We start from the raw sequence: 144,179 nt of genomic DNA, 5'->3' as shown, positions 1-144,179 counted from the left end.
GGCATGACAGTGGAATCAATTACCTAGGGAGGTGGTGGGCCCTCCAACACTGGAGGCATTCAAGAGGCAGCTGGACAGGCACCTGCCGGGTGTGCTTTAATCTGGATTCCTGCATTGAGCAGGGGGTTGGACTCGATGGCCTTATAGGCCCCTTCCAACTCTATGACTCTATGATGGGAGCTATAGTCCAGCAACATCTGGAGGTCACAGGTTCCCCATCCATGGTTTAGAAGGAGCATCAGCCGTTGCCTTCAAACATCTAGCAGGGCTTCCATCTTGCCGGTGCCAGGTGTCCTAAGAAATGAGCCCCCCCCTGCACCTTCCTTCTGCTCTATATAAAGACTCTATTTTTTGTAAAAACTTTTTTTATTGTTAATTTAGACTAAAATGCAGGTGTTTATTGGTGGCACACTGTGAAAATGGCAAACTATTGGCTTTCATACGTTTGTGTCTTGGCTTGACGTTACAGGAGAAATCAGGGAGGTAGATGTTATTTTTTTTAAAAAACAAAACATCCAAGTTGGCTTTTTGGCACTGCTTGTTGCTCATCAAAGTAAAGTGAAAAAGTTTTTTTTTTAACTTAGAGTGTTTTCATATTTAGACCTGAAAGGCAGGCCAAAGTAGTGCTTCGCTGAAATCTGTTGTACACTTTAGCAGAAGTTCTCTTTCTCTGCATGGCCAGAGAAAGCAGGAGCAGTCAACGGGGAGGATGGTGCTGCGGACCTGGCCTCCCAAGCAGTGGCATCACTGCTGCATACCGGGACAGTGAGGGAGGGCAGAGTGGCGGACAGATTGGGGTGGTTTGGACTCACTGGCGAGAGCACTAGATTGGCTCTGTTGGTGTGCTAGAAATGCTGTGACCTTGGCACCGCCCTATCCTGCCCCTTAGCTGTTTCAGTACATAGCAGCGGTTCTACCACTGCTGAGAGACCAGGTCTGCAACACTGGCCTAACCCTGCTGCCTGCTCCTGAGCTTCTGGTTTTCTGCCTCACTTTCAGGACACTTCAGAATTTCTTTAGAATTTTGGTTGAGTTTACCTTATCATTGCAAAGTGGTCAAGGGCAGTATATATATATATTCTTGTAAGCATTTCTCCAGCACTGTGCAGCCTTCCTGGTTGTGCTTCTTGATCTGAAACAAAAGGCCTTTAGGAAGAATAATCCCCTCCCTGGGCTTTAATTATAGTAGAGTCACCTGGGAAGGCTGCAAAATGGTGAGAAGGTTTGGAGAATGAAAGAAAGGACACTTAGGCTGTGTACACACCATACATTTAAAGCACATCCCCTCCCCCCCCAAAAAAAGAATCCTGGGGACTGTAGTTCGCTCCTCACAGAGCTACAATTCCCAACACCCTTAACCAACCAAAGTTCCCAAGATTCTTGAGGGGGATGTGGTTTAAATGTGTGCTGTGTACACAGTCTAAGACACACCCCTCAGCTGCCTCAAAGATAAGATAAGCACAATAAAACCCCTCCACCCCACCCATGAGAATTTCACCAAACAGTTATTTGCCTTTTTGATAATTTTTCTTTTCTCCTTAATTGATGGAGAATGTGTAAAAAAAGGCAGGAGAAATTTTCAGTGCAATACTAGGACAAAGTGACTCTGGGCCATACTACATATGATGTGGCAGCTCTGAGATCAAATTTCCTAGCTCTTAATTTTTATGTCAAAGCAGCTGGATATTCTGGGGAGAGGGGGCTTTGAACTGTATTTTATTTATTTATTCAAAAAATGTTATCAACCGCTTAATCAAAAATATGTAAGTGGTGTACATAAAACAGTAAAATCATTATTAATAATATATTGACAAAATCAGCAGAATTTGTTCACCGCCCAGAGAGCTACTTGCTATGGGCGGTTTATAAATGAAATGAAATAAATAAATAAAAATAAATAAATTTTAAAACAAGCCAACATAAATGATATTCCCAGATAGGGCATTGCCTTTTTTTTTAGCAGGCATCTAAAGCAGTATAATGATGGTACCTGCCTAATGTTAAATGGCAGGGAACCCCAAAGCTTAAGTGCGGCTACACTGAAAGATTAATTTCTATACCGAACTGGATGTCAGCAGTGGCTTTTGAGAATGGAGTGGTGAAGATTAGCCTACCTGCACTGCTTTCCCAGTCCAACTTTCCCCTTATACATATATGCTGGCTGGCCTAACAACAGCTTTGGCGCCATGCTTTAGATTGATAGTCCAGAGGAAAGGGTTTAAAAACTCTGATCCAGACTGAGCTCACCTCCATTGTGTTATGTTAAAATAAAAATGTCAGAAGATCTGATTATGGATCCTCCAGGTCCTTTGCATTTCTAAGTCATGGCAAAGTGCTGGGGTGTTATCTGGAGCAAGAGTGTAATGATCATGGGAAACCTGGTCTACCAAAACTTACTGAGTCTGGCCTAGGAAGACTGGAGAGAGGATGAATGATTCTGGCTAGACTGGAACTCTAGGGTTCTTCAATGGTTGGTTCCAGAGTGGCTACATCCAGAGCATACCAGTGCAGAGAGTTCCTTCTTCCATGCTGTGTTGATCCTACTATCCTGGGGCATTCAGCCAGACCAGGAAAGTAGTGAGCTGGAACCACTCAGGAGCAAACAACAGGTTCCAGGTTCTGAGTAGGAGGTCTGGAGTACCAAGAACCACCCAACAGAAGCAGGGACAAACTCAGGCTCTGTCAGACCTATCAGCTATTCCTGGATGAGTTCCAAGGGAAGACAGACACTGATCCAACAAAATCTAGAGCAGGAGTAGCCAATGTGGTGCCATCCAGATATTGTTGGACTACAATTCCCATCATTTCTGCCCACTGGCCATGCTGGCAGGAGCTGATGGGATTTGCATTCCAAGAACATCTGGAGGGCACCACTTTGGCTACTCCTGACCTAGAGCTTAATTGGGTCCTTATGTCCACCAGTGGGGGTCTGATGCCTGTCAGTGCACTGCCCTTTGAGCTGAATGTTATATTCTGTTAATCTTAGTTTGTGTTTGTCTTGAGCAGGACCCAGTAGTTGTTGGGAGGAGCTAGGAAGGGAGGAACAATAGTGGCAGAAAGGATTAGGCTGAGAATGTGACTGAATATTATTAATAAAGTTCTCCTCAAGAATCCTTAATATCTATGTCTCTTGGATAAAGGGGGTAAATACAAAGCAAATGGCGACGAGCTTTTAAAACATCGCACATATTATAAACATTTATTCACCATTTGAGGATCTGGCCAAGCAACACCAAGAATGGCTAAATTGATGGATTTTGATTTCCAAATGAAATATTTACTAGGTGCCAAGAATATCACTGCTGATTGCTTGTCATGCCTTCCAATTCCTAGTCAAGATGACAATGTGGTAGATGATGATGGGGAAATGGTTATTGCACTAGTAGCCTCATCTACCCAAGGTGAAATCACTTCTTCTGAATGGAGAGCATCCATAAGTGCTGACACGACACTTACAGATCTCAAAGCTTATATAATGAAAGGATGGCCAGGTGTGAACAAGATACCTGACCATCTTCTTCCTTACAGGTAAGTAGCTAGTGAATTATATCTTATTGATAATTGGATAATGAGGACCCATTGGTTGGTTGTCCCAACATCACTACAAATAAAATTGATTCACTTAGCCTGTGAAAGAAGGAGAGAATCAGAAACTTTGAACTCTGCTTAGAAATGAAATTGGCAGTCAGTATAGTTGATCCAAACCAAAGAAGACACAAATATATAGATTCATACCTGTTAATAGCTATGTGTTCTAACTGACGTTTCTAGACCTCAAGAGCAGACCCATATAGAATGCAGTGCTAGAGTCTAACCTAGAGGACACCAAAGCATCAGTGTCAATAGTCAAGGCTCCATCTTCAGCCACAGCCTTCTCCAACTTATTTAAATTTGGCAAAATTTATGTACTGCTCGATTGTAATAAAACCTCTAAGGGGTTTACAAGAAATATTAAAATCATCAGTTAAAAACTAGCACATGCTGGCTGGGGCTGATGAGAGTTGTAGTCCAAAACTTCTGGAGGACACTAGGCTGGCAAAGGCTTGTGCTAGCAGCAGATATAGCTGGAGTACCATCCAAAGCTGTCGGAAGTGATACAGTTGAGGCCATGCCTGCTACCTCACGTTCTAGGAGTAAAGTTGGGTGTAGAAGTACTAAGTCACTTTCAGGAAACCATGACCCCCTACCAGGCCCAGGTATTTCCCTAGGAAAGCCAGTCCACTGAATCCTCTGTCCCCTCCATCATCAAATTTAGTCCCCTTTGGGCATTATACTTACAGTAATTGAGAACCCTTGGCATCGGCACAGAGCAAATGTCTGAAGGGAGAGAACCTTTGCTTGTATAGGCTCACTCAATCTAGAACCCCAACTGTTCAGAGTTACAGATCACCTGGGAGACTGTATGTGCAAAGGCTCTCTCCATCCCTCCTTTCAACCCAGGCGTGGGGAACCTGTTTCAGCCCAAAGGCTGAATTATCTCATGGGCAATCTTTGGGGGGGGCGCATACCAATGGTGGGTGGGACAAATGTAAAAGTGGGCAGGGATAGAGGTAAAAGTGTGCTGAGCAACAGATGTGACTCCAGCCTTTGAACTGCAGACTGCATTCCAGCCATGCAAAAGTTCTTATCATTAGTTGGATTTATATCTCACCCCTCCTCCTGAAGGAACCCAGGGTGGCAAACATAAACAAAAACATTTAACAAGAAAAACATACCAAAAACAGTTAAAAACATCCAAAACACAATCACAATTAAAAACATTCTACAACAGTTACAAATATTGTAAAACACAGCTAAAATATTCTAAAACACAATTATGACATTCTTTCAACAGTGATCTTCAGGTTGTGAGGAACAGTCCATTCACCTATTAAGTGCCTGGGTAAATGGGAATGTTTTCAAATTCCTCTTGAAAGTTAATAGTGATGGAGACAGACACACCTCACTGGGGAGAGCATTTCACAAACAGGGAGCCACCACAGAAAAGGCCCTCTCAGGGGGTCAGCGACAACTGGGCAGTTGTCGTATGTACACACAGACGTATATACACACACGCACACACACACACTTTCCCACCTGGATGGGCATTATTACAGCTCAAGGTCATATTCCAGACAGGCAAAAGCACTTGAAGAGAGTGTAAAAGGGTGTGGCCTATGGAGAGTGCTAAAGGCAGATAGAAAGGCCTGGAGGGCTGCAATAAGCGCTTGGGTCTGAGGCTCTCTACTCCTGCTTCAAACATTTGCTCTGTACATACTGACAGCAGAGAAAGAGGCTACACAGTGTGGCCCTGTTTGTGCATTCTTTGGAACTTCATAATGCCCGAGAAGGGGATATTGCCTTATCTGGATAGAGCTCTGAATCACATACAGTGTCAGTGAAGTTCACTGTGCATGCCGGAAGCATTGATTTACATCTCTCCTGTGTGGCTTTCATGTAGTTTAGGTACAAATCTGTTTTTATAAATATTTCACTCTCATCTTAGCAAAATCCCCTTGACTGTCTCTCTCCACTGTATCACTTCTTCCAAAATGCAGTACATCTTAAGAAGGTAATCCTTCAAAGCACGCTCTGTAAGCTTCTGTTTCAGTTGTGGGAGCTGTTACTTACCCAAAGAATAAAAAAAAGATTCTGAACATTGAGAGAAACTATGTTGTATTTTTCCACATCTGCCGACTGGATTAATAATGGAGTACTGGTACATTTTTCAGACAGCAATATGTTCCATGAAAGACACCACTAGACCATGTCAGTCTATTCCTCTGATTCACTTGAAGCAAGTTTTGATCCAAGAGCATTAACAAAATGCTTGCAAATTACCAGTTTAATGGGCCAATATAATGAACAGTTGCTTTAAGATACAAGTGCATCATATCTCTTTCATAAGGAAGCCACCGATCCTCTAGCATAGACTCTGGTATCACCATAACTTTTACTTTATTACTGGTAATGTGCACTTTCACTCTAACTGCTATCTATTATCAGCCCAACTACTGTGATTGGTCCTAGAGCACAGGAGAGCCTATCACAGTAGTTTGGCTTATAATAAGTATATGATTCTGGATTTCTCCAGGATTTTGGAATAAATTAAGTTGTAGTATGTGTCTTCCATAGCTGCCGTAAGGGGAATTTCCAGTAAATTCCTAGCCAGTAATTCATAAAGAAATCAGCAATGCCCAAGCACATCATATCCATTTGGGACAGAGACAGCTTTGGCCATCCTGGTAGATGAGAACTCTTATATAATCCCTCAAAGTCTACTCCCTTTATCACCTATCAAAACTGCATCACATTTATTGGACGCAAAGGCAACATTAAGAATTTATGAAGGGACAAAATAAAAACAACAACCTTGAATACATAATTCTGGGAGAAGGAAATGCATATGAAGGGGACACAAGAGAAGAGAAATACACGGACAAAATGGAACAAGGAATGGAGGAAGCTGCCTTCTTCTGGCCAACGACATCTAGACATCTTTGTTTTACACCAGCTATAGCTTCTGGACCATCTTCAGAGACAGCCCCATAAACGGCACATTGCAGTAGTCTTGTTTGGAGGCCTCAGTTTGCTCAGACCATTGTCCATTCTTCATTTCTGTTTGGAATCAAACAAGTTTTACAAGTGACCTTTGGATGGTCGCTTTCTAAGTTTGGGTGTCCCTCCTGTGCATGTCTCCATTATGTATTTGAACTACATGGGAAATATAGAACCATGTAGAATTAACATGCACTTAAAAAACTGAATGCCAGCTGACATGGCTAATTAATAAAAGTGCTATGAAATGTAATTGTAAAGACATGCTCTTTCTTTTCTGACTGGGGATTTCAATATCATGAATTAGAAAAGCACTTTAGAGTCTGCATACCGTCAAGGACAATGCTGTTGTCATTGTACAAGAGAGCCTACTTAAAACTATCTGAAATAACAGGATTTTTCATTTGATTTGTTTCAAACTTATCATGGGTCATAAGAATACAACTTTCTTTACAAAACTGAAGAGCTCTTACATCATTGTGATGCAATGTGGAGGCAGGGGGATTCTGACAATATTGACGGTGAAATGAATTCTTCCCCTCTGAAGGCTCCCCAGAGGCTAACAGGATTCTTGCGTCAATTATGTAAGTCAGGGTAGCCAACATGGTGCCCTTCAGATATTGTTGGATAACAACTCCCATCATTCCTGATTATTGGCAATGCTGGCTGGGGCTGATGGGAGTTGTAGTTCAGCAACATCTGGAGAGGATCATACCAGCTACCCCGATCAAAGAGTTAGGTAATTTGGTAGCTAACATTTGTATTTGACACTCTACATTTGAAGTTGGATATACTGTTTTGGGCATTTGACTCTCAGTATTTGAAGTTGACATACAGTCGACATACAGAAAATCAAACTTGTGCTTCATAATCCATGGACTGTGCTGGAACTGAACTTCCTCCCATTAGAGGCTTTCCAAAGCACATGCTCAAGAATCTTCTAGAAGCAGTGAAAGATGTTTTTACAACTGCAATTTGACTGGAATGTAGCACATTTCACCAATGTTTTGAATGGGATATACATAGAGGAAGACTGTCAGGACCAATGCCCGGTGTTATAAAGCTGATGATTGACTGACACCGATGAAAGGCAACCCCTCACCCCCAGTTGTTGAATCTATCTGAAGCAGGAATGAGGAACCTGTGGCCCTTTGGATACTGTTGCACTACGGCTGCTTTCACACTGCACTTTATTCCGTTATTCTGATGATTTCTTACCTAATAGTTTGGGCATTATATTTACATGACATACAAACTAGTTCTGGAATTCAAGTGGAATATAGTGCAAGTTTAGCTCTAATTTTTGTGATAAATAACACCAGAAATAATGCATTTGGAAGCTTGGGAAGCCGGAAAATTGTGGGTTTTTTTTCCTAGCTGCAGCCGCTCATGTGGCAGGCATCCAAGCATACAGTGTGTTCCCCGCCCTTTAGGTGCATGAGCTTTTTTTGCCTGATGAAAAATTGTACCTGGCATAGGTGCTGATAATAGCAGTGTTTCCCATCCACCCCATGTCTATACAACTAAAATAAAAAGTCAAATGCTAAAGGGAAATGGGTTACATGGTGATGGGGTGAGATCTTAAACCTCCTACATAGTGGGGAACTACAGTGCGCATGTATATAATGTGTGAGGAACAAAACAAGACATTGTTCATTGTGCCGTTTGAAAGACATTTGCACGAAATGTCGGTATATCGGCTGAAAAAGCCACTTTACTATGAAAACAATTTTAGAAATTGAGACAGAAAAGCTAACATTTAAACCCATTAAACTAACGCAATAAGCCCCATGTGTGAAAGCAGCCTAGAACTCCCATCATTGTATGCCATTGGCCATGCTGGCTGCAGCTGGTGGGAGTTGGGAGTCCACAGCATGTCGAGGAAGGCTGGGGAATCTTTGGCCCACTAGATGTGGGATTCCAGCTCCCATCAGATCCAACCAGCATGGTGAATACTTAGAGATGATGGGATCTGTAGTCCAGCAATGTCTGGAGGGCCGGATGGCTGCAATTGTTTTGTACATTCTGAACCTATATAGTTCTTCTGGTACATTTTTATTAAAAATAAAGCACTCCTGCTTGTTTGGGGGCCTGGTGACTTGGATTAAATAAGGTGTTGATGACAGGATTGTTTCACTCATAAGTCAGTAACCAATCCAGATGTTAAGGAATGGGTTCGGAGTCAGAGACACCCCTTCCACACATTCAAGAAACTCTTGAGAGGGTCAGAGAGCTTCAAAGGAAGCCATCCTCTCTGCCACCAATGCATCTGGTAGCCCTGCAGCCTTCGCCCTGCCATGCATTCGGCATGCATGAGAAGGGACTCCACAGGTTTACTAAAGTATGCACATAGAGATTCTCCATGTGAAGGGGGAGATCATGATTGTTCCAGGTTCCCCTCTGGCAATGAGGTGCTCTATGTCTGTGGGCTCGTATGTACATAGAGCCACCTCACGTGGTGGAAATGCCTGGTTGGGGGGGCAGGGCTGTCAGGCCGTCAACCTAAGTAGACCCACCTGGATCAGGCCAATGGCTCTTCTAGTCCAGCATCTTGTTCTTATGGTCGCCAACTAGGTGCCCTACAGGGAAGTCCACAAGCCAGACCTGAGTGCAAGAGCACTCTCTCCTGCAGTTTTCAGCAACTGGTATTCAGAAGCATACTGCCTCCAACCATGGAGGCAAAACATACCCATTATGTCTAGTAGCCATTGATAGCTTTATTTGCCTAATCCTCTTTCAAAGCCATCCTAGTTGGTGGCCATCACTGCCTCCTGTGGAAGTGAATTCCATAGTTTAACTACGTGCTGCATGAAGAAGGTGCAAGGTTCCTTCCTCAACACACGTGGAGTTTCCATGGAAGATGGATTTTTCATTTATGTGGTCCCTTAGTTGTAGAACTCCTTCACCTGGCACCTCTCTTTATTGTCATTTATGCACTAGGTTAAGATGGTTTTTTTGTTTGTTTAATTCTCTCAGGCATTTTACATGAGCTCACATTTTATGCCCCTGTGGTGGTTAAGGTGTTGGACTACAACCTGGGAGACCAGGGTTCGAATCCCCACACAGCCATGAAGCACACTGGGTGACCTTGGGCCAGTCACTGCCTCTCAGCCTCAGAGGGAGGCAGTGGTAAACCCCCTCTGAATACCACTTACCATGAAAACGCTATGTGTAGGGTCGCCGTAAGTCGGAATCGACTTGAAGGCAGTCCATTTACATTTTTAATTTTGGAAATTTTCCATGCTGCTGTTTCATGGCTGTGTTGACATTGATTTTTAATGTCTTGTTGTATATGTTTATGGCAGTCATTTTGGATTTTAATTTTTGTTGTAAACTGCTTTGGGATAAATGTTGATGCAAGATGGTAGACAACTATCTTAAAATAAATAATGCATGTGCGCACACACACACACAAACACACACAAGAGCATACCAGTAAGAACCTCCTTCTTGATAGCTTCTCTCTTTCCCCCCTTCTTCTCTAACCTCTTTTCTCTTGCAATCTCCTCCTTGACCTCTGCCCTCTCTATCTGCTCAGTGCCAATGGTGGTGTTTGGTTTCACTGCTAAACCATTGTTTATTGCTATCTGCATGACCCTAAACTCCCCTCTCCACCTCCCATGAGGCCAGTTGTAGATAACTCCAGCTTGTCATTTCATCCAAAAGAGGGATTGTTGGTTTAATGCCATTGTGCTAACTTCAGTCCAAAAAGAAGGAGGAAAAAATCCCCAAAGACTGTGAGAAAATATATTACTTAGGCAAGGTCAATGCATTTCAGCATCTGGAATATTGGGCCTTCATCAGGGGCTGCAAGGAAAGCAATACACTACATTAATACTTAGAAATGGGCAATCATAAATCACACCAAAGAATACAGAATTAAAATACAATTATTTCACACACAAATAACTAATCATTAAAAAATGTTTGTAAATATTTACATAAAATTAAAGCTATCTGTAGAGATCCCAGTAGCAAAAATAATTTAATCTTTAGTAACAACTAAACGAGAAAAACTGAAGACATACATATATGAATTTGTAACACATACAAATTCAGGAGTTCCTAATTTACCATTAAGTGACTATGAACAAAGAGAACAGAAGGGATCATCTGGAATTATTCTAAACTACAGGAGGGGAAGAAACCTCAATTAAGCCCACAGGAGCCAGTTTTAATTCTAATATCAACGTGATCTCTTCCCTTAACAGAGTTTTATTATCTTCTGTATTTAATTTGTCTAAGACCCCAAACCTGAAATCTGAAGGAAAATGATTTAATTCTATGAAATGCAAGACTTTAGCAACTGTAAACTTTTAACGAACTTTTAAAAAAGAATTTCTGGCCTCTGCAAAAAAATGGCAGTGGCCAGGGTCACCTCACCCAGGTTGTCTTTCTCTGAGTAAGGGCCCCTTTCCTCACAGACATGCAAGAGTTGGTTGGATAGGAAAATAATTGGGCCGCTGAGCAAAATGAGCATGGGTAATTGCCTCAGTTTGCCTAATGGAAGGACCGGCTCTGAAATCATAGATTATGATGTTAGCTTGTTGAAACTAACCATAGTTAAACCATGATCCCTGGATTGGATGAAATAACAAACTTAAGTATAGGTGGAAGTTCCTGTTCCTGGCTATGAGAGAGCAGGAGAAGAGAGAGGAAGTATGTAAATGTGTGAGGAGGCTAATCTTCTTCACATTGCACCAAACCACAGTTTAATGTTAGATTCCAATGTAGCCATTGGCTAGCCTGCCAAAAGGCATCCAGATAAAGATACCAATAGTATTGATGCCACAGTCTCTGATGCAGGCATGCATGAGCGTGCAGATTGTGACCAGATAAACCAAAGCTGGCCCATCAGCTGTACAGGACATCCTGCCAGGTGTATGATAACCCCCTTGTCTTTGCAAAACCAAGCCAGGTAGCAGCGACAACAGGTAGTTTCTGGAGCACCCTGCTGAGCTGCTAAACAATTGCTGGTTGATTACATTTGTCTTTTTCTCTCACCAGCTATACAGACCTCCTCTACCGTAAATGGATTTGGTTGTGTAGGAACTGCAACAAAATATTGCAGTGTGGCATGCTCCTGCTTAGATACCTCCTTTTGCATGGATGGTTCTGTTTTGGCCACACTAAGAGAATGCGTTTGCTATTAGCCTATACAATATGGGCTCTCAGTTGACTATAGTTTTCATTGTGTAGATGTTGGGTTTTATTTTTTCCCCTTTTATTTTAAATTATTTATTTATTTATTTATTTATTGCATTTGTATACCGCCCCATAGCCGAAGCTCTCTGGGCGGTTTACAATTTCTCAATAAGATTCTTACACTTCCAGGGGAAAACTGAAGAAGTCTCCTAAGCCTAACTTTTTATTTAATCCATGTCTGCTAATAGCGGTAGGTTTACTTTGCAAGATCTCATCACTAAAATTAAACTGAAAAAATAGTGAGATCCAACCCCACAGGGATCACACTTTTTATTAGCAATTCATGTCTTATTTTCTCCAATGCCATTCCAGTTTCAACACCTAATTATATTTATAATCTAAAACTATTCTGCATTTAATGAAAATATTTCAACATATTCATTGGAGCCATTTGTACATAATGGCAACTTTCCTTTTTGAGAAATGCAAAAGAAACAGTTAAGGCTGAAATGTGTACAGAAATTATTTTTAGGAAGAGAGGGTGAATTGGCAAGTGTTACTGCAGAAAATAAACGGCCAGGTTTTAAGGAATCCAAATTAAAATAGTAAGAGTCAGATGCACATAACTTTGTCATCAATCAACCACGGCTTGGGAAACAGTGAGTGGTCAAATTTCTGCCAATGCTAACAAGCAGCAGCAGGGCTGATGTGTGTGTTTGTGTGTGCGTGTGCGGTCTGATTTGTGTAGCACAAGGGATGTGATGAACAGCCACATAGAAGCCTATAACAGAGGCAGGCACCATCCAGTGAAGATGAATGTTGGAAGACTCAGGACTGACAAAAGGAAGTACTTTTTCACATTATTCAGCTACGCAATTTCTTCCCACTAGACATAGGGCTGGTTCACACTGGAGCTGAACTCTGTTTTAAAGGTGAATTTTTTCTCATCGCGATGGAGTTTAAAGGTTCACACTTCTTACCTTATATGAGCTCTCAATCCGCTGTTTTGTGTTCATACTGAAGGGGAAGGGTTAATCTCGCAGCTTCCTAATGATCACGCCCTCTTAAAGTCAAACTATCTCTTCCTCTGGTTACCTTGGCAACCAAGCATGCTCAGTTTGTTCCAGAGTAAAAAAAAACAAAGGAAGGAGGAGGGAGTGGGAGTGGGCCCACCAAAGCATTGGAGCTAAGTGTCTACAAGTCCCTAGAGATGTGAAGCACAGATGGTTTTTCCTTTCCTTTTCAGATTAAAATTGGATTGATTTGCTTCAGATTTAAGGGAGAAAGCAGTAACTTACCTTCCCATGGGCTGAAATGTCATGTAAACTCAGCAAATTTAACAGGCATGCAAATAGAACCAATCTCAGAGTAAGTCCCCATGTGAACAAGCCCATAGTGATGGCCACCAAATTGGATGGCTTTAAAAGAGAATTAGACAAACTCATGGAGGATAAGGCTATGAATGGCTACTAGCCATGATGGCTATGTTCTCCCTCCACTGTCAGAGGGAGTATGGTTCTGGATACCAGTTGCTGGGAATCGCATGTGGGGAGAGCGCTCTTGTGCTTAGATCCTGCTTGAAGGCTTCCCATAGGCATCTGGCCGGCCACTGTGAGAACAGGATGCTGGACTAGATAGAACTTTGGTCTGATCCAGCAGGGTTCTTCTTATGTTCTTGTAGTGGCTTGCACAGGTTGTAAGATGCTGAGCAGAATCTGGAATGAGGGGTCCAGCAGCCAGTCTTCTGCCACTTACTTCCCGCATCTTGTTTGCTCTGGTCCCTCAGCAACCCATGTGTAGAAATTAGATGGAGGATAGAGAGGGGGGTGTCTGTGTAGAAATTAGCTTTCTGTACAAAGGTAACACTTGCATTTGTTTCTCTGCCCACTTTTGCCTCTGGCTCCACCCACTAATGGCATGTGGCCCCAGAAGGATGTTGAGGAGGGAATGTGGCCCTCAGGCCAAAAAGGTTTCTCCACCCCTGAGCTATGGGGTGTTATCTGCATCAATGTGAGCTTCCCTTGAAATACAAAATGGCAGCTTTAGAGAGCCATGTTTTGAGTTGCAATAATGACAGAGAGGCCAAGGGTGGTAATAATATTTAGCGCTAGTCATACTCAAAGTAGATCCATTGAAGTTAATAGACATGACTAACTTAGGTTTATTAGTTTCGATGGACCTACTTTGAGTAGCAATCATTAAATAAAATCCTAAGAGTTTAACCTTTCTCTGCCCCCCTCATCTTGAAGTGACTCAGGCTTTCTTATAGTTACCATTTACTTTATAAAAGACAAATTTTTATTTTGGGGGATTTATATTTCACCCTTCACCAGAACAGTCTCAGGCCAGGTCACAACAAGCATAATGCAAAAAAATAAAAAATAAATCCAACCTATCCCAGTACAAGAAAAGCAACTTAAAAACTGATATTCCCCATCTGTCAAAAAAGATATTCAGTACCGTGCACATTAAAATTGCACCCACGGAAGACATCACAGCTAGTATGGCCCTTGGGCTCTATCCGTTAAAAGCACTCTCTTGGCTGCAGTTCTAGCCTGAATTCAGTCAGCTGACCCAACAGCCTAAACCATGTCATCTAACTGAACAGGTCAGTGGGGATGCATCCCTTTTTAAAAGTTGTTTTTTAAAATGTTTTTAACGCTGTTTTGTTTTAATGTATTTTAAGATTTGTTTTTATGATGTTTTTAAGTGTTTTTAGTGCTTTGTTGCTGCCCTGGGCTCCTGTTGGGAGGAAGGGCGAGATACAAATTAAATAATAAATAAATAAATGTCAGCTTCTTGGCCTGAACAGCCCATCTCCTTGAGTAGCTGTATAGATTGCCTTGACTTCTGGCTTCTTTTGGAATCTGACCAAACTGGTTCCCTCCCTGGTCATCAGACTAATCATTTGACAAGTGAAGATAGGGTGATAAGCCCTCCTCATCTGTTCTGCGTAGATCAGCTGAGGAAGGGAGATAGCGTGTCTGTGTGCCTGGGAGAGAGGAAGAGGGATGACCATGGACACTATGAGCCCACAGCTTCTGGAGGGTTTGCCAAGGTTAAACATGGCCCTTAAGCCTAAAGGTTAGCCACCCCTGATTTAAATGAAGCTTTATTTCTTTATTGTAAAAAAATATATACTTACCGTTAGTAATTTCAGTACTGTAGTTAACTACTACCAAGAATAGCTTAACTGCTTCTTAGAAAGCTGCTGTAATTACCATTCAATTATATTAAAAGCCTGTGGTGGGCAATCATTCAACTACAAGTAATTAGAGTTTTACTGCTTGCATTAGAACGACTGCCCATCATATTCACATTATCAATGTATGTCATGAAGAGTCAATCCAGGGACTGATCTCGTGTATTACTCCTCTGGAGTTTCCCATTTCTCTGTAAGTACATCCATCAAAGCATTTCAGGTACACAACCAAAGAAGGAAATGAAATGCTTGGGGGGACAGGGTATCAGTAACTATGTTTCAGGAAAGGGTGCTTCCAAATATCTTTAACTATAGGAAATGGAAGCTTTTTAGCAGTTCCGGCTGCCACAGTCCAGTCCTCTAGGAAGCTTCAAGTCACTCCTCCTTGGGAATTCTTTCCTCCTAAATGCCAGATCTGGAGGGGCTGGTTGCAGTGATTCAGGCTATGCAGTGGTCCCAGGCTATGGTCTGAAGGCACATCAGGCCACCACCGTGCTGAAGCTAAGCAGGGCTGGATCTGGTCAGTGCCTGGATGGGAGAATGTCTGGGAACCACATGTATGCCGCCTTGGGTTCCATGGTGAAAGAAAGGCAGGGTATAAATGTAATAAATAAATAAATAATTCAGAGATGGAAAGAAAGGAAAGGAAGGTTGCATATTCAAAGGGGCACTCTTCTGTCTTGACACATTGCATGGCAGATTCCTAACACTGGAAATAGGTCCTGAGGAAGGCAGTAGCTCCGTGGTAGAGCATCTTTTTTGCTTGCAGAAAGTCCCAAGTACAATCCCCAGCATCTCCAGCAGGGTTAAGAGTAGAGATGGGTGAGAAATTAGATTCGATTTGCATTTCAAGCTGAATCTATCATATTTGCACTTTCAGAAACGATATGAGAACCAACACACAGCCATCCTTCGAAATTTGCACTTAATCGAATCTTGCAATGCAGTTCACCAACCCAACGTTTACAAAAATGCATACATTAGGGGAAAATGTGCATAAAAATGAATACGTGAGTGAAAATATATACAATATGCATTATATCATGAGACATTGCTTGCAAAAATGTGTATATCGGTCAAAATGTGCTCTAAAATATGTTTATTAGGAGAAATTTGCATTAAAATGCTGGAGAATTTTCATGAGGATATTTTCTTAAAAATTTTGAATTGCTGCAAATTTGTGGAGAACTGAATTTACGATTGGAAAAATGAGAACTGAGAGAACCAAAATTGACAGATCTTTCCCTCCCTAGTTAAAAGAGAGACTCTTGTCAGAAAACCTGGAGAGCCATTGACTACCAGTCATTGTAGACTATACTGAGCAAGATGGACCAATAGTTTGACTTGGTATAAGTCAGCTTCCTACATTCCTATTGAGGCTGAACCCAGAGTCGAATGATGCCCAGTCCACTATATGTGTGCCTGCAGTCCTGTGCATACCTACATATTGTGAGGACATCCCATTCATCCCCATGGAATTTACTCCAAAGTGGATTAGGCTGCACAGGTGGTAGATAAATAGCACAGTTCTTACACCTCCCTTTACCATAAAAAGAGTAGAAGGAAGTGAATTTCCAGAGGGTGGATAGAAGCATGGAAAACCACAGTCCTTCGGAAACGACTTGATTGGACCTCTCTGGTTTTTGTGACTATAGGATGTATGATGTAGAAGGCATCATAACCCCCAAACTGTGCTCTGGACCAAAACTAGCATATTGATTTAAGTAATTTTCATAACATCTTATTAGGCTCATTGATGGCTCTCGACACCTTTAGGGAGTGCTTCATTACCATGTAAATAGAGATAGCTCCTTTGGGTATGCAAAATTAGGAAACAGTGAAAGCTCATCAGCTGTGAAGCAAAGCTGCTGTAGAAAGCTACTAATAAACCTAAACAAGATTTATGGCAGTGTTCTGTATTTTTCAGAGTTAGCCTTCGTCTGTGTTGCATTCTGAATTCCCAAAACTCTTCACAATCTTTATGTTGTTTTAGAATAAATAAGAGCAACTCTGCAATGGTTGATGCACATGGGTGGGAACTTCCAGGGAAGATTCTCTGGGCTCAGTTTCCTTTGGAGGTGAGAACAGTAGAGACTTCGGGTGTTTTGTAATATCTGTTAATTTACAAGCATACAGATTGGGCAGAGATGAACAAGCAACGTTAGTCCCAAAGCAACAGCACCGATGCCATATAATGGCAGCATCCCTTAAGACTGTAATCCTATACCTATACCCACTACTAGGAAATATACATATATAAGCATGAAGCTGCCTTATAGTGAGTCAAGCCATTAGTCCATCTAGTGAAGTATTACCTACACTGGCTGGCAGCAGTTCTCCAGAGCCCTAGACTCTTTCCTGTCACTTGCTACCTGACTGTTTAAACTGAAGATCTTAGGGAGTGAACCACAGACCTTTTGCATACAACCTACGTATGCTTCCACTAAACTACAGCCCATTCTCCCACAGGGCTATGAGACCCTTCCCCAATCAACAGCCATCTATAGCAAAACCTTTCCAGCTTTTCATTGCAGCTGTCCGTTCAAGTGCAGTGGACTGTATCTATTTTTAGCAGATGGTTGATCTTCACTATTCTGAAAAGTACTAAAGTACAAGGCAGTCTTTTCATTAATGGACCTTGACTCCTGCCTCAAAAGACCGAGAAGAAGGAACAATCCATTCTGTTATTAATTAAGCAGCCTTTTGGGACTGCCATTTCGCTCAATAACATTTGGTACGTATATGTGAATCCCATGTCAAAAGTCTTTTATTGGCAGAATTAAACTCCGTCTGGCTGAGCCTCTGTTTAGGATTTCATAATTAGGATAGTAAAACAAGGATCTCTCTGGCGGTTTGGGGCTGCCTTTCCAATGACCCTCCAATAAAGCAGTCAGAAATGTGGAAATAATCACAGTCTAAATCATTTGCAGTTGAGGGGCGAAATAAAACACAGAGACATCAGCTTGGGTTGAACAAGGGCCACTTTATTAAATTACAGTAAACAAAACCCAATTTAAAGTGACCTGCAGAAGGAAACCTAGGTGCGGGAACTGTCTATAAGCAAGTATCTTGCCATACAGCTCTCGGGCGACCAGCCCCTGCTAGGGCAAGGGCAAGCCCATGTACTTACCCCTTACCTTGGCCACACCTTGTAGGTGAGTAGGGGGGCCTTCCTACATTATCCCCACCCGGGGCCGGATAACCCTGTCGATGAGATAAGTTGGCCCCAGAGGCAGCCCATATCCTGTCCTCGAGCCGGAAAAGCCCTGACAGACAGACCTCCGGAACCGCCAATCACCTCCAAAGGTGCCTAAGGGGGCCACCAAGCTGTCCTTACCTATTTCCTTTCCCGCACCTTCCCGGCACAAAAGGGGGACAAATCTCTGTTTAGTTCCCCTTTACCCCACTGCCGAGAAGGACGTCTCGCAGACACCTCTGCAGGTCTTTCAGGAAGAAGACGTTACCTGCGTCCGACAGGTGAACGCCATCGGCCCTGTATAGTTCAACCTCTGAATGCTGAATATGGGGATGCGGAATGGCTAAATCCCCGTGCCCAAGAAGAGCCAACCGAATCTGCCGGTTGACCTTCTTCCTTGCCCGATCAATGCCCCTTGGGTCCCATATACCACGCCACACCCAGCGTGGAAGCATGTCTGACCACAGCAGACGTACGAAGGCCACCGTTGCCTTATCACCTGCATGTCCTTACATGCCTGCCATTTGAGGGCACTTGCCTCAAGTAACCGACGTCATTACCACCCAGGGGAATGACCACCACATGCGGAACCGTCCGCATGAACCTTGCTGGAACAAAGTGGGTAGGAGCCCATCTCAACGCATTCCTCTCCGGCCAAGCCACTGTATTGCAGCCCATCGACTGAGGCCCAACTGTGAGCCCATGCTCAATTTTGCAGCCCTCCAGGCTGCCCAGAAGATCATACTGTGGCCACATATTAGGATGCACGTCTACTCCGTCCCCATCCAGCAACCTGTCAAAATAATTATAAATTGTTAGGCTTCGAATTCCCAGGCCCTCTAAAAGGGGTGAATATAGCCCTATAAGCCAGAGGACCAGCGTCCAACTGCCTGCATCTCTGCCTGGGAAAAACACAAGACCTGCTGCCTTAGAAGCAGCTCTGATTCCAAAAGAGTGGATTCCAAACTCTGAGGGGTCATGCCCCCAGCCCTTGTAAGGCCCACTTCGTGAGAGCTCAAACTGGGCTTTTGTGAGGGGATCCTTACTTGCAAGGGCGAATAAATGAATATAGCCCTTATAAGCACCCGAGGACCAGCGTCCAATGGCCTGCACCTTTGCTTGGGAAAACCCAAGACCTGCTGCTGTAGAAGCAGCTCCAATTCCAAGGAGTGGATTCCAAACTCTGAGGGGTCATGTCCTAGCCCCTGTAAGGCTCACTTTATGAGAGCTCAAACTGATATTTTGTGAGGGGATCCTCACTTGCATGATTGTAGATAAATAATAACCCTTATAAGCACCAGAAGACCAGCGTCCAACAGCCTGCACTTATGCCTGGGAAAACCCGAGACCTGCTGCCGTAGAAGCAGCACCAATTCCAAAAGAGTGGATTCCAAATCTGAGGGATCATGCCCTAGCCCCTGAAAAAGCCCGCTTTGCGAGCGCCCAAAACTGGCATTTTGTGAGGGGATCCTCACTTCCCTGGGTGAATAAATATCCTTCTCCAGATCCCACAGCCAACGTACAGTCTGCCTCATACATCTGTGGTCCGTCTTAGACCTTCTCAACTGTATACAGGCACAACCCCCCTCCATGAAGACATCTGATAACTGGAGGGCACGTTGAGACAGGTCTCGTTTGGAACCAGCCACCACCTCACCTATCCCAAAAGCTCCAAAAAACACACAAAACAAACAAACAAACAAAAAACCAGCGTAAGGGCTACTGCCTGGAATAGTCTGGCTTCATAACTGGAGGAGCTTACTGTGTTCCCACTGGCCCACCACACCTAGATAATGTCCAGTGAGAAAGGGCGATGGGGATAGGGAAAAACCACCAGCCTAGCTAGGAAGGAAAGTCCCTGCAGCTTACCTTGAAGTGCTCGGACTGACAGACCCCTTCTCCTGCCGTCCATTAGGAATTTCAGCAGGTGATTCCCTACCTGCTGTCTGGTAGCTGGCGAGCGTGCTGGGGGCCATGGAATCCACGGCCCTAACCCTAGTGTCCTTAAATATAAGGGGGTTACGAAATCTGGTCCATGGCCAATGAGCCCTTCTACCCATGTCAACATTAAACATACCGGGAAAGAATGAAAGGTGACATCTATAGTTAACCCTTCCCTAATCCAGGCCTGCAGCCACAGGAAAGAGGGCCGCACAGCCAGGTCGGCGCATAAGGCAGCCATAACCCTGAACCTGTAGTAAGGCTATGCAAGCCCTGCCATGGCATCTTAACCACCGTAATAATTATTAGAAATGCTGTATGGTGAAATTAACCTATTGCAGTTCTCAGCTCACAACAATAAATACACAAACAGTATCAGTGTCAAACAATGCAATACCAATATTATTATTAAACTATTATTTATTTATTTATTATTTATTTATTTCATTAAACTTATAGAACGCCCCATAGCCGAAGCTCTCTGGGTGGTTCACAAGACAAGAAACATCGAAAATACAATAAACGTATAACAATATAAGACACATTAAAAGTTTAAAAATGTTAAAAATTAAAACAATGTCAGCGCATACTAAACATGTTAAAAAGCCTGGGTGAAGAGAAAAGTTTTAACCTGGCGCCGAAAAGATAGTAACGTTGGCGCCAGGCGTATCTCCTCTGGGAGATCGTTCCACAGTTCGGGGGCCACCACAGAAAAAGCCCTTTCCCGCGTTGCCACCCTCCGAGCCTCCCTATGAGTAGGAACTCGGAGGAGGGTCTTTGATGATGAGCGTAGTGTACGGGCAGGTTCATAACGGGGGAGGCGTTCCAACAAGTATTGTGGTCCTGTGCCGTATAGGGCTTTGTAGGTCAAAACCAGCACTTTGAACCGGGCCCGGAAACAAATAGGCAGCCAGTGCAGGCTTAATGTATAAAACCCCTAATCATAAGCCATGCAGCACCTATAATTTATTTATATTCAATAGAATCTAATTGTGTAATTCAGATTATAATTGTGTTGTGTTCTTGTTTAACTGGCTGCCAAGGCAGCCTTGAGGTGGTGCTGCTGGAGAGTACAGGCATCTCCCTCCCCCACCAGCCATGTGTGTGTGTGTGTGTGTGCCAGCCACGTTTGGCTGAGTAGGCCCCTTTAACAAGGCCCACTCCAGCCGCAGCCACTCCTCCAGGCACGCGACCACCCTGCCTGCAGCCCACACCCCTAATGGGGAAATAAGGAGGCCGAAATCGGCTGGCAAAAGGCTCCTTGCGCCGCAAAAACCTGCTGTTCTGCAGCTCCGTCTCCGAGCTGCTCTGTCCCTCGCCGTCCACGTCGCACAAGCAAAGAGGAAGATAGGAGGGGCGGCTGGGCTTAAATAGGCCCATAAGCTCCGCCCGTCCACACTGCACATCACACATGCGTAATAGTCACGACGTGCGACATTGCCCCATTGAAAGATGGAGGCAGCAGCTTCGCCTCCATCTGCAACTATGCCTCGCTCGTCAGCTGCGCAGCAAGCGAGGCATCATATGCAGTCATAATTAAGATAAACTGCAAGGCGTGGCAGCAATCTTGTGAGAAAATCCACCACCGCCCTCATATATTAAGAGTGCCAATTCCATAAATGTGGAGAATGTATCAGTTTCTATCTTAATTTAATTGGTTTGATGAGTGAGTGAGTGAGAGAGAGAGAAATTGAGAGAGAGAGAGAGAGAGAGAGAGATTCTCTGTCTTCATAAAAGAGTTTTGTCACTTATGCTTTAATGTTACTGATTACTGCTGGAAGTTTCACTTCTATCAATGCATTGTCTTGCTGTGTGCTCTGAATCTGTTGACTATTAGGGGCAATAGATATGGTTAGTAGGGTTGCCAGGTCGGAACCATCCAAAAACCTGAGAAAACGGGGGCGGGCCCTAGTAATGTCACGGGGTGGGCCCTAGTGACATCATGGGGCGGGCCCTGGTGATGTCATGGGGCGGGCTCTAGTGACATCACGGGGTGGGCCCTAGTGATGTCATGGGTGGGCCCTAATTATGTCATTAAGCATGATACATTAAGTATCAACCACAGTTGCTTGGAGCATACAATTAAAAAAAAAATTCTCTGATTGGAAATTAAAATAGAAATCTTACCTAAAAGAGGGTGTTCCCAAGTCCAGCTGAAGTGACAAGGTCATTCCTTCTCACAAGCTTAGGGAGCATGGATGCAAAATGGAAATGGACTGCCTTCGTCGGTCCCGAATAGGGTTTTCATGGTAAGCGGTATTCAGAGGTGGTTTACTATTGCCTTCCTCTGAGGCTGAGAGGCAGTGACTGGTCCAAGGTCACCCAGTCAGCTTCATGGCTGTCTGAGGATTCAAACCCTGGTCTGCCAAGTCATAGTTCAACACTTTTAGGGAACATTTAATCTAGCTTACTTGCTTCTGGCAAGAAGGGTTTACGTGCCCTCAGGCCAGGCCATTATAGGAAGAAAGGAGCTTAGTGTTGCAGAGATGTTAGATGGGAGCACAGATGGATGCTGTAGTTTGTCATGGGTGGCGGGAACTCTAACTGCGAGGGGGAAACTACACTTCCAAGGATTCTTTGGGGGAAGTCATGCACTTTAAATGTGAGTTGGATGTGCATTATTTTTTGCTGTGAGCTGCTTTAGTTTCCTCTAGAAGCTAACAAGTAGGGCCCCAATACCAAAACAAAAAAATAAAAATTAACACATGGAAGGAATACACCAGGCATAGGAACCATAGGACTTCCAGTTATGCCTCTGGTCCTGGGGAGTTGCAATTCAGAGCCATCCAGAAGGCCTAAAAAAAAAAAAACAAGCAAAGCCCCCCCCTTTTTTAAAAAAAAATTGAAATAAAAGAACATAAGGTTGCCAGTGGTAAACTTACCAGAGCCAAACCCACAACATTTTAAAGGAATTTATACACCTACACACCTGATCATGTGTAAACAATTAAATAGCTGAAGTTAGTTCAAAGCTTGTAACTAAGCTACAATCCAATACACACTTACCTGGGAGTAAGTACCATTGAACCCAATGGAGCTTACTTCTGAGTAGACATGTATTGGTTTGTAGTAAGAAGTGGGGGATGATTATATTGGATGGCAGTGGTGAAAACAACCCTTAATCCTCTGCTGAATTTTCCTCTGAGTAGCTGCTTTTTGTGTTTATTTATTTAAGGCATTTATACCCCACCCTTTAGCCAAAAGGGCTGGGAGACTGTTACTTGCGTCTGCTGTATAATGGCCAAGGGTGTTGCTAGCAGCAATGCAGTGGCAAATTCAGGAGTGCAGGGTCCCTTCATGAAAGTCACAGCCACACCCCTCCCACCTTTCCCTCTTCTGCTGCTGGGTTGAGAATGAGATCCTTGCTAATGCATTCTTCCACAACAGAGGTCCCTAGGAGCCTATAGGCATGAAAGAGGAGTGTATTAGCTACTGAGAAGAGTCTGCTCAGTGACTTACCTCCTTTTACTCTGATTGGCTCCAATCAGCAGGAAAGGACAAGGATGCATGTTAGAAGACTCTTCTAAGTGGCTAACACACTCCCCTGTCATGTTGATTGGCTCATAGAATGCTGGAAACACAGGGATTCTGCTGAGACCCTGCTCCCAAAAAAGTAAGGCATCTAAGACTCCCCGAGACCCTGGACGACTACACCCTTGTTGCTAAGTTCTTGAAAAACTCTGGGCAACAATCTGCATAAATGTATACAGTGCTTCTGGGCAAATTAAAATAGTGTGTGTACACACAATATATTTAAAGCATGTTTCTCCTTCCCCAAAGAATCCTGGGAACTGTTGTTTGTTAAGGGTGCTTGAAATTTTAGCTGTGAGGGGTAAACTACATTTCCACAATTCTTTGTGGGAAGCCGCACACTTTAAATGTACGGTGTGTATGCAGCCTGGGATCTCACTGGCACTGTAGTTTGCTGCCCTATGAGCAAAATAAAAATAAACATGTGTTTTTAAAAAGGGGAGAGTAGCAGATCTGGGTCTAGCAGAAAAGACCCAGGGCTCAACCTCCCCTGATAATGCCCCTAGCGATTGCAGATTATTATAAATAATAATTAATGCAGTTTATAGCAAGCAAAAAAGACGGGTCTCTGCCCTGAGATGTTTAGAACAGAAAAATAAGATGAAGTCTTTCTTCTGGTTGACCCAATTCATTTTAGAGGAAAAGACTCTAAAGCCCATCCCAAGCCTAGTTACTCCAAAGCAATCCTCACGAAATTCAGTGAGCTTTCTCCCACCCAAGCGTGTTTAGGATTGCAGTCTTCATCCTGGAGGAAGAACATGCTTTCTTGGAAGTAACTATCATAGGAGGTTCCCAAAGGGGGCACAAGGCTGCAGCAAGTTTTTCTGAGTAAATGAACACTTACAGAGAAAGAAAGAAAGAAAGAAAGAAAGAAAGAAAGAAAGAAAGAAAGAAAGAAAGAAAGAAAGAAAGAAAGAAAGAAAGAAAGAAAGAAAGAAAGAAAGAAAGAAAGAAAGAAAGGGTGGAGAGCAATTTCTGGTTTCACCAGCCCATGTATCTCCACCCCGAGCAGAGAGTGAGTCTACTACAGGCTGCTGGTGCTTGGGAGAAAAAGGCTCCCAAGCATGCAAGAGAAGAGGTGAGGGAGCCCTGGGATCAGTGAGGGAAAGAAGCGGAAGGGGGGATAGAGAAGGGGGAGGGAGAGAAATACCAATGTTTCTCACGCAAAATAAAAATAAATAAACAGACAAAGAAATCAAAGGGGGAGGGGAGAAAGGGGAGGGAAGTCAAGGACAGGGAGAGAGGATGCCTCTAAATGCAGGGGGGGGAGGTGGGACGCTATCCTGGGTGAGCTGGAGCTGGAAAAGAGGCAGCGCCCGATGTGTCATCCTCTTATTGCCTGCACTTGGAATGCCACTGCTCCCCGGCCACAGCTGCTCATCAGCTCTAGAGCAGCTAGAACTCCCTAAAACCCTCAAAGCCGGGGCATTTGCCAGCCAGCCAACTCACCTCCTACTTGCTCCAATTTGCTCCACGCCACGGAAGAAGCGTGGGTTCGGCTCTCATTGGGCCTCAGGGGCAGCCAATGAGAATGAGAGGTGATGCTCGGGAAGGCAAATGGAGTCCTTCCCCTGAGGTGTGCACGTCTGCATGCAAAGGAGAGAGAGAGAGAGAGAGAGGAGGCAAAGCAGATAGAAGAAGCAAGGGGAAAATTGGCATCTGCATGACTGGCTCCTCGCTCCTGGGAGTCCACAATAGCCGGAGATTAAACAACATGGGGGCAATTCTGGCCGGAGGTGAGAAAAGCAGGGGCGGGGCCGGAGTCTCTGGCTGTTTGCCGGAGACCTGGCATCGCTAATGGTTAGTCAGTTGAAAGGGCCTCTGCCTGAATTCTCTCCTTATTACTCTCCTCAAGTTTAAGCATGCCTCTGATTGGTTAGACCAGCGTTACCCAACCTTTTTCGACCGAACGCCCCTTTGCAAAATCTTTTTGTGCCCAATGCCCCCCCCAGATTAAGTATATGCCAATGCTTCCTATTCTGAGTAATGCATAAAAGGTATTTTCAATGATTATTACTGATAGTTTTTATCATGCCTTTTTATTGCACTTAGATTACACATTGAATTCTTAGTATGATTTCTTAATATACATACATAGTTATAGAAAAGTAAGTAAAATGAGATTTATTATAAAATACTAGTGTGATCCTTGAGCTTGATGAGTTTTGGTTCACTTCACAATATCTGGAGTATACTTGGATAGTAATAGTCTTAAGTCACGACGACTAACAATATCCAAACGGTTTCGATTCTTCACTAGTATGCGATTCACTGCACTAAATCCTAATTAAGTCCACACAGTATGAACCAATCGAATACACTGTGTTACTTAACAACAAACTCATTCAGTTTACTGGCATTCTGTCGTTAAACAAGTTCATTTAAACATTACAGAAGCGAGTGTGTCCCATTCCTGAAGAAAACCAGCGAATAACTGACTGTCTGCATCACCCGTTTGCACACGGTACTCATCCGTTGGAAGAATGCGCCCTCCACCAATACACCCAGCTTATAAAACAGTCTCTCGTGATTGGTTCCAACTTCCCTCAAGACAGCATCGGAACATTACCTAGTGCCGGGGCGTGGGTAATATCCCCATTCCTTGATATGACACTGGCCGCTATTCAGAATTTCTTTACTACAGAGCACACACTATTTATAGTGTTATTTCCATGAATTGAGACTATTAAATACATTCTAACTGGGGACAAAACAGTTTAAAAATTAATGATTTGTGTATTAAATAAAATTAAACTTAAATGCTTCAACTGTCGCATCAGACCGCCAAATGTCAACGCCCCCAATGAACCCAAATGCCCCCCTAAAGTTTGTAGTCATGCCAATGCCCCCCTGAAAGGCTGTAACGCCCCCCAGGGGGGTGCTACCATCCACGTTGGGAATCGCTGGGTTAGACTGATATCACTGGCTGTTTGCCGGAGACCTGGCATCGCTAATGGTTAGTCAGTTGAAAGGGCCTCTGCCTGAATTCTCTCCTTATTACTCTCCTCAAGTTTAAGCATGCCTCTGATTGGTTAGACCAGCGTTACCCAACCTTTTTCGACCGAACGCCCCTTTGCAAAATCTTTTTGTGCCCAAAAACCTTGCAGTTTAAGAACATACCTATAGCCCACAGATATTTCTATCAAACTTTAAAAAGCAGGGAAATTGGGCAGCTATAGTGAATGCACCAGGGGAGCAGGAGACCTGACCTCCTCTCTGAGATATTGTACTGCCCTACAAATTTGTCAAAATGCAAACACAATTTGGGTTGGTCTTTCACAGTCCAATCCACTTGCTGTGTAGCAAGAGTTATAGTGTATAGAAAATAAGAGAACACAGAAAAGGGTTCCCGAGTGACACAAAACTTTGTGGGGGCCCTGAGCTGACTTGGGGTGCTTCGTTGACCTTGTGGTTTGACTCAGGAAGGGGTAAAATCAACCTAATTTGCCTGGGTATTTGGCCTCACCACAGAGCAGCTGCATACCCCTCCTTTTCAGACTGACCTTACAAAGCAGTTTACTTAAAATCATTACAGAAAAAAGCATTGCTTGTTAAAAAAAATCAGAAAAGACAACTGTTTGTTCTGAAGAAGCTGTTTCTGCTTCTTCTTTGCTCTCTCCAGAGCTTTCTGGAAGTCCCTGTGGTGATCGTGTTATGTAGGTATGTGTGTAGTCTGCATGTACATATGTCGGCTATTTGTGAATCACCTACAACTGCTCTGCTGTAGAAAACATTAAAATAACACCAGCCCACCAGGCCTGGAAAGTGACAAACACTGTGAGGGTAACTCTACTGGCAGGGTTGAGGTTTTAAAATCCAGCTACCTGGCTGGTGCCTGTAAAAATAGCTTTTAGGACTGGTCAAAGCCAGTTTAGAACTGAATTGGCTGAATTGGTTTCAAATAGCTAAAATGATGAAACTGAGGTTGTACTTTGGACACATAATGAGAAGACATGATTCACTAAAAAAGACAATAATGCTGGGAAAAACAGAAGGGAGTTGAAAAAGAGGAAGACCAAACAAGAGATGGATTGACTGCATAAAGGAAGCCACAGACCTGAACTTACAAGATCTGAACAGGGTGGTTTATAACAGATGCTATTGGAGGTTGCTGATTCATAGGGTCGGGCACGTAACAACAACAAGCCAAACTGAGGCATCTATCAAATAAGAGTCAAACAGTTCCAGGTTTGACTCTTCTTTTATTTAATAGATGCCTCGGTTTGACTACTTGAACAGCACCTGATGATTACACCAGGAGATGGATTGTTGTATATAATGTCAAAATACCTGGCAAGCCACCACACTTTGTGCATGACAAAAAAACCCACAAATATATGGGGAGGAGCTTCCCTAAACCATCCTCTGAGCCTTCCTTTTGCTTATAGGCTTTATCTAATTTGTCTTACAATGAGTAAGAGAGATATAAACTCCAAAACATGTGTGTGTGTGAGAGAGGGGGGGGGGGTATTTCTACCAATTCAGTAAAAGATATTTCTGATTCTGCTCTTCTCCCTCTGTATCTCTCAGGAATGGAAGAGTTTTCCAATCTGTCCCAGGAAAACTGGTAGAATGTATTATTAAAGATAAAATGACCAAGCATGTAGAAGAGTAAGCCTTGCTGAAGGAGAACCAGCATGGCTTCTGCAAGGGTAAGTCCCGTCTCACTAATCTATTAGAGTACTCTGAGAGTGTCAACAAGTATATAGATAAGAGGTGATCCAGTGGATATAGTGTACTTGGACTTTAAAAAAGCTTTCAACAAGCTATCTCACCAAAGTAAGCTTAGCAGTCATGGAATAAGAGAAGTCCTCCTGTGGATTGGGAACTGGCTAGGAAAACAGAAAGCAGAGAGTAGGAATAAATGAGCTGTTTTCCCAATGGAGGGATGTAGAAAGTGGAGTCCCCCAAGGATCGGTATTGGGACCTAGTAGAGCTGGAAGGGTCCTATGAGGCCATCAAGTCCAACCCCCTCCTCAATGCAGGAAACCCAATCAAACTTGTTCATAAATGATCTAGAGTTAGAAGGTGGCCAAATTTGCTGATGATACTAAATTGTTCAGGGTTGTTAAAACAAAAAGGGATTGCAAAGAGCTCCAGAAGGACTCCTCCAAACTGAGTGAATGGATGGTAAACTGGCATATGCAATTCAGAGTAAGCAAGTGTAAAGTTAGACATATTAGAGCAAAAAATCTTAATGTCACATATATGCTCATGGGGTCTGAATTGGCAGTGACTAATTGTGAATGAGAACTTGGGGTCGTGGCGTATAGCTCAATGAAGATGTCGATCCAGTGTGTGGCAGCTGTGAAAAAGGCAAATTCCATGCTCGGGATCATTAGGAAAGGTACTGAAAATAAAACTGCCGATACCATAATGCCATTGTATAAATCTATGGTGCAGCTGCATTTGGAGTACTGTGTATAGTTCTGCATGCCTCACCTCAAAACGGATATTGTGGAGCTCAAAAAGGTTCAGGAAAGGGCAATGAAAATGGCCAAAGGGATGGAGCAACTTCCCTTTGAGGAAAGGTTGCAGCATTTGAGGCTCTTTAATTTAGAGAAATGGCGAGTAAGAGGTGACCTGACAGAAGTGTAGAAAATTATGTATGGTATAAAGAAAGTGGACAGAGAAAAGTTTTTCTCCATCTCTCGTAACACTAGAACTTGTGGACATCCAATGAAGCTGAATGTTGAAAGATCCAGGACAGACAAAAGAAAATACTTCTTCATATAGTGCATAGTTAAAATATGGAATTTGCTCCCACAAGAGAAAATGATGGCCACCAACTTGGATGGCTTTAAAAGAGGATTAGACAAATTTATGGAACATAATGCTATCAGTGGCTACCAGCCATGATTCCTATGCTCTGCCTCCATAGGCGAAGGCAGTATGCTTCCAAATACCAGTTGCTGGAAACTGCAGGAGGGGAGAGTGCTCTTGCACGTAGGTCCTGCTTGCAGGCTTCCCAAGGGAGGTGGTGGGCTCTCCAACACTGGAGGCCTTCAAGAGGCAGCTGGACAGCCACCTGTCAGGGTGCTTTAAGTTAGATTCCTGCATTGAACAGGAGGTTGGACTCGATGGCCTTATAGGCCCTTTCCAACTCTACAGTTCTATGGTTCTAAGGGCATCTGGTTGGCCACTGTAAGAACAGGATGCTGGACTAGATGGGCCACTGACCTGATCCAACAGGCTCTTCTTATGTTCTTATGGGTGAATCTGTCAATTTTGGTTTCTCTTATTTTCTCATTGTTCTAATCTTAAATTTGATTCTCAACATTTCCACAACAGTTTGTGATTTAGTTATTTATTTATTGGAAAATGGTCCTCATGAAAATTCACCAGCATTTTAGTGAGAATTTCTGCTGATATACACATTACTGTATGCATTATCCCCTTATATACACATTTTTGCAAAGCAATTTTCCCTAATGTAAAGTGCTTTTGATTATTATTTTCACTAATATATGCATTTATATACACACTTCACATTACTAGTATATACATTTCTGTACACATTCCTGGACTGCAGAGCTGCACTGTAAAATTCCTAAAAGTGCAAATTTTGAAGGATACCTGTGTTTGAGTTCTCATATTGTTCTAGAACAGCTTTTCCCAACCAGTGTGCCTCCAGATGTTGTTGGACCGCAACTCCCATCAGCCCCAGCCAGCATTGCCAATGGCTGAGGCTGATGGGAGTTGTGGTCCAACATCTGGAGGCACACCGCTTGGGAAAGGCTGTTCTAGAAAGTGCAGATTTGGTAATTTCACCTTTAAAAGCAAACTGAATTGCATTTCTCCACTATGCGTAGTCTCAATCCACTACTTCTCGCCATGTGTCTGCAGCCATATTTGCAATCAGTAATTCAGATATATTGCTTATAATGGTAACTGAATTGCTGGCTTGTTTCCTGTTGGGTGGGGAGAAAGGTACAATATTTCAGTGCGGGTGTAACACTCACAGTCATAAGTGCACAAAACGATGATGCATTACCAGCATTTCATTTTATTTTAATTCAGGTAAGTGCCATTTTCTTGATCTTTCAGGTCTAACCCAAATCATTACCTCTATCTCTGATGTTCAGGTGCGAGTACTGATGCTCACCTAGCCAAAACAGCACCACCCAGGCAGAAGAAGGAGGTATCAGTTGGCTCGGTGCAACCCTGAAGTTTGCAGAAGTACAAAAAAATCTGGTAAAAAAAACCTCTAAAGAGGATGGGACCTCAACCACAGCCAGATGGTGACTGAATGCAGTCATGAAATGCTGGTTGATTGTTCAGGAGGAAATGGAAAACTGGGTGGGAGGGGGAACGGGATGGAGTATCCTGGAGGAGGGCATGGCTGGGACACTAAACACGAGCACTGCAACATTTTCTTGCAGATCCCTCTTATACTAAATAATGCAAAATAATGAACAGAATTCAGAATCAATATTTCATAATAGCATTGACTATGCAATAACTACATTGTGATTGATTCCTGTTCTATTGGAGTCTTTGAAACTATTTTGTTAAAAAAAATTTAAAAAAAAAAATAGTACTGGAGCAGTGTAGCATACATGAACAGAAGAACAGAAGAGCCTGATGGATCAGTTGAATGGCCTATGTAGTCAACCATCTTGTTCTCACAGTGGCCAGCCAGATGCCTACAAGAAGACTACAAGCAGGACCTTAAAATGTTAGGGGTGTGTGTGTCTGCATTTTTGTAGACTTCCAGAGAAACAGACTTCCCCTTTCTTAGCGCCAGCCCTAATCTACCATTGGCAGCTTAACAAGGGTACTGATTAAGTCACGGGGTCTCCCTAACTGCTGCCCCTCCTAGTCTTATGCAAGTAACAGAGTGGTAAAATTGATTAGGCGGAGTCTAAGTGGCATCTCCTCTTCTAGGATTAACACCTTAACATGGTGAGGGGGTTTGAGAGTGTCAAAGAAGCTGAGAGCCATCAAGAGTCTAGACCAAGAGGTTAGAGGGGCACCCACGGATGGTCAAAGCTGAGACACCAGACTAAGATGAAGAAGAAAGCACAAAAGCAGGACGACAGCTGAACGTCAAGAACACTAAAATAATGACAACAGAAGATGTATGTAACTCATAATAAACCTAATTTGTAATTATAAAAATATTATAATTTTGGTGAATCAGAATCAGTGTCCATTATACATGTGGGAATTATGAAAAGGATAGATCTGTAGTGTGACCTGGCTAATTATGAGCTTCAATGGGATCAGCAATAGCAGTCCCCGAAAACTAAACACTAACTCAAGCCGTATGACTCTAATATGACTTCTAATTCTAAGCACAGAGGACAAGCAATATACATAACTGCAGTGAATGATCAGGAAACCAACTATATTTTAGTATCCTAGGAATATCTTCCCCTATAGGATATACAGCCTAACGTGGTGAAGGAGTCTGAGAGTGTTGAAGAAGCTGAGAGCAATGCCATCAGGAGTGTAGACCAAGAGGCTAGACTCCTAGCAGGGGCACCCAAGGCAGAATGGTCAAAGCTGAGACACCAGACTAAGATGCATCCAAATTCAGAGGAAGGCAATGGTAAACCACCTCTGAATATCTCTTACCACGAAAACCCTATGAACTGAGTATCCAAAATGGAACACAAGATAGTGCTGGAAGATGAGACTCCCAGGTCAGAAGGCACTCACCAAGCTACTGGGGAAGAACAAGGGACAAGCATGAGTAGCACTGTAACTAATGATGCAACCGGGTCAAACCTGAAAGGAAGCCTGGAGACTGACGCGCACAGATGCGAAAGGAGAGTCTGTAGTTGTACGACATACACAATAGGAACATGGAATGTGAGAAGCATGGACCAGGGAAAGTTAGAAATTGTCAAGCAAGAAATGGAACGCATCAACATTACAATACTTGCTGTGAGTGAATTAAAATGGACGGGAATGGGACATTTCCAATCAGGCAACTGCAAAATATTTTATGCAGGAAATGAGAAATTAAGAAGAAATGGGGTTGCTTTAATAGCAAGAAGTGATATAGCAAAAGCAATTAGGAGCTATAACACAAGGTTTGAGCAAGTAATATCAATGAGATTAAATGGGAAACCTATTAACATAACCATCATCCAAGTCTATGCTCCAACAGCAAATGCAGACGAAGAGGAATTGGAGAGATTTTATGCAAAAGTACAGGAAGAAATTGATCACACACCAAAACAAGATGTGCTGATAATCATGGGGGACTGGAATGCAAAAGTAGGGAACACAGAAGAACTAGAAATAGTGGGGAAATGGGGCTTAGGAAATAGAAATGAAGCAGGAGAAAAACTTATTGAATTCTGTGAAGCCAATAATTTGTTTCTTGCAAATACATTTTTTGAACAACCGAAAAGATGATTGTACACGTGGACATCACCAAAAGGTCAATATAGGAATCAAATTGATGATATAATTGGTAGCAGAAGATGGAGAAGTTCCATACTTTCTGTGAAAACAAGATCAGGAGCAGACTGTGGTACAGATAATGAACTGATAATATTGAAAATCAGAGTAAAGCTAAAGAAGACCAACAAAGCAATCATAATGCCAAAATACAATTTAAATAACTTCCCAGAAGAATTTAAAGATCAAATAAGGAACATATTTGATGCTTTAAACTTAGTTGACTGAGAACCAGAAGAATGGAGTCAGAGACATGATGAAGGAAGAATGCAAAAAGACAATACCTCTAGTTAAAAAAAGAGAAAGACCTCAATGGATGACTGATGAAACTCTTAAAATGTTTAAAGAAAGAAGGAAAGCAAAAGCAAAAGGAGACAGAAACATGGTCAGAACCCTAAATGCAATAATACAGTGACTAGTACGTAGGGACAAAGAGAACTATTCCTATAGTTATTGTATAGAAATAGAAGAGGACAACAAAAAGGGTAGAACAAGAGTTCTATTCCAAAAGATTAGAGAAATTAAAGGGAAATTTAAACCAAGAGTTGGGATGTTGAATAAGCAACAGGGGAACACACTGACTGATCAAGATGAAATAAAAGGGAAATGGAAGCAATACACTGAAGAACTATAGATAAGAGATGCAAGGATGACAGATTCATTCACAGAGGAACCGAATGATGAAGAACCAGACACTTTAGAATGTGAGGTGAAAGCTATTCTTAAAATATTTGGAAGAAACAAATCACCAGGAACAGACAGCATACCAATAGAGTTGCTACAAGTTACTGAGACTGAATCTATTCAAATTTTGAGAAAAAATTGTCAACAAATATGGAAAACTAAACAATGGCCCACAGACTGGAAGTGTTCAATACATATTCCAATTCCAAAGAAAGGGGATTGCAGGGAATGCAGTAATTATCAAACTATTGTCTTATTATCCCATGCAAGTAAAGTAATGCACAAGATTCTGCAAGAAAGGCTCTTACCATACATGGAGTGAGAAATTCCAGGTGTCCAAGCTGGATTTAGAAAAGGAAGAGTTACCAAAGATCATATCGCAACCATACATTGAATAATCAATGCATTTCAGATGAAAATAACCCTGTGCTTTTTAGATTATAGCAAAGCTTTTGACTGTGTAGATCACAAAAAACTATGGAATGCTTTAAAAGAAACGGGGGTGCCACTGCATCTGATTGTCCTGATGCGCAACCTATGCTCTGGACAAGAGGCTACTGTAAGGACAGAATATGGAGAAACCGACTGGTTCCCCATTGGAAAGGGTGTGAGATGGGGGTGTATTTTATCACCCTATTTGTTTAAACTATATGCAGGATATATCATACGGAAACTGGGATCGGACCAAGATGAAGGAGGTGTGAAAAGTGGAGGGAGAAATATCAATGATTTAAAATATGCAAACAATACCATATTAGTAGCAGAAACCAGCAATGATTTGAAATGAATGCTGTTGAAAGTTGAAGAGGAAAGCACAAAAGCAGGACTACAGGTGAACATCAAGAAGACTAAAGTAATGACGACAGAAGATTTGTGTAACTTTAAAGTTGACAATGAGGACATTGAACTTGTCAGGGATTATCAATATCTTGCACAGTCATTTACCAAAATGGAGACAATAGTCCAGAAATCAGAAGAAGGCTAGGACTGAGGAGGGCAGCTATGAAAGAACTAGAAAGGGTCCTGAAATGCAAAGATGTATCACTGAACACTAAAGTCAGGATCATTCAGACCATGGTATTCCTGATCTCTATGTATGGATGTGAAAGTTGGACAGTAAAAAAGTGGATAAGAGAAAAATCAATTCATCTGAAATGTGTTGTTGGAAGAGAGCTTTGCGGATACCATGGACCATGAAAAAGACAAATATTTGGGTGTTAGAACAATTTAAACCAGAACTATCAGTAGAAGCTAAAATGATGAAACTGAGGTTATCATACTTTAGACACATAATGAGAAGACACAATTCACTAGAAAAGACAATAATGTTGGGGAAAACAGAAGGGAGTAGAAAAAGAGGAAGGCCAGACAAGAGATGGCTTGATTCCATAAAGGAAGTCACAGACCTGAACTTACAAGATCTGAACAGGATTTTTACAGGATGGTTTATATCCTGCTCTTCCCCCCAGAAGGAGCCCAGTTATCAAAGGAGCACAACAGAAGCTGATACTTAACTTGGAGACAGTCCAGTAGTACCTGGGCTCTGCTTTGGGCTCCTACTGGGAGGAAGGGTGGCATATAAATCTAATAAACAAACAAAACAAAACAGGATAATGCTGCTGCTACTGCTAGTTTAGCCATTATGATTTGTAGCTTGAGACAGTGATGGTAAATGGGGCTGAACTGGATTCAGAGGTGTTTGTGTCCTCAGCTTTTCAGAATGGCACTGCAAACTTAGAGACATGTGGATTTCAAAGGATGGTTTTGGTTCATGTATTGCTTGGGAAGTGTGAATTAAGTAGGTTCCAGTGGTGGCTGGTGGCTCCATGTCAGTGGGGCAATGGAATCTGCTTTGGGGTTTAGTCTGAACTTTCAAGGAGCTGTTTAAGGTGCAAACACATAGATTTAGAATGGGTTTGGGCTATTCAGGTAATTGCTTTGGTTGTTGCCCATTCCCTTCTTAATGCCTTTCTTTTAACAAATACATATTATTTTTTAAAATCTGGAGTGAGCCAAGTGTTGCATTCCTATTTGAACTATTGCTATCAAATTTAAGTGAAATGTGAAACAGACAGAGGGAAAAAACAACAGCCTCCTCTAAATTCCATCCCACACATCCTCTTGGTGACTGTTTAAATATGACACCTTCATATTTAAGCAAACACTTCAGAGATAAAAATACTTTTATTGGGTTCCTTTTAGTTGTGCTGAACAGCTTAAACAGGGTAGGGGGGAGAGAAGAATTCAGCACATTGTTTAGAAACACAGAGCAAGAATTGACTTTGCCCAAACAGTAATTTAGACAAGCAAGAGGTGGTGCTTTTGTCCGGCTTATACTCCATAGGAGGCAGTGGGCATTCATTGGTCTATAGATTATGATGAAGAAGTAAGGGCAATTGCTTAGATTAGGGGTTCCCAAACCATGGTATGTGGACCACCACCGATCTGCAAGCTTCATTCACGTGGTCTGCAGTGTGTCTGCATTTTTGTGGTTGAAGACAGGAGACGGCACATCCATTGCATTACAAATTCATACTGATTTTCAGTTGTATTTTTATTACGTCTTTTATTTCTTACATTGACTTTTATTAGAATTAGAAGTTGAATTGAAATTTGAATTAGAAATAAAAGAAGCAATACAGAGACAATTGAAATCATGCAGGATCTAGCACAGGACATTACAACTGCCACAACAGGAAGAAAAAATCATTGTGTGGTCTGCTGAGATCTCAGCAATTTTCAAGAAGTTTGGGCAGGGGGAGAGTTTTGGAACCACTAGCTTAGATGACGGGTTTTCAGATTGTTTAGGGGAAGGCTATAGCTCAGAAGTAGAGCATCTCCTTTGCATTCAGAAGGCCCCAAGTTCAATCCCAAAAGGCATCTCCAGGGAGGGCTGGGAGAGGCTCCTGCCTGAAATCCTGGAGGGCCACTGACAGTCAGTGCAGACAGTACTGAGATAGAGGGACCAATGGCCCGATTTAGTATAAGGCGCCTTCCTGTGTCCCCGCACCAGTAAGCCCCGGGAGACGTAAATGAGATCTAGAGAACTGGGGTGCTTCCAGAGGGGCAGCTTCTAGGAAAAATACAGTAAATCATTGCTCTTCCACTGTAAGTGATAAGTGGAACTGCAATCAACTTTCCACAGCATTAGAGATATTGCTGCTTCTTATGCATTATGCTCGGCCAGACAATGCATTTTTTATTTTTGGTTTTAATATTGCTTCCTTGACTTTTTTTTTTGCTTGAGGCATGTGTCTGTCCAGAGCCACAAGTCTCTGATTTTATCTTTCCCCATTAGCAATATTCAATAGCTGAATATGCTGTGCTGTGTTAAGCTGTGAGCAAAGAGCCAATGAGGAGCCTCAGTGTTGTGTCACTCCCTTTGCCTAGCTGGCTGTCCTGTTTAGACCTTGAAGCAAGCTGATGGCATTGCTTTTCATCTACAGCCTTGCACACCCATCTGATCTTTCCAACCACAGAAGAGAATGTTACATTATGTGCCATGCAATCCTAGGCAGGTTTACTTGGAAATAAATCCCCTTGTGTTCACTGTAGCAAACTGTGTTTAGGAAGCAGCCTTAATGGTGTCTGAACAAACATTGGTGCTTAGCATTACTTTTGATGTCAGGTCAAGCCCAAGACAGAGGACCCTGTCCTTATGGCTTCATTTGCCTGACTCTATGGCACCGCTGTCTTATTACAGAGGGAAGATTGGAAACAATGGCTAGAAATCACACGGAAGGAGATTTAGGCTCAACACTTCCAAGAGCAAGGGTGGGAAACCCATGGTGGCCAGTATTTTAGTGGCAAATTCAGAAATGCAGGGTCCTTTCAAAATAGTCATAGCCATGCCTCCTTCTAAGGTTATACAACCTTCTAAGAATATAGAATCATCGAGCCAGGCTTGAACACTGCTTTAGAAGACTCTTCTCAGTGGCTAACACCCTTCCTTTCATGCTGATTGGTTCATAAGATGCTGAAGACATAGGGACCCTGCTGGGATCTGGCTCCCAAAAAATTAAGGGGACTAAGACCCCCCAAGACCCTGGATGACTACACCCCTGATGGTGGTCCTCCAGATGTTGTTGGGCCCCAACTCCCAGCAACCCCAGCAATTGTGTCTAATGCTCAGGGATTATGGGAGCTGTAGTCCAACAGCATTTAAGGACCACAGCTTCCCCAGTCCTGTCCTAAAGTAAGAGCTCTTTGAGAGCAGGACAGACTGCTTGGGGCAGTGATTAGCTCTCAAGCAGAGGTGACCAACCGTTATAAGCATGTAAGAAGAGCCCCGCTGGATCAGGCCAAAGGCCCATCTAGCCCAGCACTCTGTTCTCACAGTGGCCAGCCAGACGCCCATGGGAAGCCTATAACCAGGACCTGAATGCAACAGCCCTCCTGGGCTGATATTCGGAATTGTAGGCATACCGCCTCCTGCAGTGGAGGTAGATCACAGCCACCATGCCCAGTTGGCACTGATAGCCTTATCCTCCATGAAATATTAGGGATTTTTGAAATGTTAAGCCATGTGTAAATGCTTACAAATAAAATAAAATTTGTCTCATTTGTCACTTTGGAACTCATTGTCTATTGACATCAGGCTTGCTGTCTTCTCGTTGGGGCCTGCTGAAAACATTTTCGTTTCGGCAAGCCTAGCCAGGCATAGCACTATTGATTATAATTATCTTTGGAGGGTTTTCAGTACCTGTTCTGGAAGGTAGTTTTGGGATCATGGTAAAGTGTTGGGGTATAAACCGCTTGGAGGCTTCATTACAGTCAAGCGGCAGGCACATGTGGTGAAATAATAAATAAATAACACTCTTTTTCAAGCCGTGCCAGGGATGGCAGAGTTGCATCCCGCACTGCAGGCCCTTCCTTGACCAAGGGGGTTGGAACCGATGACCTCCAAGGTCTCTTCATTCTCACGGGACTGAGATCTGGCACGGGAAACCCTGGCTTTTCCGGCCGCTCTCCGGAGCGCCTTAAGCCTTCTTGTGAGTTGAGTGACCCGGACCCTGCTCAGAAGAACAAAGTCTCCCTTTTCCTGGCCGGGTTCCCTTAGGACCAAAGGCTCGCTGTTGCTTTGAAACGCGGGTGGGGAAGGCTGCGAGCGGCAAGAATCAAAGGCTTGCCTTGCGCAGCGGCTCCGGCGCGCCGGCTTGGAGAATTTTCTGGCAGTACAATTCGAATTAGCATGTGCGTGCGCCATCATCGAGTGGGTGTGGCGGAGCGCGGCGTGTAAACTCTGGAGGTAAGCGACGGCTGGCGGGGAGGAAAACAGTCCGGGATTCGAGGGTCCAAGTGGAGGTCGAGGAGGCTGCCGCTGCCGGCTGAGACGAGAGAACCGCAGCCGGTGCCTCCGTGAGCGCGCGTGCCATTTTTTTTTTTTTTTTGCTGGTCTTCTACCAGCAAGCATGGCTTCTTCGCAAGGCAAGCTCGAGCTGAAATTCGCGGACTGGATGGCAACTTTGCCCAAGAGCATCCATAACGTGCCCCTGTCGAACCTGGCGATCCCAGGTAGGAGACTGGGATCCCGACGCGCGAGGGAGGGACTGGGAGAACGGTTGGCTTTTGTGGGGGGTTGGCTTGGAAATCGTGCTCCCCAGACGCCCGGCTGCAATGCCGGTGAGCCCTTGAGCATCCCGCATCCGTGGAAAGGTGACATTGCTAGATTATCTCGCTTTCTCGCTCTTCGCTTCACCTGCAGGGAGAGGGTGGCTTTTCTTACGGCGAATGCCTTGTGCGTGCGATGGGGGACTAGGGAGCATCACTTCTGTGCCCCCTTTTATGTGCGCGCGTGTGCGCCCATCTATGTGCATATTGCATAGGCATCTGTGTACATGTTTTCCAGAGGGGTGGCCGCGCCGCAGCAAGAAAACAACACAGAGCCTTGTAGCCCCTTAAAGGCAAACGCCAACGCCAATCCTGTATGTGTTTACTCGGGAGTTAGTGGCCAACGGGACTTGTTCCCCTAGGCAGTGCCGTTAGGGTCGTTGCAGCCTTCCTGAAGCACAACCTTTCGTGGACTAGAGATCGTTACAGCCGAAAGGAAGTGGATCCGAGTCCAGGAAAGCTGGTGCTGTCATCAAAGTGGCTAGCCTTTGTGGTGCCACGAGCCACCTGATAAAGTGTTGCTGCAACAACAAACGACCCCTCTGGAAATTCAAAGGCGTGTGCTTGGACAATATGTACAATTCTCGCCCTCTCCAGCTGCCTCCGTGGCCAGGAGATCCGTGTTTGACTCGCCAGGGATGGCTTATGTTTTTGGATCATTCCCCCACCCACTGAGTCGTCCAGGGTTCTTAATGTTCTCCTCCGGACTCTGAACATGAAGCCCTCGTTCAGAGAGGAAGGAAAGGAGGGAGGAAAGTTCAGACTAATGAAGTCTCTCTGTTCCCTCCCTCCACTTTCAATATTCTGCTGGACCTGTTTGATCTGCTGATGGAAAGCTCAATGACACCTTGAGGTGTGACCCGCGGACAGTGATCTGTGTGCAGTGAACCTGTCTGGCTTGGTTCACACATGCACGTCTCTCTCTTGATTAGTTGTATTTGATTACTGTGCTGTGAGGAGTGACAAGCAGCCAAGGGTCAGCTTAGACATTTGGTATCTCTAACCTGTTAGTATTAGAATTGGATATGCATACATATTACTACTGTTTTGCTGCATTTATAGCCCATCTTTTCTCCAAGGAGCTCAAGTTTCTTCCCCCTCTATTTTCACAACAACCCTGTGAGGTAGGCTAAGCTGAGAGATGGTGACCGGCCCGAAGTCAGCCAAGATTCGTGGCTGAGTGGGGATTTGAACTCTGATCTTCCCAGTTTTGATCCAGCACTCTAACTACTACATCTTGCTGGCATTCATGCCTGATCCCCTCTCTGGACATGATTGGGATAATTCTCATATTTAAACCACCAAATGGCCATCGTCATGTCCAGTGGCCCTGAGCTTGTGAGCTGTGTAAGTGGGAAAGCATTGCACCTTTCGGGTGATGTGAGATGAAATCAAAGTTCAGCCTGGGTGTCTGTTTGCATCGGTAATGTTGTGTCCATCTGTACGTTTCTTGATGCTGCAGTGATAGGCTGAGGGATGTGCATGTATGAACTGGTCCTTGTAGATGGGAGAGTGTGTGTATGCATGTGAACAACAGACAGAGAGTAAGGGAGAACAGACAAGTCATACCAAAGGGCTACCATCCATGCACCAAGATGCTGGCATAGAGTAGGGAGGTGAACGTTTGTAGGGGTTGGTGTGCCTGACTTTGCCTAGTTGATAGCCTTACTCTGTAATGGGGTTTGGTGAACCTCTGGTGCTTCCAGATGCCGTTGGATTCCCAACTCCCATCAGCCCCAGCCAGCATGGCTAATGGTCAGAGATAATGGGAGTTAAGAGTCCAACAACATCTGGAGTGCCACAGGTTCCCCATCCTTGTTCTACAAAGTGAAAAACTCATCCGTTATTCAAAGTTTGCCCAAGAACCATCGACACCGTGCAACTTGTCAAAATGACCTCCCTGATTCCTCTAACACAGAGTCAATATGATGTAATGGGTAGCATAGCATTGTTGGGATAGAAATGGAGAACAATGGAGGGTCCAATTCTTTCTCAGCCATGTGTCTCATTTGGGTGTGGAGGTCTTGAGCTGGTTGTTCTCTCAGTCTTGATGTACCTCACAGGGTTGTTCTGCGGATCAATAGTATAAATCTCTTATGTGCATGGAGGACACAACCATCGGCAATATTGTAGAATGTACGAGGGATTTCTCCCCAAAAAAACAGGTTCAGAAAAAATGCCTTTGATACACTTTGATACAGAATCAAAGTATGTATTGGGATTATTAATCTTAATTATTAAGCCTTCTTTAGTGTCGTTGTGAATACCTGGAAGTTTTTAACATAGGAGACAAAGTAAATGAGCATTCTGGCCAATGTCGATTTTATATTTGCATTGCTAACCAAGAAGCAAGAAATGTGCTATGCAATCTACACATGTCTACTCAGAAGTAAGTCCTACTGAGTCCTATGGAACTCATTCCTTGATAAATATGTAGTGCCATTAAACTCAGGGGGGCTTACTTCTGAGTAGGGATGTATTTAATTGCACAGTAAACCTCATTTGTGAAAACGCTTTGTGGGGAATGTGCACATTGCTCGACCAAAATGCCAAATGCATGACAGCTCCTGTAGTATAAGGAGTGGAAGGAGAGTTGGCGAAGGCACTGGTATGTGTCTGGGGGAAAAAGGGACACCATTTTGCTCTGGATGACCTCGAACAAAGGACATGACCTTAAAATATGGAATGCTTTGCGGAAGAAAAGATGCCTGCTAATTTTGGGATGTCAGTGAAGCTGCAATTCAGTGTTAATATTTGTCTACCTCTGAACTACTAGTGCAGCCTTTGCCAACCTGGTGCCCTTCAGATGTTCTGGACTGCTGCTCTCATTGGCTGATGGGAGTTGTAGCCCATTATCTCTGGAGGGCATCACGTTGGTGAAAGCTGCACCAGTGTTTAGGGTGTCAGCATGAGGCAGAACAAAGGTAAAATCAGGTGACATCTTTGGGGAAAAATATATTCTAATATGTTCTTTCAGTAATTGCCTGATTTGAAAAGAACTTGCCTGAAATAACATTTTGGAGGGGGGGAGGGAGAGAGAGAGAGTCCTTTGTATTCCGCAGTACAAATGAATGGATTCTCTGCTAATTGAAATCTAATATATGCTAATTGAAATCTAATGCATGCAAATAGGTTAATTACTCTGACATAGAAAGTGGATGGCTTGCTGATTGGAGATGTGTTTATCTGGCTAGTTAAATTTAAAAACAAAAACACACAATTATTGCTCTCTTTACAACCCCCCCCCCATCAAGCTGGGTTTTTCAAGTACCTTGAGCACTGAACACATCAGCCATGGGAAGTGGGTTGGAATGGGTGAGGTTAAATAAGCTTTTAGGTATAGTGAGCAATTTAAAGACAGAAGCCAGTACAGTAGTGCAGGGCCAATTTTATGGAACAGCTCGAACTGCACTTGCAATTAACAAACAATGGCTATCTGCAGGTGGATGGCATTTAATCCCACCCTCCAAAAGCCCCAAGATGTGTCATAGCTCAGTGATAGAGCACATGCGTTGCATGCAAAAGGTCCCAGATTCAATGTGCAGCATCTTTAGATAGGGCTGGGAAAGTCTCCTGCTTGAAAGCCTGGAGAGCCTCTGCCAGTCAATACTGTGCAGGATGAACCAATGGTCTAAGTATAAAGCAACTGCCTATGTTATTCTTAAGGAAATGTGCTGTACTGTAGGACTGATCTACTTTCAGAAACAAGTGCTTTGCAGTTAAATGCGTGTCTGATTTGGTATTGATATGGGTGAGCCTGGGAATCAAATGCTTTTGCCTGTAATCAGACAAGTACTGTTGGCCTTTTTGACAGATTTTCTCAACTTCTCCTGTCACTGATTGACTGCTGGCTCTGTAAATTTGGGGGGCTTTGGGTAGGCAACCTTATTGTCACAAGAAGAGCCCTACTGGATCAGGCCAAAAGCCCATCTAGTTCAGCACTCTGTTCTTACAAAGGTCAACCAGATGTCCAAGCGAAGCCCAGAGGCAGAACCTGAGTGCATCAACACTTGCCCCACATATTCAACTGGTATTCAGAAACATATTGCCTCCGCCAGTGGAGGTAGAACATAGCCATCATGGTTAGTAGCCACTGATAACCTTATCCTCCATGTAATTGTCTAATTCTATTTTAAAGTCATCTATGCTGGTGGCCATCATGGCCTCTAGTGGGAGGGAATTCCATAGCTTAATTATACGCTGTGTGAAGTTCTTTCTTTTGTTCCAAATCTTCCAACATTCAGCTTCATTGGATGTCCCAGTATTATGAGAAAGGGTGAAAAACGTCTCCCTATCCACTTTCTTCACATCATGCACAATTTTATACACCTCTAATACATCCCCTGTGACTCTTCTTTTCTCTAAACCAAAAAGCCCAAAATGTTATAACCTTTCCTCATAAGGAAGTCGTTCGACCCCCTTGATCATTTGGGTTGTCCTTTTCTGAAGTGGGCCCCACCGAAGCATCTCAGCTGAAAGAGATGAGGTGTGCAAGTGGAGAATTTTCTCTTGCTGCCGTTGGCCATTTTGGATCCTCTGAACATCACTTTTGGGGACTGATGGGATCCCAGCAAATCACAACCCTGCCACCTTCTAGACTAGAGGAAGCCATGTAGGCATCTCTTTATTTCAATGCCTAACATTAGGGCTTCATTTGCTAACACTTAATCTGAAATGACCTTGGCAGTATTGATTAACGCTCTCTGATTCTCTTTCTTGGAAAGTGGCAAAAGAAAATATTCTTCTGTTGTTGTAGTTGCAAGGGGATTAATAACCCCAAATGGTCAGAATCTAAAAACTCCTGTCATTAAACTGAGAGAGAGAGAGACAGAAAGAGAGAGAGAGAGAGAGAGAGATTCATATTTTCATTGGAGGGAGGTAATGAAGCAGTGGGCATACTGCCAGGTGTACCTGCCGGGATCTTTTATGTTGTTGCAGAGCAGCGGTTGGGAACCTTTTTTCAGCCAGAGGGCCATATTCCGTTTTGGGCAACTTTCCAAGGGCCACAAGAACCAAGGGTTGGTGCAACCAGAGGCAAAAGTAGGTGGAGCAACAAATGCAAATTTAACTTTGTACAGTCGGCTAGTTTCTACGCACTCATCCCCCCTCCATCCATCAAGAAGTCTTATCAGAGTTCAGGGACACATTCCAGACAGGCAGAAATGCTCAGGGTGTGAAGAAAGGCCAGTGAGGGGTGTGTCCTGATGGAAGGGGGCGTGGCCTAGCTAGCATTCCGAGGGCCAGATAGAGAGGTCAGGAGGGCCTGCCGTAGGAGGGCCTGAGATGAAAATCAAAGGGTCTGGGTAGGCTCCTAATGGAAGAAGCACTCTGAAAAATCACATGTGCATGTAAGTTCAAATATACAATCTTTTGAAAATTTTAATATAGTTATATACCACTTAATACGTCTCTAAGTGGTTTACAAACTAATGTAATATATATAATGAACAAAACTAAGAAGCTACAATATAATACAATGCAATGCAATACTAACAAAACTATAATACAATGCAATAAAACAACAAGAACTAAAAAAAACCCCATAGCAGAACATTTTGAAACACCTTTTAGAGTCAGGGGCCCTTCCCTCTTCAGCCTCCCTCTTTCCAAGGCACATCCTGGCTCACAAAATACTAGACATCAAGCCAAATTCTGCCTTCCATCTACATCAACCACACAATACCTACAACTCATTCAGTATCATGCATCCAATTCTATTATTATTTCTTACATTTAAATCCCGCCTTTCTTTCATCATAGAACTCAAGGCAGCATACATGTGGTACCCGGGCAGTCTCCCATCCAGGCACTGACCAGACCCAGCCCCGCTTAGCTTCAGCAAGGTGGTGGCCTCATGTGCCTTCAGACCAAAACCTTGGACCAACTCTACTTCCACACATCCACCACCACTCCACGCAAACACACCACCCACCCAATCACTCCAATCTCTCTCTCTCTATCGCTATCACCACTATCACCAGTCACTCCTTCCACTCAACAAAAATGGACTGCAAGAAAGGAGACAATGAAACCATTCACTGGTAGAACTGAACAAATAACAACACAAACTGCCACCCATCAATCACACAGAGATACTATACCCACTCAAGACTCACCTGATGATGGGTGGAACTGCACCTTCCTCCCTGGTACTCTTTCCTCTCACCAAGGAGTGCCCTCATACAATTCACCCACACAAGAGACATTCAAAAATGTATGTAAAGGAGGGCACCCTTATCACAATCCTGACCCCTTGCCTCAGCAATGCTGGTTTTGTAGTTCTCTGGCTGGCTGGCAATCATCACCATCAGCTGGATCTGCTCACTTACTCCACGGATCTTCCCCAACAAGATGACTTCCATGGCCGACAGGGCTATCGGGGAGCAAGGAGGACAAGTGCTCATGCCTTGTCTATGCAAGTCTGTGTCCTCTTTTTCTGGTGATGCATAAGTGGCCTCCCTAGGTACACCTCAGAGTGCAATCTGAAGGTAGCACCTGGTACCATCTGTTGCATTGCAAGCCACTTGAGATTAGGGATGGAGGAGAAATTTGATTCAGTTCTCATTTAAAGGTGAATCGATCAAATTCACATTCTCCAAAACAATATGAGAACCGGAACATAGCGAATCTGTCACTGAACACATGGTATCAAAATTTATAGAAAACTGCAATTATGGAAAAGATAACATACTAGGTGAAAGTCTCACAAGGGCAAGAACCTCAAGGCAATTTCTACTTTATTTAGCATCCTTTTATTTGTTACTCAATGGATATGTCCTTTGCATAGAAACCCTCACCACATTATTGGGACACATAATGCCTGTAATCTTGACATCCTGTTCTTAATGACTTTCCTTCTTCTTTTCTTCCCTGTTCAACTGCATATCAAGAATTCCCATTTTCCCCAATGTATACTACTGGACAGACATTTCTTTATTTCTCCAGACATGTAGCATGCTTTTGACAATATTCATTACCATATTTTAGTTGATAACAATTATTTTTTCATAGATTTCATAGAATAGTAGAGTTGGAAGGGGCCTATAAGGCCATCAAGTCCAACCCCCTGCTCAATGCAGAAATCCAAATCAAAGCATTCCTGACAGATGGCTGTCCAGCTGCCTCTTGAATGCCTCCAGTGTCGGAGAGCCCACTGCCTCTCTAAGTAATTGATTCCATTGTCGTATGGCTCTAACAGTTAGGAGGTTTTTCCTGATGTCCAGTCGAAATCTGGCTTCCTGCAACTTGAGCCCATTATTCCATGTCCTGCATTCTGGGACGATTGAGAAGAGATCCCGGCCCTCCTCTATGTGACAACCTTTCACGTACTTGAAGAGTGCTATCATATCTCCCCTCAGTCTTCTCTTCTCCAGGCTAAACATGCCCATTTCTTTCAGTATCTCCTCATAGGGCTTTGTTTCCAGTTCCCTGATCATCCTTGTTGCCCTCCTCTGAACCTTTTTATTAATGATCATTGTTAAAAGGGCAGATTGTTCTAGCTAGTATTATCATTTCTAACTATATGTTCTTTCTCTTAACATATTTAAAAATATTTAACATCTACAGGAGGCAATACTGAAGCTTGAGGAAGAGTGTTTAGAGCTGATTGCAATCCAATACACAGGCTGCAGTCCTGTGTAGAATTAGGTGTGGTGTCTCTGCATTGGACCAGGATGTACTGTATGTATTCCGACGTTAAACCTGTTACTGTTGCAAAAACTAATAATCGCGAGCAGTGGCCTGGGAAGCAACTCACCTAGTTGGATTCAGTGCTCCAGATGGAACAAATGTGGGGAAGGGGTAGGTCATGTGGCCAGGAATCATATGTGGTCATTACAATTCCAATTTATGCAAAAACAATTTTTTTATATATTTTTTTTAAAAAAAGGTTTTTTAATGCGTACAATAGCAAACACTAAATTCGTACATATATGGTTTATAAAGAGACAGGAAGAGTATCTCCTGAATCAAAAGTGTCTAAGTCTTTAGTCCGTACTCATGAATGAATACATACATAGCTGCTATAGTGCTTTTTATATAAACTGCTGGTACTCTTGCTTGTAGACTTTAAATCTGTATCTCAATGGAGCAAGATGCGTATATTATGGCCAGACGCGTTTCGACTTGTGTGTCTTTCTCAATGGCCTTTCAAGCATATATTAACAGATTTTCACTTGGATGAAAAGTAATAGGTGCAGAATAGATGCACTTCCATTAGTTCATTTTTTATCCAGTTCCTCTGGACAGTTTTTATCAGCAGCATTCATATAGAAAACCCCTCAAAATACATGGGGTATATTTTGAGGGGTTTTCTATATGAATGCTGCTGATAAAAACTGTCCAGAGGAACTGGATAAAAAATGAACTAATGGAAATAAAAACAGTGGAAATTGCCAATGTTCACTTATTCGTCCCATATCTGGAATGGAAATCAATCCAGTGAAGTCAATTGGGATTTGCTGCTGCTGTTGCTTTCAGCCCGCAAATGATATGTAATTGATTACATTTCCCTCCATTTGCATTGCATTTCCTTTGCGCTGAAATGCATGAGGTGGAATTACATAATGGCAACATAATCTGTGTAATTAATTATGTAATTTATGTAATTTATGCCGCCCTGGGCTCCTGCTGGGAGGAAAGGCGGGATAGAAATTAAATAATAAATAAATAAATAAAATAATAAATAATTTGTGTAATTTTGCCCAGCAGACAATAATGTAGTTTTTGGTAGAAGACGAAATGCAGTGGAATGGAAACTGGGCTGCATGCAACAAATACAGGGTGGAACAGAAAACAATGCCATACCTACCTGAAACTCAAGATAACACTTCATGCTTCTTCATGCAGGCATGGCCATGGTATTGAGGCAGCCTTGGTTGCCCTGATGGATGACCTCCATAGAGAGTGGGACAGGGGGAGTGTGCCCTTGCTCCTGCTTCCCAATCTCTCTACGGCTTTTGATAGCATTGACTATGGTACCCTCCTCAACCGGCTCCATGGAATGGAAATTGGGGATGCTGTGTTATGGTGGTTCCAGTCCTACCTCTAGGGTGAGTCCAGAGAGTAGTGCTGGGTGATTATTTTTTGGCCCCCTGGCGATCACTCATTGACCAAGTAAGATTGTCTTCCAAAATAAAGTCTTTAACAATGGATCCGTCTGAATCTGTATCCACTGCCGATGTGCCATGACTAGGGGCTTCTGGATTTCACAGTCCTGCCCCTATCACCATTCGCCAATTGCCACGGGACTTTTGTTATGGAAGACGCCTGTGTGTGAATTTGTTTTATGTGGGGAGATCGGCGCACAACAATCAACACACAATCTTGACAGAAAAAGGCTTTGATCCAATGGCATGGGTACCACGATGATTGGAAGTCCTTTATTTGCTGCAGCCTTCATCCGCCTTCACAGCCATTGTAACGTACACATTGTTATTCTCTGCCATTGAGGACATTCTTGGATCATTCTTTGTCTGGTTCCTCTCCCGTGACCTTACCGCCATGGGTGACCCTGCTGAAAGTACATGGCTCCCGACGGCATAGCTCATAGGGTTCATTGGAACACTCAAGCCCACTCACCACTACAAGGTGATGATCCAGCGAGGGGAGTTACCATTAACTTTAATTCCATTAATTAAAGGGGAGTTACCATTAATTTAATTCCATTAGTTACACTATAGGCTGCCGCAGGGTACCATCTTATCCCCAATGCTATTTCCTCCCTGGGCTCCTGCTGGGAGGAAGGGTGGGAATATAAATAAATAAATAAACAAATTAATTAATTAATTAAATATTTAATGAGGCCACTGGGAAAAAGTCATTAGGAGTTTTGGGACAAGGGGTCATCAGTATGCTGGTGACACTCAGCTCTACTTGTCATAACATCTGAATCAGGAAAGGCTGTGCGGGCCCTGGACTGGTGCCTGAATGCAGTAGTGGGATGGATTAAGGAAAGGAAGCTGAGCTTGAAGCACTGGGTGAGTGGCTCCCTTGTCCAAGAAATTGCTCGATTGCCTGCCCTAGAGTGGGTTGCACTCCCCCAGAAGGAGAAGGTACATAGTCTGGGGGTGCTTCTGGATCCAGCTCTGTCACTGGAGGCCCAGGTAGTCTCAGTGTCTAGCAGTGCCTTTTATCAGACAACTACAACCATTCTTGGACTGGAGCAGCTTGCCCACAGGAGTTCAGGCATTGGTGACTTCAAGACTGGGTTACTGCAATGCACTTTAAGTGGGGCTTCCCTTGCACCTTGACCCAGAAACTGCAATTAATGCAGAATGCTGCAGTCAGATTCCTGATAGGAGTGAGACCCTGTCAGCATATAACACTCTGTTCAGAGATGTGCAATGGTTGCCAATTTGTTACCAGGCAAGTGTTACTACTGGTATATAAAGCTCTTAACAGCTCAGGACCACCTTACCCCATATGTGCACTCAAGAACAGGCACTGTTACAGGTGCTACATAACACTCATTCCACACTTGTAAGAAATGGTTATTTAGTGTGACAGCACTTACTCTTTAGAACTCCCTGCCTAGACATCAGGCAGACACCTTTGCTGTATTCCTTTTGGGACCTGTTTAAAAAAAAATTGTTTAGGCAAGCCTAACCAGACGCATAGATGTTTTAATCTTTCTGGTTATAACTTTTTAAATAGTTTTAAATATGTTTTGAATTACTCATTTTTAACTGTTTTATTGATATTTTTAAATTTTTTTTGTAAATCGTGTACAGGTTTTTACATTCAAGCAGTATATACATTTTGTTAAATGAATAAAAAATAAATGCATCTGATGAAGTGAAGTGTAGTCTGCAAAAGATTATTCCATAACAAAATGGTTAAACTTTTAAGGTGCCACAAGACACTTTGTTATTTTTGCTGCTAGAGACTAACTTGGTGACACCTCTGGAAATTGTTTCCATTTAAGGCACCATTTTGTGACATTTGTGAGTGCTCTGTAGGAATGGCTAGAGATGGGAACGCCACTTTCACGTCTTATCTGCAAGCTTTTCTCTGGAAATAAATATACCTCCCAGGTAAATTTGTATAAAACTTATTCTCGTATTCATTGAAATACGATTCAATCTGGCAGCAGCAAAATTCAGTTTTATTTCTGCAGGAAGAGTGTTGATCTCAAAATTGACATAGCAAGAATTTGAGCTCAGAACTTGAACATTATCTGCATCTCTTGTTGTGTGTGTGTGTTTGTTATGTGCCTTCGATCATGATTTATGGCAACCATATGAATCAGCGACCTCCAGTAGCATCTGTTGTAAACCACCCTGTTCAGATCTTGTAAGTTCAGGTCCTTTATGGAATCAATCCATCTCTTGTTTGGCCTTCCTCTTTTTGTACTCCCTTCTGTTTTTCCCAGCATTATAGTATTTTCTAGTGAATCAGGTCTTCTCATTATGCATCCAAAGTATGATAACCTCCATTTCATCATTTTAGCTTCTAGTGATAGTTCTGGTTTCATTTGTTCTAACACCCAATTATTTGTCTTTTTCATGGTCCATGGTATCTGCAAAACTTTTCTCCAACACCACATTTCAAATGAGTTGATTTTTCTCTTATCTGCTTTTTTCACTGTCCAACTTTCACATCTTTACATAGAGATCGGGAATACTATGGTCTGAATGATCCTGACTTTAGTGCTCAGTGATACATAATTTCATTTGAGGATCTTCTCCAATTTTCTCATAGCTGCCCTCTCCAGTCGTGCCCGCCTTCTGATTTCTTGACTATTGTCTCCATTTTGGTTAATGACTGTGGGAAGGTATTGATAATCCTTGACAAGTTCAATGTCCTCATTAAAAACTGTGAAGTTACATAAATTTTCTGTTGTCATTACTTCAGTTTTCTTGATGTTCAGCTGTAGTCCTGCTTTTGTGCTTACCTCTTCAACTTTTATCACCATTCGTTTCAGATCATTACTGCTTTCTGCTAGTAGTATGGTATCATCTGCATATCTTAAACAGGGCCGGCTCCAGGTTTCTGGGAGCCCATGGGCAAAGGCAATCAGGGGGCCCCTTGCCCTCCTCAAACCACACTCCTCCTCCATCATGGCCTAACCCTTTTAAAGAAAAACAAAACCTGAACAGAAAGACTTGGATGACAGAGTAATTAGAGAGAGGTGGGAGGAATGCCAAACCTGTGCCGGGTAAGTATATTGGGGGTATTTCTGCCATGACTCTGGAGCCCCGCTGCTGCCACCAAGTCCCTGCTGCTTGCCCTGCAGCAGAGCACATCATGCAAGGAAGCCTCTTCCTCCTTTGCTCCTTCATGATGAGCCATCGTGGCTCAGAGCTGCTGCCACTGCTCTTTCCTTCTGCTGATCTGCTGGAAGCATTTAAGGGGTTAATACCACAGAGAGTAGGAGCCAACTAGCCTAGATAAGCTCCTCAACTCCAGCACTGAGTGAGAATGTAGACCAGTTGAGGTCCTCTGAGCTCAGTTTTTCTTCTCTATGGTATTAACCCCTCAATTTTCCCTCCACCCTCATGAATTGGATAAAAAGAGAAGCTAGTGGGGGGGACGACACTTCCTGTCCAGTGGAATAGGATAGGGTTGTCAACAATCAGCAGAGCCCATTCCACTGGGGTAAGCGAAGGGCACCTCTGCACTCCTGGGCCCTTGGCCAGTGCCCCACCTGGGCCACTGTTGGAACCGGGCCTGATCTTAAATTACTGATATTTCTCCCTCCAATTTTCACACCTCCTTCATCTTGGTCTAATCCCACTTTCCGGATGATATGTCCTGCATATATGTTAAATAAATAGGGTGATAAAATACACCCCCATCTCACACCCTTTCCAATGGGGAACCAGTCGGTTTCTCCATATTCTGTCCTTACGGTGGCCTCTTATCCAGTGTGTAGGTTGCACATCAGAACAATCGGATGCTGTGGCACCCCCATTTCTTTAAAAGCATTCCATAGTGATCTACACAATCAAAGGCTTTGCTGTAATCTATAAAGCACAGGGTGTTTTTATTTTGAAATGCCTTAGTCTGTTCCATTATCCAACGTATGTCTACAATATGATCTCTGGTGCCTTTTCCCTTTCTAAATCCAGCCTCGACATCTGGCACTTCTCACTCCATATATGGTAAGAGCCTTTGTGGTAGAATCTTGAGCATTACTTTACTTGCATGAGATATTAAGGAAATAGTTTGATAATTACTGCATTCCCTGGGGTCCCCTTTCTTTGAAATTGGGATATATATTGAATGCTTCCAGTCTGTGGGCCATTGTTTTATTTTCCATATTGTGTCAAAATTTGTTCAGATTCAGTCTCAATAACTTGTAGCAACTCTGTTGGTATGCCATCTGTTCCTGGTGATTTGTTTCTTCCAAGTATTTTCAGTGCAGCTTTCACCTCACATTCTAAAATTTCTGGTTCTTCTTCATAGGGTTCCTCTGCGAATGAATCTGTCATCCTTGCATCTCTTATATAATTCTTCAGTTTATTTATTTATTTATTTAATTTATTTAATTTAATTTATATACCGCCCTAAGCCCGAAGGCTCTCTGGGCGGTGTACATAAAAGATAAAACAAGCACAGTGTATAAGTACAATAAATACAATAAATCAAGAACCAAAAACAAACAAACAATAAAAGAACCAAACAACGTCCAAAATACAAGATAATAGTGAAATACTGTTAAAATACACTTTAAAATGCCTGGGAGTATAAAAAGGTCTTCACCTGGCGCCGAAAAGATAGTAGCATCGGCGCCAGGCGCACCTCATCAGGGAGACTGTTCCACAGTTCGGGGGCCACCACTGAAAAGGCCCTAGTTCTAGTCACCACCCTCCGAGCTTCTCGATGGGATGGCACTCGGAGGAGGGCCTTAGATGTTGAGCGCAGTGTACTGGTAGGTTCATATTGGGAGAGGCGTTCCACCAGGTATTGCGGTCCCATGCCGTGTAGGGCTTTATAGGTCAAAACCAGCACTTTGAATCTAGCCCGGAAACAAATAGGAAGCCAGTGCAGACGGGCCAGAACAGGTGTTATATGAGCGGATCTTCTGGTCCGCGTCAGCAATCTGGCCGCTGCATTCTGGACTAGCTGAAGTTTCCGAACAGTCTTCAAGGGCAGCCCAACGTAGAGCGCATTGCAGTAGTCCAGTCTAGAAGTTACCAGAGCATGAACAACTGAGGCGAGGTCGTCACTGTCCAGATAGGGACGTAGCTGGGCTACCAATCGAAGATGGTAAAAAGCATTCCGTGCCACCGAGGCCACCTGGGCCTCAAGAGACAAGGAAGGATCAAAAAGAACTCCCAAGCTATGAACCTGTTCCTTCAAGGGGAGTGTAACCCCATCAAGAACAGGATGAACATCCACCATCTGGGCAGAGAAGGCACTCACCAACAGCGTCTCAGTCTTGTCTGGATTGAGCTTCAGTCTGTTAGCTCCCATGCAGTCCATTATCGCGGCCAGGCAACGGTTTAGCACGTTAACAGCCTCACCTGAAGAAGATGAAAAGGAGAAATAGAGCTGCGTGTCATCAGCGTACTGATGACAACGCACCCCAAAACTCCTGATGACCGCACTCAGCGGCTTCATGTAGATGTTAAAAAGCATGGGGGACAGAACCGATCCCTGAGGGACTCCACAATGGAGAGTCCAGGGTATCGAGCAATGCTCCCCAAGCACTACCTTCTGGAGACGATCCGCCAAATAGGAGCGAAGCCACTGCCAAGCAGTACCCCCAACTCCCAACTCTGCGAGTCTCTCCAGAAGGATACCATGGTCGATGGTATCAAAAGCAGCTGAGAGATCAAGGAGAATCAACAGAGTTACACTCCCCCTGTCCCTCTCCCGACAAAGGTCATCGTACAGGGCGACCAAGGCTGTTTCAGTGCCAAAACCGGGCCTAAAACCGGATTGAAATGGATCAAGATAATCAGTGTCATCCAAGAGCCCCTGGAGCTGGCCAGCAACCACCTGTTCCAGCACCTTGCCCAAGAATGGAACATTCGCCACAGGTCTATAGTTGTTCAGGTTATCTGGGTCCAAAGAGGGTTTCTTCAGGAGCGGTCTCACTACCGCCTCTTTTAGGCAGTCAGGGACCACTCCCTCTCTCAAAGAGGCGTTTACTATCTCCTTGGCCCAGCCGGCGGTTCCGGACCTGCCAGCTTTCACCAGCCAAGAGGGGCAAGGGTCCAGCACAGATGTGGTCGCCCGCACCAGTCCAAGGATCTTGTCAACATCCTCAAGCTGCACAGACTGAAACTCATCCAATAAATAAGGACAAGACCGTGTTCTGGATGCTTCATTAGATCCCACTGCCATAATATTGGAGTCTAAGTCCCGGCGAATGCATGCGATCTTATCCTGGAAGTGCCTCGCGAACTCATCACAGTGGGCTACAGATGAATCTATAATATCCCGAGGGCCAGAATGTAAAAGCCCTCGTACAATTTTAAAGAGCTCCGCTGGGCGGGAGAGAGATGCCTTAATTGTGGCAGCAAAATATGTCTTTTTTGCTGCCCTCACCGCTACTATATACCGCTTAGAACAGGCACTTACCAAGGCATAATTGTATCAGTGTATTGCTTCCATCTTCCTTTTATTTTATCTCAGTCAGTCAGTGTGTTTCCCTGTTGATTATTCAACATCCCTACTCTTGGTTTAAATTTCCCTTTAATTTCTCTAATCTTTTGGAATAGAGCTCTTGTTCTGTCCTTTTTATTATCCTCTTTTATTTCTCTACAATAATTATAGTAGTAGTTCTCTTTGTCCCCATGTACTAGTCTCTGCACTATTGCGTTTAGGGTTCTAACCATGTCTCTATGTCCTTTTGCTTTAGCTTTCCTTCTCTCTTTAACCATCAGTCATCCATTGAGGTCTTTCTCTCTTTTTAACTAGAGGTATTGTCTTTTTGCATTCTTCCCCGATAATGTCTCTGACTTCAATCCATAGTTCTTCTGCTTCTCTGTCAACTAAGTTTAAAGCCTCAAATCCATTCATTTGCTCTTTAAATTCTTCTGGGATGTTATGAAAATTGTATTTTGGCACTGTGATTGCTTTGTTCTTCTTTAGCTTTACTCTGATTTTCGATATTACCAGGTCACAATCTGTACCGCAGTCTGCTCCTGGTCTTATTTTCACAGAAGGTATGGAACATCTCCATCTTCTGCTTCCAATTATATAATCGATTTGATTCCTATATTGACCATTTGATGATGTCCATGTGTACAGTCATTCTTTTGGTTGCTCAAAAAATGTGTTTGCAAGAAACAAATTATTGGCTTCACAAAATTCAATGTCTCTCTCCCGCTTCATTTCTATCTCCTAAGTCCCATTTCCCCATAATTTCCCACAATTTCCCCACATTTCCCCACAATTTCCGGAACTGTTGTTGCAAGGGAGGAAATATTCATGGGTGAACTTATCTTCAATTTCTTAATGGATTTGTCTTGATTGATTCAATACTGAAGATGTTCCTAGGGTAATAAAATATAATTGGTTTCCTGATCATTCACTGCAGTTACGTATATTGTTTGTTCTCTGTGCTTATAATTAGAAGTCATATTAGAGTCACACGGTTTGAGTTAGTGTTTGGTTTTTGGGGACTGCTATTGCTGATCCCATTAAAGCTCATAATTAGCCAGGCTGCACTACAGATCTATTCTTTTCATAATTCCCATATGTATAATGGACACTGATTCTGATTCACCAAAGTTATAATGTTTTTGTAATTAAAAATTAGGTTTATTATGAACTAATTTCTCTTTTTTTGTATGTGTCTGTATGGTCTGCTGCATGGCTGGCATAACTAGCAAAGCAATCCTAAGTATAGGAAGCTGGTGGAATTTATGCTGGCTTAAATTAAGTTGATGCAAATTCCAAACTCCATTCAGGAGTGGGACAATTGCCGGCTGAGCCAGCTTTAGCCCAGCAGAGGCAAAACAAGCCTTTAAAATAATTTGACTTACATCTGTTTGGCTCTGTTTGCCTGCATAATGTCTGCTGGGTTGCCAGATCATGTGACTAAGCTGAAAGAAGTGTATGTTTCTCCTTGCCCTGCCCTGCCACAATCACAGAACACCCCTTTTTTTGGATTTAACCCAGTTTAGGTTCCATCAGCTGAGCTCTGGCTGAACCAGCATAGCCCCAGCTCAGCCAGATTGGGGAATTTATGCCGGTGAATCCCTGGCTAATCTGGAATGAGGGAGCTATGCTGGCACAGCCCTAGCTGATCCATGCCTCAGTCAGGATAGCCCAAGATCCTTCTATTCCAAACTCACCGATCCCAGTGAATTTTGGGTTGGGACTGCACTGTAAGCAGCCAAAGTCAGGTGGTATCCATCATCTTTACACATGCTGAAATGTTGCATAGTTAGTCCCTGTCTATCTAGTTCTTCTATGTCTGTCTAATTAGTATGTAAACAAAACGCACATGTCCCACATTGTGACACATGACACAGCATGACTTGTGGGGATGGGGGAACGTCACTAAAATTTGAGCTTGATTTGAATGTTTTATTCTGAGTTTGCCTTCAACTGGGTTTGTCAATTGTACTCAATTCTAAATTGCAACATGGTCAGTTTACCCATCATGAGCTGCGGTTCTGTGCACACTCACTTGGGGATTAAGCCAGCTGAGCTCAGCGTGACTTACAGCACAATCCTGTGCATGTCTACTCAAAAGTAAATCTCACTGAGCTCAGCAGAACGGGCACCCAGATAAGCGTGTATGTGATCTCAGTCTGATCTATACATACAGCAGAATGAGATGGGGAAATGAAATCATGAAGTGGTAGAGTGTACTTAACATTTCAGGGTGCCACAGGGGGATGCCAATTTTTATTGCACTCCTAGGTAAAGATTTCCTGCAAACAAAGTAGCACAACAGGGAGAGAGGTTCTATTTTATTTATTTATTTAATTTCATTTATAAACCACCCATAACCAATGGCTCCCTGGGCGGTGTACAACGTACAATAATACAGTAAGTCAACAAAAATCACTAGATATAAAATGCAAATGCATAATAACACTAAATAATATTTAAGATAACTAAAGCATTAGAGCATTAAAATACATAAGAGTATATTAAAATGTATTAAAATGCATTAAAATGCCTGGGAGAATAGGAAGGTTTTAGCCTGGCGCCGAAAGGATAACAACGTAGGCGCCAGGCGTACCTCCTCGGGGAGACTGTTCCACAATTCGGGGGCCACCACAGAAAAGGCCCTGGATCTTGTCATTACCCTCCGAGCTTCTCAATGACTCGGTACTTGGAGGAGGGCCTTAGATGTCGAACGAAGTGTACGGGTAGGTTCATAGCGGGAGAGGCGTTCCATCAGGTATTGCGGGCCCACACCGTGCAAGGCTTTATAGGTCAATACCAGCACCTTGAATCTGGCCCGGAAACAAATCGGCAGCCAGTGCAAACGGGCCGGAACAGGTGTAATATGTGAGGACTGATTGGTCCTCGTCAATAATCTGGCTGCTGCGTTTTGCACTAGCTGCAGCTTCTGAACTGTCTTCAAGGGCAGCCCCACGTAGAGTGCATTACAGTAATCCAATCTAGAGGTCACTAGAGCATGAACAACTGAGGCGAGGTCGTCACCGCCAAGATAGGGGCGTAGTTGGGCTACCAAACGAAGATGGTAGAATGCATTCCGAGCCACCGAGGCTACCTGAGCCTCGAGTGACAAGGAAGGATCGAAAAGAACCCCCAAACTACGAACCTGTTCCTTCAGGGGGAGTGTAACCCTATTCAGAACAGGATGAACATCCTCCATCTGTGCGGAAAAGGCACTCACCAACAGCATCTCAGTCTTGTCTGGATTGAGTTTCAGTTTATTAGCTCCCATCCAGTCCATTATCACGGCCAGGCAACGGTTCAGCACATCAACAGCCTCACCTGAAGAAGATGAAAAGGAGTAATAGAGCTGCGTGTCATCAGCATACTGATGGCAACACACTCCAAAACTCCGGATGACCGCACCCAGAGGCTTCATATAGATGTTAAAAAGCATGGGGGACAGAACCGATCCCTGAGGGACTCCACAATGGAGAGTCCAGGGTATCGAGCAATGCTCCCCAAGCACTACCTTCTGGAGACGATCCGCCAAATAGGAGCGAAGCCACTGCCAAGCAGTACCCCCAACTCCCAACTCCGCGAGTCTCTCCAGAAGGATACCATGGTCGATGGTATCAAAAGCAGCTGAGAGATCAAGGAGAATCAACAGAGTTACACTCCCCCTGTCCCTCTCCCGACAAAGGTCATTGTACAGGGCGACCAAGGCTGTTTCTGTGCCAAAACCGGGCCTAAAACCGGATTGAAACGGATCTAGATAATCGGTTTCATCCAAGAGCGCCTGGAGCTGGCTGGCAACCACCCGTTCCAAGACCTTGCCCAGAAATGGAACATTTGTTACCGGTCGATAGTTGTTCAAATTATCTGGGTCCAAGGACGACCTCTTCAAGAGAGGTCTCACTACAGCCTCCTTGAGACAGCGAGGGACAACTCCCTCTCTCAAGGAGGCATTGATCACTTCCTTGGCCCAGCCGGCAGTTCCAGCCCGGCTAGCTTTAACTAGCCAGGAGGGGCAAGGGTCCAGTACTGACGTGGTTGCACGCACCAGTCCAAGCATCTTGTCAACTTCCTCAAGCTGCACCGACTGAAACTCATCCAATAATTGAGGACAAGACCATGATCTAGGTACCTCAATGGGTTCAACTGTCCTAACATTAGAGTCGAGGTCCCTACGGATGCATGCGATTTTATTTTGGAAGTGCCCCGCAAACTCGTTGCAGCGGGCTTCAGATGACTCTGTGATATCCTGAGGGCCAGAGTGTAAAAGCCCACGTACTATCTTGAAAAGCTCCGCTGGGCGGCATAAAGATGATCTAATAGTGGCAGCAAAATAACACTTTTTTGCTGCCCTTACCGCTTCTATGTACAACTTAGTGGAGGCACTTACCAAAGCATAATTGCATCCGTCAGGAGTTCGCCTCCATCTGCACTCAAGCCTCCTCCTCTCTTGTTTCATCACTCTCAGCTCCGGGGTATACCACGGAGCTGTATGAGCTCTACATCGAAGGGGGCACGCAGGAGCGATCGTGTCAACAGCCCGGGTCATTTCCGTATTCCACAGTTCGACCAGGGCCTCGACAGGAGCACTAGTCTTATCAGCCGGAAAATCTCCCAGAGCCTTCTGAAAACCCAAAGGATCCATTAGTCTCCGGGAGCGGACCAACTTAATAGGTCCCCCACCTTTGCAGAGGGACAGGGACGCCGTAAGCCTAAATCTCAGCAGGCGGTGATCTGTCCATGACAATGGGGTAGATGAAAAACACCCCACCTGCAGATCACCATCTCCATGTCCAGTGGCGAAGATCAGATCAAGAGTATGTCCTGACACATGCGTTGGTCCAGTAGAAAATTGAGACAGCCCCATTGTTGTCATGGCGGCAATGAAGTCCTGAGCTGCTCCAGATAAGACAGCCTCGGCATGGATGTTGAAATCCCCCAGTACCAAAAGTCTAGGGGATCCCAACAGCACCTCCGAGACTATCTCGGTCAGCTCAGTTAGGGAAGCTGTTGGGCAGCAAGGTGGGCGGTACACCAACAGAATTCCCAATCTGTCTCGCTGGCCCATCACAAGGTGGAGACACTCCAAGCCAGTCGCCGTCTGGACAGGGTGCCTGGTGAGAAGAAAAGAACTCTTATAGACCACAGCGACCCCCCCCTCCCCGGCCCTCGGATCTACCACAGTGCTGAACCATGTACCCGGGTGGGCAAAGCTGGGAAAGGGCAACTCCTCCTTGCTCCCCCACCCAGGTCTCGGTTATACAAGCCAGGTCGGCGCCCTCATCCACAATTATATCATGGACTAGGGAGGTTTTATTATATACCGACCTGGCATTTAAAAGCAGCACTTGGAGATCCGAGAGCTGGCTGATAGGACAACCCGAAATCCTGTGGATATGAGGAGAACCGGAACAAGGCACAGACACAACTTGTCTGGGACGAGTTCCCCTTACCTGGCCTGTTCTCCTCCTAACACCATACCTCCCATTACCCGTCACTACGTTAATCGGGGCCCCCGAAAGTCCCCCCGCTACACATAAAATCCTCTCTCCCAGGCACATGTTAAAAACACAAAGATTTCATACACACACACACACACTGACATACACACAAACAGTCCTCACTCATACAACACAACAACCTAAAAACAACAAATAACAATAATAATGATGGCGACATCCAGACTTAGGTCAATGATAGAACAATCAAGGCTGTAGTAAGATGATAACAAATGGCAGTGGCAGATGATAGTAGTAGACAGCAATTGGCAGCAACAGCTGATAGTAGCAGGTCGCAGCAACAACAGCAGAGACCCAGCCCAGGTGCAGCAGCGAGCAGAGAACAAAACCACCAGAAGCCGCCACGCCGACGAAAGCGACAACAGCGATGCCACTGCAACTCTGCCCGCAGTGATGACGACAGCAGCAGCGACGATGCCCAGACAGGCCCCCTCACCCAAGCGACAGCGACGGCGGCAACCCCAGAAGCAACCCTGGGGCGCAGCACACCCCGCAAAAACCGCCAAGGTAACTGGAAAGCCGCAGCCGTTCCTCAGCTGGAGCCGCCACAATACAACAGCTCAAGCCCCAAGCCACAATCCAGGCTGCCAAGATGAATGCGGCATCCACACTCACGCCCATCCAGCTGAAAGCCGCTGGGTCCAGCGGAAAGCCGCTGGCGGAGGAACCAAAGGGCTCGATGTTACGATGTTGCGAGGCCGCCAAGATGGAACACTCACGCCCGTCCAGCCAAAAGCCGCCGGGGCGGAGGAGCTCAAGGGCCCGATGTTGCGAGGCCGCCAAGATGGAACACGGCAGCCGACGGCGGGCAGCCCAGGACCCAAGACCGCGGTGCCGCTGCAGCCCAAGGCCGCGACACAAAACGTGGGTCCCAGCCACAGTCCCAGCCACAACCAGGCAACCAACCAGGTACATCCAGCGGTAGGAGGTAAGATAAAAGATGGTAAAATAAGTAAATAAGTAAACAGTAGATAATTACTATCAAAGTTTACAAGTTAAAGTGCCCACTCCCTGCAATGCCAGATTTATTTATTTATTTATTACATTTGTATCCCACCTTTCCTCCAAGGTGCTCAAGGTGGTATACATGGTTCTCCCCTCCCTATTTTATCCTCACAAGAACCCTGTGAGGGAGGTTAGGCTGAGAGACAGTGACTGGCCCAAGATCACCCAGTGAGCTTTATGGCCGAGTGGGGATTTGAACTCTGGTCTCCCAGGTCATAATCCAGCACCTTAACCATTACACCACGCTGGCTCTCTGTTTGCAGATTTCTGTTTGCAGAGTGTTTCTGAAAGCTTTCAAAAGCGTGATCCTCCACTTACAATCTGAAATTATGCAGTCTAGTCTAGCCCTTAATGACTGTCATTTCATTACCACTGTCTTCTATTGCATTCATGTGAAATAGCCTAGGATTGGGCTGCAAGGTTGTATGCTTTTCTTCTAAGTGAATATGCATTGGGTCAAGCTCCATATAAGATGAAGATGGAGAACATACTAGGAGGGTCACGCAGTGTGACATTGCCAAGGAGATGCCAGTGCAGTTGCAGATCATGCAGGAATGATGCATTGTTGACATTTCATTCCCTTTACTTCATTTCATTTATCACATGTATACACCATCTCTCCTAAAACTAGATCCCAGGATCATCCAATGAAGCCGAATAGTAGATATGAGACACGCAAGAGGAAACACTGCTTCAGACATAGTTTGACGGTGCATAGTTAAAACTACTAATATTGATAGCTGTGTTCTATCTCCAGTGGTTCTACCTACCATTGCTGGAGGCAGTATGCTTCTGAATACCAGTTGCTGGAAACTGCAGGAGGAGAAAGTGCCCTTGCGCCCAGGTCCTGCTTGTGGGCTTCCCATGGGCATCTGGTTGACCACGGTGAGAACAGGTTGCTGGATTAGATGGGCCACTGGCCTGATCCAGCAGGTTCTTCTTACATTCACCTTCCTTCCAAGGAACTTAAAGTGCCTTTAAGTTAATAAAAACATGTACATGGTTTTCTCCTCCCACGCTGGGTCTTGTGCTATGGAAGAAAGGCAGGATGTAGATGCAATAAACAAACTGGGGATCCATTACGGAAAACTGCAAACAAAGGCACTGCATGGTCTCTCTCTTTCTCTTTCCACCCACTTTTAAGTACTGTTATTTATCTCGGTAAATGCAATGTATGTCCAATTTGTATATAAGCCTGTGAAATAATATAGTGTTTCGCAGGTGACTGGGTTTGCTTGTGGGTAGAAGACAATGAAGTGTTTCCTTAGTTTGTATGTCTTGCTCCCCCCCCATCAATGCTTAATAGGGTTCACAAATTATCTGTAACCTGAAGAACCCCCTCTCTACTCCCTGCATCTCAAACATGCCCTGACTAGGGATGTCATCTGTCAGCCAGTGCCAGTTCGGGAGCATTCCGTCGATCTAACAGGCTGATATTGATTCAAGTTCGTTCTTTGTCCATAAGCCACTGCTTTTACTGATCTGTTCTTCCCTTGGGAAAAATATTGATATTAATATCAATATTTTTAAAGGAATTAGTGATATCTTGAAAGGCATTTTGATAGAACATATTGATAAATTCAAAAAATATTGATAAATTAATTGATAAAAATATTGATATTAATACCAATATTTTAGACACTATATATTTTTTTAAAAAAAACAGTTTCTGAAAATAACCACAGAAAATCACTACATAAAAATCCGATCTGCAACAGTAGTGAATAACTGAATTAATGGAAAATTCAGTAGCAAATCCACATTGGGCAGAATTCTAGCACATCCCTTGTCCTGACTACTTCTGTGCATCTACTTCTCCATCTAATTTATCTGGGAGTAAACCCCACTGAACCCAATGGGACTTACCTCCAAGTAGGCACATATGGCACTGGGTAAGATTTCTTCTTCTTCTTCTTTAAGAAGCACTGCACATATAAACACACACAGACACTGCATGGCAAACTATAGGAGACCCTTATTCCCCTCACAGCGCTGCAATTTCCAGAGTTCCCTGGGAGTGATTGTTAAACCACTGTGAGAATAACTCTCAGCATCCTTAACAAGCTACAGTTCTCAGGATTCTTTGGGAGAAGCCTTGGCTGTTTTAAAGTGGCATAATAGTGCTTTAAATGTAAGGTGTGGAGGTGGCCCTGGTCTGATGCTCATACTGCTATAGCACATCTGATATGAAATTCAAATGATTTCAAACTTAACTACAAAAATAGACATTTCATTCCATTTTTATGTACTAGTTAAAATGATTACCCCAAGAAGAAATACACGGAGCCCATTTTTCACCAAAGTAACTTGACACAAACCCACATCCATTTCTTCTGCACACATTATCTGTTAATGGATCCATTTCGGTGATGTCCAGTACCTTAATTACCCACTCAATTGGTGCAGATTTCAAGTGCTGAGCAAGAGAAGAGTAGATTTACAGTGCCTAAGAGAGGTTTTTTTTTTTTTGCAGTAATGATAATTTGATTGGTTCTTGATAATCTTCTTCTAGATAGTTCGCTATTAAAGTTAAAACATCAGATGACAGTCTTGACACTCGTCAGTTAAACAATGACCTCTGTAGTCTGGATCAAAAAAGGCTGAGGATGATGACATCCTCAACAAAGGTTAAATCCAATACACAGATTAGTCATTTGCCAAGGATGCAGAAAAATGGGCATTGGGAGAGCAGGCAGGTAAGGAGGCCAATCCTGAAACAGGTCAGAGTCAATACTATTTATTTATTTATTTATTTATTTATTTATTGCACTTGTATACCGCCCCATAGCCGAAGCTGTCTGGGCAGTTTACAGCAATCAAAAACATTAAAACAAATATACAATTTAAAACACATATTTTAAAAACAATTTAAAACACAATTTTAAAATTTAAAACAATATAAAAACAAATTAAAACACGTGCTAAAATGCCTGGGAGAAGAGGAAAGTCTTGACCTGGTGCCAAAAAGATGACAGTGTTGGTGCCAGGCGCACCTCGTTACTAATATCATTCCATAATTTGGGGGCCACCACTGAGAAAGCCCTCTCCCTTGTTGCCACCCTCCGAGCTTCCCTTGGAGTAGGCACCCGGAGGAGGGCCTTTGATCTTGACCATAGTGTACGGGTGGGTTCGTATCGGGTTGTGCACTGTAATTGCATCAATCACAAACCAAATCAGCCCGATTCGGCCCAGTTAGTATCCTGTTCAGATTCGGTTGAAGCAGCTACAAATCTCTGCAAAGCCGATCGGCTAGTCCCAAATCAATTTGCAGATATTTGTACAGATCTGTAGCTTAGAACAGTCTCTAATGAACCTAGAGAGGGTGTCTCTGAAATGGAGCAATTACAATACCATACAAGAAGAACACCAGGGTGGGGAGAGAGAGGAAGGCTAGAACGGTATCACCCCAGCCATCACTCCCTAATCACAGTGCTTGGAAACAGTAGGGAAACAATTTTAAAATGCAGAAATCTTTTGTAAGTTCTGTCTCAGAAATGCTTGGTGGGGGTTGGATGGTATTTGTTCATGTGTATATTTTCTGTTCTTTCCCAGTCAATCCCAGTCTTATTACTATATACATTTTTTTTTAAAGAAAAAGTTTGTTCTCTCTTTTTAAAATATATTCTCATTACTAGGAATTACTATTAAACCTTGTGGGCATATTTAGCCACAGCTTTCTGAAATTATTGTTGTTATGTTCCAGTTGCTTGTTATCTATAATCAGTAACAAGCAGCCAGCTTCTGTGGTTACACATTTAAAAATATTATTAATAGTCTGCCAGCCAGCAAAACCTTGTGGGTATATTAGACAGTATTCTGAGTTAAGAATTATTATTATTATTATATCAAATTGCTTACCACAGTGAATATCATTAAACAGATATTTTTGTTTTTCCTTGCTGTTGGCAATCTGCCCCCTATACAACAGGGTCTTTTTAAAAAAAATGTTTCTTGGAGAAAGCAAGTTTTAAAGGTGGCTAACATGAAAACCCCTGGAAATATCCACCTGAAATTAGGGAGGGTTAATCCCCCCTATAGGGGCTACCATGGCACCAAATTACATGTTCCTGTGGACAAAAACAAAACTGCTATGTCTGTTTTAATTTTAAAACATTTTACATTTTAAAGATGGCTAGTCTGAAAAGCCATGGAACTAACTGCCTGTAACTTGGCAGAATTAATACCTTATGTAGCACTTACCATGTTTTCAAATGCCATACCCCTAGGTCAGAAAGCAAGGAAGTTATGGCCATGTTGGTTTTGCCATGTAAATCAATGGGATTTCTGGATATTTGTAATATCTGGATTGTGATCCGGCTTTGGATCTGGATTGGGTTGGATCAGATCTGAATCTGCTTCGACCACATTGGGCCTGATCTGTATTTACAAATCAGAGCCACAAATTGGATGGGGGGGCATGCACAGCCCTAGTCCATACAGCAAAAATCACTGTGCTCTGCAGGTGAGGGCTTCCTGCAGATACCATCAGGGTGCTGGCTTTGGTGCATAAAGCCCAATACAGCCTGGGACCAGGATACCTTAAAGATTGTCTCAGCCATTACATACCCAATCAATCACTGTACGTTATAGGCTAGGGCCTCCTGCATATACCATCTCATCAGGAGGTCTGCCCCGCATAGGGTTACCATCCCTGGATCATTTAAAAAAGAGTACATTTGGCTTCGGTAAGTGAAAAGTAAGAGTACGCTGTTTTACCATCTCAAAAAGTGTACATGTACCCTTAAAAGAGTACGGTTGGTAACCCTAGTCCTGCACAACATAGGAAATGGACCTTTAGTGTTGTGGCACCTACCTTTTGGAATTCCCTCCCCTTAAATATTAGACAGGCACTATCTCTGTTATATTTTTGGCACCTACTGAAGTCCTTCCTCTTTCAACAAGCCTTTTAAGTAGAGACCTTATCTTATCCCAATCTGCATCTGTGTTGGAATTGCTTTTTAAAGGTTTTTTAAAAAATGTTTTTAACGATGTTTTGAATTCATATATTTTAAAGTCCATTTTTAAGGTGTTTTAGGGTTTTTTTCCTTTGCATTCCTGGGCTCTTTTTGGGAGGAAAAGCAGGATATAAATTTAATAAAGTCAATCAATCAATAATAAAGAAGACAGAGAACCAGTGGTGGCTGGTACCTACTGGGACTGGTAGGTCAACAGTCAGGGAAGTCAATAGTAGTTGGATCCAGAGATAGAGGTAGCTGTTACCTGGGTAAAACATGGGTTTGTCCTGGAAGGATGAGCTCCTTGGAGGAAAAGTGGGCACTGCCATGGATGCAAACCTGAGAGGGCAAAATGGGCACCAAAGATTAGGCTGTACATTTATGTTTTCCTTTGAAGATGGAATAACTGCACATGTTTTTAAGTTGGCTGACATCAGTTACCAGCTTCTTTAGGGGTTTAGTGGGAACAGCAGGCCTAGTAGAGTGGACTCTGCAATTTCTCACGTGCTCCATGCCTGCAGCCTAGCACTGTAAAGCATATTCAGGGTGCAATCCTATACAAACACTTGGGAGTGAAACCTATTGTACTCCGTGGGTCTCACATATGAGTAGACATACATGGGATTAGGCCACCAGTCATTAAATACAGCTGGCAGGGGAGGAAAATGTGGAGTTCATTTTAAATTAATGGGACCTTCCTTTGTGGAATGCATTGCATTTTTGAAGAACTGCTGTCCATACATAAGATTTTGTGTTTGCTAAAGCAACATGGGCATAGTGTTGCTCATATGTTGGACTTCTTCAAACTGCTGACATTCATGCGTGTCTCAGCTTGCTGTTATTGCAAACAAAATGAACTCGAATACAAACTGCTACACAATGTGAAAAATGGGTCATTTGGATCCATCCTGCTATACCAATGTATGTGTGATTTTACATTTATGCAGTCAAAATCATCAGGCTTCTGATATTATCATAAATACATAATGATGTCATAAAATCATAAAAAATAAGTAACTGGGGGTGCCCACCCCAAACTCTGCTCTGGGCCAGGACAAATCATATACCCCAGGAAAGGGGAGGGTGTCCTCTACGAGATGCCACTGCGTCCCGCCTGGCCCAGAGTTTCTGCTGGGCGCAGGGCACAGACGAGGACATCTATGCAAAATCAAAATGGACAAAAACACGTAGAAAAAAATAAGTAACTGGGGGTGCCCACCCCAAAATCTGCTCTGGGCCAGGACAAATCATATACCCCAGGAAAGGGGAGGGTGTCCTCTACGAGATGCCCGTGCATCCCCTCCAGCCCAGAGCTTCTGCTGGGCACCGGGCACGCACGGGTGCATCAATGCAAAATCAAAATGGACAAAAACACATAAAGAAAAATAAGTAACTGGGGGTACCCACCCCGAAATCTGCTCTGGGACAGCACAAATCATATACCCCAGGAAAGGGGAGGGTGTCCTCTACGAGATGCCACTGTGTCCCACCTGGCCAAGAGCTTCTGCTGGGCACAGGGGAAGGATGAGGGCATGTATTACGGAAACCTGGCTAGATGAAGCTTCTGCTCCTATTCTGGCTGCCATGTGCCCGGCTGGGTTTTCGTATGCACAGCAGCCGAGGGTCGGTAGTCGGGGAGGGGGAGTGGCGGTTATTTATCGAAGGTCCTTGGTTCTCACCAGACCCCCTCTCTATGGGACCAAGGTGGCTGACTGCATGTACTGGACGTTGGGCCCAAAGGGCAGTCTAGGGATTCTACTCGTGTACCGCCCACCCCGCTGCACGACGGACTCCCTGGCCGAGGTGCTGGGGGTGGTCTCGGATGTGCGGGTGCAGTCCCCAAACCTTCTGGTATTGGGGGACTTTAACGTACATTCAGAGGCCAGTCTCACTGGGGCACCTCGGGACTTCTTGGAAACCATGGCTTCCTGGGAGCTGCACCTTATTTCAGTGGGGCCCACCCATGTAGCCGGTCATGCACTTGACCTTGTGTTTGTCTCGGGAGAGGAGGGGAGTGATCTGAAAATTGGGGGTAAATCCATCACCCCCTTGTCATGGTCAGACCACTATCTGGTGAGGATGGACCTTTTGCTACCACAAACCCTCCGTGGGGTTGGAGGGCCCATTAAGATGGTCCGCCCCAGGCATCTGATGGATCCTGATCGATTCCTGAATGCGCTTGGGGATACGTTGGAGCAAGCACACAGCCACTCGGCTGAAGCCCTGGTGGAGGGCTGGAATGCCGCGATCACCGAGGCATTAGACCGAGTGGCTCCAAAACACCCTCTCCCCCTGAACAGAACTCAGACGGCACCATGGTTTACCCCATGGTTGCGAACTCTGAGGTGGGAAGTGAGACAGCTAGAGTGCCGGTGGCGGAAATCTCGCTCTGAGGACGATCGAACACATGTTAGAGCTGCTGCAGCAGCCTATCATGTGGCAATAAGGGCAGCAAAAAAAGATTTTTATGCTGCCTCTATTGCATCTGCAGAGTGTTGTCCCAGGAGACTGTTCCAAGTGGTCCGGAGCCTGGTCAGTCCAGTTGCTCCGGCACCGATGGAGCATGATAAGGTCTTCTGTGACGAGTTTGCTAAACACTTTGCGGATAAAATCGATCGTTTTAAAAGTGATATTCCGTACACTGTGGATACAGGGAGTGAGCCAGAGGTGACCAGTGTTGCTTCGGTGGCGTGGGATCGGTTCCAGCTTCTTCCCTCTGATGAAGTGGACAAGGTGCTTTCAACCCTAAAGCCAACCACCTGCCTACTCGATCCTTGCCCTTCATGGCTCATTATGAGCTGCAAAGATAGACTGGGTGAGGGGATCAAGCTGGTGGTAAATACATCGCTTGAAGAGGGAGTAATGCCATCACTGCTCAAGGAGGCAATAATAAAACCAATCTTAAAAATCCCTCCTTGGACCCTCAAGATCTGAATAACTTTCGCCCAGTCTCAAATGTGCCATTCTTAGGCAAGGCGATTGAGCGGGTGGTGGCTAAACAGTTGCAAGCACACTTGGAAGAAGCGGATTATCTGGATCCATTTCAGTCGGGCTTTAGACCGGGGCATGGGACGGAAACAGCCTTGGTCGCCTTGGTAGATGATATGAGGAGGGCGTGGGATAGAGGCGAATGCACCTTCCTTGTCCTCCTTGATCTCTCAGCGGCTTTTGATACCGTTGACCACACTATCCTCTTGGACCGCCTGCAGAGCTTAGGCATAGGGGGCACTGTATTGCAGTGGTTCCATTCCTTCCTCTCTGGGAGATACCAAAGAGTAGCACTGGAGGAGGAGGTTTCGGATCCTTGGCCTCTCACTTGTGGGGTGCCACAGGGTTCTATCCTCTCTCCAATGCTCTTTAACATCTATATAAAGCCGCTGGGGCAATCATCAGGAGATTTGGGCTGCAGTGTCATCAGTATGCGGATGACACGCAGCTCTATCTCTCATTTAAATCTTTACCGAGGTTGGCTGTGGAAACCCTATCCAAGTGTCTGGAGTCGGTGAGTGGCTGGATGGGAAGGAATAAGCTGAAGCTGAATCCTGACAAAACTGAAGTGCTGTTTGTGGGAGACAAGGGAAGGTTGGGGGATACAGACCTGGTGCTTAACGGGGTATGTTTGCCCCTAAAAGACCAGGTCCGTAGCCTGGGGGTCGTTCTTGACTCCCAGCTGTCCATGGAGGCTCAAGTTTCAGCGGTGAGCCGGGCAGCTCTGTATCAACTTCATCTGATACGGAGGCTACGCCCCTACCTTCCCAACCATCTGCTTCCACCGGTGGTACATGCCCTGGTCACCACTCGCCTAGACTACTGTAATGCGCTCTACGTGGGGTTACCCTTGAAAACGGTTAGGAAATTACAACTGGTACAGAATGCAGCAGCTCGTCTTATTAAAGGCAGCTGCCGGCAAGATCACATCACTCCTGTGTTGAAGGAGTTGCACTGGTTACCGGTTGTTTACCGAGCCCAATTCAAGGTGTTGGTCTTAACCTTTAAAACCCTATACGGTTGTGGCCCAGTTTATCTGAAGGAGCGCCTCCAGCATCGGCAGGGATGCCGCTCAACAAGATCAGCCTCAGAAGACCTTCTCTTGATCCCACCGGTTAAAACAGCTAGACTGGTGAGGACTAGAGAGAGGGCCTTCTCAATAGTAGCCCCCACCCTGTGGAATTCTCTCCCAACTGATCTACGCCATGCCCCGTCTATGATGAGCTTCCGCCGGACCTTGAAGACCTGGCTTTTCAGGCAGGGTTTTGGGGTGGGTTAGGTTCTTACTGTTTTTTATTTTTTTTTAATTGTTTTATGTACTGTTTTTACCTTGTATGTCGCCCAGAGTGGCTGGACAACCAGCCAGATGGGCGACTAATAAATTTAATAATAAATAAATAAATAAATAAAATCTATGCAGACAGAAAGGGTAGAGAATCTTCTTACTCTTACTCATTTCTCAGACCTCTTTCTGAAGTGAAGGGTCAAATCTGTAAAGATGTTTGGAGCAGCCACTTTAAAAGATAAGGGCAGGGCATTCCAGGCAGGGGGTTGCCAACCCTGCTTGGATATGGATGTCTTTGCAGAGGATCCCTAGTCAAGCTTTACCAACCGCACAATCCAAACTATATCTACTCAGAAGTAAGTCCTGTTGAGTTCTATGGGGCTTAGTCCCTTAGTACGTGTGTTGCAGCCTTCAGGGGCATCCATCTTTACTCCTGAATGCTCCCATCTAACATCTCCACAACACTAGGCTCCTTTCTTCCTACAGTGACCTTCTTGTGATTGGCCTGGCCTGAAGGCACTTAAACCCTTCTTGCCGAAAGCAAGTAGGCTAGATTAAATGTTCCCTACCCAGGCACCATCTTTTAGCTAAGATGTCTAGCTTAATTTCCAGTCAGATTGATGCTTAATGTATCATGCTTAATGACATCACTTGGGCCCGCCCCGTGACATCACTCAGGCCCGCCCCATGACATCACTTGGGACCACCCCTAAAATCTCAGGTTTTGGGATGCTTCTGAGCTGGCAACCCTATACCCAGCACAGGCAGAGAAAGCCCCCCCCCAAACCAGAGCTTCAAGTAATCAGTTACCAAAAATGAATTACTTGTAATTTATTACTTTTTTGAGGAACAAGTGGGTAATTTCTTTACATTTTGATTGTAATAGAATGAGGAGTAATTTTATTGCTTTTGAGGAGTAATTATAATGTTTCCAGCATTACTGGGGGGAGAGCAGCAGAAGTCTTCTGCTCTTCTGATTTGTGGATAGAAATCATGTGCCTCAAACTGAGCCTCTGTGTAGCTTCGCTCTTCCTTTATGCTCTGTGGCTGGGTAGGAGGCTACGAGGGAGGAGGTGGAGAGTGAGACGGTGGTGGAGTGAAGAAAACAATTGTTAAAGACATGGACGGTGGTGGAGAATAGAGTGGAGGGAGATAGGAGCCGGAGGGCAAGGACGTGGATGAAGGAGGAGAAGGAGGCAGCAGCGCAATGGAGATAACGAACTGTGGAAGAGAGACAGACGACGACATCTGTCTCTCTGTGTTAATACTGTGTTTGCACTTGGCAGGCGAAGCTGCCTCCGCTACCCTCCCTGGCTACTTTGCTGCATTTTTATTTATTTAATTTATTTAAAAAATTTATATCCCGCTCTATTTTCAAAGAACTCAAAGCGGCAAACAAAGCAATCAGATACAAGAGTTAAAATTAACATACTAAAAACAGTATTAAACTAAACATAATCAGCATAAAAACCTATCAAAATTAAAAAACATTTTATACATCACTTAAATTAAACGCTTGACGAAATAAAAACGTCTTAACCTGGCGTCGAAATACTAAAAGAGAGGAAGACAGCCGCACCTCAACTGGTAAAGAATTCCAGAGTATGGGAGCAATCACAGAAAAAGCCCTTGTTCTGGTTCCCATCAGCTGAACTTTAAAGGTTGAAGGAATTACAAGAAGAGGATCACTAGAGGACCTCAAAGGCCGAGAAGGTTCGTAGAAGGAAATACGATCAGATAGATAGAGAGGGCCCAAGCCGTGTAAGGCTTTGAAGGTTAAAACTAGTATCTTAAATTGGGCCCGGAAGCAGATCGGCAACCAGTGTAATTGTTGTAATAAAGGGGTTGTGTGGGCCCGTAGGCCCGCTCCTGTTAACATTCTAGCAGCCGCTGTGTTTTAACTTTTTTGCATTCCAGGGAAAATGTTTGCTTGGGTGGGTGTGCCATAGTTGGTTGCAGGGCAGGGTCCCGGAGGTGGTTCAGTGAGAGAGATGACGCTCGCTGGCTCAGTGTGTCTGTGTGTGTGTGTGGATTGTACTTGGTTTGATGCGTAAAGATCTGAATGGTGGCTTCTGCCTCTTCCCCACCTTCCTTACAAGTGGAAAGACCACCACAGCTATCTTATGGATAAGAAGAATTATTCTACTACCTCTGTGTGTGTGTGTGTGTTTATTTTTAATGTTGTTTGGGGCAACTTAGGTGTTCAGCAGCCAAGACCAACACCTTGTAGGCACCCTAGTTTTTTTTTTAAAAAAGGAACTGTAATTGTACTTTTGAGTAATGATAAAGTAATTCATTCCTTTTAGAACAATTGTAATAGTAACGGTAATGTATTCCTTTTTAAAAGTAATCTTCCAAGTTCTGTCCCCGCCCAACACACAGCATGCTTCAACACAAACAAAACCCCTACTCCCTACACTTTGCTTTTCATGGTATGGGATATGGTCAAGCATTTGATCCAGTAGAATTAAAATGGATCCTCTCAAATATGAAAGGTATTTACATGGGATTCCTCCCTTCCTCCCAAAGCCACTATCAAATTAAAGCTCACATAGGCGTCTATATACTGAAGAGTGATATAACTGATCTATTCTTTGTCAGCAGTGCCATGACGCAAAATTACAGATCTGAGGGACAGATTCTTATGAGTTTAACATGGGCTGCCCTCAAAACAGCTGTCAAATCATAGGTCACCTGTGTGCCCACAGGTTATTTACTTATTTATTTATCAATTTATTATTAAATTTATATCCTACCCTTCCTCCCAAAGGGAGCCCAGGGAGGCAATCAGCAAGAAATAAAACACCAAGAATATATTTTTAAAAAATCTTAAAACCAAAACTTCATTAAATACGCCTTAAAAATAATTACAATAGAGATGCAGAATGTGGTAAGGTTTTTATTTAAAAGGCTTGTTGAAAGAAGAAAGTTTTACTGAAAGAGGAAAGTCTTGTTGAAAGAGGAAGGTCTTTAGTAGGCACTAAAAAGACAACAGAGGTGCTGTCTGTCTTAATGTTTAATGGGAAGGAATTCCAAAGGGAAGGTGCTACAACACTAAAGGTCTGCTTCCTGTGCTGTGTGGAATAGACTTCCTGATGAGATGGTATCTGCAGGAGGCCCTTACCTGTAGAGCACAGTGATCAACTGGGTATGTAATGGTTGAGAAAATCTTCCAGGTATCCTGGTCTCAAGCGCTGTATACACCTTGGGTGTCATGAAAGGGCAGCACACTGTTGGTTCTGTGTATGAGAGTGGTGGGAAAACCTATTGATAAGGCAAGACCTACCAAGTTGAAGAACAAAAGCCTGTCCTTAGGGCTATTCCAGTCGCTCCAGCTTAGAACAGCGCAATATTTGCAGAACACAGGATGGACTAGAAGCACTAAAAAGCAGCATTAGAGATACAGAGTCTGTTCTTCCTACTTCCACCCGCAAAAAAGCTTAATCTCTTCCTTTCTAGGGGTGAATGAATCTGTCCATTTGGTTTCTCTGAGTTTCACCAATCTTAAGTTCAGTTTGCCACATTTCAATCAGTTTGTGCATTTTAAGAAATCCTGACATTTATCATTTTAACATAAATTTCTCATACACAGTTTTGCAGGCAATTTTGCATAATATAATGTATTTTAAGGTTATTTTCATTAACCTCCACGCCCCCACCTCTTGCCTTGTTGTGTTAGCATACTAGCATGCTGTGTGCACACATTTGCCATCACCCAAGATGGCGGCGGGGCCATCAACCCCTTAGGGACACCTGCGCCACCATCATGGGTGATGGTAGGTATGCATGCGCAGCGTGCTGATGCGGCAATGTGGGAAGGTCTATTTAAGTCTACACTGCCTGTATTGGGGGGTGCTGCCTGAGAGCTCCCATTCTGCGATCTGCAGCAGCATCGGGTTGCTGGGTCCCGCATCCCGACACTGGCATGGATTGCAGAGCAGGAGCTCCACCATCCAGCCTAAGGAGGGGCCCTTCAGAGGCTGTTCTGGGCCACAGGGGCCCTCGGACCTGGCTGCCTGCTGGTGCTGGGCCAGCCCAATCCTATTCTCTTCCATTAAAATCTCACTGCTATGGAAAGATTCTGTGGAGGAGGAGCCATCTGGAATTATTCTTTTATATCTCTGGACTTCATTTATTTTCCATTTATTATTAAGTTTTGGCTGGCAAACACCTATAATTCTTTTTGCAACCAGAAGCTTTTCTAAGTGCATGCTTTAGAGACCATTTTCACCTTTGCATTTCATCAGAGATTTTAATATCAACCAGGAATATCCATTTGACTAAGCTGTCAAGGAATTTACAGAGGCATTATTAGTGACTGTCGTACAGCTGTGAATGTACGATACCAGGAGAGTCTGCAAAAGTTTGAACACAAAGCTTATTTTGGAAGCACTGTAATATATTCTTGTTTGTTATCATTGGGGAAAAATCAGGAGTTCTGCATATCATATCATAGAATCATGTTATTGTTATGTGCCTCCAAGTCGAGCACGACCCATGGCGACCCTATGAATCAGTGACCTCCAAGAGCATCTGTCATGAACCACCCTGTTCAGATCTATGCTGCCTTAAACTGCAATGGCTTCTAGCCATGATAGCTATGCTTCACCTCCATGGTCAGCGGCAGTGCGCCTCTGAATCACGGTTGCTGGGAATCACAAGTGGGGAGAGCTCTGCTGTGCTGAGGCCCTAGTGGCAGGCATCCCAGAGGAATCTGGTTGGCCACAGAGAGAACAAAATGTTGGATAGGCCTTTGGTCTGATCCAGCAGAGTTCATGTCATGTTCTTAGGCCTACCCAAGATGGGACAAGATGCCTTGTTAAAGAATGGTGTCTCCTAAGGTAGAAACTGAAGCCAACATATAATTGTTACTTGGCCAGAAGAAATCCAGATTAAACCCAAGTAATCATGCTGCCAACTCTCTTGAGTGTTATTTAAAACTTATGTATTGGCTATGTTTTATGTCCCACCTTTCCTCTGTTGAACTTAAAGCACTTGCACATGAGTTCCAAAGCAATTGTGGTCTCCCATTCATTCAATCCATGCATTGGCTAGATGCTGATCTGCTTAGCTTCAGCAAGACTGCTGCATCATGTGCCTTCAAGACCATTTTTTCTGACTTGAAATGCTTCCATCTTGTTTATAAAGGCTGTTTAATCTTTCATCCACCTAGCCTTCAGTGCTGCCTATCTCAGGCACTCTGGAAAGCATAAAACAGTTTTCACTGTGTCAATTTCAGACTAAGCTCCACTCAATACCTGGCACTTCTGAACAGGGCCCTGCAGATTAGCTGAGATGTATGACACTCACAGGCTGCTGTTGCTAGGGAGGCGAAAGCCTACTGAGGAGGTTTATTGGATTACAAAATTTGCTCTTAACAATGAGAGGAGGAGGAAGTGGAGCTATTCCAACTTTTGAAATAATTCCTGTAATACAATTTTCTGAAACAAGGTGTTGCTGAAAAAAGAAATGGAGTTTGTGATTGAAAATCACTGGGGACCTATTACCTGAACTCTGAATCTTGGTGGAATGCAAGGCTTTATTTTGTTCCTTGTGACAGTATATAAATCAAGCTCTCATTTTGCAAAATGACATTTTATGCGAACAAGAGATTTGAGGAGCTTGGTGGTAGCACAAGTACAAAAAAGGACAATAACCCAGGGTGGAATATAGCCAAATCTTGGGGGGGGGGAGAGAGGAATAAGAGCCAAGGGTACTATCCAATGCTGTGCAAGCACAATTCCTCTCACACAACAGGACTTCCTTTTCCTTTCCTCCACTCTACATGCCCATAAATCAGCTCTGGAGGGTCCCCAAACTCCCTGGAGCAGATTTTGAGGGGTGCACAAGAGGGCTGGAGAGAGGAGGGAGCTCCATTGCACAAGAGGAAGTCTGTCATGCAAGTGAAACAGCAGTGCTGGATATAACCCAAATTATGTAGGGCGCGTATTTCGTGGAGTTGGAGATAAAGCATCGCTGCTTTAAACCTTTTTCTGTTAAGGACTGAAGCCAGTGGTGGGAAAGGCCAGGCTAGAAGCAGCTGATGGGTTCACTTCTCTCTCTCATTTTCTGCCCCTTTCCCACTATTTCTGCTATGCCCCTCCTCTCCTTACGCACCTCCCTGTCCAGTGTGTTGTTACCTCTCTTGCCAGAGGTCTGAACAGGTCACTTGCAGAGGGCTTTTCAAATTCAGCCAAAGGCCACATAATATTAGGATAATGGCCACATGCATCCTGAGGGCTACAGATTGCTCACTCCTAGTTTAAGGCAAACCATACATTGGCTGGGATCCAAAGATGCCTAAAGAGAATTTATTAATAAAAAGGATAGCTCAACATGGGTCAACAAATGTTTGCATCAAAGGCTGCAGCAAATATCAATAGACCAAAAGTATAATCAGAACAAAGGCACCATTCTATTGAAAACGCTTGAATAACACTCATAAGAAAAACATCAGAGTATAAAATGGAAAAAAACCCAGAAACTAATAATATGTAACGCATAATTATCTTGATAATAATGTCAAGCTGACACCTGGAATCCTTTTTTTTAAAGGACTACTAACAGCAGATTTATAAAACAAATAATTACCAAACATATCTACATATATGAGAGGGAGAGAGAGAATTAAAAGCTTGACAGTTTAGGGGTAAAATCTCGAGCTGTGTTCGGAATGTTCCCGTCTGAAGCCACATTCTGTTGTTCCTTCTCGTGCACGCTAAAAAAAAAGTGGAGAGGATGAGACTGTGCCAGGGCATTTTTTAGGGATTGTTACTGGGTGTCCATTTTTTCATTCACATAGCTTGCACGTGGAAGCCTCCGTACCATTTACAAAACCTAACATTTGGACTGAAACTAAACAAAAAGGAGAGGGGAGTGAATACAGCCTTGCAAATGCATTTACACAAGTTACTAGCCTAGCAAAATTCTTACTAGCCTGCTCACCCAGCAGTAAATACATGAATTAAAAAGCACATTAAAATTAAAAACTGCTGCTTATGAGCCATGCCTTGCTGCAGTAGAATTCTTACGAAAAGAAGAACAAAGGTACATAGAACCAGACATCACAGTGTACAGGGAGAGAGATTTTGTTAAGACATTTGTCGGAAAGACTAGTGGTTTGTAAGAACCCTAAGAATTATTATGTAAGGAGATTCTACTGTTTCTGTTCAATTTCACTAACATTTCATACCTCCAGTCAGTCTTTCAGTGGCTTCCAACCTGAATTTGTGTCCTTGGTCACTGATTACGTTTGTGTCCGCTGGGTGTCCAAAAACTAGGACTGGGTGTCTATTTGGACAAGCAACTATTACTTTAAAAATGCCTTGCTGTGCCCTCCTGTTTCTGTCTCCACTGTTCCTACACTTCAGTGGTTCCACTCTCACTGCCCACTCACTGAGCAAGACACCTGAAAAGGAATGCCTATATACATGCAGTTGCATTGTATGCACTTGGGTGCTCCTCAACAACAAGACCCATAATTGTGCAGAGATCCCTATTATGTGAAGGACCTACTTGCATGCAACTGTATGATCACAGGCACCCCTTTTCAGATACCTTGCTCAATGCATGGATGTTGGGGGGCTGTGGGAATGGCCTCCCACTCCACATATTCAGCTATTGAAATTGTAACTGGACAGGTAGCCAAAACAATGGACTAGCTCATTCCAAAAATTTGTTTTCAGAGCAGAGAATGTGTGTTCAACTTCCACTACACTAAGAACATAAGAAGAGCTCTGCTGGATCAGGCCAATGGCCCATCTAATCCAGCATCCTGATCTCACAGTGACCATCCAGAAGCCAATGGAAGCTGAGCACAAGAGCAATACCTCCACTTGTGATTTCAGCAACTGGCATTGAGAGGTATACTGCCTTCAACGTGGAGGTGCAACATAATCATTGTAGCTAGTGGTGACTGATAGGCTTATCCTCCAGGAATTTGTCTAATCCTCGTTTAAAGCCCTCCAAGTTGGTGCCCATCACTGGCTCTTATGAGAGCGGGTTCCATAGTTTAACTATACGCTGTACACTTAAACTCGGTGGGTCTGTGCATGTGAAGAAAGAGCAGTTTGGAAGAGATTGGCAAGCAGAGAGATGTAAGAATATTAGAATATCTCTTTCTGGGGACCGGAAGTGGGATCATAGCTCTGCTGCCTTGCAGGTGTGCCTCTTGACCTCCACTGACACTCTTCTTCTACATCAGGAAGAGGAGCCACTGGTTTATGGGCCAGATGCGGCTCTGGGGCCTCCCCACTAAGCCTGTAACATCCCCTCCTTGCCCTGACTCTCCCCTCATTGAAGTTGGGCTTGAACAAAACCTTCTGTTGGAGTCAGTAGAATATTTCCTCTGATATTGGAGCCTTCCCATGGGTGGTGAACTCTTCCCATCAAAAACACTATCCTGCACCACAAGTAGGCTGGTTAAAAAGCCTTCTATTGGCTCCAAGCCTAATAATTGCAGGCTGATATTGCCGGAAAGTGCATTTGGGGAGGGAAGGGTTAAGATCACTCCTCAAACTTAGTTGCTGGGGAGGAAGGTGTGTGTGTGTGTGTTTGGCTTAGGCTTAGGGTTAGAGTGCTGTATGTGATCTGGTGCAGGATGACTTCACTCATTTTATTTATAAATATGACAGATATTCTAAACCAGCCTTTCCCAACTAGTGGGCCACCAGATGTTGTTGGACCACAACTCCCATCAGCCTCAGCCAGCATTGCCGATGGTCAGGAAAGATGGGGATTGTGGTCCAACAACATCTGGTGGCCCACTAGTTGAGAAACGCTGTTCTAAACGCATCACTGTGTTCTCTCCACCACAGGAAACCCAATCCAACAGCACTGTTCCAGGATCTTCTCGCTGCTTGGGAAAGTGGGGGATGTGTGACTATATTACAGTTTTTAGTCTTAATGGATTTTTAAAAATATTATTTTGGAGCACTCACACTTATTCTCTAATCAGTGAACCTGGATTTTTGCTGTTGAAACTGTGGACTTCTTCTTTTAATGAGTTGTGGACTTTTGAAACATTTAGGTAATCCACAATTGTGTCATCATATAATTTAGAAAAGTGATGGGTGATGCCCCAGGTTATTTTCCTGCTAGTCCTTTGTTGAGAAGACGGTGGGAAATCAAATGCCAGCACCTCTGCTGTTCTCTTTTTGGGGTCTACTTAAAACTTTTTTGTTTAGGTAAGCCTATCCGAACACATAGATGCAGTCAATAGGCAGGGAGATCCACAGTGTATGTGCTGCCACCCTAAAAGAACGATTTCTTACAAGTGCAGAATCAGTATTATGTGGCACCTGTAACTGCCAGTTCTGCAGATTAAAGCAGTTGAATAGGCACATATCGGGGTAAGGTGATCCTGGCTGCAAATATGTTCTCAGATACCCGAGATAATTGTAACTGGGGGCATCAGATTTACTCAGGGGTCTTCCTTATGTAAAGCTTGTATTTGATCAGCAAGCTGATCGGTCCCTCCAGTAGATGGGCACAAAACCAGGCAGTTCCATTAGAATCCTGGCCCCAGACCCCAGCTGCCAGTCTCTGATTTGAGACCTTGTTGCTGCTGCTGTTGTCGTTCAGTGAAATTCTACGAGAAGCAAAAATAGCAAAGAAATTGTTCATTTTGGGCTGCTCTTGTTCAAAACCCCTTCAAAACAGGAATTCCCTATGTATAATTTTCTTTTGAGTTAGAAGCCATTGTTTAGATCTAAGTGACAATAATGATTCTTTGTGCCAAAATGTAGAAAACGGTGGTTCGGAAGGGTGTTGCTACCGTTTAAACACCAATTAATGCAATAATTTCTTGGCTGTAGCAGTAAAGGATTCCTTTTCAGTTTTAATTTGCACTGATTCTTGAAAGTGCTGCTTCTTAAGAACATAAGAACATAAGAAGAGCCTGCTGGATCAGGCCAGTGGCCCATCTAGTCCAGCATCCTGTTCTCACAGTGGCCAACCAGGTGCCTGGGGGAAGCCCGCAAGCAGGACCCGAGTACAAGAACACTCTCCCCTCCTGAGGCTTCCAGCAACTGGTTTTCAGAAGCATGCTGCCTCTGACTAGGGTGGCAGGGAGTCATTACTTTATGGGATCACATTACCCTCCTCCACCTTCTTTTTGTAGTTTTCTATGATAATTCCCTCCGCCTCCTGCCTTTGTGGGAAACGAAAAGAGGGAAAACCCCACCCAAGCTGTGATCTCTCTGCATGCTTTTCTGTTCTCACTATTCATGCTGCCTACACAGACATGCTCTCCCTAATATACTGCCTGTGCTTTGAAGATCTTATTATGCATTGCAATGAAAAACTGACATTTATATGAACGAGGATGGCATTATTTGTAAGAACTTTATGGTTTCTATTATTTAGCACTCCATGAGTGCAATAATTTAGCTCCATATGAAGAGCATGTTAGAGCTTCATGTGGCAAAAGTGAAAGTTGGCCTGTTAATGCAAAGAAAGACAGAACAAGGACAGAGCTAATTTTTTGTTTGTTTGCAATGGCATTTTCTGTTTTGAAAGCTGGTTTATTTGAGGCAAATTCTGAAAAAGGCTTATTTGGCTTTCTCTCAGAAAATGTGTGATTCGTTGTCACACATCTATACTGCGTATGTGATCAGGGATGGAAGAATCTGTCAATTTTAGTATCTTCAGTTTCTCCATATCTCTAAGTCAGTTTGTGATTTAAAAAACAAAACTCCTTATGAAAATTCATTCAGCAATTTCTCCTAATTTGTGATGATAAATAGGGCAAATTTCTCCTAACATACACATTTTTGTATGCAATTTTGCCTAATATACACATTTTTGCAAAGCAATTTCGCCCCAATGGAATGCATTTTTATATGTTATTTTCATGAATGGATGCATTTTTATGCACACTTTATCCTTTTGTACACACCAGTTGGCTAGAGAACTGCATTGCAAAATTCAGAGAACTGTGTCCCGAAGGATGGCTGTGTTTCAGTTTGTGTATATTTCTCTGAAACTGTAAATTGGGTTAGTTGGGTAAGTAAATTGGGTAAGTAAGATTGCAATCCAATATATGTCTACTCAGAGGTAAGCTCCATTGGGTTCAATGGGACTTACTCCCTGGTAAGTGTGGTTTGGAATGCAGCCTAAATTGGGTAAGTATAAATGAAAACTGAATTGAGTTCCTCCTTTGTTCCTATGTGTGCTTAATTTTCATTTATCTATACTGCAATACATTTTTGTGGTGATAAAGCCATTGACAGTGATTTCCCTATGTCACAGAGGGTCTCTGGGTGTTGGCTGAACCACTGATTCTAGAAAAGGATGGTACAGGCTGAAGAGCGGGTGCAGAAGAACACAGGAAAGGTGTAGGCTGGGGTCTAAGAAGTTGACAGAACCAGGAAAGCAGAGAAATAGAATCATAGACTTGGAGGAGACCTCAAAGGTCAACTAGTCTAAACCCCTGTAGATGGAGGTAACTGACTACTATGCCATCCCTAATAGGGGGCCATCCAGCCACTTCCACTGTTGAACAGCTTTGGCTGTCAGAAAGTTCTTCTTAATATTAAGTTCAAAAATCACTTTCCTTGCAATTTGAACCTGTTGGTTCAGCCCCTACCCTCTGGAGCAACTGAAAGAAAATATACTACATCTATGTGATAGCTAGGCATGGAAAGATCTGCCAATTTCATATCTCTCAGTTTTTCATTTTCCCCAATATGAATTTCAGATCTCCACATTTCTGTAGCACATTTGCATCTTCTCCTCGCCTCCCTGAAAAGCTATGCAACAACATTACCCTGCAGTGATGGATTCAACAGTCTCCAAGCGTCTCAAATACAATCCCATGATCTCTATCAGTTAATCTTCTAGGAATGCAATGCTGTCAAACATCGGACAGAGATACTTGGCAATGCATCCCCACATTGCAGATTATGCTCTGAGACTGAGAGGATGGCTCCTCTAAAGGCTACCTGGTGAACGTGACAGAGACACAATTCAAACTAGAGAGCTAATTTCATAGGAACCTGGAAAGCTGCCTTGTACTGAGTGAGACCATTGATCCATCTAGCCAGTACTATCTACACTGTCTGGCAGTGGCTCTCTGGAGTCTCTCAGATGGAGTCTCTCCCAGCCCTATCTGGAGATGTCAGGAATTGAACTTGGGACCTTCTGCATGCAGATGTGCTACCGCTGAACTACGGCCCTTCTCCCTTAACTCAGACTTTCTTAATTTCTTAATGTTAATGTTCATAGACTTTTAGAACAGAGCTTTCATTCTGGTTTGGGAGAGACCTTGAGAAATCAAGTGGAAGAAAAGAAAGCACATATATTAGTGAGCAAATCTCTTCCTCAAAGCTTTAGTTCACATCCAGAATTTCCCAATATCTTTACTGATATATTCCAGAAAAAAATAAAAGAAAATCCCACTGTTACATATCCTATAAGACTATGGCCCAAAAACAATAAGTGAATCCATTCTCTATTTATGGTAGAGAATTCCAAACACATTCACCAGACTGCAGTGGGCCCTTGGCAGTGGTAGTGGTGGTGGGTTGCAGTGGCAGTGCTGGGCCGGTCGCATCAGTGGATTAGCACTCTGCGTGTACATGCCTGCCATCACCCAAGATGGTGGTGGGGTGTTGATGCCCCCACTGCCATCTTGGGTGATGGCAAGCATGTGTGTGCAGTGCACTGATGCGGTGCTGTGGCACCACAGAAAGTTGCGTGGCTAGCCCGCACTGGTGGCGGTGGTGGAATTTTGCCTGGGAGGGTAGCTGCTGCTCTGTGATCTGTGCCAGCATCAGATTATGAGGTGCATGCTCCATGACCGATGCTAGCATGGATCATGGAGCAGAAGCTATACCCACTCAGTCCCAGCAGTAGCGGCCCCTCTCAGCATGCTGCCTGCTGGTGCCATGTACAGCAAATTCCTCCAAAAAGTGAGCCAATCCGGACTACTGGTTTTCATACATATGCAGTACTGGTGGGTTACTAGATCCAGCTGATAGGGAACTCCCTCATGCAGCCAGTCCCAGTGGAGCTTGCTGTTAGTGCCAGTCAGTACTGTCAGCAAGCCCTGGCTGTAAAGGAACAACAGGGAGCTCACATGGAGTGCCCAGTTGTTCTTTAGAGCCCTGCCCTCATGTGGCACACTTGACATCGCATATGACATGGCTAATTAGGCCTGCAGGCTGGCAGTTCCATTCCTCCTCAGTAAATGGGCCATGTTGGGTACAGGGGAGAGGTGGAGTGCCCTGGCTCTCCTCTTCCTGTTCACTCCATAACGTGGAATTCAGTGCACTCATATACATGGAATTCCTTGTTGCCTATAGGTACCAGGTGGATGCTTAAATACACAGCTTCAGTATAAAGAGACCACTATTGTCAGACCACTTTGAGCAGTCAATAAAATAGTCCATTCTCTACAAAACCACCTGTAGCAATAAGTAATTTCTGATGTACCACTTTACTTCTCAACTTCCAGATACGTAAATTGGTGCTGCCCCCTTCCACACCAAATTTTGTTTGTTTCATTAGTGATTAGAGATGGAGGAGACATTAAATTCATTTTACTTTTAAAGCCAAATTAAATCTGCACTTTTCAAAACAATAAACTGAAACACAACCATCGTTCAAAATTCACACTTATCTGAATTTTGCAATGTTGTTCTCCATCCAGTGTTTACAAAATGTATATATTAGGGGAAGATGTGCATAAAAATGTATATATTAGTGAAAATAACACACACAAATGCATTGTATTAGAGCAATTGCTTCCCCAAAATGTGTACATTAGTCAAAACTACATACAAAATGTATGCACTAAATTTGCACTAAATTTGAGAAATTTGCACTAAAATGCTGGAAAATTTAATGAAGATTTTTTATTTAAAAAAATCGCAAATTGCTGCAGAAATGTATAGAACTGAATTTAAGGTTTGGAAAATGGACCAAAATGGACAGGCCCTTCGATCCCTATTAGTGACTCATTATCACACAAGTGCATTTCTTGTGTGCATTTGTATCTCGCATCCTGAGATCATCGAACACCATGGGTTTTGTAGTGTGGAATGGAAGGCATCAATGAGCTTTACATTATGAGCAGACTACAAAAGTAAACAGTTTAGTTTGTGGATTATAAATAAGTAGGCATTCTCTAACACCGCAGAGAACCAAGATTTGCCTTTTCTGACCCTTTATTGAATAAACATAGAAACAATGGGGTGGGGGAGGGATATGTGATGAAAGCAGCCTTGCAGAAGAGACACTTGAGCCAGTTCTCTGGATAGGGCATCCTCCTAAGGTGTGTGTGTGGAAATCGTGGTGTGCAAAAACAAGGGGAGAGGGCAGAGAGGAAAGCAGTGTTTAATTGTTTCACTTATTGGCCTCTAGACAAAAATAAAATGACAAAATAGATAAACAGAATATTTCAGCAGGCACCGGCAGTGTCATATGGTTTTGGCTGCAGTCAGGCTGATGAATAAAAGCGAGCAGGAACCTAAAAACGTGGGGTGGGCAGGGAAGAGACACTGTTATCTAATTAAAGAAAGAAAACCGAAAACAAATCACTTTCGAGCCATCAAGTTTCCTGCATGCTGAGCTTGAAATAAACTAAACGGCAAAGTTGCAAACATCCTGGGTCCTGGCACACAAACAAGATAGGACTGCTTTACTCTGTGTGTGAGTGTGTGCATGTGTGCACGCCACACACCAGGGGGTTAGCTGTCTGAAATGGGAGGAGTGAATTTGCACCTCATGTTCTGATAGCATTAAATGTGCATAGATTTTACACCCATTTATTTTGTAGATCAGTCTTTGCCAACTTCATACCCTCCAGATGTTTTGGACTATAATTCCCATCAGCCCCAGTCAGCATGGCCAATGATCAAAGATGATGGGAGGGTATCTGGAAGGCACTAGTTTGGGGAAGGCTGCTCCTTACTGTATTTTTAATACTCCCAAAGGTTTTTTTTAAGAGAGACAGAGAGAATAAATTGTACTAATAATTAAGGTAACATTTTCTGACAGTTGCTTAAAATAAGCATAAAGGTTTCATAGTAGTTTAAGTTGGCTGTATCCCACTGGACCTTCTTTGCTGCATGCTATGATTTATTATTATTGTTGTTGTTGTTATTGTTATCATCGTTATCATTGTTGTTGTAGTTTATTTCTACCCCGCCTTTTGGCCAAAAGGCCCTCAAGGCAGCTTACAAAAAACACAAATATAAAAATACATCAATAAAAACAATACAATTTACAATAAACAATACATAAATAAATAAATGTGGGTGAGAAGAAGGATGGGCACAGGAGAAGTCCAAAGGAATGGATGCCAAGGGGAAAGACCCGGAGGAGAGATCCCCCCTCCATGACAACCGAGATGATGAATCAACGACGCCATGCCATTCAGAGTGGATTCCAGTCCAGTCACCACCAACTGGCCCAACCCAGATCATCTGGGACTCTTGGTAAAGGCAGAGCACTGGACTCTGAAGACCCTTTCATCCTTCAGTCTTTTAAAGATGCCACAGCAGGAAAATAGCTGGATTGACCTAACTGGTTTGGTATTTTGCTGAACACACTTCTTCCAGTACTTCCTTCTCTGGATTTCAGAAAGGCAAGAAGAAGAAAAAGAACTAACAACTTTTGATGGAATATCTTTTTCTTTAGTGGTTCTCCACAACAATAACTCTATTCAGATGCCATAACCAGAGTGAGTGAAAGCATGTGACCAGGGAGGGAACTTCTGTGTTTTCAGGGCAACAGCGCACTCATAGTTTGCTAGGACTTGAGCGGAATGCCTTGTGCTTTATCAGGGCCCCTTACAGTGCTTGAAAAGTTCAAAGGAATTAGTTCTACTTCAAGTTTATCCTGTCCAAAAAAACTAGTTTAATTTCAAGTTCATCCTTTTACAAAACAAACTCGTTCAGTGCAAGTTCATCCAAATGAACATTTTAGTTCAGAAAAAGTCCATCCTCAGCAATTGTTTCAGCATTCAGAATGTTGTAAGCTGCTGTGCTGAAGTGTAGGGTCCAAAAGTAAATGGGATGTCTGACAGATGGAATGGCAACGGGTGAAGCTTTCACCATAATTGTAGTTCCATACTCAAAAGCCTTACCCTGTTAATTTGTGCCAGCTACACAATTGTTAAAAGCACAAGGTGTCATTCACTTTGTTCCTGTACTTGTACTTCTCACTGCAAACTGCTCCTGTTGGAAGAAAGCAAATCTCTTCAGTAGGAAAGATATAGGAAATGCCTCACGCTTCTTCCTTCTGATTGCTTAGCAACAGTGATTAAGCAACTAATCATCCTTAGCAACAGCAGAGCCTCTGTATCTGCCTAATAAGCCTTCGAACATTGTCTCTGCATTTTGCTTTCTAGATGTGTGATTGACTTACCTATTTTTAAAATAAAAGTTGAGAGCCCAGGCCTCCTAATGGGGCGGGGGGATAAATGTGAAGGTGAGCTAGAAATCATTCAGAGTTCTACTCCCATATGAACTTTAGTTTTCTTGGGAATTATGGGAACTATTTTCAGGCAAAGTTCAGAGATTTTAAAACTAATTCAGTGAACTATGTTTAACTGAACTAGTTCATTGCAAGTTCTGGTCCACGATTGCACAGAAGGTTCTGCTCGTGATCAAGCAATCATGAGTACAAACTCCCTACAAAGCCGCCCTGCTCAACACAGGGAAGGTCAGGGACTGAGTGGGCAGTGAGATGGGCAATGGGATGTTGGGTGGTGGGATTGCATGCACTTCCCTCTCTTCCCTGACCATAAATTCAGTTTGGACAAATGTCTGAAGACATTTACATATGACTGTATACACACTGGGCCATCTCCTTGTGATTAGTAACCCATCTGTTCCAAGAAACCCAGGTGTGGGGACTTTTGGTTCTCCAGATGTTGCTGAACTACAACTTCCATCATCCCTGGCCATTGACCATGCTTGCTGGGGCTGATGGGACTTGTAGTTCAGCAACGTCTCGTGGACCAAAGGTCCTCAACACCTGAAGCAGACATTCAGCTGAAGGTGCATAGGAGCTTCCTCCCAGCAACCCAACCTGTGCACACATTCATTCACCTTGGGTATGCCATCTAAACGAGTGAACAGAACTGGTATTTAGAGATGCTTTTCTAATCCAACCATTTTGCAAAAGGATGAGGACATTTTTATTTGACGTGTGTTTGAGGATTTGAGATTTCAGTTGCAGAGGGCTCAGGATTTTACTATGTTTTAGTTTTAATTATTATTATTATAAACTCATTTATAGTCTGCCTTTTTGAGTACTGCCCACACATGGTGGCTTACATATTATAAAAGTACAATGCCATGCAATACAAAGTTGAAAGCTGAACAATTTATGAGGCAGCAATATAAAAGTTTTTTAAGAACATAAGCCAGTTAAAAATTGGATATTTCAGATTTGTTTTGCAAATAATTATGGCACATACTGAGCCTTCTACATGTTGCAGGCAATTAAAAGTATTACATTAAAAACTGAACACCTGTGTTGAGATTTTTTAGCTGTTCCATATTTATTTTAGGGCTGTCAACTGATTAAACCTTTTTAAATTATTAACCATCTGTTAGTCAATTATTAACTTGAAGTTAATTTGTATAAACATACAGAAATGGGCACATATACAGGTAAAAGTAAGTATTTTGTCGAGGCAGATTGAATTTCTGAGCCTTCCTTATGATAAGGAGGACTGAAAAGCTTTAATTGGTAGATTGATCACGTAATAGGTGAAACCAAACTTTAATTATTGGCGACAAGGATTAAGGACACCCTTTTTGCATGTGGCTCCTTTGATTCTCCTCTATAAGAAAGGATGGTAGCCTTTTCTTCTACCAATGAATATTAGCTTTTGTTTGTTGTTGTTATGTGCCTTCAAGTCGATTTCAATTTATGACAACCCTATGAATCAGTGACCTCCAAGAGGATCTGTTATAAACCACCCTGTTCAGATCTTGTAAGTTCAGGCCTATGGCTTCCTTTATGGAATCAATCCATCTCTTGTTTGGCCTTCCTCTTGTTCTACTCCCTTCTATTTTCCCCCGGCATTATTGTCTTTTCTAATTAATCATGTCTTCTCATTATGTGCCCAAAGTATGATAACCTCTGTTTCATTATTTTAGTTTCTAGTGATAGTTCTAACACCCAATTACTTGTCTTTTTCACGGCCCATGGTATCTGCAGAGCTCTCCTCCAACACCACATTTCAAATGAGTTGATTTTTCTCATCCACTTCCTTCACTGTCCAACTTTCACATCCATACATAGAGATCAGAAATACCATGATCTGAATGATGCTGACTTTAGTGTTCAGTGATACATCTTGGCATTTTAGGACCTTTTCTAGTTCTCTCATAGCTGCCCTCCCCAGTCCTAGCCTTCTTCTAATTTCTTGACTATTGTCTCCATTTTGGTTAATGACAAGTTCAATGTCCTCATTGTCAAATTTAAAGTTACACAAATCTTCTGTTGTCATTACTTTAGTCTCCTTGACATTCAGCTGTAGTTCTGCTTTTGTGTTTTCCTCTTTATTTCCTCTGTATAAGCTTTTGTTTATTACATTATAAATTGTTTTGTACTTTCTTCAACATCAGCAAAACACATGTAATGCAGAGACAATGCAACATGCACATTTACTTAAGAAAAATAGTACCATCAGAACTAAGTTAGATCAAACCAAAGGACCATCTTGTTGAGCATCCAGCTAGATGCGTCACAAGATGAGCATAAAGGCCAGCCCTTTTCCTGTTTTTTGTCCCAGCCATCTGGTAATCAGATGTGCGAGTCATTCTTGCAACAAAATGTTGCAGTATGAAGTGCTGGTGTTAAGGGTTCCAGCCAATCCATTCCATTCTCCCTCCCATCCAGCTTTTTGTTGTTCCCCACCAATAGTCAGTGAGCATTCCATGGCTACTGAGCATCCTCAGTACTCATTGGGTTTCCCCTCCTAAATATATTTTGTACTTCTGCAAACCTTAGCCCCCACCCCCCAAGTCTGCTGATATCTTCCTCTTGTGGGTGGATAGTGGCATTTTGGCTATATAAGCCATGGTACTCACTGCCTAAACATTGGGTATAGAAGGAATGACAATACTGTCTCTGAACATGGAAGTTTCATGTATCTGTCAGGGCTAAAATATAACTGGTTTAATCAATTCATTCATTCTCCCTTCAGTGATTTAATGACAGGCAGAGCAATCCAAATGCTGGGGAGCTGGTGGAAGGGGGGCTGGCAGAGGAAGTGCTGTCATGAGCCGCACACATTATCTAGACAGGAAACGCTGGCTCCCACAAATCGGCCTTCTGGTGAGTAAGAGGCCCATAACAATTTTTTTATTGTGCCAGCCTTTTGGCCAGCAGAGTTTGCCGGAGGATCGGAACCTGGGGGAGGGCTCTGAACACAAGGAGGATCTTGCATAAATCTGCCTAGTGGCTCTGCCCCCCACCCCTCAGAACACCCTGTTTTCTGGGCTTCTGCCAGCCCTCTGTCCGTTGAGCTGGCCATCCTTGGTGGGTCCTCTGTGGTGCCGGCAGGCTCTTCGTGGTGCTGTGGCTCAGCCGCAGTGGAGGGCTGCTGCCAGTAGAACCCAGTGACTCCAGGACCTTGCCAGCACAGCCAGGGGGCCACAGCCTCCAACTCCCCCCAGCTCAGCAGAAAGGTAAGTTGGATTGCTGCCCTACGGCTGTAATCCAATACACGTCTACTCAGAAGTAAACTCCATTGGGTTCAAGGGGACTTACTCCCAGATGAGTGTGCATCAGGCTGCAATACAATCCTTGCTTATTTTATTTATTATTTATTTATTTATTTATTTCAATTTCTATACCGCCCACAGCCAAAAGGCTCTCAGGGCGGTGCACAACATAGAGTAAAATACAATAAAATTACAAAGGTCAGTAAAAAGCATACATATTAAACAGTAAAACAGCCTGGTATAAATTGAAAGCTAAAAAATAAATTGTTAAAATGCCTGGGAGAATAAAAAGGTTTTAACCTGGCGCCGAAAAGATAAAAGTGTAGGCGCCAGGCGTACCTCATCGGGGACACTGTTCCATAATTCGGGGGCCACTACTGAAAAGGCCCTGGATCTTGTTACAACCCTCCGAGCCTCTCTGTGGGTCGGGACTCGGAGGAGAGCCTTTGATGTTGAACGTAGTGAGCGGGTAGGTTCATATCGGGAGAGGCGTTCCGCTAGGTATTGTGGTCCCGCGCCGTGTAAGGCTTTATAAGTCAAAACTAGCACTTTGAATTTAGCCCAGAAACAAATAGGTAGCCAGTGCAAACGAGCCAGGACAGGTGTTATATGTGCAGACCGCCTGGTCCTCGTCAACAGTCTAGCAGCTGTGTTTTGCACTAGCTGTAGTTTCCAAACTGTCTTCAAAGGCAGCCCCACGTAGAGCGCATTGCAGTAATCCAATCTAGAGGTTACCAGAGCACGCACGACTGAAGTGAGGTCATCGCTTTCCAGATAGGGGCGTAGCTGGGCTACCAAACGAAGGTGGTAAAACGCATTCCGTGCCACCGAGGCCACCTGAGCCTCGAGAGACAGGAATGGATCGAAAAGAACCCCCAAGCTACGAACCTGTTCCTTCAGGGGGAGTGTAACCCCATCCAGAACAGGTTGAACATCCACCATCTGGGCGGAGAAGGCACGCACCAACAGCGTCTCAGTCTTGTCAGGATTGAGCCTCAGTTTATTAGCTCTCATCCAGTCCATTATCGCAGCCAGGCAACGGTTCAGCACATTAACAGCCTCACCTGATGAAGATGAAAAGGAGAAATAGAGTTGTGTGTCATCAGCATACTGGTGACAACGCACTCCAAAACTCCTGATGACCGCACCCAGCGGCTTCATGTAGATGTTAAAAAGCATAGGGGACAGAACCAATCCCTGCGGGACTCCACAATGGAGAGTCCAGGGTATCGAACAATGCTCCCCAAGCCCTACCTTCTGGAGGCAGTCCACTGCCAAGCAGTACCTCCAACTCCCAACTCCGTGAGTCTCCCCAGAAGGATACCATGGTCGATGCTATCAAAAGCAGCTGAGAGATCAAGGAGAATCAACAGAGTTACACTCCCCCTGTCCCTCTCCCGACAAAGGTCATTGTACAGGGCGACCAAGGCTGTTTCGGTGCCAAAACCGGGCCTAAAACCGGATTGAAACGGATCTAGATAATCAGTTTCATCCAAGAGCACCTGGAGCTGGCTGGCCACCACACGTTCTAAGACCTTGCCCAGGAATGGAACATTCGCTACCGGTCTATAGTTCAAATTATCTGGATCCAGGGAAGGTTTCTTCAGGAGTGGTCTCACTACCGCCTCTTACCTGGGAGATAACCTCAATGACCTAAATGGGACTTGCATCTCAGTAGGCATGTATAGGATTGCATTGTAATTTATTATCTATTATGAAAGTGTATAACCCACTTTTCCAAACTAGCTGTCCAAGGCGGATTACAACACCACACAGTTAGAACAAAGATAAAAGCAGTGGCCTGCTTAAAGGTACAAATGGTAAACATATAAACAGCACAACAGGGCACAAATGATCCAGTTCACAGTGCAATCCTGTACAAGTCTTCTCAGAAATAAACCCTACTTACTTCAAGGGGGCTTACAAGTGGGTACAGGATGGAACTCTCAGTCTGCTGAAGGCCTGCTAAAACAGAGACATCTTAGCTAGGGATGAGGCAGAAATCCATTTGGTTCACACTTTAAATGCAAGCCTACCCAAACTGCATGTCCCAAACCAACAAGCAAACTGAAAGACAGCTGCCTTTTGAAATTTGCATTTCTCCAAACTTTGTGATGTAGTTCCCCAGCCCAAAAGTGTGCACAATGATGCATATGTTTGTGAAAATAATGTATAAAACTACATTTTAGTAATGAAAATTATTTGCCAAAATGTGTATATCTGGGGAAACTGCATACAAAAGTGCATCTATCAGAAGAAATGCATCCAAATTTTCATTTTTTTAAAAGGAAAAATTGCAAATTGATGCAGAAATGAGCTGAACAGAACTTAAGGTTGGAAAAATAAGAACGTGAGAAAAATTGACGCTTTCATAGTCATCCATCTTTAGTCTTAGTTCTGGGGAAGCCAACATGATGTCCTGTAGATGCTGTTGGACTACAACTCCCCTCAGCCCCAGATAGCACAGGAACTGGATAGGGATGATGGGAGTTGTAGTCCCTCAACATCATATTGGCATACCTAATACCTGATTCCCAGATCAATGAAAAGCAGACTGAGATGAATCTGGGAACTGAGAACAAAGGAAGTCATTGTTGTCATTGTTTCTGCTAAAAATTGCTTCAAGCTTAGCTCAGGTGGACAGATGAGCAGATCCGATTGCTTGTGAACCAAAACTTTGTGTAATGTGAAAAATTGATTTGTGCGATTCTTCTGCTGCCATCATGCGTGAATTGTGTGAAGCAGACATGATTGATGGGTGGGGGACTAGGATCCGTTGGTGTTTATTCTATTCATAAGGAAAAGCTCCACATGAGAAGCTGCCTCTTTCCCAATATGCAGTCCACACCCAACAGGTGGATGTCTGGGGGACAGAATCAGCAAACCTGGCCTTGCTCCCAGTAATTTTGTGAAGGGGGCTGTGGACCAAGGGCAGGGACCCTTTTTCAGGCAAAGGGCTACATCCCCCCTCCCCAATATGCAACCTTCTGAAGGCCACATGCCAGTGGTGGGCGTAGCTAGGGCAAGAACAGGGGCAAATGTGAGTAGAGCAATGGCTGTGACTCTTACCTTTGTACACTTGGCTACATTCCAGCTAAGCAAAAACCACACATATCTCTCCATCCTCCACCCGGGCAAACAAGAGGCATTATCACACCTCAGGGACACATTCCATCCAGACAAAAGCTCTCAAGACCAATACAGAGCAGGATAGGAGATGGGTGTGGCCTGGGGAGAGTGGGTGTAATCTCGAGAGGGGCACGGCCAGGGAGAGTCCTAAGGGCCAGACAAAGAGATCTGGAGGGCCACATTTTGGGCATGGGTGAGCCTGTGGTTCCCTATCTCAGTTGTAGACCATATGAATTGACTGAGTCACTTGAGTAAACTCACCACATTTATTTCTTAAATCTTTGCCTGCCTAAGTGTGTGTCCTTTCATACAGGGTTAGGGATTAAGAAACTCAAAGAGAGAGGAAAGACCAGCCAGACCCTGACAGATCCATCACTTGGAAGCTGGTACTTGATGAACTGGAAGAATGCTGGTAGAATTGTCTCAGGGATGCCTATTTTCCTTCCAAGACTGTCTTGCCATTAGCTTGTATAGCAAATGCTTTATTTAAAGTGTTTACACACATTTAGTATCAGCTTGATTAACACAGAGCAGATACATTGTTCATTTTCTTCATTAGCACATTTTGTAAATGGACATGAATGCACACACATACAGAGAGAAAGAGAGAGAGAGATTTAAATACAGATTGGCTTTTGGGAGCAGAGATGTGTTCTTGGTAGCCACTGGGGAAAGAAACTCCCTATCAGTCATTCAGGTTGATTAACACAGAGGGGCTAAATTGTTCAATTTCTTCATTAGCATATTTTATAAATGAACACATTAGGGAGGGAATCCACCCATCACCGATCTGCCCTGTGCCCATTTGCCCCCGCACCATGGAGAAGGAGGAGGCAGGAGAGGAGGCCCCTCTCTGGGGCGGAATGATAGAGCGGAGGCTACGGCAACAGCTTCCCCAAGCATGGCCAGACCACTGCAGAGGAAAAGGAGGAGGAGGCCCCACCCTGCAAGTCAAGCAACAGGCTGCAGTCTGGGATGGGTGCAAAATCCACCTAATTTGAACTGTGGGGGCAATTGGAATTAAGCAGATTATTCACCCATCCCAGCCTGCAGCCAGTAGGGTCATCACCACCACCAGCCTCTCTTCTTTTTCCTCCTCCGTAGTCTGGCCCTGCTGGGGAGGCTGTTGCCACAACTTCCATTCTATCATTCCGCCCGGGCTGGGGTTCCTCTCCTGCCTCCTCCTCCTCTGTGGCGCAGGGGTGGGTGGGCATGGGGTGAATTGGCGGTAGGGGCAGATTCCATCTTTAGTACTCCTGCGCACACATACACAGGCAGTGAATGAGATCTAAATAGAGCTGGAAGGACAGTTGTGTTCTTGGTAGCCACCAGCAAGGGCACCCTACCTATCATTAAGCAGGTACAGAGGAAACTCCATAGCTCACATCACTGGCTGTCAATGCAAACTCCTCTCCCCTCCCTAAAATCTGAGGCTGGCTCAGTTTGGTGAGGTGGGAACTCCTGCAAACCTCCCTAGACTATTGTGATGCTTTATTTCACCCTGCTCTAGTGCTCTTCAGCCAAAGCAAAACAAAAACCAAAAACCTCCCATGTGACTTACAGAGCAATGGGGGGGGGGGACTCCGAACAAGGCAGTACCTGCCTTCAGGTTTACAGTGTAAAAGACATGACATAGTAAGGGATGGGGACTTCCCAGGAGGAATCGCTCCGACTTCCCAGGAGGAATCGCTCCGCCTGTGCAGCCTCTGAGACGAGCTCCCGTCTCAGAGGAAGCTTTTTCAGTTACAAAACTAGTCAGATTTTTTTTTGACTGGAAATAACTTTCTCCCAGGTAAGGGAGAAACGAAGAGATTATCCACAGAAAGCTTAGTTTTGTTTGCTGGACTGGAAGGCAGCCAGCAACGTGGAACGGAGCCAGGGAATACCAACAGGCTCTAACTGATTAAGCGAGCCTTTTTTTTTCTTTGAAGAAAAACGGAAATTAACAGGCAAGCATCCTCCTGTCAATTATAATCATTTTGTTATCGTCATTGCAAAAGAGATTTGTCAAAGAGTTAGCAACAAAGAAGTCCTGGGTGAGTTATAACTTTCTGTTGTACATACGGAATTAAGGAGGAGAAAATCGAAATAGCCTATCTTTGTTTTTATTGCAAAAAGCTGGCATGGAATTGAGCATTTTAAAGATATAAACGGATGAGAGGCTGCTGATTAGAAGAGAACATCTGATTTATTTGACATTTGTGTATTATATGTCTGGGACTATTTTTCTGGTCTACTTCTTTTTTTTTGGCGAATCTGCTTATTCTTTATGCTACTAGCCATTTGGACGCTGTGAACTAAATTTGTTTTGGACATATAAGAGATAAGGCCATTCGTGCTGTCTACAGGGTGATGTCATCTGGCTTGCAAGATTAACTCATTGGTGATTGGAAAAAGAAACAAACTGTTCTTTGCTTGAGTACAGTGACTATATTGGAAGGGGTTTTGTTCTTTTGGTTTCAAGAATGACAATCAAGAAGGTCACTGAGACCCTGGATGTTCAGGAAGGGTTTCTCTCTCTAAATATGTTTCAGAAAATAATGAATGAGATCAAGCTAACGAAACAGGTGTTGGGACAGACTAGGCAAGAGATGAAAATTGAAATTGGCAAAATAAGACAGGAAATGAAAGAAATTCAGGATTTTATAACTGGACAAGAAAAAGAAGATGAAAGAAAGATCATAGAGAAGGCTCAAGACTTGGAGATTGGAATAGATTTACTAAATATGGACCTGGAAAAAGATTTGGATTTTTTGGCTATGATGGATCCTATAAACAAATATTGCTATTTGGAATCTAGTGCTGTCCCTGAAGGAATTGGTGAAGAGATTAGAGATAAAGATATTAATGGCTCGAAAAAATTCCTGGATTGGAAGGATTTGATGGAACTTGAAATAGAGAAAGCATATAGAATTAATTCCAGATATGTGACAATGGAAAAACTCATAAGAGATGTGCTGGTGCATTCTGTAAAAAAGAGGAACAGAGACACAACTTTACAATTTAATGTCCAATTACCCGGGCTTGTAGAGAAAATTAAGCCATCACACATCATTCCTCCCGTCGGCTGGCTTCCACTGCCTACACAGACTGACCTGGCGATGGGCCCGCTTAAGACCAGCCCCCCTTCCAGTTCCTGTGAGCTGGAATGTGAAGCAAAAGAAAGATACTCCTTTAATGGCAGAGGGGCCCTGGTCAAGGGGACTCCAGCCTGACCATGTGGGGGTGTATGAGCACAGACATAACAAGTGCCTTTCTTAGGGGCTGTCTCTTCCATCAAGGCAACAAACGTGTTTCCATCCCACCCAACGCCTATTTTTGTGTTTCTTTTCCTGAATCCACCTATTGTTTTTATTTCACGTGTGGCATGTGTTACCTGGTTTTGTGAGGGTTTCCGTGCCCTCAGCTTATCATTCAGCCATGCATAACAGGATGGTATACCAACACCCACACAAAACTTCTCTTTTTCTGTTGTCTGGATCTGAAAAGTAAGCATATTATATTCTGATCTTATAGTATTAACATCCAAATTAGAGGGACAACCATAGTTAGGCATAGGGTGATATTGTCTGCACCGAAGTGCGAGTCTGATGGGCCATTCAGTTTCTATGCGGGTGCAATGAACTATCCAGCTGCCTGTGTAGTTATGTTGTAATATAACGGCCGCTTTGTAACATAAACGTCCCGCAATGTCAGCCTTCACCATTCCTTCCTTTATTTGGTCCACATCGTACAGAAAAGGGTCCGGGCAGTCCTGGGTTTTGGGTATTGTTCGTCTGAAATCTTTTAGGTAATAATAGTCATTGTCACTGCATATTTTCACATTTGGGGGGCAACAAAGGGGCCAGGCATGGTGGATCAAGACGCTTCCGACCCACAAACAGACAAGCATCCTCCATTCTTGTCGGGCCATTTCAGCGTTGGCGTGATACTATCGTTTACTCAATCTCTGCGTCCTGAAAGGGAAGTTGCGCCGCTTGCCACTGGCCGGTTTCTTCGTTCCTCTGCAAGCGTATTTTGGGGACCCGGGGAGGCGGAGATGCCGCCACTACAGCAGGCTTTACGTGGGAATGATGTATCCACGACTTTCGCCCTTCCAGGAAGACGGCCGCCTGTGTAGATAAGAGGACTTGGTGTGGTCCTGTGTATCGTGGCTGCAGAGAATCGCCCCTCACGAATTTCTTTGCCCAAACAAAGTCCCCTGGGCGGTATGGATGCACTTGGTCCTCAAGGGGCACCGTCTTGGTAAATCCAGCAGTTTTCCACAACTCGCGAATTCTATTCTGCAGAGAAAGATACTGGGATACAGTTATGTGATCCCCCCCCCAATAGTGAAACATCCACATTTGGCAAGCTCCCCCCTTTTGTTGGAGGCCTGCCATACATTAATTCATACGGTGAGAGCCCTAAGGCTCGGGTAGGACAGGTACGCAAATGGAAAAGAACGAGAGGGAATACCTGAGGCCACCTTAAACCTGTTTCCTGAGTATACTTAGCCAATGCAGTCTTAATCTCCCGGTTCTGTCTCTCCGTCGCTCCGGACGATTGTGGATGATAAACAGTGTGAAACAGATGTTTGATTCCCAGACCTTCTTTGACTTTTGCCAGAATCTGTCCTGTAAAGTGTGTTCCTCGATCTGAATCTATAACCTCTGGAACCCCGAACCATGGTATTATCTCTTTTAGCAGTCATTTGGCCACTGTTGTGGCAGTGGCATTCGTGGTTGGGAATGCCTCTATCCATGCTGTTAAGGGACATACCATGACCAAGAGGTGTTTCTTTCCTTCAGCTTTTGGGAGATCAACAAAGTCAATTTGAATGTGTAAAAATGGTGCGGCCGGTACGGGTCTACCCCCTTGCGGGGCCCTGTTCGGTAAGGCAGGGCCGTTTGCTTGGCAAATGTGACATGCTTTCACTATTGCACTACATACTGGTTGAATTCCGGGGGCATACCAGAAACGCGTGATCGAGTCCACTAATGCGTGTGTACCATAATGACCCCCATGGTCATGGAACCATTTTGCTGCTGTTTGGTACAAGGATCTGGGAAGGCATGCTCGACCGTCAGGCATGGTCCATAATTGCTGCTTCAGGATTGCTCCTAGCTCGGTCCATCGCTTTAATTCCTGTGGGGGTACTGAAACAGATACAGGTGGGAGAAAAGCAGTGGTTACCAGTGCCAGAGTCGGCATGCTTATAGGAAATAATGCCGCCTGACAGGCAGTTTGATCAGCCAGGGCATTTCCTAAGGTTACAGGGTCTTGCTCCTTGGTGTGTGCTTTACAATGCACCACCGCTAGCTGTGAAGGTTCAAGAATAGTTTGTAGCAGTTTTTGCACAAGTTCCAGATGTTGGATGGGTTTTCCCCCAGCAGTTGTAAACCCCCTGTATTTCCACAAATGAATATGACAATGTATAACTCCGAAAGCATACCTGCTATCTGTGAAGATGGTCACCTTTTTACCAGCCGACAACTGGCATGCTCTAGCCAGAGTGTAGATTTCTGCTGCTTGTGCTCCCCACCGTCCCGGGAGTGCTGCTGCCTCTATTACTTCCCACTGCGTTGTTATAGCAAAACCCGTATATCTTACCCCATCCTGGTAGTAGGAGCTGCCGTCAGTGAAGAGAACGACATCTGAGTCTGGTAGCGGTTCATCAGACAGATCAGGTCTGATCTGTAAAGTAGATTGCAGAACTTGTACGCAGTCATGGTCCGGAAAAGGCTGAGGCAACTCAGGCAGAAGGGTAGCTGGGTTTAACGGCCCGCAACGTTCAAACCGCACGTTAGGATCCTCTAGCAGCTCTGCTTCCAGTTGTTGCTGTCTCTGTGCTGAAAATACTTGTGTGGTGCCTTTTCGCAATAAAGCTGAAAGTGCGTGTGAAGTCCAGACAGTAGTGGAATGACCAAGGGTCAATCTTTTTACTTTAGTCAGGAGTAAAGCCGCCGCTGTCAGCGTACGTGTGCATGTGGGGGTCCCGCGAGCTACATTGTCAATTTGTTGTGAATAAAATGCCACTGGGAAGTGACTGGGACCATACAGTTGTGTCAAAACTCCGCTAGCTACCCCCGATCTTTCATGCACAAACAAATGAAAGGATTTACCGTAATTCGGTGGTTTCAAAGACATAGAAGTGGCTACACTTTGTTTTAATAATTCAAACGCCTTTTCATTGTCCCGGCTCCATTGTATGAGATCAGGAGCTTTATTTGCGGTAAGTGCATGTAGCGGTTTGCTCAATTCTCCACAAGATGGCAGCCACGGTCTGCAAAACCCAATCAGCCCCAGAAACCCTCTTAATTGTCTTTTTGTCTTTGGAAGCGGGCAATTCTGTATAGTAGAGACGCGCCCGGGATCCATCTGTCGCCCCTCTGGCATTAGGATAAAACCCAGATATTTAACTTTTTCTGATAGCCACTGGATTTTCTTCGGATCAATTTTATGACCCCTTGAATGCAAGTATAACAGAAAAGCCTTACCGTCTTCTCGCAGCGCCCTCTGGTGTCCATTTGCGATCAAAATATCATCAACATACAAAACAAGAACTGAACCCCCTTTTGGGGTGAACCCCTCGAGGTCGTCTCGCAGGCACTGACTAAACACCCCGGGACTGTCGCAGTATCCCTGAGGAATTCGGGTCCAAACGAAAGAGCGTTGATCCCATTTGAACCCGAACAAATGCTGCGAATCTGGGTGGAGAGGAATGCTAAAAAAAGCATTTTTTAGATCAATGACGGTAAACCACTTCGTGTCCCATGGAATCTGGCTGATGATTGTCACTGGGTCTGGAACAACAGTGTGTAAAGGGACCACATACCTGTTCACCGCCCTCAAGTCCTGGCAAAATCTCCACCGGACTGGATCTCCGGGTTTCTTTGGGGGTTTCTTTATAGGTAGAATAGGCGTGTTGCAGGGGGTTCGCTGCGGCCGGATGACTCCTTTTGCGATAAAGCCTTCAATTATGGGGCGTATGCCTTCTCTTGCTTCCAGTGATAAAGGATACTGTGCAACATTAGGTGGGGGAAGGAATGGCTTTACCTGGATTCTTACAGGGCTTACCGATCGCAGTAATCCCACATCCGTATCTTCTGTGCCCCATAAGGTAAATCAGCAAGATCTTCTGGTAAGCTATGTCCTAAATGTTTGTGTTTAACTGTAGTCCCCACTGGAACCCCCAATACACTCATCAATAAACCCACCCCATCAGGGGTGCAGGTTAAGGTAGCCTCCAGTTTACATAACATGTCACGGCCCATAAGAGAAATGGGGCATGAGGCAGAATAAAGAAAAACATGGTTAAACACTTTATCATTGTACTTTACTTGCAATGGTGACGTTATACACATAGGTGTGGGGTTTCCATCTACCACCATTGTCATTTTTACTTCTTTACTTAACCAATCATTACAGGCAACATTTATCAAGGAGTACGTGGCTCCAGTATCCACCAGGAAAGTTGCCTCCTGCCCCTGTACACTTAGGGACAGTCTGGGTTCTTGGATTGGGAGAGACAGGGAGAGAAAAAAACCTGCTAGAGACATAAGATTCATTAGCCCTGTTCCCAGCCCCTCCCTATCCATGTTTAGTCATTGTTGGTTCACTTGGCGACCGCCGTACTGGTCCCATGAAGCCGGTGTCTGTTGAACGGCAGGTGGAGGTGGGGGCGGAAACTCTGCATTCGTACCTGTAAAGTCTGGGTAAGAAGGGTTGTTAGGGGTATACTGCGTGTTCCCTGTTCTCCACGGACAGTCCTTCTTGAAATGAGAGTAATCTCCACACTGAAAACAAGCCCTGTCTCCCTGCCACGACTGCCTCATCTGTCCCCTTCCTCTCTGCTCTCCGGCTCTCGGCCCCCTCGGAAACCCTCTTCCCCTGCCTCGATATCCTCTATTTGGTGGCTGGCCTCTTATTGCAAGAGCCAGCATTTCAAAATCCTCCTTCTCCTTTCTACTTTTCTCCTTATCTTTGTCCCACACAAAATCCGCCACTTCCAAGATCACAGTCACAGCCTCCCCCCCCCCATCCGGGTCTGAAATTTAAAAAATAATCCCTCACCGCTGGCTGCGCTTGATGAACAAAATTGGCAATGAGGGTCGGATGATCCAGCACGTTTTCTGGGTTCAAATTAGTATAGCTACGTGCTCCCTCTAACAAGTGCGACCAGAATTTCCTGGGAGGTTCACTGGCTTCTTGTTTTATTGCCATAAATTTAGCTTGGTTGGGGGGTTTCTGTGACATCCGTTCCAAATGTGTCAAAATCCTATCCCTATCGGTCTGCAGCTGGGCGCGGCGAGGCTGCGTCCAGTCTCCCGCTACCCAAGCCGCAGCAGTTTGTGCTCGGTCCGACCAAGCTCTATTCACTGCCACCTCCGCAGCCCATGCGGTCTCCAGTGTCCACAACCTGCTACGTTCCTCACCTGTCAGTACCCTTCTCAACAAATGTTCCACATCCGAGTACGTCGGATTGTGGCTCTCAAACAACCTGCCCAACAGTTCCCTTATCCTCCTTGGCTGTTCCCCAAAAGTTCCAGCCATCCTGCTCCATTCTTTCAAGTCCCATTCTAACCAACTCTTCAACTCAACCACCTCTGTACGCTGGATACCACCACGGCCATGCACGTATGGCTGATCATGTACAATCAAAGGCAACTCTAACGTTTCTGCATCTTTCCTTTCCTTTTCCTTTTTTCGCTGGCGCGTGTCCATACCCCCCGAGGCCCCCTTCTCTTTCCCCTTTTCATCTGTCTCATCATCTGACACATATGAAAGGGCCCCTTCCTCCGGATTTGGATCTCTGTTCCCGGGAGCTGGGAGCGGATCCGGAGCAGAGGGGATTATAGAACGATTCAAGACCGTTCTTTTGTTTGACGTATCGTCATTAAAATAATGAGGAGGGGGTTCCTCAATGGACAAAGTTCTCACTGCCATCAAAGTGAGGCTATCCCATTTTTGAGATCCTATTTTCCATAGGAGCCAGAATTCCAATTGGTCCGGGTGGGTATCCCCAATCCGTCTCCGTATTCCCAATAGTGGAGCGGATTCAAAGGACCCACCCCTCGGCCACCGTTCACCCGGCACCGACACTGCAGTCATCCGCGGCCACTCCTCCTCACAGAGCTCTATCATCTTTCTCTTTTTCAGGCCTCTTTTGCGCACTGGCAATTCTTCCTCTTCCCACAACATACACATTATTCCTAAAGGGCTGTCCTTTACCGGCACACTCCCTTTATTTCCCATGACGTCTGATAGAGGTTTTCCTCAACTGTGCTTTATCCCCGTAATGTCAAAGCAACCCGCTTTTATTGACAACCGAGAAAATTCTCTCGTGGCGCCTGTTATCAAATTAAGGGGTGCAATGGCAAAAAGGGGGTCCGCACAAGGGATCCCGGACAAGCCCCCAATTTGTTAGGTCCAAACCCAACACGCGAGTCGCCCTGTCAACCCCAACTCGCTTACACCCGAGAAAAGTGCGGAGCTGAGTGCAAATGAACCCACTATCAGAGATCAAATAACACAAGACAATTCCTTTGCAAAGGGGACCCAATACTCACAAGTCAAGACAGGTCAGCATGGGAACCTCGTTTATTGGTGTCTTAGGGTTTATATAGTCTCACCCCGAAGTTTACAATATCGGGTTCACGTCATAAAATACAAAAGAAGCAATTGCTAGATATTACAGCTTCAAGGCATATGTAAGGAGGTAAAGGGGTACCAGGGAAAGGACAAAGTGGAAACATTGAGACTATCTTTCAGACTCTATGTCTGCATACTTCGCATGTCCTTGAGATAAGCATTATGCAGCAACAGACAAAGGCAACTATTGAGGGGAGGCCCAGCTGCAACTGGGCGCCCCATAAGTTGGAGACAGACATGAAATTACTTTGCTTGCATATCAAAGGGTTTTACAAGTCAAGGTTTGTGGGGCAGCGGAACAACTTTTAACATTTCTATGCAAGGCACATTTGTAACAATAAGCAAGGTTATAGGCATAGATGTGATACAAGAAATACATAATAGTGAAGTTTCCAGCTTAAACCGGCTTTTATTATGCGAGCCACTGGAATGTAGGTAAGGGTCAGGTCACCAGGAAATAAACCGACATTTTATATCAAAAGTCAAGTAAAGGCCACTTTGGTTCTGTTTCCCATGATCCCCAAGCTGGTTCAGGTAAAGCAAGTAAGTTATAGTTCTACAGGCAACTGGGCGTCAAATCCACTCCTAACAGCTCGAAAAAATTCCTGGATTGGAAGGATTTGATGGAACTTGAAATAGAGAAAGCGTATAGAATTAATTCCAGATATGTGACAATGGAAAAACTCATAAGAGATGTGCTGGTGCATTCTGTAAAAAAGAGGAACAGAGACACAACTTTACAACAACATTTCAGTAACACATTCAGAATTGATGGCAAGGAAATATTTGTGATCAAAGAAATTCCTATCAGACTCTTATTATATGACTATGGCAGCAGGATTATTGGGTGTGCAAAGATGGAAGATGGAATCATTATGACAGCAAGATTATTGGGTGTGCAAAGATGGAAGATGGACTCAATATTGATAATGGGAGAAGAGCTATTGAAATTATTGGACTTAGTAGACCTGATGAGATAGATTAATTGACATGTTTATTTGGAGAAAAATTGATGGATATATATCTCAAGGATTAGTAACTTCTCTTTGACTTTTTGGGGAAAGAATAAAATGATGTTAATGAGATTTGATACCAATCAAGATAAACACTGGAGGAAGTGATTGTATACTTTTATTAAGAGACAGGTTTGTTATATATCATAGACCTATAGCTAATCTACGACAAATTGGAAGTCAATAGTTTTTATTGTAATAGTTATTAATTTGTTTTGTTTGTTTTGTTTTGTCTTTGAAATATTTGAATAAAAATGAAAAAAAAAGACATAGTAAGGGATGGGGAGGGAGAAAGGACTGGGGTGGGGAGGAAAGCAAACGCAGGCGCCAATTCTTAGAAGGAATTCTTAGAAGGACTAGATGGGATGGAAACAGTTCAGGGAAAGGAGAAGTCAAAAGGATCTTGTCTCTTAGCATAGCCGATGGACCGGCTCTGCTTCTTTCATCTCTTCTTCTGCGGAACCTGATGGGAATGGCTGCTGCAAGTTGCCTCCAAGAGGTCTTCTGTATCTTTAAAAGTTGTGCAGGGGGAAGGGAGAATTTCACCTTGTGGTTTTTCCCATTACAGTGTTGCAAGAAAACCTGCACTTGGCTGAATTTCTCTTCTCATAAAGATACAGGATCAGTCTCAGGCCCTGAGCCTGGCAACCCTATCCAGTCTGCGTCTGTGTTGGAATTGCTTTTTAATATGTTTTTTCTTTAAACCTTTTTTTAAAAACAATATTTTAACCCTTTTTTAAAGATGTCTTTAAAGCTTTTTAAAAAAATGTTTTTAAAGTTGTTTTGTTTTAATATATTTTAAGGTCTATTTTTATGATGTTTTAAAGTGCTTTAAGTGCTTTTGTTTGCTGTTTGGGCTCCTGCTGGGAGGAAGGGTGGGATATAAATCAAATAATAAATAAATAATAAAATAAAATAAATGTTTTGGACTACAGTTCTCATAACCCTCACCCTCCACTGTGCTGGCTGGGGCTGATGGGAGTCATAGTCCAAAACACTGGGAGGGCATCAGCTTGAGGAAGGCTGATTTAGCAGGAAGTTCTCCTACAAATTTAATAAACCTAATAAATAAATAAATACACAGGGTAGTAGATTATGCCCAAAGTCTTTTGAGATGAATTGCCTGTTTTGATGCCAAGCCATGAGCCAAGCAGCACAAAATTTATGTACAGTTGGTAAGCCATTTTAATGAGGCAGACTCTGAGAATTGATATTAATAAATTTCAGTATTTGGAAATAGATTTTATCATTAAGAGTCTCTTTCTTTGTAATGCAGTGCACAACACACACACACACACACGTCTGCAGAAGGCACATGTTATAACAGACCTAAGGATTTCTTTGAATTTCAGAGTAAAAAGTCATTTTTAACAACACAAGGAGAGAACAGCTGTATTTGGAAAGATTAACAATACAGTCCTATAGACATTTACTCATTTATAACATTCATTGGGTTCAGTGAGACTTATTCCCTGCTAAGTACATATAGCAGGAGAGGGAAACAGGATCTGGTCGATGGGCGAGATCCTTCCTTCCCTCACCCCCATGAGCCAACTTTCACAGGTGGACGATGCCACAGACCTGATGTCATTATGACATCAGGTGACAACATGAAAGGGGCTCACTTTAGCAATCAGTTTTGATATAAACCAGCTGGAATCAGACAACAATAATGTCTCTCAGTGCCGATCAGCTGCTTGCAAACAGACTCCAAAGTGGTGCCAGCCATGCCTTTACCTGTCTCACACCTGATATTACATGTCAAGTGTGGGGCAGGTGAGTGTGGTTTAGGGAAAATGGCCTTGCAACAAAATTAGGACCCCTGCCAGGTCTAATTAGGCCCATGGTCTGGATGGTCCTTTATCCTGATGTATAGAATTACAATGTTAGGGTGCATCCACACTAGAGACTTAAAGTGGGTTAATAGCGATCTCCTCTTCTTAGGGAACTCTGGGAACTGTACTTAAATACTTGGAATCCTATGGCTTTAAAAATTCATTACCAACATTTTCACCAAAGCACATCATAGCATCATATGTTATGTCTGGTGTAGAGCAGGTAAAGTTGCAATTGCTTAGACATCTGAATGATTACAGAGCATTGTAAGCATCTTAAATAAACTGCAAAGAAACAATTGGGAGCCGTAAATTGTGCTCCGAATTGTTCCTTGGCAAGCAAGGCTTGCTCTAAGTGCCAAGCAGCTGATCTGCACTGACAGCAAGCCCCACTGCAATCAGCTGCACTACAGAGATCCCAATTGAGAACTGGATAGCACAGCCAATCCCTGCCCAAGGCGTGGCTTGCTGATCAGTGGTAGCTGCAAAACCCACTTGCTATGCCTGTATATTTGTTCTCAAACTGCATGAGCAAAGAAAGCATTTCCCTGCTGGGCTTACTGTAAGCGCTGGTCAGCTGCTGGGGTGTGTGTAGCCCCAAACATCTGGAGGGCACCAGGCTGGAGAAGGCTGCTCTAGATCATAGGTTCTAAACCTTTCCCCACAAAGAGTTGCATTCCTTTGGGGAAAGGGAAATGGACTGCCTTCAAGTCAATCCCGACTTATGGCAACCCTATCAATAGGATTTTCATGGTAAGCGGTATTCAGAGGTGGTTTACCATTGCCTCCCTCTGCGGCTGAGAGGCAGTGACTGGCCCAAGGTCATCCACTGAGCTTCATGGCTGTGTGGGGATTCGAACCCTGGTCTCCCAGGTCGTAGTCCAACACTCTAACCACTACACCACACAAGACCATAATCAGAAAAGGGGGTGAAATGAGTAGGGCAGTGTTTTCTTTAGAGGAGGGCTTGCAGATTGCCCATCTGCTTTTACCCCTTTGCCCTGCCATTGTGGAATTTTGAACATTTATGGTTAGGGTTTATGTGGGGAAGTGGGGAAAAAGGTACAGAAAAATGGATATGAATGTTTGTGTGTGGATGGATGGATGGATGTGTGTGTGTGTGTTTGTAACTCACCACACTTCTCAACTGTAGGCTTTCTCCTTGTCCTCCTCAACGTGATTCATCCAGGGCTCGTGCTTACACTGCTCTGCTTTGTAACCTCGAACTGTGGTTGGAGAAGAAAAGAGGAAGTGCAGTAGTATGAACCCTGGGTGAATGAAGTTAGAGCACCTCCCCAGCCCCAAACCAGTGCATGTCTTTCTCCAGTCATGTCTGTTTCACTTCGCACAGCTCATAGTTAAGCTACAGAATTTGTGACCACAAGATGTAGTGATGGCCACCACCTTGGAGAACTTTAAAAGGGGATTAGACACATTCATGGACGATAGGGCTATCAATGGCTACTAGTCATGATAACTATGTACTGCCTCCAGCATCAGAGGCAATACACCTCTTGAACACCAGTTGCTGTGAATCACAAGTGGGGAGAATTCTTATGCACTCATGTCCTGCTTGAGAGCTTCCTGTAGGCATCTGGTTGACCACTGTGAGAACAGGATGCCGGATTATGATGGGTCTTTGGTCTCATCTAGCAGGGCTCTTCTTACGTTCAGCCCTAGTGGATTGGATGACACCCTTCCCATAAAGCTATGATCTTAACTGCAGACATTCATTTGATGAGGGGGCCTGCCCTTTCAAGATCCACATTGTTACTATATACTTAGCAGGCCTGTATTAAAAATTAAATATTGCTTTAGTTTGGATTCAAGGAGGGAATCCGAGACTTCTCTGAAACAGGACGATGGGTGGGTGGATAGGAACTGAAGAGAAGGAGCTTGAAGCTATGAGTGAGAGTAATTTTTGCAGTTGCAGAGACTGGTGGTTGAGATGCCTGGGACAAGAATTTTGATCATGAGCTGCAGGTACCTCTGGCGGCACCTTTGGTAAGCAACTTCAAGGAACAGATACATCCTGGGTTCCTTTAGCAAATTAGTTGGAGGACTATAAGCACATTATGCTTTCTTCGTTTATGTCAAAGGACGAGTGGCCTTTCTTGACAGCATTGGACAAAATATTAACTTGTGCACTTCATTGTAGAGTGATAGCATATATGAGGAATGGAGAACTTGTATTCAATCTGATCACCCAGACAGTGATCAAGAGGGGCTGTGTGTGTATTTTGTTGCACAAACCAATCCCCTTTTGCTATCAAATACCTATTTCCCACAGTGAGAGGACTCGCAGTCCATCTTCTGCTTGAGCAGAATGTTTTCAGGTCCACTCTTCATAGGAACTCTGTGAACCAGCCACCATATGTTCAGAAGGCATTGGGTGACTGTGGCAACACATGCCAGAGCCACTACAGGCACATGCAAAAAGAGCCTTTCCCCAGCCTTTTCAATGTGTCCACCCAGGGCCAGCACCAGACTGCAGTGGGTCTTCGGTAGCGGTTGCACGGCATGCTGACACACTAAGGTCTTCCCTTTCGCCCTGCGGTGGAACGCAACCCTCACGCAGGGCTAGGAGCTTGGCTTGGCACCTGAAGAGGGAACAAAGGGGTTCCTGCAGGGGAGCAGCAATGAATGCCATTGTTGTCCTTTGCCACTTTTGCGAGCTGCATGGGCCTCGCACCCTCTTTTGCACAGAAGTCCTTCATGCCCCTCTTCCGCAAGGGGCAGGAAGCGGAGACAGCCCCAGCCAAAGCGAACAGGCAGAAGAGGAGGAAGGAGGCATCCAGATGAGCAGCCGAATCCGCTCGCACAGCCCAGCGGAAGGTGCCAGCGCAGACTCCAGCAGCCCAGGGCCCAAGAAGTCAGATATGTGTGAGGGGTGCCGCTCTCTTCCCGCAGGGCACCCAGGCTACGTCAGCCATGACAAAGAGACCTCAATCAAATACGTCAGCCACCAGCACCCAAACCACCCCCAGCTCTTCAGCATCGTGCGGCAGGCCTGTGTCCGCAGCCTCAGCTGTGAGGGAGCCCAAGGTGGTGTACATGGTTCTCCCTTCCCCTATTTTAGCCTCACAACAACCCTGTGAGGTAGGGTAGGCTGAGAGACAGTGAGCTTCATGGCCGAGCAGGGATTGGAACCCTAGTCTCCCAAGTTATAATCCAACAGTCTAACTAGTACACCACATTGGCTGCTGCCGAGCTATTCAAAATGGACAAATGATTTGAAGAGGATCAGACAAAAGGGACTTGGAACCTTTGGAATGGGGCTGAATGTGAAATGTTTATGTTGAGGTGTTTCTGATTGAATAGTAACATGGGCCAAGATAATGAAGAGGAGAAAATCAACATTGCTGCAGTTGGCTTTCCTGCCCCCAAGACTGTTTAACATAACTTCAGTGATGTGATCCAGGGCTTATTCTAAAGGAGCGAGCCTATGGTAGTGGTGGTTTTGGACAGCCTGGACCTGAGCTGACCACATAAAGTAGAGCTGCACTACAAATTATTCAGCGTCAGTATTTTAGATAGAAATTAGAAACTTTTTTAATTTAATTTTTTGTACAATGTATTGCTTTGTTGATGTATTGCTTTATTGGTGTATTTTGTTGATGTATTTTTACATTTGTGTTTACTTTTTCTGTAAGCCGCCTTGAGGGCCTTTTGACCGAAAGGCGGGGTATAAATAAACATTAACATAACATAACATAATGTGGTAATACAGGAAGTGGCACAGCTGGGCCTATTTTAAGCCCATGCCAGCAGGAGGAGGGGCGTTGCCTGGCAGGGTGTCTCCCATCCCACGATCCATGCCAGCATCATGTTGCAGGGTGCATGGTCCATGTCCCAATGCTAGCATGGATTGTGGAGTGGGAGCTACATCTACCCATCCCCAGCAGCAGGGGCTCCTCTCAGCCACAGGGGCTCTCAGCCAGTGCCCAACCTGGCCACCTTCTGGCACTGGGCCTGTTTCTACCCTCCACTGCTTACTTGTCTGCCCACTCATTCTCTGACAGCACCTGGCTTCTTTTAATACTGCCAGGTCTTAGCAATGGTCAGGTTCCAGGGAGCAGCTGAATGCCAGTCAACTTGGGCCAGAAATAGGTATAGTGTGCAGCAACAACAATATTTATTTATTTTTATTTATAAATTTATATCCCACTCTTCCTCCCAAAGGCAGCCTAGGGTGGCAAAGTTTTTCCTTGTGCTTGCATCTGTAGCAGTGGAAGCAACCCAATCTGTTTTGGATTCATTCTATTTCCTTCCAGTTTGATTTGTTATTTGGGTTCAGTTCTGATCTGTTAAATCCAAAGCTTGTTGACTATCATGGAGATTCAAAAACAGACTATAACTTTCCCCCTTTTCATAAAAATGGATGGATTTTCAGGGAAAGGGACACCCCAGAGTGGATGAAGCATGTCAGATACCTAGCTTGCACTTCCTGAATCTTTAAGCAGACTGAAACAAATTCACACTTCTCCAAATTTTGTGATGCAGTTTTCCAGCCAAAACCTGTGAAAAAATCTACATTATATTAGGGGAACTTGCTTGGAAAATGTATATATTAAGCAAAGTAGCACACAAAATGCATCTGTTAGGGAAAATGTATACAAAAATAAATTTTTGTCTGGACGTTTTAAAAGAAAATTTTGTAAATTGATGCAGAAATGAGGCATACTGAGCTTAATTTTGGAAGACTTAAAGAACCCCAAATGGACAGATTCATCTATTCCTGCTGAATGCAGCTTACAAATTTTGCAGAGAAAACAGCAAACAGTAAAACAAAACATTAAAAGAAACTGAATATGCCGAGCAGCTTTCCCCAGCCTGGTGCCCTCCAGATATTTTGGACTGCAACTCCCATCAGCCCTGGCATTCAGAGTTTTTCCCACCTGCTCCATAAGAGGCAACCAATGAACTGGAGTGGGCATGGCAAAATGCTGAGTGTGTGCACCTGCTTCAACAAAACATTACCAGAAGATGGAAGGGGAGGAGCTATGGTGTGGTGGCAGCCACGTGTTTAAAGTAATGTGTAGTTTGGCCCTGCCATGTGAATAATAGAGCTTGGAAAAGTTACTTTTTTGAACTACAACTCCCATCAGCCCCAGCCACCATGGCCACTGGATTTGGCTGATGGGAGTTGTAGTTCAAAAAAAGTAACTTTTCCAAGCTCTGATAATGGCACTCATTCCTTTTGTGTATCATTGTAGCTAAGGAGATGAAACGCAATGTGCTATTGGCTGGGAAGACTGTCCGTCTTTCGGGCTTTTAAAAAAATTAAATAAAACTTATTTCATGCAATTGATACATAGTCTACATATTCAAAATATTGAGATCAATATTTAAAGAGTTATTTTTCCTATTACAGAGCTAGAATAAATATTATAAATAGCTATAAATATAACAGTTACTTGATAAAGGAAGCAGATATTCTGACTGTCTGACTTTTCATTTTGTTTAAAGCTGTTGACTTTTCCTTAAATGCATTAGTTTCATGTCTTCATAAATACATATGATCAATTGACTGTCCTCAAATTCTCTTTTACCAGGTTGCACTTTTTTATATACTTTCTCTAAACCTCTCCCCCCTCCTTAAGCATAGCTGTTAGTTTTACAATATTTAACTGTTCCCATACCTTCCTTTAGATCTACTTTGTTAGGCTTCTGATTTCCCTCCCATGCCTTTGCATGAAGTATTCTAGCAAGAGCTCTGATATATACTCTTGTATGCTTTTGTTACATTCCAGCACCTTCTTGATCCTGCAGCAACTTCCCTCTTATATTTACTTCCTTTGCCCACTGCAGGAAGAGCCAACCATTTTTGAAAGCTCGGCACAAGAGCACTCGTCTATTTTTGGACCAGCATCAAGCAGAGGGAGAGAGACATGCTTTCATCCAACCACATCTATTAGTACTTTGATTCAGGAGATAGAGTTTGCTAAGTAAAGTTTATCTTCTAGCCAGCACATCAGTCAAAACAGCATGTTCTGCAGAGTACTGTTCAACCTAATAGGGCTTCACCATGCCTATTATAGTAATTATTCTGAGCATCATTTTTATGACGCACAGAAAGGCAATTTGTGCCTGTTGTGCCCCCTTCTCAGTCTGTTGGTTTTCCCCCTCCTCCCCAGTCTGCAGAGCAACTGAGCTGGGAGGTATAGCTGACAACATCCTACATGACAGAAACTGAAAATAGTTTGGTTATATTGTGTGTATACACGCGCACGCACACACAGCATATTATGCAAATCCAGTCTAAATTATGCAGTCTAAATAATGCAAATATTCTGCCATTTTTTTCCTGACTGCAGCAACCGATGTAAAGAGCATATGTAAAAAGCCTATATTAGAGTAGAACGTTGTACTGAGATAATTACAGTGATCATATGCACAATGGAAAGGAGCCATGGCGCAAATATATTTATTTATGTATTGGCATTAAAGATGAGTGAAGTCTGAAAACTAGAAATGCTGAAAAATGGAAATGCTTTAAAAAGAAGAAAGAAAGCAAGGCAAATTCTTTGTCCAAGATAAATGAGATGAATCAGTACAATATATGCACTGTTTCTGCCGTAACTATTATTTGCCATGCTTTATTCTGTATATTCTGAAGGCTGGATAGCACTCTTCACTGAGACAAGGTCACATGAAGCGCTGCTCAATTTTCCCCTTTGCTTGTGTTTTTGTCAGTGACACAAGTGGACATGGTGAGATCAATCTTCTGTTCTGCTCTTTGTCTTAAAGCCAATTTATCAAGTTGTTTAACCTTTTCATGGATGGTATCATTTTAGGTTGTATGTGGGCATTGCATTGCGATTTGATGCTGTATTGGATCTTATGTTTTCTTAGGTTGTGGTGTTTTTTTGCAGTCTTCTTTTGTTAGTTTTTATAGTTTTTTATTTAATTTTTATTGGAAACTACCCAGAGAATTTATGTTTTTTATGATTAATTTATTGAGAAATTTATATACCACCCTTTGTCAAAAGGCCACAGGGGAGTTTGTACCATAGTTCTGTATAGCTCATAACAAGAGCAACAGTGTCAAATTATTCATAAATGATTCCAGTGCCCATTTCCCTCATCTGAAAACCTGCTGGAACAGGTGCATCTTTACCTGTTTCCTAATACAGCAGCATGTAGATTTGGGCAGCAAGTACATACTGAAAGCAATTGTTAAGGGGCAATAGCTCCTTGCATGTGGAAAAGCAGCATGTCAGGGTGAGTAATTCAGCCTAGACTTCTCCAGCATAACATGCTTCTATGGATAGGAAAGCAGTTTGGGGTGTGTGTGCGTGTGAGAGAGAGTCCCCCACTTGTATCTTCAAGTAGTATACTCCAGGAATTGTAACTTTACTGCTTGACTTTCCTGAATGTATAAACTGATCTTTCATTACACCAGAGGAGTCTTGAGCACCAGCGCATGTGTGTGTTTGTCCTTCAAAAAGCTCATTGTGACAACTGAATAATCCCTTATGTACACAGCTGTGGGCCAGGTTTCCTGAAAGATCACTCCTCCTGTATATACCTGCCTGGACCTTCAGGTCATCATCAGAGGCTCTTCTCTAGGCTCCCCCACCTAAAGAAGCAAGGTGGGAGGTGTGTTTATTTAGGAGAGAAGAGGGCCTTTTTTGCTGGTGGTCCCCCACTTATGGAATGCCATCCCCAATGAGGTTGATCTGATACCTACATTAAAATCCTTTTGGCACCTGGTGAAGGCCATTTTATTCTCCCAGGCCTTTTCAAACTATAGTCATCGCCATTATCATCTCTCCTGCTGCAATGGAAGTTCAGGAGGGAGGGGGCTTGCCTGGCCTCAGCTGGAAAGGAGTTCCATGAAATTGGGCCCACAATATTGTATACACATTACCCGGTGGATTTGAGCTATGCCTCCAAGCCATGGGGGACCGCTAGCAGTGTCTCCCTCAAAGACCTCAGGGATTGGGCAGGGATATAAGGGATCAGGCAGGCCCTGAGGTATTCCAGGCCCAATGAGGAATGTTGTAGTCCAACAACATCTGGAGGGCCACAGGTTCCGCAGCCCTGCACTAGGGTATTAACAATAAACTCTCAATAAACTGACTCCCTAGCCCAAAAAGGAACAACCAAATGTCTGGAGAAATTTTCACTCCCATTTTTATTTTGTTTCTTTGTTTGATTGTTATATCCCACCTTTCCTCCAAGGAGCTCAAGGTGGCATACTTCGTTCTCTCCCTCCCCATTTTATCCTCATAACAACCCTGTGAGGTAGGTTAAGTTGAGAGATTGCAGGTGGTCCAAGGACATCAAGTGAGCCCAACGATGAGCGGGGAATTGAACCTTGGTCTCCCAGGTCCCAGTCCAACACTTCTAACCCAGGGGTCGCCTGTCTTTTTTGGGCCAATCACAACATGGCTGCTGTGGGGTGTGTGGCAGGATGGTTACTATATGATGTTTTGAAGATGTTTTTATCACTTGTTGTTTGCCACCCTGGGCTCCTTTTGGAAGGAAGAGCAGGATGTAAATGTTAAAATAAATCAATAAATAAGCGGGAAAAGAGATAGGACCACAAAATGGTGGGGGCATGTTCCCGCACCCCCATCACCTACCCCAACAATGTGAGGAAAGGTACCTACATCATCCACCTCCGTGGTCACTCTCAGAGAGAATCTCTTTGCCCTTCTCTGTTCAGAACGGACGAGAGGGTGAATGTCCAGTCCTGGTAGTGATGGCCAATGAAATGTGGGCATGTTTAAAGATTGTTTTTAGTGTAGGAGAGACCAAGCCAGTGCAGACAGGAACTGAGCAAGAAGAGCAAACGATATCTTGTGCATCGTGGTTTTTAGAGGGGATATTTATCATGACTTTTCACAGGTGCCATAGCAGGGACTGGCCGGCACACTGGTGCCTGTGAATGCCATACTGGCTACCCCTGCTCTAACCACTACAGCACACTGGCTTTCATTTTTGTGGCTCCTATTTGTGCTACATAAAGCATTATAATGCATACAAAGTCTCTCCTCGTTTTGACAGCAAGCCATTTTGTTAATTGTGCTACTGGTATCCATTAATTAGTCTGAACTCATTTTTTTATAATATGATCTCTGGTGCCTCTTCCCTTTCTAAATCCAGCTTGGACGTCTGGCATTTCTCGCTCCATATATGGTAAGAGCCTTTGTTGTAGAATCTTGAGCTACTTTACTTGCATGGGATATTAAGGCAATAGTTCGATAATTACTGCATTCCCTGGGATCCCCTTTCTTTGGAATTGGGATGTATATGGAACGCTTCCAGTCTGTGGGCCATTGTTTAGTTTTTCCATATTTCTTGACAGATTTTACTCAAAATTTGGACTGATTCAGTCTGAGTAGCTTGTAGCAACTCTGTTGGTATGCCATCTATTCCTGGTGATTTGTTTCTTCCAAGTATTTTACGAGCAGCTTTCACCTCGCATTCTAAAATTTCTGGTTCTTCATCATATGGTTCCTCCGTGAATGAATCTGCCATCCTGTCATCTCTTTTATAGAGTTCTTCAGTGTATTGCTTCCATCTTCCTTTTATTTCATCTCGGTCAGTCAGTGTGTTCTCTTGTGGATTATTCAACATCCCTACTCTTGGTTTAAATTTCCCTTTCATTTCTCTAATCTTTTGGAATAGGGCTCTTGTTCTACCCTTTTTGTTGTCCTCTTCTATTTCTATACAGTAACTATTGTAATAGTTCTCTTTGTCCCTACGTACTAGTCACTGTATTGTTGCATTTAGGGTTCTGACTGTGTTTCTGTCTCCTTTTACTTCTGCTTTCCTTCTCTCTTTAACCATTTTAAGAGTTTATTCAGTCATCCATTGAGGTCTTTCTCTTTTTAATTAGAGGTATTGTCTTTTTGCATTCTTCTCTGATAACGTCTCTGATGTCATTCCATAGTTCTTCTGGTTCTCTGTCAACTAAGTTTAAAGCCTCAAACCTGTTCTTTATTTGATCTTTATATGCTTCTGGGATGTTATTTAAATTGTATTTTGGCATTATGATTGCTTTGTTGGTCTTTTTTAGCTTTATTCTGATTTTCGATACGACCAGTTCATGGTCTGTACCTTAGTCTGCTCCTGGTCTTGTTTTTGTAGAAAGTATGGAACTTCTCCATCTTCTGCTACCAATTATATAATCAATTTGATTCCTATATTGGCCATTTGGTGATGTCCACATGTACAGTCGTCTTTTCGGTTGTTCAAAAAATGTGTTTGCAAGAAACAAGTTATTGGCTTCACAGAATTCAATATGTCTTTCTCCTGCTTCGTTTCTGTCTCCTAGGCCCCATTTCCCCACAATTCCTAATTCTTCTCTGTTCCCTACTTTTGCATTCCAGTCCCCCATGATTATCAGCACATCTTGTTTTGGTGTGTGATCAATTTCTTCCTGTACTTCTGCGTAAAATCTCTCCAATTCCTCCTCTTCTGCATTTGCCGTCGGAGCATAGACTTGGATGATGGTTATGTTGATAGGTTTCCCATTTGATCTCATTGATATAACTCACTCAGACCTTGTGTTGTAGCTCCTAATTGCTCTTGCTACATCACTTCTCACTATTAAAGCAACCCCATTTCTTCTTAATTTCTCATTTCCTGCATAAAATATTTTGTAGTTGCCTGATTGGAAATGTCCCATTCCTGTCCATTTTAGTTCGCTCACACCAGGTATTGTAATGTTGATGCGTTCCATTTCTTGCTTGATAATTTCTAACTTTCCCTGGTTCATGCTTCTCACATTCCATGTTCCTATTTTGTGCGTCGTACAACTCCGGACTCTCCTTTTGCATCTGTGCACATCAGCCTCTGGGCTTCCTTTCGGCTTTGACCTAGCTGCGTCATTAGTCACAGCGCTACTCGTACTTGTCCTTTGTTCTTCCCCAGTAGCTCGGTGAGTGCCTTCTGACCTGGGGGTCTCATCTTCCAGCACTGTCTCGTGTTGCATTTTGGATACTCTGTTCATAGGGTTTTCATTGTAAGAGGTATTCAGAGCTGGTTTACTATTGCCTTCCTCTGAGTTTGGATGCATCTTAGTCTGGTGTTTCAGCTTTGACCATTCCACCTTGGGTGCCCCTGCTAGGAGTCTAGCCTCTTGGTCGAGACTCCTGACGGCTTTACTCTCAGCTTCTTCAACACACTCAAACCCCCTCACCACGTTAAGGTGTGCATCCGAAGAGGAGGGGGCAGCAAATACACAAATGATAAAACAAAAGACCTTGAATGGGGAAGCTGGTCTTCAGCTAGATGAGGATCTTTTGTTGAAGCTCAGTGTGTTTTGCAAGGCCATATCCACACCGTACATTTATTCCACTTTTATTCCACTTTAAACAGTTGTGGCTTTTCCCAAAGTATCCTGGGAATGGTAGTTTGTGAAGGGTGCTGAGAACTGTTAGGAGATTCCTGTTGTCCCCACAGAACTACAATTTCTTGAGTGGTTTAACTGTCAGTCCTTCTTCCCAGAGAATTCTGGGAACCGTAGTTCTGTGAGGGGAATAGGGGTCTCCTAACACTCTCAGCATCCTTCACAAACTACACTTCCCAGGATTCTTTGGGGGAAACATGACTGTTTAAAGTGGAATAATAGTGGAATAAAAGTAAGGTGTGAATGTAGTCCAAGTTGGATGTATGAAGTCAGAAGTACACATCACTGAGTTCAGTGGCGCCTACTCCAAGCAGACGACGCACAGGGTTCCCCTTGTGCTACTCCTAAGAAATTAAGTATTATGCAGTATGCTGCTGCTCTTTGGAGCAGTTTGTGTGTGTAATAATGGATCAACACAGCTGCCTGCATTTGTGGACTCTCCTTGGCAACATGGCTCTGTAGGGGCTGTCCTGATGAGCTCTTGTACTTCAACATTTACCACTACACCCCTGGTATCTACGCACATTATAAATCCCTGTGCATGAACATTAGGGCACCATGCAGTGCACAGCTTGACATGTCACACATTGCAGCTGCTGAGGCATATTTTGAAGTGTGGAGAACATATTGTAGGCAATTTTGGGTTTGTCTGTTTGTTTTAGGATGTCTTTAGGGGAAAAAACCAAGCACCCTCTGTTGGCTTTTAAATCCATGGGGGACAGGTTATTGCAGAGTAAACAAATATAATATATAGCAGGCAGAGTGGAGTCAGGGAGGGGCAGTCTGCCAGTGATCCTTGGCGTTGGGACTGGAAATGGTGGAGGGCATAATTATCAATATCACATAAGCCCTATTTAGGCACTGTGAATAATGTAAGATTAGAATCACAGAAGGGGAAGAGTCGGGTTGTGCTCTGTGCAACCCTGTGTACTCTTCTCTCCATAGGAACACAGGAAGCTGCCTTAGGCCAAGTCAGCCTGTTGTTCAATCTAGCTCACTACTGTCTACACTGGCTGGCGGTCGCTCTCTAGGGTTTCAGAAAGGTTTCTCTCTCAGCCCCATCTGGAGATTCTGAGGATTGAACCCGGGACCTTCTGCATGCAAAGCAGCTGCTTTATCCCTGAGCTACGATCCCTCCCTTCCCCCAGCGCCCACATGTTGAAGGGGCAAGAGCTGAAGTAGAGAGCCTGCTCTGTGCATGGAGTCTTGCTGCCTGCCTAATCCATTGGCTCCCAATTTGTTTCTGGGCCCAATTCAAAGTGTTGATTCTAACCTTTAAAGCCCTAAATGGCCTTGGACCAATGTACCTGAAGGACCGCTTACGCCCATATGTACCTGCCCAGGATTTAATATCATCTGCCTCTAGTCTCCTCTGCATGCCTAGAATGAAAGATGTTAGACTGACAGGCACGCGGGAGAGAGCTTTTTCAGCTGTGGCTCCCAAGCTTTGGAATACCCTACCCCAAGAAGTCCACTCTGCTCCCTCCCTGTTGGTTTTCCGGAGATTTCTGTAAGCGATCTTGTTCCGGAGAGCCTTTGGGAAGGACTGAAGGTAGAGCCTGACACTGATTTTAAGCCTTCTAGGTTAAATTTTACCTTTGTAGTCCCTTTAGTACCATTCCCTATATATATGTATATATGTGTGTGTGTATTGTATTTTGTGTATTTTAATTGTATTTTATGTATTTTTATGTATTTTAATGTTTTTGTGACTTTACTGCTTACAATTTTATTATGTACGTGTTTGATTTTATTTTTGTAAGCCGCCCTGAGTGCCGTATTACAGGGTAGAAGGGCGGGATAGAAAGATTTTAAATAAATAAATAAATAAATAATTTAGATCCCTGAACATAGAGGAGGGTCCTTCATCCCTCAATGCGTGGAGGAAGGCAGGCACACATTTGGCTGCCGGAGGCAAAGGACAAGTTGGCGCTCCCTCTTCCACATATGGAAGCCAACTGGACTGGTCGTGGAATTTGGCTGGCTGGCAGGGATTCTCCAGGGGTCTTTCCCAGCCCTACCTTGAGATGCCGCAGATTGAACCTTGCTCCTGCTGCATGCGCAAGGCAGATTCTCTTCCATCGAGCTCTGCCTCTTCCCCCACAGAGAAGGCTGGAAGCTCTCTCCAAGTGACGTCTTCTTGACCCCACCAGTCATCATGTCATCTTGGCAGTTGGGACCAAGTGTTCCCACCTAGCAAACTATGCTGCCGTGTAACTCTTCTGTGCCAGTTGTCTGGACAACAGTGATGACTGGTGCCGCATGTTGCAGCTGGTGGGGATGTCATCAGGATGAGGCCATTGCCCCCCCGGGTCATTTCCCCCCTCCCCCAGGGAACTTCATGTAACATGTGCTTTTCCAGCTTTGAAGGAGGAGAATGGTCTGCAACACTGTGGTGTTTGATCAGAAAGAAAAGCTTGTCTCAGGGCTGTCTCCATCAGGAGTGTAGTCATCCAGGGTTTTGGGTTTTTTAGATCCCCTACTCTTTTGGAAGCAGGGTCCCAATGTCTTCAGCATCCTACAAGCCAATCAGCATGAAAGTGGGGTGTGTTAGTCACTGAGAAGAGACATGTAACATACTTCCTTGTCCTTTCCTGCTGATTGGAGCCAATCAGAATGAAAGGAGGTGAGCCAGCCACTGAGAAGACTCTTTTTAGTAGCTAACACTCTCTCCTTTCATGCTGATTGGCTTCTAGAGACATCTGTTGTTGTGGGAGAAGACATTAACAAGGATCTCATTCTCAACCCAAGAGCAAAAAAAGGGTGTGTGTGGCTGTGACTATCATGAAGGGATCCTGCACTTCTGAATTTCCCACTACACTACTGGTCTCCATGCACCTCTGCTGCTCACTCCCCTGCCTATGCCAAAGAGTAAGCAAATGGGAGAGGCAGCAGCTGAAATGCAGATGAGGAAAGCTCTGAGAGAGCCACTGCTGCTGTATGCTCCAGGGATGAGGGGGAAGGGTGGATACTTGCACATCATAAAAAAGAGGATGCAGAATTACATACAATTTCCATATGCTAATGGATCTCACCATAGTGGGGAAGACTATGATTGGGTGGCCTGCTCAGTCTGCTGCTCAGGTGCTAACTGTTGATGGGCAACTTCAAGGGCCCTCCTGCTCTCTCTTCTTATGGTTATTTATCATCAAACTGGACTTGGAACAGACAGCCCTTCAAAGAGAGGAGCGTCCTCAGTTCCTTCTCCTCTGAAGAGGAGTTTCTCAAATCTGTTCATTAGTTATTGCACATCTTGTTGACAGTTCTTCACATACACCACATTTTTTACCTAATATTTCAAGCACTCTTACACCATATTAACAGTCATGGCTTCCTGCAAAGAATCCTGGGAACTGTGGCTAGCTAAGAGTGCTGAGAGTTGTCAGGAGACCCCCTCTTCCCCTCACAGAGCTACAGTTCCCAGAGTTCCTGGGAAGAGAGACTGAGTGTTAAAACACGCTGGGAATTGGAGCTCTGTGAGGGGAAGAGGGGGCTCCTAACAACCTTCAGCAACCTTAGCAAACTAAAGTTCCCAGGATTCTTTGGGCTTATGGACAAATAATCTGACCAGGAATTGCAAGGATACTTTCTGTGCATACTTGCCCAATTATTTGCCATGAGATGTTGTCCCTGTCACTTGCTTCAGTATCTGATTTGTTTCCGTAATATACCTGCAAAAAGCAAGTATAAGCCTTACCTTCCTCCATTTCTCCTATTTCCTAGACCTTGCAGGAAACATATAATGGTTCTAGACCTGCAAAAAGAATTCCAAAATGTTTGCAGGAACAACCAGAAATATGAATTGTGAACCCAAAACAAATGATGAAAAGTCAATTCATGCAAAATATCTCTGATTTGCAGAATTAATTCAAGTCAAAGAATTGGGATTCTGAATGTTGGGCTTTGGTTGTTGTTTTTTTAACATGCGGAATACCAGATTTTGTAACTATAGAATAGATTCTGGAGTTAGTCTTAATAGAACCTCTTAACAAGTGGTGGATGAAAGTAACAGAAAAAGTCTATAGGGTGTCTAAAAATATACATCCAAGTCCTCCTTGCATTGTGGAAGGACTGTACGGATTGTACTGAAGGAAAATTATAGTGGAAAAATAAGCCAGAGATCCAGAAGGTTTCTTTCAGTAATTAGCTCCAGTAACTGGCACAAAGGCCGATCTTTTTTTGTTCGGCAATTGTGTAATCCCAAGTGCAGTACTTCAAAGAAAAAATTCTCCCCACTACAAAATCTCTTAAGTTTTATTGTTACAGATAACACCAATCAAGTTAAAAGACAGTTCAGGGATGAGAGGAGATGCATTGATTTCAACTTCTTTTTACTAGAAAGTGTTACATTCATTTACTTAATGCTGTGCTGCTCAGACCTTGGCAGGATCATACAGAATTTTCATCATCATTTTTTAATTATTTTTAACAGAAGAGGTTCTGTTTCTAAATGACTTTACAATAGATGCATCAGGATTATTACTCTCAAGAATGATGATGGGGATGCTGCTGCATAGAAAATATGCTGTGGGGAAGGGTCATAGCTCAGCAGTAGGGCAACTGCTTTGCATGCCTTCTCGGTTATCATTTTGGCGCCTACTGAAGCCCTTCCTCTTTCAGCACTCTTTTAGTGTGGCGACACCTACTCTGTGGAATTCCCTCCCCTTGAATATTAGGCAGGCGCCATCTCTGCTATCTTTTCGGTGACTTTCCTCTTTCAACAAGCCTTTTAAGTTGAGACCTATCCCAGTCTGCATCTGTGTTAAAATGGCTTGGTTTTTTTAAATAATATTTTTAACCCTTCCAACAGAAGGAGGAAGTCAAATCTCCAGTAAAAAGGGTCGAGGTCCACTCAGCCTTCCATCCATCTGTGGTCGGTAAAATGAGTACCCGGCATATGCTGGGGGGTAAAGAAAGGCCAGGGAAGGAACTGGCAATCCCACCCCATATATAAAAAAAAAACAGTCTGCCTAGTAAACGTCGCAAGACGTCACCCTAAGAGTCGGAAACGACTTGCACTATAAAAGACACCTTTACCTTTTAAAGTGTTTTTAGCGCTTTGTTTGCCGCCCTGGGCTCCTGCTGGGAGGAAGGGCAGGATATAAATCAAATGATAAATAAATACATAAACAAGCTGTTTAAGTAGAGACCTTATCCCAGTCTGCATCTGTGCTGGAATTTCTTTTGAAGATGTTTTTGAAGTTGTTTTTTTTAAAGATGGCGTAAAGATGTTTTGTTTTAATATGTTTAAAAGTCTTTTGTTTTTAAGATGTTTTAAAGTTCTTTTAGTGTTTTTGTTTGCCACCCTGAGCTCCTTCTGGGAGGAGGGGCAGGATATCAACTTAATAAAGAAAGAAATAATGCAGACAGTCCCAGGTTCAGCCCCTGGCATCTCCAGGAAGCCTGGGAGTATTCTCTGCCTGAAACCCTGGAGAGCCGCTACCATTCAGTAGAGACAATGCTAATGTGGAGGGACCAGTGGTTTGACCCAGTATAAGGTAGCTTCCTCTGTTCCTATATTCATATCTCACATGTTCAGGAGTGAGGATCTCTTGAGGTCACCTGAGCATTGTTGTGCTCCCTGGGAGAAATTGGGGGCAAGGAAATCAAGCACTGGTACGGACAGGGAAGTATGCAGACATGGTTTACCTGCACACACAGTGTGAATATATCCTTCTTGGCACAGAATGGTCTAACTCTAGTTATAAGAGCTCCAAGTATTTAGAACATTTAATTGGTAGATTAATCAACCAACGCTCAAGCTGATTAATCAGTTATGCTATATGTTAATGGTGCACTTGTTTTACTTTTGAGGCTCGGGGTGTTGCATGCTTCATGCTAGGGTCTGGTGGTTGTTGAGTCTCTGCGGAGCTGGCTATCAGTTTGACAGGGCTAGAGGCATGAAGCACTGAATGAAGCTGAATGTTGGAAGATTCAGGACAGACAAAAGAGAGAACATCTTCACACAGCGCATAGTTAAACTATGGAACTGGCTCCCACAGGAGACAGTGATGGCCTCCAACCTGGGTGGCTTGAAAAAGGATTTTAAAAATGGCTACTAGCTGCTCTGCCTATGCTCTGCCTCCATGATCGGCAGCAGTATGCTTCTGCATACCAGTTGCTAGAAACTGCAGGAGGGGAGAATGCAGTTGAGCTCCATGTCCTGCTTGTGGGTTCCCATTGGCTATTGTGAGAACATGAAGCTGGACTAGATGGGCCGTTGGCTTGATCCAGCAAGCTCTTCTTATGTTCTTATTGTCCCAGGCGGTCCAAAGGAAGCAGCCAAAGAGAGAAGGCCCAGAGGCGTTTGGTAATGTAGTTCAAACTAGGCAGAAGGTCCAGCAGGTCATATATAACAGCCACAACCTAAGAAATAAGGGAGGGGGAAATCAGCACCTTTGTTGCTGTGGCAGCAGTGCAGGTAAACATGCTTTACTAGGTGCGGTGTGGTGGATACAGAATTCCACTCTGCTCACTGTGCAAAAGCAACATCTAGTTCCTGGATCAGCGATGGGAAACTCCCATCATCCCTGACCGTTGCCCATTCTGGCTGGGGTGATGGGAGCAACATTTGGAGGATTATAGCTTCCCCACCCCTGGTTTACATAGATAAACTAGTCATTTAATTTTAATCAATGTAAACATGTCTTCTTAAAAGGAGACCACTTTTCAATGACTAAGGAAGGCAAGAAAAGATTGATAGAAGACAGTATTTGCACATGAATGAACAGACTTGGGTTTGCAAAACATAATGATTGTGGGAGTAAGAAAATCTCAGTTCATGAGATAATTAACTGAGAGAATAGTCTGCCAGATTATTTTCCTTCCAGGGGCAAATATATTTAAATTTATATATTTATATGGTTGCCTTTGCAGCGAAATCTATTTGCAGGAAACATATAAAATAGGTATGTTTTAAACTTTTTAAAAAAATCAGTAACTATTTCAATGATTGCTTAAACACTGGTGAAATTTGTTGTTAAGAGTGAAGGCTAGTTCATACATTCACGCTCTTAAACTCAGCATTTGATGACTTGCCGTAACATGTCTGATCTAACGCCAATAAAAGACACTGTATTTGAGATAGTGCAACTGGACAGAGATACGTTTTTCTCCCTCTTTCACTGCATTAGAACTCGTGGACATTCAGTGAAGCTGAATGTTGGAAGATTAGGGACAGACCAAAGAAAGTACTTCTTCACACAGCACAGAGTTAAAACTATGGAATTTGCTCTCACAAGAGGCAGTGATGGCCACCAACGTGTATGGCTTGAAAAGAAGACTGGGCAAATTCATGGAGGATAAGGTTATCAATGGCTACTTATCCTGATGGATATGTTTTACCCAAATAGTCAGAGGCAGTATAGGTGTTATTCAACTCACTAATTGTACTAGTGCAAGGATTAGTACTAGTGCAACAGGATTTCCCCTTCTCCTCTCCCCCGTGTGCACTCCATGCCTTCCCCAAATCTGCTCTGGAGGTTTGGGAGGACCCCAGAACAGATTTGGGTGGCATGCAGGGGAAGGTAAGGAGAAATTTCTGTGCTGTTGGAACCAGTGAGTAAGTGCTATGTTGAATGTGACCCTATGCTTCTGAATACCAGTTGCCAGAAGCTGCAGGAGGGGAGAGTGCTCTTGCGCTCAGGTCCTGCTTGTGGGCTTCCCATGGGCATCTGGTTGGCCACTGTGAGAACAGGATGCTGGGCTAGATGGGCCACAGGCCTGATCCATTATTAGGCTCTTGTTATGTTCTTATTTTCTAGGTGATGTGAAGTAAGGATGGGTGAGAAAATCAATTTAGTCTGCATTTAAACAAATGTATCAAATTTGCACTTTCCGAAACAAAATGAGAATCGAAACACAACCATCCTTCCAAGTTCACACTTTATTTGAATTTTGAGATACAGTTCACCAACTATACAATACTTACAAAAATGCATATACTAGCAGAAAATGTGCATAAAAAAGAGTTAAAAATATACGCAAAATGCATTATATGATGAGAAATTGCTTGGAAAAATGTGTACATTAGTTAAAACTTCCTATAAAATGTGTTTATTAGGAGAAATTAGCACTAAAATGCTGATGAATTTTCATGAGGGTTTTTTTTTTTTAAATGCAAATTGTTGCAGAAATGAATGTAAGGTTGGAAACATAAGAAACTGAGAGAACTGAAATTGACAGATCCCTAATGTGACGTGATATCTATCTGTGGCACGTGATTTATAATGACAAGCCACCATTCAATGCTTCAGCCATTATACAAGAAACATTGATGTGTGAATCATCCCTCAAAAACAATCTGAGGTTAGGATAAAACAGAGTTCTTCCCCAAATGAAATCAGGAACACAGGAAGCTGTTTTATACTGAGTCAGGCCATTGGCCCATCTAGCTCAGTATTGGCCCATCTAGTTGTGGCCCAAAAGGATAGTACAAATGTTCTGAAGGTAGGAGACTGAGGGAGAGGGAGGGGAGCTGGTTTAACTCTTTCTTTCCCAGTTACTTGTCTGTTTAAAACCATGTCTCCTCCACACTGGCTTTCTTCTGAAGAGATTAAAGATACAGGTCCTATTAAAAAAAACCCTCTGTGTGAGAAAACCAGACTGGAGTGTGGACGGTTTTGAGCTGACAAATGCCTGGGAAGGAAAGGATTTAATGCACACACCTGCCAGTCTTTTGCTCAGTCCAAAGCCACACACAGTTGCTTTCCTGATGAAATAAAGCTGGTGGGGGAGGACTAATGGAACATCATAGAACATGTAGCTCCACCCCAGGCCTCATCGTTTTCTGGAAGTTCAATTTCCTCCTTATTAAATGGCACTCTAGCCACTTAGATTCTTTTTAAAGACTGGAAGCATCACTGCAGAGCTAAGAACTTCAGAAGTGTCTTGATGGATCAGACCAAAGGCCCATCTAGTCCATCACTAGGGTTGCCAGGCCCATGGCCTGAGACTGATCCTGTATCTTTAGGAGAAGAGAAAGTCAGCCACATGCAGGTGTTCTTGCAACACTGTAATGGGAAAAACCACAAGGTGGAATTCTCCCTTCCCCCTGCACAACTTTTAAAGATACAGAAGACCTCTTGGAGGCTGGGCCTGGCAACCAAGAGGTCTTCTGTATCTTTAAAAGTTGTTCAGGGGGAAGGGAGAATACCACCTTGTGGTTTTTCTCATTACAGGGTTGCAAGAACACCTGCACTTGGCTGACTTTCTCTTCTCCTAAAGATACAGGATCAGTCTCAGGCCAGGAACCTGGCAACCCTATCCAGCACGCTGTTGTCACAGTGGCCAACCAAATGCCTATAGGAAGCTATTTCTCTCTCTCTATCCCCCTCTCTAGTTCTGCAGCAATTGAAATTCAGAGGAACACTGTCTCTGATCCTGAGGACAATATATTGCCATTGATAACCCATTGGTAAGAACTGGCAGACGTTGATGATGTCCTCCACGAATTTGTTTCATCCCCTTTCTAAACCACCCAAGCTAAAGGACTCGTATGGTAACGCTTAAGCGCAGGAAAAGAAGACACTGCATTTTAAATAGATTCTGGCATTATGAGAGTCATTCTACAGTCCTTTATCATGCAAATAATGTGCAAGTGTTGCCAATGATTCAGATGTCTTTTCCTTGAGAAAGCTTTTGTTGCTGGGATTCCTGTTTTAGGCTGGGGCTGGAATCTAAGATTGTGCACAGGAAATCAGAACCATGGTCAGCTCACTGTGCGGCAAGGTTCCAAGTCAGGCACCAACGTGCACCAAGCTTGGTATGTTGCTTCAGCAATGATCTGGAGCAAACTGAAGGCTAAAATAGACCTGCTGGTGGTATAGTGTTCCAAGTTCCACTCCCTGTAAGAAAACTATTGAGGCTTAGAAGGGCTGTGCCCTATGACTTAGACATGCCCTGACAGAGCTAGGGAGCCCTCTGCTGCTCTGGGTGTAGTCAGTAGCAGAGGGGTGGCCTACTGCTCCATCAAGGATTCTGAGGAGTGCTCAGAGGTATAGAAGAGGAAAGGGCTACATCCTCAGACTGTGCAAGAGAAGGCACTGTTTTCTCCTGTTCATCTCCAGGAATGGTACCTGTACCTAGACTTTCCCATCCTCTGTTGGATCCATCCTCTGAGGCTATGATACTGCATCAAGCAGCAGTATTTTGTCACTGAAACAAGAAGATCTCTGTCACTAGCATGTATATATGTGTATGCTGGAGGGGGAGCGACACTGCATATTTGAGAGCTGCAGGGAATATGATGGAATGAGTGTGATAAGACCACTTGAATAAAGCCTGTGATGTCATTAGTGATGAGATAAACGTTTTGCCTCTATGCTCATACTGTTTTGTAGTCTTTTAGAGTTTCATTTTATAAAATGTTACAGGTCTTCCCATACTATCACTCAAAACCTTTTTAAAGTAATGGCAGGGCCCCTTCTGAACCTACAGAAATGTTCCATCATCCCATAAATCATTCATTTAAATACTAATTGTTGAATGCTGTACGCTCTTCTCCAGCACTGGAAACTGACATGTCATGTGCTTCTCAGAAGATGTATAGACTATAAATGTGATAGATCAATCAGCTGATTCATCCATCCAAGTCAAAAGGAATAGTCCAGTTGTTTTTGTCATCTGGAAAGGCCCATAGACTCATGCATCATAGTGCCATCTTATAATCGTAGGGCTCTTATCCTGTGAGACCAACATGGCAACGATTCCCATGTCATTCTTCTGTCTACCTAGAAAAGTGTCACAGCATCTCAGTTGTGTCAAAAACACAATGCTCATTTTGTGCTGCTGCAATGACACTATGATGGGTATGCTCTGAATTGAGTGCATGTTTGTTGCTGCGGATCAGGGGTGGAGGACCTCAGGCCCAGGGACTGAATGTGGCCCTCCAGACCTCTCTATCTGGCCCTCAGAACTCACCCAGGCCACACCTCTTTTCCCCAGGCCACGCCCCTCCCTTCTCCTCACACCCCAAATGTTTCTGCCTGGCTTGAACTCTGATAATTCCACTTGCTTGTCTGGATGTAGGATAGAGAGAGGGGTGTCTTGAGCATGTATAAAAGCGAGCCTACTCTACTAAGATAACATTTACATTCATAGATCTGCCTACTTTTGCCTCTGGCACTGCTTACTACTGGCATGTGGCCCTCAGAAGGTTGCTAGCTGGGAAGTTGAAAAAAAGTTCCCCACCCTGGCTACATATTGTTGCACGCCTCCCCAATCTCCAAGCGGTGAGATTCCAGGGGTCCCTGTGCTTGTCCAAGGTTTGGTTTCCTTTAGAAAGAAGGTCAGCGGAGACTGTTGCGTCTTTATGAAATATGGTGTATTTCTTTACATACATTCCAACCTGAGCTTAGGATGGAGAGGTTCAAGGCATCAGCAGTCCAATATCCAGCTTTTCAATCAGTGTTACAGGAGACATCCTAAAGCCATGGTGCAGAGAGCCAGTCTCTCTGCCTGCCTCCAGTTCCCAGCCATTCTCTGCCACACACTTAACACACACTAAAAACACAAACCTTTCCTAGCCGCCGGGGGGTGGGGGGTGGAAGGCTCTCCTGAAGAGTTTAAATGACAAAAGGATCTTTCTGTCCCATTCACCAGTTGCTGGGCACCTGATAGACCCATTAACAACCGGGCCACTCTATTAGCTTATCAAAAGAAACTCATCTGGCCAGCAGAGCCAGCCCTTCACCTCAAGGAACAGGGTTCCAAATCAGAGGCTGGAAGGGGACCCACAAGAATCATCCATTCCAACCCCCAAACTCACAACAATATGTTAAGATTTTTTCATATAATTTAAACGGATTTATATACTTTGGATTGACATCATTTGGTGTTATTCCTCATTGACACTAAGGAAGATCAGACCCATGTGCTCTCTTCAAGACTAATGTCACAAATAAAAGTTTCTCAGACACATCAAGGACTTACATAATGAAAACCCAACAATTGCCAGTGCTGAGTCATATTCAGTGCCAGAGGCATGACCTGGTAGAAATTCGGCATGCCACTGACAAAGTTCAAGAAGCTTCAGTTGTGGCTGAGGAATCGGATCAGTCATGTTCCCTTCTCCCATCCCAGCTAACAATATGCTTTGTTCCCCAACTACTCAACATGGTATGAACACAGCTGTCTCACTTATTGACTCAGCAAGGTGCAAACTAATACGCTCAGAACACCAGCACAAACGTGAAGCAATCAAGTGCCTTCTAAAAATAAAGAATCTGGTGATTCTCTTACCACATTAGTAGCCTATTTGAATCCACTAACCGCTATTAGTGACATGGTTTTAAGGCTAACGTAACTCATCCTAAATAGTTAAGAGAGAAAATAAGTGAACTGCATTGTAATTTGAGTTCCACCATATTTTCATGCAATTTAGGCAATCCAGACAAACACTATTTATCAGATCTCGCTTTGAAAAATACAAACCTGCTTTTTGTGTTATCTTTAGGATCTCATGACTCATTTAGCTTCTACATCGATGAGGCCTCACCAGTTGGACCCGAGCAACCTGAAACTGTCCAGAATTTTGTCTCTGTGTTCGGAACTGTGGCTAAAAAGCTGATGAGAAAATGGCTGGCAACACAGACAATGAATTTTACAACCCAGCTGGGAGCAGGCATACGTTATTTTGATCTTAGAATCTCCACCAAGCCCAGAGACCCCGACAATGAACTCTACTTTGCTCATGGTTTATTCAGTGCCAAAGTCAACGAGGGCCTCGAGGAGATCAGTGCCTTTCTTGCTGACCACCATAAGGAAGTAGTCTTGTTGGACTTCAACCACTTCTATGGGATGCAGAAATACCACCATGAAAAACTGGTCCAAATGCTCAAAGACACGTTTGGGAGTAAAATGTGCCCTGCTATATTTGCCCATGAAGTCTCTCTCCAGTACCTGTGGGAGAAAGGTTATCAAGTGTTGGTATTTTATCACAGTCCTGTGGCTTTGGAGGTCCCATTTCTGTGGCCAGGACAGATGATGCCAGCTCCATGGGCAAACACAACAGATACAGAAAAACTGATCCAGTTTCTCCAGGCATCGATCATCGAGAGAAGAAAGAAGGGCTCTTTTTTTATATCTCAGGTGGTGCTGACCCCAAAGGCTAGCACTGTGGTCAAAGGGGTCACCAGCGGGCTCAGAGAAACAATCACAGAAAGGTGAGTGCCTAAACGTCAAGGTGTGCTTAGGCAGATGACAGTGTCTATGCCATTAGCTCAGAAAACTCCAATTAGAGAAAGTGAAGATTGCTTTCCTGAGTTTTCTTCTCTCTCTTTTTTATGGTGGCCAAATAATGGTGAAACATTGCAAAGGAAGTGAAACTAATCTTTATGGTTGTTACTTTAGGGAGGGGGCAAGTGGCCAGAAATCAGATGATGACCATGAATACTTTTTTCCTATTTTTGTGTCTTTTTGGTAAACATCAGGGGTGTAGTCATCTAGGGTCTCGGGGGGTCTTAGACCCATTACTTTTTTGGGAGCAGGGTCCCAGCAGGGCCCTTATGTCTCCAGCATCCTGTGAGACAATCAGCATGAAAGGGGAGTATATCAGCCACTGGGAAGAGTCTTCTAGCATGCTTCCTTGTCCTTTCCTGCTGATTGGAGCCAATCAGAGTGAAAGGAGGTGAGCCAGCTACTGAGAAGACTCCCCTTTCGTGTTTAGTGGCTCCTAGGTATATATGTGTTGTTGTGGGAGAAGGAATTAACAAGGATCTGATTCTCAACCTAGCAGCAAAAAAGGGGGGCATGGCTGTGACTAACATGAAGGGACCCTGCACTTCTGAATTCATCACTACACTACTGGTCAACATGTATATTATTCACTATTGGTGATGGGTTTTGGTATTGATTATTGTAGCAATTTCTTTCATGCAGTGATGCTGAGGCCCGGATCTTGGGATCACACGTGCCCACCATGCCCATAGGAAGCAATGTGTGATCCAGACATAAATTTGTAGAGATGTATGTACAGTTCACCAAATCTGATGAACCTTCATGAAATGAGAAAAGGAAGTGAAAATAGAGTCTAGGAAAAACCCATGCTCTCATACACCCAGACGGGGCCAGCCCAAGACAGATGGGGGAGAAATTTGATTCAGTTCACATTTAAAAGTGAATCTGCCCTATGCACTTTCCAAAACTATACATGAACCAAAACACAATCATCCTTCGAAATGTGCACTTATCTGAATCTTGCTATGAAGTTCTCCAGCCAAGTAACATGTACAAAACAAAATCTTACGCTAGAGTGCAGTGTGCATAAAAATGCGTATATTAGTGAAAATCACATATAAAATGCATTTATGTCAGGGGATGTTGCTTTGCAAGAAACAAGTATATTAGACAATATTGCATACAAACGTATAACAGGAGAAATTCACATGAAAGTGATGATGAATTTTCAAGAGGACTTTTTGAAGCCAACATTTGCAAAATGATGTGGATATGTAGAGAGCTGAACTTAAGAGTGGAAAAATTAGAAACGAAGAGAGACTGAAATTGACAGATTTGCTCATCCCTACAACTGGACCCACCACTGAAATTTTCTTCATCGCTAGTGATAGGACTGCACCTGAGGGCAGCAGGCTAGCTTAGGGGACACAGGGCACATTTGTCTTCTAGCACCTCACTGCTGCTCCCTACCCTCGACGCATCTGTTGCAAGAGGCAGCCGCCCCACACTGCCTAATGGTAGAGCCTGCACCTATATCACACTTAATTCATATGCACAGTGTTGGACGTGTTCAAGCCTGAGTCTTGTTCTCATGACTCACCATGCATAGAATATTAACTGTGATCATCTACATCTAGGCCATCTCTGTCTATCTTCTCTAATTAGAAAATATCCATTTTTAGCAGTTTAATTAGCCTGTAGATAAGAGAGGACGTTCAAAATTGTGGACTCTTGGGAGGTTCAAGTATGAGGCCTTTGAGGAAACAGTAGAAGACTAGAGTAGATAAAAGGAATATTGTCTGTAACTAAGAAAAGTAATATTGACTGTAACTTAAGAATATTCTGCTCTGAACAGATTGAGGAAGATCCTGCTTTTCACAGGAATGCATGAATGAGCCACCACAGATCCAATGCAGATATTTTGCTGCCTGAGGCAAGGGTCAAGGTGCCCCACTGCCTGCTACCTCCCCAGCATTTACTGCCTGAGGCAGGTACCTCACTCACCCTAATGATAGGGTTGGCCCTGCACAGATCAAGTATTATTGATTATTGAGTTGGAAAAGATTCAGAAAAGGGCAACCAAAATCATCAAGGAGATGGAGCGACCCCTCTATGAGGAAAGGTTGCAGCATTTGTGGCTTTTTAGTTTAGAAAAAAGGCAAGTCAGAGGTGACATGCTAGCAATGTATAAAATTATGCATGGCATGGAAAAAATGGATGGAGGAAAAAATCTTCCTCTCTCATGACACTAGAACTTGTAGACATTCAATGAAGCTGAATGTTGGAAGACTCAGGACAGACAGAAGAAAGTACTTCTTCCCACAGCGCTAGTTAAACTACGGAATTCACTCCCACAAGAGGCGGTAGTGGCCACCAACTTGGATGGCTTTAAAAGAAGACAAATTGATGGAGGATCAGGCTGTCAATGGCTACTAGGCATGATGGCTGTGCTCTGCCATCATAGTCAGATGCAGTATGCTTTTGAAAACTTGTTGCCAGTAGCCGCAGGAGGGGAGAGTCTTCTTGCACTTAGGTCCTGGTTGTGCGCTTCCCCCGGGCATCTGGTTGGCCACTGTGAGAACAGGATGCTGGACTAGATGGCCCATTGGCCTGATCCAGCAGGCTCTTCTTATGTTCTTATGATGAAGGTTTCTATATCACTTCAAAAACTTATTAGTCTCATGGTTTCTGTTCCCACATAAAGTTGCAAGTGATAATAAAATGATGAGAGATAAAGGGCATCCCTACCACAGATTTTATATTGTTTTTATATCAGTTTAGTAGCCTTCACCCAAAGAATCCTGGGAACTGTAGTTTGGTAAGGAAGCTGAAACTTGTGTCTTACCGCACCATAGCCCTTATCACAGCACTACAATTCCCAGATTTCCCTGAGAAGGAATGGCCATTCAACTACATGAAGTTCTTAGTGTAGATATGTCCCAAGTGATGTACAAGTGCATCTTTCTTCTTGCCACATATTTTCTTCCTTTCCAAGGTTTTTTTTAATACTTTATTTTCTTTGTTTTAGGAGTAATTAATTTTTCCTTGAAATGATCCACTTCAAGAGCTACTTTGAACCTGTGATTATTCAAGCAGTGCCAAACCACTCTGTATGTCTTCTGTTGGGAGAACAAAATATATTTCCAGTTGTACAAAGGTTTCTGGAGGAAGTAGTTTTTTCTTCCCTAGCCAGATTAGTTTACTTCTCCCCCCCTACTTGAAATATTATTCAAAGAAAATGGAGCAAGATCAAAGTTCAGATGCCCAGCTATGGCTGGAAAACTTCTAAGCTTTAAATGGTTTCATTTTATCACTTAATTGTATCCTTTCTGTCTGAAATTTGGTCTTATTGCTAATGCATGCATTTCAGATCCTAATGAATAATTGTACATGAGTTATCTGTGCTGTGGAGTAACTGATATTTCAGGGTTTTTATCTCCTTCCACTGCACTGCACTGCCCCCTCCCCAAACCTGTAAATTTTGACTCCAGATATAGTTAAAAATATTGCTTGAACCTTTCTGTTCACTAACATTTATTTAACAAAACGCTCCCCCCTATCTTTGGTAGAATTAATTTATATTGATTTCCAGGGATTGTGCCTGCTGGGGACATTTCAAGTCAATAGGGATGTAGATGATGTAGGGTCACATTTTGTAATGAGAGGAATGAAGAACCAATGAAGAGGCTTCATAAGATTATATCAAATATTAATATCTGAACTGAGGATAGGGAGTATTGTCCTCTCCAAAATGAATGACTCCTACTCTTATTCTTTATGCATGTTAGGTAACCCTGGCCCATATTTGTATCAATAAAAAACCCCAAGCTGGAAATAAGTAATCTAGACTGTAAATAGTCATAGAACTATGGAGGCCTTTCAAAGGTCATCTAATCTAATCCCCTGATGATGCAGGGAATCTGTTACTATAGCATCCCTGATAGATGGTCATCACTGGTGGCTGGTGCAGAAGGCAGGGAGGCCAACAGTAGGTGGAGCCAGCGCCAATGGGGAGCAGAGCCAACTCATTCTAGTTTTGTCCCCATCTTTCTCTCTGCTGAGTTGTGCAAAGGCAACACTAAGACTAAGGAGGGAGATAACAGATTGTAAGAAGGGAGGCAGGTGGGGGCTAGCTGAGGGCAGATTGAGGTTGGTGAGAGAGTACCTCATTTGCCCTAATAGAACAGAGTCCACTGATGGTCAGCCATCCTTTGCTTAAGAACCTCAAATGAAGGAGAGTCCACCATCCAAGGCCCTGTTCCACTTACCCCAGGTGGTCCAGAAATGTGGCATCCTAGTGTGATGGATGGAGAGGAAGTCTCTCCAGAACCCTTCTTCTAAACTGGATTTGCAATAGGAACTTTCTGGAGGCCAGGGCTTAGCAGGGTCTGAGATAGGTTTGGTCATGCCCAGACATGGAACTGTGTTGGTAGCTACAACTTTCCCATACCTTCCTGTTATTAAGGCTTCAAATAAAAAAAAATGTGGTGAAGGATGTTGTTGTTAATTTCATTTATGAATTGCCAAAGCAATTAACAGTATCACAACATATATAAAACAGTTACCTATATACAGTTTGAACAATTAATTATAAATATAACAATAGCTGAAAACAACAACAGTACATACATAAAATGAACTCAGTTCCAAGACAGATGCCAATTGGGATAATGATTTTAGAGGGCTTGTTGAAAGAAGAACATCTTTAGCAGGTGCAGGAAAGACTAGAGAAGACACCAGTCCGATATGCAGTGGAAGGGAGTTCCAAAGGGTAGCGGCTGCCACACTGAAGGCCCGATCCTTAGATAATGTGGAATAGACCTTCCCATAGGGGGTAGGTGGCAGCCACCCTCTTAGAAGAGGCACCTCCCCTTTTTCTTCTCTCACATCCTCACCTTCTCTTTTTAACTAATGATTTGTTACAGAAGGACATGGCTCTTCTAAGATGGTGCCTGCCTTGACTTATAACATGTGTATTCTAACAAAGACAGTATGTTTTCCCCCCTCTTCTAAACCAGGGGTGGGGAACCTGTGGCCCTCCAGAGGTTGCTGGACTTTGACTTCCATCAGCCCCAACCTGTATGGCCAATACCCTGGGACGATGGGGGTTGCAGTCCATCAACATCTGGAACCTCCAGGTTCCCCACCCCGTGCTAAATTACTGTTATATTGCAAATTTGTGCAGACTTAGGGTTGTTTCTAATATTAGTCGTACTCAGAGTCAGAGAAGAAAAGATGTGTCGTTCTCTGTTTCTCATTTTTCCAATCTTAAATTCAGTTCTCCACATTTCTGCAGTAATCTGTGATTTTTTTAAAAAAAATCCTCATGAAAATTCTTCTGCGTTTTAACGTGATTTTCTCCCAATTCTGCATTTTTATATACAGTTTTGACTAATGTACACATTTTTGCAAGCAATTTCTCTTAATATAATGCATTTTTGTAAGATATTCATTTTTATGCATACTTTCCCCTAATATATGCATTTTTGTAAACATTGGTTTGAGTACAGCATTGCAAAACTCAGTGTTCACACGTAAGAGTTCACATAAGTGGGAATCTCGAAGGGTGGCTGTGTTTCGGTTCTCATATTGTTTCAGAAAATGCAAATCAGATAGAATCAACTTTAAATGAGAACTGATTCAAATTTCTCCCCCATCCCTACTCAGAGAAGACCCACTGGAATCAGCAGACATAACTAATTTAGGGCCATCAATCTAAATGAATAGAACTTAGATGGCTGTAACCCATTATCAAACAATTAATGCATTGATTAAAATCCATACAATTAACCAGCTCCAAATTCCTTAACCGGATGATTGCCCCAGGTACTGTATGTAATTCGAGCTTTTTTAAAAAAAAAACCCTGCCAAATGTACATGTTTAGACCCTAACCCTCCAAAAGTTAATTATTAGGGAGAAAATGTTTGGCCAGAGGAGAGAAATACATGCAGCCCATCATAAAGTCTGTGCGAATAGTTCAGTGCATTGATGTGGCACATCAGTGCTTGCCCACAACTAAGCAGCTTGCGCTGACGCCATGCACTGACGCACAAGCACAGTCTCACCTGCTACAAAGCTATTTCTCTAACACAGCCGGGAATTGCAAGGGCGCAGTTCATCTGTCCTCTTCAGAATGAAAAATGGCTTTGCTCTTTCCCCCCCCTCCCCTCTAGCACCACAGCAAATGTACAATGAGGGAGCATTGTTGTAATCAAGATAAAAGCAAAAGGAGTCTCCAGGCCTTCCCTGAAACACAGCTCAGTAGCGAAACACCATGTCTGTTTTAGGCTGATAATATTCACTTAAGAGCTCTGCTGGAGGCGGCTAGTCCCTGGTGTCCAATAATTTGAAGGGAGGACATATAATAATGCTGGTTTCCCATGCATAGGTGGGGGTGGGGAGACGGGGAAGAGAGAGAGAGAAGATTCCCAAAAGCTCTTTCCTGAATTTGTGAATTGTGAATTTGTGAAACGCAGCTGGGCTTATTCTCTGCAGCAGTGATTGGCACAGGTGGATGAATGGCAAGACTGAGATGGATGCCTGCATGCTATTTTATCATTTTAGATTTTTAAAAAGAAATATGGAAGGCCTACAATGATGGCAGGCCTGGCGTCAGAGGGTGGCCAGGTCGGGCCCTGGCTAAGGGCCCCTGAAGGGCCCCTCCTTAGGGTGGGTGGGTAGTGCTCCCTTCCGTGGTCCATGGCAGTGTCGGCTCCCAACCCTGCTGTGGATCACAGAGAGGGAGCTCCCAGGCACCCCCCCTACTACCGCACAGGCCCGCAACACCCGCCTGCATGCCCCACCTACCTCTCCCTTGAAGTAAATGTTGGCACTGCGGGTGCAAGCCTGCCATCAACCAACATGGCAGCCAAGGTTTCCCTAAGGGGCTGATGCCCCTGCTGCCATCTTGGTTCATGGCAGGTATGTGTGCATGTAGCATGCATGTGTGCCATCAACTAAGATGGCGGTGGAAGCATCAGCTGCTTAAGGAAGCCTCCTCCGCCATCTTGGTTGATGGCACGCATGTGCACACAGTGTGGGCAGCACTCACTTCAAGGGAAAGGTAGGTAGGTGGGGAGTGCATGTGTGCATGTGCCGGGGCCCAGGGCAGGCTGATGCGTAAGGACTCCAGCATGCCTGGCGCCAGCCCTAAATGATGGTATCAGACTTAACATGTTCTTCTGTACAATTTACATGCCAAGCTTAGTTCTTCAGCTAGCAGACAGCCTGTGCCAAATTCATCACGATCCCGTTTCATTCACGTTATTCCTGCAGTTCTTCTTCCTCCCTTTTTTACTTTTACAAATTCAGCTGATAGGCCAGCAGGTCCATTTACTAGGACCAGATGCTGGAGGATAAACTACAGCATGTGACTGTCACCTTTACACAGTGGCTGCTGGTGGCTGCATGCCAGTAGGGCAGTAGAATCCGCTCTGGGTTTTAGTCTGAACTTTCAAGGAGCTGTCTAAGGTGCCTGTCAGTGGTTAGTTCTAGAGGGATCTGACTGATCATGATTGGAAATATAAGGTGCTAGTAGCTCTTACGCTCTTAATTCATTTGAACAGATTCTTCTTAAAAGTAACAAAGAAACCCTCACACTCCTCCCCCAACTCCCAAGGCAAGAGGGAGTCGCAGGCATGCCAAGGTCCTCACTCAACCCACAGTATTGCCTGTCAGTCAACCCCCTAACCTGGTCAGTCCAGGTGCAGGGCAGGTGGGTGTGGCATGGCCAAAATGGCCTGTCAGGCCTCATTAAGGCCAAGGACCAGAGGGTCTCCAGCCCTCACCTAAAGGGCCCCTGTTCTCCTTAGGACCATTAAATCCAGGATCTAAAATTATTATATTTTTAATCTGTTGCTATTTTTTTAAATGTTTTAATTACTTGCTTTTAACTATTTTATTGATAATTTAATGTCTTTGTAAACTTCTTCGAGGGCTCTCTTTTTTTTTTACAACCGAGAGATATATAAACCTTAATAAATAAATAAAATTAGCTGAACGGCACCACTGGTCTGAGGGAACAGGAGAAATGAAGGTGGTGGTGCTGGAGGAGTGAAAGTCACTAGCAGGGATGCCAGCGCAGAGAAATAAAGCTACGTCTTGGTTCTATTTCCCTGCTAAACTAAAGAATGGAACCCTGGTTCCAGTCTAACTCTGAAGACATATGAAAAAATAAGTCAGTTCCCTTGAGGACATACAATATGCTTTCCCTTACGACAGTTACCAACAGCTGAGATTAGGGGAAAGTGTCCTCTTCTGTGAGAGCTCAAGGATCAGGGGCGAAAGTCCATCAACAGGTCAGTTCAGGAATTTTCCATCCCCCTGTGTCCTGCTGAGGCAGTCATGCCAGCTGTTATCTGTGTAAGCATCTGGATCCAACTGAGCCTCGCATATCTTTGTGTGTTTGATTATCATACATAAAATGAAGCAAGAATAGAACAATAATCAACCCCATACAGCCACAGAAACCTTTGGCAGCCACACTGATCCTGGCAGCCGCAGCAAAATAAATAAATAAATAATCCCCACCCTTCCTCCAGCAGATAACAAATAAAAATAAAACACAAACATTAGCTGCCGCCACCCGCCCAGCCCAAGGTCAGGTGTATTATTTCAGGAATTCCCCACCCCTCCGCACCAGGAGTCTTGCCCTCAAAGTCAGCTGCTGCAAGCAGTGGGGGAGCGGGTCTTCTTCTAGGGATGGGCCGACGGCTCTCCTCTTCTTTCAGAGAGGGCAGTCGCAAAATGCCTGGCAGTAGCAGGTGGCAAGACGTTTGCTCTGCAGTTGTGCCAGCCATTGCACCTCTCCTGCTGTGCTGCGGTTGATTAGACCTGTAGTGTAGTGAGCCTTACCTCCCCAGAGGGCATATTTTGCAGTCTTTGGCTCCTGCAGGGCTGGGGAGGAAACGGTACTGTGGAATCTTCCTCCTCTAAATCAGAAGAGAGCAGCAGGGCTGTGTCCTCCAGCTGGGAGAGTCCTGAAAAGGTTGCTGACAGTTCTTCCCCCAAGGACAGAGCTAGAGCCACATCCTTCTCTGGATATTCCATGGCACAGCACATATTCCTTGGGCCATGACAGAAAGGGATTTCAAGAGCATGGCAGTTGTGCATGGAGATCACACCTATGATTCTTCCTGCCGATCAGGGAATTCAGAGCCCACATATGCTCATTAGCAGAGAAGGGGGCGGTGATGAATGATGCACCCCATATTTGAGCCTTGGCAAATACCCATCCTCACCTGTCGCTGACCCTGGCCATTGAAAGATCAAAAACTTCTACTTGTTCCCATGGGTGCCCATCCACACCAAACATTTAAAGCACATGGCTTCCCCCTGGAAATTGTAGTTTGTTAAGGGTGCTGAGAATCATAGCTTTGTGAGGGGTGAACTACAGTTCCCAGGATTCTTTGGGGGAACCCATGTGCTTTACCTGTGCTCTTTCTAATTCACCCAACTCTTGACTGCAGGGCATGGGACATTGGTCTAAATGCAACCCAAGTATGTTTGAGCCGTCTTTACTTATAAGAATAGTCAGAGATGATATCTCTGCAGCCATTTGCTCCCTGGCCCAGATTTTCTAACTTTTATATAGAAAATTTTATTAATTTTATTCTTTTAGTATGGGCTTTCTCTTCAAAGGTTCTTGCATCTCTTTGCTTTAGCTGCTCCAGGGTACAGTTATATTTTTAGAGTTGGAGAAAAGGAAGAAGCTTGTAACTGAGCCAGTTTGGGAGGGTAGCTAGAATAATTGGGCATGGCCACCACACCTCACTCATCACCCAGGGTTGTTTTATTTCATTAATTTATATTGATTTAGGAATGCTTTTAGGATGAAATGAAGAGCACCCATACAAGCTATCCTGAACTGCTTGGATCAGAGGCAGGAATTAAATGTGAAAAACAGAAGTCATCTTCATTATGGAAGCAGTTGGGAATAGTCATGGACCAGCCCTGGTATGGGGGGACGACTGCTAAGATTCTGCCTTGAAGTAATGCCTGGCCCAAACCTGAAATTTAGAAAAAAAGTGGGGGTTTGTAAAGTGATTTGCAGGAATTAAGAGAAGACTGCATGGAGTCCATAGTCATGACCTCCAGAGGGATAGGGCTTTAACAATGCAATCTATATGTATCAACTCAGATGCAAGTCCCATTGCTTTCTATGAGAATCAGCCCTAGCTACCTGTGTATAGAATTCCAGCCTAAGTCTCTTGCAAGAAAAAGAGAGAGTCCTGTAGAACCTTAAAGCCTGACAAATTTATTATGTCACATAGTTTTTGTTAGTCTTTCACAAAACACCATGCCGTCCTGGCAGTAGTCCAAGACCTCTGGAGCACACCAGTTTGGCAAAGGCTACTTTAAGGCACTGCAGAACTCTTTGCCATTTTAGAATCCTGTATACAGAGGCAACAATACCTTTTTTTTGCAGTGAAACATTACCTCAATGTTTAAAGCCTTAAAACATCCACTAACACAATCATAAATTTGCCCATGAGCTTGAAACCCTGTTATTCCCTGGAGTTAGCAATTGCAGGAATAAATAAGTAATTTAGACGAGTGTACCTTTTAAATAGTATATAATAAGTGATGCAAAAGGGGGGGAGGAAATGAGGCGAGGCAAGAAATTGCGTTTTACCATTCTCTGTTAATGGGGCTGTGAGTCCTGCTTTACAGAAGGCAGTCCTCTATTGGAAGGCATTTTCGATGTTGGCCTTTGCCAACGTGGTGCCCTCTAGAAGTGTTGGACTACAAGGTCCATAAGCCTCAGCCAGCACAACTCCCATCAGCCCCAGCACATCTGTAGTCCAAAACATCTGGAGGGCATCAGGTTGGCAAAAGCTGCTTTAAGGCACTGTGAGACTCTTTGTTATTTTAGAATCCTCTCCCCCCTTCTTTTTAGACTAAACATGACCCCGCTGTTTAATGGCAATATCTAAGTTCTGGTCATTAGCCTGTGTCTAGCACAAGAGTAAGGAACTCTTGGCTCTCCAGATGTTTTGGAATACAACTCCCATCAGCCTTGAATATTGGCCATGCTGGCTGGGGCTGATGGGAGTTGTAGTTCGTCAACAGGTTCCACACCCATGATCTAGCACAAGGGTGGGGAACCTGTGGTTGCAGCCACCATGGCCAATGGCCAGGGATTATGGGAGCTGTAGCCCAGCAGCATCTGGAGAGCCTCCGGTTCCCCATTCATGACTTAGTGAGTTTTCCTCTTCCTTATCTCATGAGATCCCTTTGGACCTTCAAAAGTGTGTTGGCGATAGGCACAGAGGAGTGGGGAGCGGGGTCATAGATGCCGGCTGCGTCCCCCAGTGTCTTCAGCCAAAGTTCTCTGGATTGTAATTTTTTTAGAATAGCAGCATGTCAGACATAATGAGCAGCATTTACTCACTGCACAGGCAGTTGTGGCGAGTTGATGGAAAGGCAGTAGCGTGCTTGTCATTTGTATCAGGCATGTGCACTCGAGTCAAGATGCATTTCTCTCCCCACCCCCACCACACCCCAAGCTTTAACTTCTAGAGAAGAGGACAGTTGAAAGCTGGAACCTGAAGGATTCTAGTGCATCGTATGCATGCTAAAAGTGCATACTTTTAAACACACACACCCAATATCTCTCCTGGTGTAAAAATAAGAGCATTGCTTTATCAAGTACCAGAAAATATGGAGTGTCTTTGTTTAAATAGGGATAAGTGGAGAGTATGCATCCCACCCATCAGAATTCAATTGGTCATGAGCCTAGAGTCCAGCAGTGACCTGGACACAGACTTGGAAGCTGAGATATCCTTGGTGCCAATGGAGGAAACACCAGGTCTGAGCACCATCATTGAACCAGAGACCCTTCAGCCCAAGGTGCCAGAGACCTCTTGGATTGTGATGTTAAAGACCTCTGAGCCTGGATCAGAGACTGCAGCCTCTAAGCCCAGGCCCAACAGAGGACTGACATGCTTGCCTCTAAAAGCCTCACACTCCATAGAGCTGGAGCACCAATGCAGGCAATGAGCCCACTGTGAAGTCCTGGAGAGATGATGGAGCATTCGGCTACAGGTCAGGAGCCTGCCCCTTTAACGCCTTCCATTTCTGAAAGTGAGGATGGAGCCTGAAGCATAAAAGGCTTCTGTTTGGTCCCAGATGTAGTCAGAGCAAGTTGCTCAGTAGAGGCCCCCCTTGGTACTGTGATGTTTGAGCAGCTTAGCCCCCCACTAGTGCCATGTAACTACCTCCTTGGAACCAGTGCAGGATACAGCCCCAGATAACCCCCTCTGACTTCCTCCTGCAGGAGAAGCTTCAGGATGCTTCTTTTTACCCCTTCCTCTCAACTGATTGCCTCAGCTGCCATCTCAAAACTGTTCAAACCGATTCATCCGTCTTTGTCGATGGCCACTATAGAGAGAGAATGACCGATCACCCAACTCTCCCATGACCACAAGCTTCTGCACACACACACATTCCTCTCATAATGCCACAGACCCAGAGCTTGGAAAAGTTACTTTTTTGAACTACAGCTCTCATCAGCCCCAGCCAGCATGGCCACTGGATTGGGCTGATGGGAGTTGTAGTTCAAAAAAGGGACTTTTCCAAGCTCTGCACAGACTTAATAACACAAAATATTCTGAATATCTTTCATATCACCTATACCACTGAACTTTGTCCTGGTCTCGCACATGAATACTTTGCTTTGGGGTGAGTGTTTTCACTCTTAGGCTGTGTATTTGCCCTGGGCTCCTACTGGGAGGAAGAGCGGGATATAAATAAAATCAATCAATCAATCAATCAATCTATGGGAGACAGGGACAGATTAACAATTTAACAAGCTTTATCCTTGAGATAATGGCGGGGGGAATTATCAAGCTAAGCTTTTTGATGAGTGACATTTCACTTATGGTATTATTCTTGTTGTTATTGTTATTGTTTAACCACCCTTCACCCAGAGGTCCCAGGGCAGGCTGCAACAATTTTAAAATATGGCATTAAAAACAATTAAAAAAAACCCAAATCACAAAATAGGGTGGATCCTAAAAATATATGTCTCAGGCATCAAAAGCCAGGGGTAAAAAGGTGCATCTTCAGCATTTGCCTAAATCTGTACAGTGAAGTTGCCAGATGCACCTAGGTGGGGAGGGAGTTCCACAACTTAGAGGCCACCACAGAAAATGCCTTCTCCTGGGCCACCATCCTCAAACTTCTGAAGGCGGTGGAAGTATCAAAAGGGCCCCCTGTGCTGATCTCAACATCCAAGAGGGTCTGTAGGGAATGAGGCAGTCTTTCAGATATTTGGGACCTAAGTCATTTAGGGCTTTAAACACCTTGAATTGGGCCTAGAAATGAATTGGCAACCAATGCAGCTGTTTTAAAACAGGGGTTATATGAGATCTAAAAGGAACCCCAGCCACTAATCTGGCTGCTGCATTTTGGACTGGTTGAATTTTCTGAGTTGTCTTCAAGGGAAGACTCACATAGAGCACATTGGAATAATCCAATCTGGAAGTTACCAGCACATGGAGTACTGTGGCCAAGTCATATCTGTCCAAAAGGTGCCATAGGTGGCAAACCAGCTGGAGCTGGACAAAGGCACTCCTAGCCACTGAGGCCACTTGAGCCTGTAGTGAACTATGCTGGATCCAGGAGTACCTTCAGGCTGCAGACCTGCACCTTCAAGGAGAGTGCAGCTCTATCTGGGGAGATGGGGAGTCCACAAGAACTCTGGACACATGACTCTTCTGTCTTTCCAGGATTTAGTCTCAATTTGTTGGCCCACATCCAGCCCATCACTCCCTCCA

General features: G+C 43.9%; 1 protein-coding gene across 1 annotated transcript; it reads left to right on the top strand.

Moving 5' to 3' along the window:
• The first annotated feature begins 38,996 nt into the window (after window positions 1–38,996).
• On the top strand, window positions 38,997–133,638 carry PLCXD3 (phosphatidylinositol specific phospholipase C X domain containing 3). Its single transcript, XM_061607441.1, has 3 exons — window positions 38,997–39,164; window positions 129,679–130,387; window positions 133,429–133,638. The coding sequence occupies exons 1-3, from the start codon at window positions 39,062–39,064 to the stop codon at window positions 133,436–133,438; spliced, it is 822 nt and encodes a 273-aa protein (XP_061463425.1). The 5' UTR covers window positions 38,997–39,061; the 3' UTR covers window positions 133,439–133,638.
• The last annotated feature ends 10,541 nt before the right edge of the window (window positions 133,639–144,179 follow it).

This window comes from Rhineura floridana, chromosome 1 (assembly GCF_030035675.1).
Source record: "Rhineura floridana isolate rRhiFlo1 chromosome 1, rRhiFlo1.hap2, whole genome shotgun sequence".
Taxonomy (NCBI): Eukaryota; Metazoa; Chordata; class Lepidosauria; order Squamata; family Rhineuridae; genus Rhineura; species Rhineura floridana.
This window is presented reverse-complemented; position numbering and strand designations above follow the sequence as displayed.

Bases quoted from the DNA above. Each gene is read 5' to 3' on its own strand.
- PLCXD3 (XM_061607441.1), top strand. From the start codon at position 39,062: ATGGCTTCTTCGCAAGGCAAGCTCGAGCTGAAATTCGCGGACTGGATG. The intron at 39,165-129,678 runs GTAGGAGACTGG...TGTTATCTTTAG, and splicing joins GTCGAACCTGGCGATCCCAG to GATCTCATGACTCATTTAGC.